Here is a 144,179-nt window from a genome sequence, read left to right on the forward strand (position 1 = left end):
GCTGGTAGTCACGTGGGGTCCGGAGCTTATTTTGCTTCCTGCAACTGGTCTGTCGGATCTTTTTTCCTATATCCGTTGTGTTTTTTCCTATTTCTGTTGTTGTTTTTCTTATTTCCGTTGTGTTTTGTGTGCTTTTGCAGCGTTTTTCTTATTGCTGGTGTTTTCTGAAGTTGCAGTCCATTTGGCCTCTCAGGGCCACCATAGTTTTAGCTGTTTTGTGGTTGTAGAGATTTTGTGAGGTTTAACCTGAGATTCTGGCGTTTCGGGCAAAATAAATGTATATTTAAAAATCGATTCTGGATTTTAATGAATCGATATCACGTTATCCAAGCCAGAATCTATTTTACTCAATACATTGATAATCAAAACCCACCCCTAGTACCGGTAATACCTATCTGAAAGATGGGTGGAAACAAGCTTTGCTGATTATGAAATTATGCATTTTCTAAACTGCAATCTTGTGTGCATCAAATGAACCTTGGTTATACAGTACTGTGCAAGTCTTGAGGCTTTATAGTTTTCTTAGAAAAAGGGAAATAGGTGGAATAGATTATTAAAATCTGCAAACACAAATGCAAATATAATAGATATAGCAAAAGCAGAGTTTGTACTGTTCTAGCAAGCTTGAAAGTCAGTCTTTGATCTGACCACTTTTATTCTTCAATACACCGCCTGAACTCTCTTCGGGAAACTTTCTCTTAATTACCTTTTGTTTTGTTTTCTGTCAAGATGAACCCACACTGCTCGAAGAATTTTCCTGAAGGAAAATGCAGCGTTTTCAAGACGCTCTGGAAAATGCATACATTCGAAGACGGTGCTTATGCGTCACAGTGTGGACAGCGAAAACAGAGACTTTTGAAAACAATGACGCATGTTAGTCATGATGCAGTCATGTGACCAATTTAACAAAGATAGCAGAGGGCATTATACAGCAGTTGTTTTGTTTGCTCTCAATTTTGACAGCCCTATTAAAGATCAATATCAGTTTGTACATGCTTCAGATAGCTTTTCTTCAAATTCTTTAATTCTCACTCACTTTTGCAACTTTGTACTTTTGTGTTACTCGCAGCAACAACTCCACCTCATTGTTAGCCCATTTAAAAAACTTGGTGCATTTACCAGAAAGTAAATAAACGGCAGACAGAAATGAGGCAGGCCGAATCTTCTTGCGTTTCACTCATGCGCAGTACTGGAACGTAAGCGTTTTCGGCCGTTTCAATGTGGATGCACAACTCTGCGAAAATGACTGAAAACGCTAGTGTGGACGCAGAGCGTTTTCAGACAAAAATGCCGTTTTCACATCTATCAGGGCTAGTGTGGACGTAGCCTTAAGGGATGATTTTGACTGAGTCATAGGTCAGTGTTAAGTAGCTTAACAACCAATAAAAACATTCCTCTCAAAATGATCAGGTACAAGGACTAGACTGAAAATGAGTGACAATGCAACCATTCTCCAAAGAAAATCTTGGAAAGACCTTCAGAAAGTCAAGAGAGTGCTCAAGACCACTTTAAAAAATCTCCTTGGAAAAAAATATGAAAATTTGGGGCATGGCTCAAGACTTTTTTCACAGTACTGTATTTCATTTCCTTCTTTGGTAATAGTAATATGAACAATTAACTGGCTCATAGAGTCATAGTTATGTACATCAATGTACTTCTTTCGTTAAAAATGTCCCTTTAATTTGGCATACCCAAGCCTTTTGACCCATGAGCCCTGCAAACGTTTATCTGCGTGAAAAAAGCTCAAAAAGCTTATTTTCAATAACAAAAAATCATATTTTGGAAAACATTTATCCTGCACAAATAGTACAACATACCAATCCAGGGGTAAATATACCAGATGTTATCAATTATCAGTACTTGTAGAAGAATGTTATGGTAAAAGTATGACAACCTACATACAACCCACAAGTATTTGCTGATATTATAGTGCCTGAGCATTATAACAGACTGGGTCGTTTCTGCTGACTAATATTTTAAACAATCAATGGACTTGAACAAAGATCCAGTAATTACCCAGTAAACAAAACCAAACGTTTCACTAATATTCTAATCCTAACTCAGATATTTACAAAAAAACAAAAACATGATTACTTAACAGAAGCAACCATTAACACATCTACAGAAATCTGAACACAAGGTCCCCGAGTGTGAGAACGATTATCCTTTTTTGCATATGTTGGTTCTTTGTTCTAAGAGTCTACGTGACCCTGTGTAGTATGAACAGCTGACAGACAAGGTTCCATACCTGATATATAAACAGGCCTGAACATAAGTGGGAGCTACTCTGGGATTAAACTTCAAGATGAATGCCCTCCAGACTGCATTTTTCTTTGCTCTAGGCCTCTGTATTGGTGAGTACAGCATGTCTGTTGCTGTTAAACTATACATATCATAAATAGAAACACATCCCATTAGGGTATAAATCATAGTTCTATCCTGTGCTTGTGCTTCAGCCCAGTCCTTAGACTACAAGGCACTCAACCAGTTCAGAAATATGATCCTGTGTGTAATGCCTGATAGCTGGCCTGCTCTTGGCTATGCTGATTATGGCTGTTATTGTGGAATGGGGGGGCTCTGGCACACCTGTGGATGATCTGGATAGGTAATGGGTTAGCCATTCTACTTAACACATACCCCAAAAGAGTTTTTTTTTCTCAGTAATCACCATTATTCATGTTTTGACTTGTACAGTGGGGCAAAAAAGTATTTAGTCAGCCACCGATTGTGCAAGTTCCCCACTTAAAATGATGACAGAGGTCAGTAATTTGCACCAGAGGTACACTTCAACTGTGAGAGACAGAATGTGAAAAAAAAATCCATGAATTCACATGGTAGGATTTGTAAAGAATTTATTCGTAAATTAGGGTGGAAAATAAGTATTTGGTCACCTCAAACAAGGAAAATCTCTGGCTCTCACAGACCTGTAACGTCGTCTGTAAAAAGCTTTTCTGTCCCCCACTCGTTACCTGTATGAATGGCACCTGTTTGAACTCATCATCTGTATAAAAGACACCTGTCCACAGCCTCAAACAGTCAGACTCCAAACTCCGCCATGGCCAAGACCAAAGAGCTTTCGAAGGACACCAGGAAAAGTATTGTAGACCTGCACCAGACTGGGAAGAGTGAATCTACAATAGGCAAGCAGCTTGGTGTGAAAAAATCAACTGTGGGAGCAATCATCAGAAAATGGAAGACATACAAGACCACTGATAATCTCCCTCGATCTGGGGCTCCACGCAAGATCTCATCCCGTGGGGTCAAAATGATCATGAGAACGGTGAGCAAAGATCCCAGAACCACACGGGGGGACCTGGTGAATGACCTGCAGAGAGCTGGTACCAAAGTAACAAAGGTCACCATCAGTAACACACTACAACGGCAGGGAATCAAATCCCGCAGTGCCAGACGTGTTCCGCTGCTGAAGCCAGTGCATGTCCAGGCCCGTCTGAAGTTTGCCAGAGAGCACATGGATGATACAGCAGAGGATTGGGAGAATGTCATGTGGTCAGATGGAACCAAAGTAGAACTTTTTGGTATAAACTCAACTCGTCGTGTTTGGAGGAAGAAGAATACTGAGTTGCATCCCAAGAACACCATACCTACTGTGAAGCATGGGGGTGGAAACATCATGCTATGGGGCTGTTTTTCTGCCAGGGGGACAGGACGACTGATCCGTGTTAAGGACAGAATGAATGGGGCCATGTATCATGAGATTTTGAGCCAAAACCTCCTTCCATCAGTGAGAACTTTGAAGATGAAACGAGGCTGGGTCTTCCAACATGACAATGATCCAAAACACACCGCCCGGGCAACAAAGGAGTGGCTCCGTAAGAAGCATTTGAAAGTCCTGGAGTGGCCTAGCCAGTCTCCAGACCTCAACCCCATAGAAAATCTGTGGCGGGAGTTGAAAGTCCGTGTTGCTCGGCGACAGCCCCAAAACATCACTGCTCTCGAGAAGATCTGCATGGAGGAATGGGCCAAAATACCAGCTACTGTGTGTGCAAACCTGGTAAAGACCTATAGTAAACGTTTGACCTCTGTTATTGCCAACAAAGGTTATGTTACAAAGTATTGAGTTGTATTTTTGTTATTGACCAAATACTTATTTTCCACCCTAATTTACGAATAAATTCTTTACAAATCCTACCATGTGGATTCATGGATTTTTTTTTTCACATTCTGTCTCTCACAGTTGAAGTGTACCTCTGGTGCAAATTACTGACCTCTGTCATCATTTTAAGTGGGGGAACTTGCACAATCGGTGGCTGACTAAATACTTTTTTGCCCCACTGTAGGTGCTGCCAGGTGCATGACCAGTGTTACACTGATGCTTTGCAGCACCCTGAATGCTGGCCCATCCTGGACAATCCTTACACTGAGTTCTATGACTATAATTGTGATGACCAAAATAAAAAGATCACCTGTGGCAGTGAGTACTCAAAAAAGCCGATTGGCATTTAACTTTATAGTAGCACTTGTTGGCCTTCTGGTTATTGCAAAGTGAATTTTGAGCTCTTTATTTTCTCTTCTTCAGACAATAACAATGAATGTGAGATGTTCATCTGTGAGTGTGACAGAAAGGCTGCTGAATGTTTTGCAAGGTCTTCTTGGAATCCTGAGCATGAGCACCTTCCCAGTGACCAGTGTCAATAAAACCTCTCCAAACAACTATATTGAACCAAGAATTCAATCTTTCAGATATGTTTATCCTTTTAAAAGTGATGTAACGCTCTTTCAGTGTAGAAATATTGTGATGGTTAACATGGGTAATGTGATTTTGTATGGAGCAGCCTATAACCATCCATAGCTTCCTACATTCACTAAATTGCTTATCTTGGATTGTAGTTGTGATCCTGCATTGTTTCCTCTGTTATATGACATTTGCCAAAGTACAATCTTTAAAGATTATTGCCAGTAGAGGGCACTCTGCTCTACTTGTTTCCTTTTGTGGCCAACAAGAAAACATTGAAAGGATATTATTGACATGGATTAATTTGATGTTTGGTCTGTGTTGGCTGGATTCAGTATAATATCTGTAACAGTCTCATTTTGTAACACCAAACTTAAACTAATAAAAACTGAACAGTGAAGTGAAGTAGATCTCAAAAACCAACACCTCTCAACAAATATAAAGATCATTTGGAGAATGGTTGATGTCAATTGTTTCACATAAAAATTCATTGACATCTATCATTCTTGAAAGGCTTACAAAACCATTTCTAAGGCTTTGAGACTCCAGTGAACCACGATGAGAGGTTCTAATAGAAAAATTGGTTTAATGACCTGTAACATGTAAGTCAGCCAAATTTGCATTAAAACAAATCACACAAATTGGCAAAGGAAGCTTTTTCATAGCACTGCTTTCACAGCGTTTTTATTTATTTAAAAATAACATACTTTGCATCAAGCACTATAATGTAGCATTTGCAACATATACAAATACACATGATATACAAAATATACAAATAATTCTACTAAGACTTGCATCTAGTCGTTTTGTGTACTATTATGTCTGTGAAGGTTCTCTGGATGACTACCCAGGTCATCGTAGTCAAAGGAGCTTGCAAAGAAAAGCGTCTGGACTTCTTTAAGTTGTTTAAAGACGTTTCACCTCTCATCCGAGAAGCTTCTTCAGTTTTAAGGTCAAATGGTGGAGAGACCCAGATTTAAACCTAGTGGGAGTATCCCTCCACAGAGGGACAAAAGGACCCCCTGATGATCCTCTAATCGCCTGAGCCAAGGTGTGAAACTGGGTGTGGGTCCCAATCAGCCAGGGTTTCGGGTTTTATTCCCTCTAAGCCTGAAGGGAAAAAGAAGGAACACATGCATGTAAAAGAAGCACTCAAAACGTGCGGCTATCCTAAATGGGCGTTCTTAAAGTCAGCAAAGAGGCACAGAAAAGAAGATCAGACACCAGCGAGGGAGGATAAGAAGGACAGACGCAACAACATTGTCATCCCCTATGTAGTCGGTGTATCAGAAAAACTCAGGAGAGTTTTCTCCAAGCACGACATCCCAGTGTATTTCAGACCCAGCAACACGCTCAGACAAAAACTCGTTCACCCGAAAGACAAAACTCCAAAACACAGACTTATCAATGTGGTGTATGCTGTACAGTGCAGCGAGGAATGCCCAGACCTCTACATTGGAGAGACCAAACAGCCACTTCACAAGCGCATCGCACAACACAGAAGAGCCACCTCCACAGGACAAGACTCAGCAGTCCATCTGCATCTAAAGGACAAAGGTCACTCTTTCGAGGATGCCAATGTTCACATTTTGGACAGAGAGGACAGATGGTTTGAAAGAGGAGTGAAAGAAGCATCTATGTCCACTGTGAGCGACCATCTTTGAACAGAGGCGGTGGTTTACAACACCAACTCTCTGCCATCTATAATCCAGTTTTGAGTTCCCTCCCCAGACGCCTTAACGCCCACACCCTGGGCCATCTGATCTCAGGAATTCGCATGATAAGGTGGGGCCAGGTTTCACAATGAGCTCACCCAAAACCCTGGCTGATTGGGACCCACACCCAGTTTCACACCTTGGCTCAGGCGATTAGAGGATCATCGGGGGTCTTTTGTCCCTCTGCAGATGGATATTCCCACTGGGTTTAAATCTGGGACTCTCCACCATTTGACCTTAGAACTGAAGAAGCTTCTCGGATGAGAGGTGAAACGTCTTCAAGCAACTTAAAGAAGTCCAGACGCTTTTCTTTGCAAGCTCCTTTGACTGTGTACTATTATCATCAACTATATCAACTATAATCATTTAATCTTGAAAGAAAAAAAAAAGTTTGCCTTTCATTGTTGCAACTCTTTGGGTGACCCATTTTTCTGGATTGACTGAATGTGACTGTTATAGACCAATGACTGTAGAAAACATGGACAACGCGACCGCACCTCCTCCCACAATGGTAGGACCCCAGTCTGACCACAGTTCCATCCGATAACATGTAGGAGGCGGGGTTTATGACCTGTACTGCAGCCAGACACCAGGGGGCAATAGAGACGTTTTGGCTTAATTTTTGGGGAGCTGTCGCGTCGTCCATGTTTTCTACAGTCATTGGAGACGTGCACATAACTTGAACTAATCACAGACACTATTTCCTATGTTTTATGTGCTGAGTATGTGTTTAATGTTTTTATTAACACCATTGATCCAAGTACTCACGTTGTTTTTTTTCCATCCTGGAAGATAAAGAAAGAAGGTAGTTTGATATAAACATTAAATACATTTAAATTATTCCAAATAGATCATTCACTTGTTGTTGTTCCTATCGTAGACAGTTTTAGTTAATTGTAAGTTTATAGAAAAAGCATAAATCATGTCACTACAGTCTACTTGCTTTTAGCAAGCCACTTCTGTTAGCTACCTAAAGCTCACTCTTTGTGATCACAGCTGTGGCTGCAGCCCACTGGATCAGTCTGCAGGCTATTGTTCAGACAACATGAGCTTTAGCACTGTAATCACCAGCAGCTGGTAGCTGGCTTCTGGCCACCACCCAGCTGTGCCTGCTGCTCTCTAAAAGATAAAATGAGAGAGGAAAAAAAGATATCGACCAGTGAAAAGTCTTTCTCAGATGTAATGCCTTGTGTGGATGTCTGCATACTGTCTTTTAATATTTATGTAGTAGTTGCCATTATCATGGTTCCTAAACAAATGACTATAGTGTTGATGGCTATGCCTTACTTTGACTTGTCTGAATTGATGAACGGGAAACCTTAACGTCCACACTGTTTCAATTTGGGGCTTCAGTATCTTGCCCAAGGACTGTACCCCAGGTCTCCAGAGATTAGATTGTGAATACTGTGCACTATAGAATGCAATGGGTCCTCAAAACAAAATGACAAATGAGGGTGTTTATCAGCAGCTTGCAAAATGACCAACATCCCAGTCCCACTGGCAGGAGGTTGTCATTTGTCACTGCGGTTTTCATGTGGCAAAAAATACAAAATATAACATGCATCATCAATGTGGGTAATTAATTGACAGTTCCAAAAAGGTTTGTTGTTTTTTCTGGGAGCTGTCCTGTGTGAAATGAAAGAGTAGGACAAAGAAACCAGCCCAAAGATTAGAATAAATAGAACAAAAGCAACAATAGCATCCTCCGTGTGGTTTTAATATCTAATAATGACTCCACCTTTGTATGTACTGTAAACACAAACTCATGCATTATCCAAAGTACATGCTGTCCCTTATGCTGCCATGGTTACATGGTGTTTGCCACTCCAGTCATGTGCATGACAAGATGTAACAGTTCCCAGGGTGTTACTCAACCATTTAGAGCAGGGTGTGTTTGAACACAACGTCCCATTCAAAGCTTGTCTGTCACCTCGCCCAGAAGATCTGTTTTGTTTTGTTAATTTATTCTTTCTGGTATGTATGACGCACAAGAGGGAAACACACACCAGAGCCAGAACTGAGGCCAGAGAAATAATGTCTGTGTGAATATATAAGTCCATTCATTGTGTTAGCTCATCAAAAAAGATTTTTGGAATAATTACCTTTATTTGCTGATATATGTTTTTTCTCTTAAGCAAATATAAGTCTCATGTTTTTTGCTTTTTCCCCAGTGATGTTATGTCACACTACAACATGCGGCTATGCAATATTGCACAGTTTACCTTGCCAAGGAGATGGACAAAAAGACAAATTATATTTTAAGACAGTTTTAATCAGAATATCAAGTCAAACAAGTTTTCACATTTCAAAAGGGAAGTTAAGCTTAGGAGGTGGAGGTGCATTACGTTTGAATTGTTTCAAGGGTATATTACAGATCAACCAGCACTGTCCACTGAAAACCTCCACAAGGTTTAAGTATCCGTGACTCTCCATCATTTAGTTTCAGAATTGAAAAAGTCTCTTGATGAAAATGTCTTCACGAAACTTAAAGAAGTCCAGTCGCTTTCTTTGCAAGCTTCTTAGACTACCATGTCCTGGATGACTGAGAATCCTCGCAGACATATACAGCACGCTAGATTTCATAAGCATGTACCCCTCCCCAAAGCCACTGTTTCTTAAATATTTTAAGTTAAAATAATATTTCTTAAGTCTGTGAAGAGGGTATTGGGTGATTTCAATTTGGACGCGCTTTCCAATCTTCCCTGAGTCTTTTGAATATACTGTAGATCAGTGCAGTTCTGCACACTGATGGACTTGTGTAAAGGCCACGACAGTGACCTATGCTTTGAAAGTGTGGGGTAAGAACGATTAGTGTTGTCTTGGTTCACATTTGATCTTTCTTTTTCCATCCACACTCTGTAATTTTGTCCCCCGTTGTTGTCCCAGTGTGGTGTAGCACAAGGCCCTGGTCTGAATGACACACAAAACTCAGTTCGCTCCCTTGGATCCCTGTTGTGAGTTAAGCTTAAGTTGAAGCCAAAAACATCCACATCAGACCCCCCACAGCGATGTTGCCACAAGAATGTGCAAGGAATGTCACGATGGCTGCGCCAGGAGTCAAAGGTCACCCTTATGCACACATCCTTTTCAGTAGCGGCATGGGCAACAAACACTTTACCACTTAAGACGTACTCAGAAATGTTGCAGCTTTCCAGCTGTATTTTCATATCTTGCAAACGTGCAAGAAAGGCTTTCTGGTCCTGGGCTGGCTGAGGGAAACCCAGCCGCAACTTGTAGGGATTCAGTTTATCAGAGGTTGACTGCTGGCCTTCCAGTTTGGCTGGAGAGGGTCTCATCGCCAGGGTAGAAGTGGGAGACAAAGGTTCAGGAATAAACATACGCACAGCAGTAAGTGCAAATCCTTTGGCATCTGCAAACACAACTTGCTTCTTGATTTCTCTGCTGATGTGCTTGCGTAAACAGCTCCGAGTATTTTCTGGTGCTGAGTGAGGGGAGCGCAACAATTGTGATGGTAAAGATGAAGTGGAAGGCAAGGATGGATGTGATAATGGATAAGGGGTCTTCACTGGATAGTGTGTATGCTTACAAGGAGGCTTTGTGGATTTCAGGTGCGACATGGAAAACAGTTCATAAAGTTGTTGCTCCTGCCTGAGGCTCAGACACTTAGCCATTTCAACTGGATTCACAGTGTACTGGGGATGACTAAAGGCATGAAGAACTCTAAGAAAAAAAAGATCATCGGTTTAAAATCAGATCTATTTTTATATAGATAAATGAAATTATAGATATAATTTATCCTATATTTCAACATAAAAAATATTTTGTGAATTCTGATGTTAATACAGTTACCACATGGTTAAATATATAACAGTAACTTACCTTGTACAGCTCATTTTCAGTCTGTAAATGTGACAATGGAAGTCTTTTGTCTTTTCTTGAAAGCTGCAGTAAACTCAGGCAATCTATAAATGCAAAAGAGGAAATATAAGAAATAAAACATCTTAGTAAACCCAACAGTCAATGAATTAACTATAAACATGACGTGACAAATAAATGAATAGAATGCAAGGTGATTCAAATTTTTAAGTGCAAAATGTACTTACAGGTTATAACAGTAACCATATGCTTAATCAAATCCGCCACTGAGAAAGAGCAAAAGAGCACCTCAGTTGCAGTCTGTTAGTGCTGTCTCTGGAGCTTCCCTGACAAGTTTGAGAATAAGGCAGCACTGTCTATGACACCATGCCTACATGTGGGTATAGTTTAGCCAATGAAATCAAGCTGCTTTCTTTATATCCTGCCCCTTAAGAACTGATATGTGAAAGGCGGTCTCAAAGTTTTCCTTTTATGGAGTTCTGGCCAAACTAAGTGTGTTTAATGGTGAAGGTGAACCAGAGTATGATTTCAGCTCCATCAATACAAATGTAACCTTTTAAATGATCTCTCCTTTTACAGTTCAGATTTAAAAAATTATAGCAGACACACGAAAGGCACTCATTTCTGAGATTATGGACAAGATGTATTGCTAACAGAAACCGTAATGTAAAGATAAAAAAGAAGTGGCCCAATATTCCAACATGCTTTCTTTCTTGGTGAGAAGATCAACGATACTGGTAGAGAAGCTGCTGTGCTTAGCTTAGCACCCTCAGTAAATGGTAAAGCAGCTACTCTGCTCTTTTGGTACAGACTGTAACATGGTCAAATGCTAATGTCAAAGCTTTGAAAAACAAGTTTAGACTGAAACAAGTTTGGGAGTAACTGCAGTGCTGCCTTAGACAACTATTATGGAACATTTCACTAGTTAATTAACTTCAAGTTCAGCCAAATCAAATACCATGAAGTGAAAGTTTTGGTTCCGATAATTAGAGTACACCGAGTTCTGGGATTGGCATTTGCGAGCAATTGTCTTTTCTTTTGTTTTTTTTTTAACAGACTTGGCTAGCTATGTATAATTTTCCTTTTATGACCTCACTGTAAATTGGCAAGCTACAACCAAAAAAAACCCCCAAAACCTGTCTTGATGTACAAGGTAGGTTACATGACACAATGTTCTCTATGTAGCATGTTTTGACTTGCAGAAAGAGACAGCCAAGAGACAGCCAGTCTCTGCAGAGTGAACAATTGAGTCATGGGGAAAGAATGTTCCCAAAGAGCTGCCATACTCCTCGTGCAGACTTTCACAAGTGACGTGAGGTCATGCAAAAGCAAAAGGCAACAGAATCTGTGTTTAGTGGCAGTTTGTTGGTTGATCTATCTTCTGGCATAAAAGCTATTTCACATCTGCACTGAATCCCTGAATTTTTACCGGATATTGTTGGAGGTAACAGAGCAAATAAGTGTCTACAACAAAATGCTTTATTTAGAATGCATAAATACACTATCTGATATTAATAAATGTGTTATTAATCCTTAATTAATGTTTCAGAGTGCAAGAGTGTATCTTTTTTTTAGGTTTTATAATACTCACTTTTGTATCAGATAAAATCATGCCCTATTTCACCCAAGATATTAACATGACAGCTATAATGACTTAAATATATTTTTATTATGATGTACATGCAAGAATATTGTAGAAGTCCTCATTTCTGTATCATAACCCCCCCCCCCCCCCCCCCCCCCCCTCAAAACTCATGTAAATAGAGCACATTTGACTGCATGTCATACTTTAATGATACTTTCACTTTAACAATACCTTTATACAGCACTTTATTTTATACATTTCAAGCACTTCGTCTATCTCACATCCATAGTCAGTTTGGAACCGCCAAATAAAAATTAAACATGTTCAAAATCCACAGCGGGCGGGTTTCATACAGATACAACCAAACTGTTCATTTCTGGGAGATAGAATACTTGAGGGGTGTGTGCTGCAGGTATTTTCAGACAATATCTCAACAGTCAGTGAGTGACACATGCTACACAAAAAATGACCCCAATTATCTAACTAAATATCTAACCAACTCTCAGTTAGTAATAGATTGTCTGGAATGATAGCATATAAAAGGTCTGTTCTAACTTGCCAGATCAAAAATGGCAGTACTCCAAATAATCTTTTTTTTTGTTTGTGTTTCTTTTTGGGGGCATATTCTAAAAAAATGTGTTCCAGCGCAGTTCCAGGCATAGCTAGAGTTTATAAAAATGTAAAAGCCTTCTTAAAAAGCATAAAAGACGCTAGATGTTGGTGGAAGGGAAAAACCGACTATTATGAGGTTTATGCTAAGTAACCTCATATTATAAAGCCTGCTGTGGATTATCACACAACCAAAAGAGTCCTAACATTTAGAACATTCATATGAGTTCATTGAATGTTTTGTGATTATGATTTAAGACGTAAATAATAATAACAATAATAAAGATTGTATATGTGCTGAGTTGTAAACACTGTGGTGTTTACAACTAAGAATATTCTAGAAGAGTATTATAAAACCTAAAAAAAGATACACTCTTGCACTCTGTGGTGTTTACAACTATTTGCATTTTTTTTAAATAAGGCCCCTATATATCCACATACCTATTCTTACTAGGTTCTAGGTTCTAGGTTCTTTATTATTTGTCACATGCATAGTTATACAAGTATAACACACAGTGAAATGTAGCCTGACACGCTCCTCGACATGTGCAAAAATTGGGGGGGGGGGGTGTAGAGGAAGAACATTATATTTATATATATATATATATATATATATATATATATATATATATATATACACATACACATATAGTATATACACTGGGTGAATGTGCAGTAGTAGCAGCAAGCAGGTGAATTCTGTACATTAATATGAATAGACATCTGACTATTTTACAGGATAGACAATATAAACATATTTAAAATTAAAGGAATTGAAATGTACATTGTTCCTTGGTTTAGTGTCTGGAAGAGTCCTGTCTCAGTCAATTATAGATGATGTGAGAGGGCGGGTGTGTGTGTTTAGGGCACGGATGGCTTGGGGATAGAAGCTCCTCTTGAGTCTCTCTGTCCTTGCCCGGAAGATGCAGAACCTTCTACCAGATTGCAGAAGTTGGAACAGTTTGTTGCCAGGATGGGACGGGTCCTTCAGTATCTGCGCTGCTCTAGTCCGGCATCTCCTGGTGTAGGTGTCCTGAAGCGGGGGGAGAACAATCCTGCAGCAGCGTTCTGCTGTACGGATCACTCTCTGGAGAGCTTTTTGGTCCTTCACACAGCTGTTCCCGAACCACGATGTCATGTTCTGTGTGAGGATGCTCTCCACAGCGCCTGTATAGAGAATCCTGAGGATCTTTGGAGAGACCCTGAACTTCCTCAGTTGTCGTAGGTGATACAGGCGCTGCCTAGCCTTTTTGGTCTGGACCTGAATGTGGGCAGCCCATGTCAGGTCTGAGGAGATGTGGACACCAAGATACTTGAAGGACTGCACCCTCTCCACTGGAGCTCCATTGATGATAATGGGCTTGTAGTCTCTGTGCTGACCCCTTCTGAAGTACTATCTAAATGTGCTGTACTCATTTATTTATTTTATATTAGAACATGGTTTAATCAAATCATACAGTGCCAATGAGCAAAAAGCAGTGTATTCATATGTTGCAATACCTATTTAAACTTTTCTTCTCCAGCAAACAGAAGTTAAACCCATCCAGGTAAGTTTTCAGTTCCTTCCCACCAACTTTTCGCAGCACTTGGCCCCCTGAGTACAAAAAGCAATGGAATCAAAGAACCCCTATGTGCTCTACGTAATGAATAGCCAAGGTGAGAAAAGAAGAGCTTGAGAAAATTCATGAAATGCTTACTTTTAAAAATTCACTGAACCAAATCAATTTCAGAATCAATCAGCATTTAATTTTTTTTCCTGTGAACTGTGCCTCTTTCCTATATGTTTAAATAATATATATTCACACTGTTGGCTCATATTATGCAAATGCATATAATCCTTCAGACATGTTTTTACTTATTATGCAGCATGAACAAATCACAGACCCTTCATTGTTGTTAAATGGCCATACATGTTTTCCCTGTCTTGTACAAAACATTCTGGCCACTTGTCTTGACAACTCATATAAATTAAATTCTTTTTTTTTTTATCTAGTAGAATCCCTGTGCTTTTAAATTCCCACCATTTCAAGCATATGGGTCACTATTCATAATTCAGAAAGTGTTGTCATAATGTGAATAGTAATTTTGTCATTTATATTAATGTTGTTTTCCCTTGTATTTTTAACTGTGGCCATTTATTTTGCATTACAGTAGCTCATCAGCCCAGCTGCACTCTCTCACCACACATGGATATCTGATAACATTATGAAATGCAAATGAAAGTAAAGCACAATCCCCCCTCATTCCCCCTCCACACGCACGCACGCACACATGCATGCACAGCCGCAAAGCACTGCTAAAAGTAATGATAAAGTTATGATACATACCAACTGACTTCTGTCAACTGCATGCAGATGTTCAGTGAGCTCATAAATGAAGTCACAAAGAGTCATACACAGTGCCTCATTAATCCCAGTTTTATTGGCTTGACTACCTGTCTAGACTTCTGTTCGCATTTTGGTCTCATGTGGAGATGAGCAATGTGGTTTTCATTTTAATACTTATTTAAGATTTAGGAGTTCAGCAATTTTCTAATTTCACTCCAGCACTCACTTTCCCTCATAAACATCCATCATCTGTTAATAACAGAGTATGGTAAATGTGAGCTGAACTTTGTTTGTTCCAGTACAAAACCTGGCTGCTTCAGATGAGCTCTTTAACCCTTAATTTCTTTTAAAGTTATTCCTTGCTGGATTTACTGGTGTGTTTGGGAATATTATTGTGTTTATAGTAAATACTCTTTTAAATGGTGCAGAATTTATTGTTGAATGAATTAGTGATGGCAAGTTTCCCTCCCTCTAAGGAAATAATGACAATTTTATACTTAGCTGTTGGTTTGAACTCATTCTTAGTCCGTGCCAAAGAGTCACAAAACATATCCACTGCATATCCTTACAATGTTTTTTTTTCTTAACATTTTCTCTCACATATTGATTGTCAAAGTGTTTTTTATTTTGTTGTTTTTGACCATTAAAAAACTTTCAGTGTCTTTAAACTATTGTCCTTACTGTAAAATACTAACTAATTTGAAGTTCTTTTTAAAATTCCTATCTAGACTCAGGCATATATATAAATACCAGACGCTATATTGCAGAGGTTTCAATAACACGGGTTCTAGATTTCAGTACTAATCGCTGTTACTTAATCTGAAATCTCAGTGCATAAACATATAGCAGTGTTCTCAAAATTTAAAAATGGTTCCAAAATTCCAATTTTACGTGTTTGTGTTTGAGAAATTTATTATCCAGCGACTTGTATTTAAAGAGGTGGACATGTATTGGTTTTGTATTATTGCACTAGCAGTTGTTTGGGATTCTGTTGGATAACAATGCAGCACAACTATTTGCATTTTTTTTAAATAAGGCCCCTATATATCCACATACCTATTCTTACTAGGTTCTAGGTTCTAGGTTCTTTATTATTTGTCACATGCATAGTTATACAAGTATAACACACAGTGAAATGTAGCCTGACACGCTCCTCGACATGTGCAAAAATTGGGGGGGGGTGTAGAGGAAGAACATATATATATATATATATATATATATATATATATATATATATATATATATATATATATATATATATTCTGCATTGAAAATAATGATTAAATCACCTGCATTTTTTAAAACAACTATTCTCGCTCACCATAACTAAAGAAAGCTACCCTAAACGAACATGGCAGCATGCCTTTGGTTTTCAAAGTTGCATGTGAACAAACCACAAGACATCTGGAACAAAGTCCTCTTGACAAACGAGACCAAAATGAAAATGTCTGTCCATAATGCACAGCACCACGTTTGGAGGAAACCAAACACAGCATGTCATCACAAACACTCCCTACCAACTGTCAATCATGTGAGCAATTAACAGTTGGAGGGGTGATCATTTTGAGCTTGTTTTACAGCCAGAGACCTGAGCACCTTGCAGTCATTGAATCAAGCATGAAGTCATCTGGTATTCTAGAGTCAAATGTGAGACCATCTGTCCAACAGCTAAAGCTTGGCAAAATCCAGTCATGCGCACCATGATCCTAAGCAGACCAGCAAATCTGCAACATAATGTCAGAATAAGAAACGAATCAAGGTGGTGCTGTTGCCCAAATGCCTGGAAACTTCAGTGAATTGAAGCACAGGCCATACATAAAGAAGAAGGGGCCAAATTCCAACACAATTACCTGAGAGACTGATGAAGTCATGCAGAAAACAACAGTTATTGTTCCACAAGCTACTGAATCATAGGTTATTACTACAAAAGTATTTCTTGTACTCTTGTTCAAAAACAACATATTACAAACTAAAGATATATAAATCTCCTTATCTATGAACTGTTTCTTAAAATACCTTGTGGGTTTGTTTGATTTGTAAAGCTCTCTTGGGAACACCCATACCAATGTGGATGTTTTGACAACTAAGTTGTAGAATTAAGTTGTTGCATAAGCAACCTTGCACATTCATGTCAAGGCTTGAAAGACATTATTGGGATTTTCTGTTGTCCTTGGGCATTAGTTCATCACGCACAATTTAATACAAACAGGACAAGTAACGAATGAGGCAAGATGATAGCTTCTATTGTGTAGCTGTGAGTTGTTCCATGCAGTGAACTCATGAGTAAAAGTATATTTAGTCAACACTCAGTTCATTTACTGATAAACTGTGCTTGATGACAGGTTTGATATGTGCTTAAAATTCTCATTAACTGCCCATAATATTAATAATGATAATTAATGTGGTATTAATATTTTTATTGTTATGTTTTTTATTCATATGTAGAATGTAATTGAAAGTTAGTGTAATATGTATGTTTACATGCTTTCCTAATTTATACTATATTTTAGTTGTGAAAATAATATTTTATTCTTAATAGAGTTAATAGTGTTTCAAATATATAGTCCCTAAATACAAAAGCAGTTTGTCAGTTATGCTGCTTAAACACTTTTGAAGTTTTAATTTTAAATCTAAAATGCCTCAGACACTTTTAAAGGCTCAAGTCCATCCTGGGTAAATAAATAAATAAATTTATCTGTAATAATAGCATCTTCAAAGTCAAAACTTTATTTCTTTGGAAAAAAATACCATCTTCAAAGCCAAAACTATATTTCTGCTGGCAGAACGATTAGGAATCCGCTTTTAAGACGAACGATGAGACGGGCTGATGTAAGCTTGCAGGGGTAGAGTAGCAAATTGCACACTGTAACCCCATTACCACCCTTGGCTGACTGAAGATAGAACCCCGCAGGACCTCTATCATCATTTGTGCTAACTTCCTGTACAGTCAGTGGGGCGGGGGGCGGGAGTCCTTCCTCCAGTGAAGGAAGGATTCCGTTCACTGTGAAAAGCAAATGAACTTTAGTCTTTATGTAACATGGCTCATTTAAGTGTCATCTTCAGATGTTGCTGGGACAAAAAAATAAAATCCAGGCTATTAGCAGCGAAGATGCCTGAGAGAAATTGTTATACTTTCCTGAACATATAATTATTTCTTTGTGTCTTTCTTTCTCTGTGATGAGGAGCAATGTTAAATTAAAAATTGCAATCTTAAATAAAAGTGAGAGAATAAATAAACTAGTAGTGTTGATGCATCTAGTAAGATGTGATTACAATACAGCTAGACAGTAAAAAAAATAAACACAGTTTAATGACAGAAATAGATTGCATGTGGGATTTTAACTATTTAGCTGGAATACAGATAAAACTGATAAGCATAATGTCATCTGCAAAAAAGCAAACAAAAATCAAAACAACTATATCTGTCAGGATTGGGACTGGGACAAAAAATCTGCTCGGGTATTTTGACTAGAGACCGGCGCACCAGGTATTATAGGAAAAACTATAAAGCCTTTGAATGAAAACAAACGCTGTTGTGACAGTGATGTACACTGTCTTGTTGGTATTTATGTATGATTTCTATACAGTTTACATCAGATGACCACTTAAGGACATCTCTTGGTTTTATCTTCACGTTTCCCTCTCACCACATATCCAAACCGATATCATGACCAGCAGCTTTACAGCTGTGGCTCCAGCAAACATCAGCTGATACTAGAAAGTAATATCAAATAAATTCTAACAACAGCTTGAACGTGCTGCTGTTGTTTAGCTCGATATCTGCTGGTTTCTTCTTTCTGACGCAAAGTGGGCGATAAACAAACAAGAGAGACGGGACTTGCGACAGAAAAGCCGATCCCACTGATCATTGATCAGTTTCATGATTGAAGTAGCAACAGGAGAGGGAGGGGAGAGAATGAGAGAAGAAGAGGCAGCTGTGCAGCCTAAAGACACAGAATAACTCCAGCTTTGTGTCTTTTTTTCATTCTAGCTGAAAAAAAGACACAAAACTGGAGTTTTTTTCATTCTAGCTGAAGTATGGGACAAATCGCTTCCTCTTCACCTCAATACAGATGTATTGTAATTGGTCCAGCCCAGAGTCGATGATGACGAATTGGCCAATCCACCACCTTTCATTGTTTATACCGTTATAAAAACAAACATAAAAACAAAAAATCACCATATTCACCATTAAAGGTGAATATGTTACAGAAAGATGGATTAACCCATACAAAAAAAGAAAAAACAAAACAAACAACAACAACAAAAAAAATCAACAATAAAGTGCTAGTGCTTATCCTTATAGATTAATATTAACATTAATAAACATTAGTTAATATTAATATTAATGACTACTTGCTCCTCGGTCAAAGCAAATTAATAATGCTGGAATATCTTAAATGAAGTAGTCTTATGAGGTGGAACAGCCACTGCCGGCAATAACAGTTTTTAGCAATCATTTCATTTATTAAGGGAAAAAAGCTATCCAATTTTTTTTGGCCATATGTGAAACAGTAATTACCCTCTCTTGTTAAATCATGAATTAACTGTTATTATGGTATTAACCACTTGTTTTGAAAAGCTGATTTCAACATGACTAGCAACACCCAGGCCTAATTACTGCCAGCAACATTAACAGACCTGCAGGCCTTACTTGCCCCAGTTAAGGTAAGAGTTCATGATTCAGCCATAAGAAAGATTTTGGACAAATATGTCATCTATGGGAAAGTTCTATGGTGAAAACCACTGCTGACCGAAAAGAGCACAAAGGTTTGTCTCACATTTGCCAAAAAATAGAATTCCCTGAAGCTCAAACACACTTTGGGTATGCAGCAAGACAATGACACAAACGAGCCCACTTTTGAATGGCTCAAAGAAAACAAAATGAAGGTTTTGGAGTGGCTTAATCAAAGTCTAGGCTTAAATCTAATTGAGATTATCACAAGTGCTTGATTGCAGTTTTAGCTACCAAAGGCTGTATAAGCAGTTATTACTTTTAGGTGGAAATTACTTTTTCACCCAGGATGGGTTATCCAAACCCACTTTTTCCCTGCATTATATGTCTGACCCTTAAATGACCCCTTGACTTGAACTGTTCCTCAAACTCACACTCATGATGTTCACTGTCCTCACTGAGGGAATGACCCTAACTGACCCTTATATTTCATCATGTTAATCCATACTTTCCCTACATATATATTCTGCCCCTCAGTGCTTTCAAAATGTTAACACAGAGGTTCGCCTGTGACCCCAATCCCTGGACCCACACACCTAATTCAAATGATCCTGCAGCTGCCTCATAACAAGATAATGATTTGAATACAGTGTGTTGAAGCAGCCGAAAACAAGCAGTCCCACGGAGCTTAATAGCACTGTTTCAGAATTATTGCCCTAACAAAATGGTCTAATTGCACAATGCACAACAAACTATACTGCAATTGACAGTGTCTTGTGTCATTAAATAAATAAATAAAAATGTTAAGGCACACCGTAATAGCAAAAAAGATGTAGTTTATTGCCTGAAGGGAACACCATGCCATGGAGTGTTAGATACATTGCACTGTCTTACTGCATCAGATGATTGGCTAGTTTTTTATTGTTAGAGAAATCAAGATAAGAAAAAAACAAAACTTGATTATGATTATGTGTACCAAAAGATCTTTGCTTTCTGCCATGTTTGCTTTTGCCAGTTGCACTTCGATGCTAAAAGGAACAAAATTGAATTGAACGCAGCTGTGGGTATACCCTGTAGCCTTTGCCAGTAGTCCTCAGCACGGGTCAAGGCAGCAGCTGGGACACTCAAGACTAACTCTGGTGTTATAGAAGCAGAGTCTAAAAGCAGGACTGGGGAGTTGTACAGCTCAGCTTCCATAATCAGATACAGCAGTTTCCCATCTATGTCTTGTAACAGTGTTATGCTCTGTGCAGGGAGAAGGCTAGTAGTGAAGACAGCACTATTGACCTGTATGTTCCCAGGTTAATGACACTGCACATATACAGATCAGGCATCATTCAGTCTATCAACAGCAGCAAGGTAAAGGTGGCAGGTTTGCAGACAATGTTAACCAAAAGAGCTGATATGTACTTTTAAAAATAATAATACTGCTCACTTTCAGGAACCTTTTTACATCATTGTCTTATATTTCACTGTAGCTCACTATTTGCGCAGAACACGGCCAAGAATCCAGTGATGAAATATTGTGAAAAATTGGCTTGGATGAGACAAAAAATTATGTATCAGTCATGAGGAAGTATTGCTAAATGGAACATAGTTGGCACAGATCAAAATGTTATTAATGGCAGAAGACCCATAACAGCTAGAATATAATGTGCATATAAACATAAAGGCAATGAGGCACCCAGGGAAGATGACGTTTCGATTGTCTGACTGCTACAACCTCCATAAACCTCCACAATGCGTACAACTGAAATGAATTTAAAAAGATTAAAGGCAAACTGAAAAAAGACTGATACTAACCCCATGAGGACATAAAGCAGAGTTAACTATACAGGAATGATTGTAACATATGAAATAAAAGAAGTGCAATATATACCAAAAACTCATTAAATGTAATGGTACCCAAGAAATAAACTTTCATATGTTAATGACTGTCTATAGTGGAACCTTTGATGGAATATAAAAAAGTATGCATTCTTTTGTACATTTGCATCATCTGCTCATATTTCACATGCCATGTGGCTCCACACTGCACAAGTAGAACAGTGAAAATGTAAATGATGTAGATGTGTGCACTTTGAAATCAATCTGCCACAAAATAACCATTTGCAAGTCATCAGTTTATTTATCAAATGTTTCATAGGCTGCATAAGTAATGATAAGGAACATTTTTGGTGCTGAAGTATTCTGTCATGCAGACACGTTGACATACATCTTTTTTTTTTTTTGAAATGTTTGAGCTGAAAAGGTCTTCACGATTTTCCCAGCTGAAAAGTATTCTCAATAAATGGGTACAGTTTGACTCATATGAAAGGACAAGACAGGATAAGAATAATTGTTTTTAAAGACTTGCCTTTAAAACAAGCTTTGCAAGCTCTTCCAGAGATGTCACACCATTAGTCTAGATTTCCATGTCACCTTGTTTCAAAAGTTTCACTTTTCGCAAATTTTGATAATTGATAAGAAGTTGAGACAAGGGTGCATTTTCCTACTGGATCCTTCTTATCATTTCAAACAGTGTCTGGTTTATTGTTGCATCTAATTGAAGTGCCGATTTGTCATTTTCAAGGAGAAAGAAGAAAATAATCTTTGACATAAGGATGAAATGAAGTATGGATTTATTTTATTGATGTCACATCCAAACCCTTAGGCACATCTTCAGAAAAGGTACTGAGATTTCCTACAATACATGGCATTCTCATGCCACAGATAAAAATGTTTCTTTACTGGTATGTGTCATTTATTGTACCTGAATAACCTTGCTGAATTGCAAGATTTGAGTTATACTGACGTAAATTTGCCTTTCTTGGTGAAAGTGTGGGGAAAAAAACCAAAACCAAAAACATATCTTTTTAAGAAAAATAATTTTAGTAGCACTTCTAGTGACAAACTCCATACATCCAGGGTCACTCGGATATTGTCTATTCAACTCTAATGGTGAAAGAATCAGCAGAATTATGTGTTAGGAAACCTCAGTGCATTTGGAGACCCAAGACAGACTGTATTCCAAAACCAGATGTGTCTTAACAGACTGCAGGACCATTTTATTCAACATCTGTGAGAAGCAAAGCATTTTCTACTGGGTGCATTTTACCAGCTGGGGAGGACATGGACCAGTCAGGTGAATCCAGGTGAAAATCACTAACCTTCATGGCTTTCAGCTGTTATATTTAATTTGAATCATGATGAAAAATATGTGACATATAGGTAAGTTCAGATCAGACTATAACCTACTCAGTTAACATTAAACAAAGTAAATTATATGAAATATACCTTCAGAGCAGGGTGTATTGTTTTTGAGTTTTGAAGAAGGCAATTTTTCTAGCTTTCAATCTAATAGCAAATAATAAAGAAACTACATACATGAACAACAGTATAAATTTCCCCATGGACGTTTTATCTTCACATTATCTACTTCACTGTTAATGGCCTTCAGTTGCAGACTCTTGCCTCTCCACTTGATGGCAGTGGAGCATCAATCATAATAATTACAAAGCGTTCCTTTTTATTCTGCATCATTAAGTGCCTACACAAAACTTAAGCACAATAAAAACTGTACTGTAGCCTTTTTATTATGACTACCACAGCCACACTGGCCTGTAGCCCACAGGTATGTTAGTGGCTTTGGCTCAATCAGTCTGATAAAGCCTTGTGAAACATTTTCCACAAACGCAAGCACTTCTGTAACCTTGGAGAGAATATCAGCAAATGATGTATGTTGTTTAGAACTTAAACAACTGGAATAGCTCCTCTGCCAAACATGTACTGCCCTTTGGGCTGCTTTCTGACACACAGGGTGTGCAAGAACACTGTTATATTCAAAGAGTACCTAAAAACATTGTTCTATTTTGTCTTCTTCTTTCTTTCTCTCTTTTTGTTTTTGTTAATGATCTATGAATGTCCTTCGCCTAAATGTGCTGTATTAGAAAATGTTAATTTAAAAGCTGAAAAGTGAAAACATTAATACAATATGGAAATATAGTAAATTATGCACAACAGAGAATGTCTCGTGAGGTAGTATGAGACATGGTGCCAAAGCACAATAGAGTCTAAAGTGCATTTATATTTGTACTCCACTGCTGTAAATGTCACTATATGGTATATTAGAAAAACAATGAGAATGCACATACAGTATTTATTGTAAGTAAGAAAGAAAGTTCCCATGTGGTACAAATGATTGTAAGTAAATAATGAATTCTTGTTTAGTGGAGCATTGGGACGAACGCAATGTCTCAAGTGTGATTGCTCATTTCGACCCATTTTCCAATTGCATGATACACTACATTGACCTTGCAGGAGACGTCTCGGGATAGCTTATTTCCTTTAATGCATGTCATGATCCCATAGGAGGCTGAGTAGTGTGGTGATCAAGTGCATTTCTGCATTATTAAAAGGCCGTACATCACAAGAGTTTCAACTGTGTTAACTGTAAGGAGGTCAGCTGCAATGCTTTTATCCTATTTTTGTATATATCTGCATGCACAAAGATCTGTAGCATCACGTTACATTTACATAAAATAATCTGGATCTGAGCTCAAATAAATATTAATGCCAATCTGTAAATTCCTAATCCAGTATTACCTGCAGTGTTGGTCTATAATCAGCTGCTTTCCACAAAATGACCTTAAAGACAGAAAAACACAAAAATATTTGTGTATCCTATATATTTTTTTGTCATTTCAAGACTGTAAATATAACATAACCCCAGGAAGGATACTGCAGAGAGATGGAAGCAGCTGGGCACAAGTATGTTCTGAGCAGTAATGCAATCTGTTGAGCTAATATATCAGATATTACTGTTCTTCATGTCAGTGTGAGTAACTCACCCTTTGCCTTGATAAGATACAGTCAGATCTGAGCTGCTTTCAGCTGAAAGAGATGGTGAATGAATTAGCCACGCATTCAGACAGGCAGGCAGAACCGTATTATAAAATTCCTCCTTACTTCCTCATTCCCCGTGATGCTGTTTGATCTTGTGCTTTTATTCTTTGTACCACCATTCACCACCCCATCACTCATTTTCTTTTTATATCTGTAAAAAGAAATACATGGGCTTATTGTACAGTCCCAAGGTTCACAAATTGATTCTAATCATCCAAAGATCACACCTTAGGGGTGAATTCCAGACACACTGTATCTAGAATCCATTTCAGTGGTAATGTCCAGGTATAGGTCATTATTCAAATAGATACAGAGAAATGAAATTACAGTCTTACCTGTTCTTGGAATAAAAAGTTTACTGATACTGATTTTACTCAGTAGTACTGATTCAGTTTTATAATAATGTACAGTTACAGCAGTAGTATATTTTATTATATTTTTTAAACATTAACAAAATTGCATCTAGTCAGATAGGTTATCTCATATTTGTAGCTGAAAACCATTATACCATTTTACCATTACCATTATACCATTTTACCATTACCATTATACCATTTTACCATTACCATTATTAACCCCATTACTGCTCATTATTTTATTACAATATGAAACCTTAATACTGGCTTTAACATTTGGAAAGGAAGAGCAGCATTTATGGTCTGTTTTTATTTATGTGAAATTATAAACTTTGGTATAAAAGTGAGAAAGAACATCTTTGCAAAGTGAACTCCTCAGTGAAATGACTTTCTAAAGATGGTATTATATGAGGAACTGCAGAAAGTGTTCGTGACCTGAAGGTGCAGTGTTTTCTGTCAGATAACACTGTTATTTTCAAAGAAACCTTTACTGTTCCCGCCCTTATATCCACTCGATCCAAACAAATTAACTGTGAATATCTGCACTTACTGCCATCAAAGGATGAGTCATTTTGAAGCCACCTCTGTGTTAGGCTTTGGACAACACTCATACGCACTGATAAGAAAGTGAAATTTGAAGTAGGAAACTACAAACATACTTCAGTAAATTAAATATAAAAATAAGCAGTGTTGCTCAGCTACTGTTTTGAAGCTTTAACCCATGAAGCTTAGGAATAACTTGAATACAAAATTTATACTTATGATGTAATCAGAATAATCTACAAATAAAAGTGTGAAATGTCATTCTTGGCATTGTTAACGAAAAAAAAAAGCCTTCATATAAAACGATTAAATCACTTTTACTCAAAATAATTGCTGGTATTTAAATCTTGTTATTTTAAACAACAACAAGAACAACAACAAAAATAAAAACACTCAAAAATCTGTTTCTGCTATTTATCAGGCCTGAGACACTTTTTCGAGTATCTTATATATGCCCAGACATGTATGCATAATTTATCTTGCAATTCTTAATATATTCCTTATACCACTCTATATAGTCAGATGAAAAAAAAACCCCACATTTGTTTATAAAGACAGAATGATATAAACATGTGCACACACACACTGAATAAATTCCCCACTCACCCTACAAGGTGTTCTTTATCCTTCAAGCACAAATCGTCTACGAGAGGCCAGAGAGCTTGAGGATCCTGCACTATTCTGGGTAGAGATCTCAGATGCCGTTCCTGGGATCTGCTGGAGCCACTTGCCCAGTTTGTGGGTCACTGCCCCGAGTGCTCCGATTACCAAAGGAACCATTGTTGCCTTCACCTTCCACACCTTCCTGGTTCCCATTTGCCAGTGGGATTCCCAGGTACTTGTACAGTCAGGAAAGAAATTATTGGAAATCAAGGCTTGATGTACATCAAGTACTTAAGCACATTTTTGCAAAGGGATTAAATACTTATTTCTTTCATGAAATTGCACAGATTGGTCAGTCTGGAGTGCAGTTAGCTTCTTTAGCCAGTAGGTGGGAATTATGTGGTCTGCTCTTAGCTCCAGCTTTGGTGCGGCTATTTTCAAATTGTACCCCTCCCACTGAGAGTATACCTTTGATGGTTCAGAGGAGAAAGGTTGGTTTATTTTCCTGGCTTCTATCTGGTATACAAATGTCCTCATGAAACGTCTTCAAGAAACTTAAAGAAGTCCAGTCACTTTTCTTTCCAAGCTCCTTGGATTAACATGACCAGGATTTAAATCTTGGTACCATTAATTACATATACACATCCAGAATTATTATTATTTTTTTGCATATACTATTATATATTGTACATATATTTATTAGTTTCAGATTTAGCCATTCGTATATTTTGCCTGTTTATGTTATTGTATTTTGCACAACTCTGTTGCTTGTGAAGCTCGCACACAAGAATTTCACTTGCATGTGCTGTACCAGTGTACCTGCACATGTGATGTGACAATAAAAGTGATTTGATTTGATTTGATTTTGATTTAATTGAAGTAGTTTCTGATACAGTAAAGTTGTATTAAATCTTACTTAATTAAAAAAAATATTTTGATGTAAAATGTACCTTATGTGTAAGTGAATGACAGCTGAATAAGGTTGATTAAATGTAATTAACACTTCAATTTTCATGGGTACACAAATAATGATAAACAACACACACTGACTGGAAATATAGCACACATTTTGCTCATGCTTTGACTGACAGAGTGCATCCCTCCTGACAGTGTGTGAAACCTTAAATTAGGACCCATGACATACACTGAACTCAGTAAACAGTTCCAGTTGTATTAATAGTGTATAGGCAGAACTGGAAGCCTTTAATGGAATAACCCCAATACATTAATATTTTTAACCAACACTCATTATAACAGGAAACAAGAAAAAAAAGGCATTAAGAAGTCATTTGGGCTTATTTGCACCTCATTCTGCTCAAATGAAGTGTTCTATACCTTATACAATGGTCACTTTAATGTGTTACGCTGTGAAATATGAAGACATAACTAAAATATGACTTCCTGTTTAAAGATAAAACTTTGAACAGAACGTTGTTACACTTCTCAGGTCCAACTACTTCCCAAAAGAAATAATTAAAAATGCATTCTTTACATGAGCTAGGGTCTCAGCAATATAACATAACCCAAATATTCCCCTTGTTCTTCCCACTGGAAACTAGGAAAATCAGCGAGCCTTACTAAAGGTAAAAAAAAAAAGTACTTGCAATTTCATTGTACACGTATAATGACATTAAAAGGCTATTCTATTCTAAGCACCACATCTTCTTTAATGTATTGCTGCTAGCATACTATAGGACTTATAGAAAGTTATAAAGCATTCTAGCAGGAATATTATAATTTATTTCATGCTTTTAAAGACCCTATCACCAAATTTAACATGTTGAAATTCATGAGACAAAGCATTTTCTGGTTATTCAAATTTTTTTAAACCTTGGTGTTGATATCAGACCAATTACAAAACAGAGTCAACTTAATATGTCATTTAATCTTGCACTTGGGGTTATCCTGAGGCTGGTGCAGATAAGGGACCCAAAAAATATTCAAGTTATGACTTGCTTAATATCTTGTTCTTCACTTATTGCATTATCATAAACACTGTAATACAATTACACCTAACATTGTGAGTAAAGGACTTCTTATGAATAATGTTAAATACAGGTTTGGTACACACATCTAATCTTAAAGTTACTCTATTTTGCAAATTGGCTTGATATAAAAGAAAATGGCAAGCCTCATATATAAGGGCTTTTGCTAGATCGTCTGAAAATCTTATCTCACTTTCAATTTTTCCGTGGCATATTGGAGTAAGTTAATTCCATGCCTCCTTCTTTTCTCCATCTGAATTTCATTGTGTCTGCCTAATCAGCCAGAAGCAGAAATGATCTGCTAACATTTCATTTCTCCATGAATATTTGATTGTCAAAAATTGTCCTAAGGGAACGAACTGGGCTCAAGGTTCGGTTTTGATTTGCGATTAAACTATCAAGAAATCAATTTCATCTGCTTTGAATAATTCAGGGTTTAATGGAATGAGAAATGGCAAAAGGGGCATGGGTTATGAGATGGTCTGAAGGAGGTGTATGTGTATATGTGTGTGCTGGATGGGGTGGAGGGCTGGGGTGGGTGATGCAGGGTGGGGTAGTTTTCCTCAAAATGAAATAAGAGCCCTGCAATGTGGTGCAGAGAGTCTGGGGAGCTACTGTCATTTCACCTGTACTGCTGTGTAGCATGCCAATAAGGTGTCTTTGTGAGTAATTTGATGATCACAGCAAGTCCAGAGCCAATATTTTGGATTACTCACTTGGACAGATGTGTTAATAGACTACTGATTTGTGGCCTTCTCCTTTAGGAATTAAAATGGGAATGTGCAAAGAAGATGGAACATTTTCTGTTAATTTTATGCTTTAATTGGTCTCATAAAAGCTTTCATGTTCTGCAGTCCACTAGCCACTGATCATTTTTTCACTTCTCTTCATGATTCCTAACTGGTGTTAGCCCCAAGTTAAGATTCTAGTAAGAAATATGGCCAAAGAAGAAAATAAATGGGTTAAGCTGCTTCAAGGACTCTAAGAAGTTCTTTATAGAGCATATTTAGTTTGTCTCCCTAATGAACATGGAATGACAAAGATTCCAGAACACACTTTGATGTCTCCCGACTGCTTAGAATGATTCACTGTGACGTGCGCAAACATGTCATCTGTTCTTGTCAGTTTAAACAGAATGGTAGTGCTGATGTTTCTTGACGAGACACAAATAAATGGAGCTGCACTGACTACATGCAGCCTGACCTGACAGGTGAATTAAAAAGGTGGCTGTGTTGTCAAAAGGCTAAGGTATCTCATACCAGAGTGGAGCCAAAAGCCTTACCTCCTGTGGAGCTTGTCAAAATGTTCTGTTTTATTTGAAAAAAGTTAGTAAGCTAACTCTAGGAGGCCAACTTTAGCTACTCTTTGTTACTCTTCATACATTCAACTGATCTTGTGCTTATTTCTATATAAGGTTTTCCTGAATTTAGTTTGATAGGGCTGGCAAATTATGATAATGTGAGGAGAACGAGGATTCTTTGAACGAAAGTTCCCAAGGTGTCCCATTTCAGTACTAATCACTTGCTAGATACATAGCATCTCAGCAGAAGATGACAAAGACAGAGAAATATTTTGGAAACACCATCATTAGTGGGATTAACTCATAAGAATCCAAAGAGTCTAAAAACTATATTTGGTTGTTGACAGAAAGCAGGTCACAGCTACATACCTTATATGAAGTGGGAGGTGGTGATCCTACAATTAGGATAGCCTTATGGAAAGCTTGATGACATCAGATTGCTTTCATTTATACTTTATTTCATGCTTTATTTTAGTTAAAGTTAAAAAAAAAAACATGTCAAGAGGAAAACGTGTCTCAGTAAGTTTTTCTTTTTTCTTGCCTCGGATCTCTAGGGATCGTTTAACTGGAGGCAGCCATTACTGTTAGGACTCAATAGGAGTCAATGCCGATATAGATCAACCATCAGCCTTATGAAAACCCCTTCATTTGCATAATGGAGTTGAAAAGCAAAGTGAAAGTAATACATAAAAAACCCATACATCTGAAAATTAATCAATTCTAAAATGAGATGGGAAATTGAAGAGGAAAAAACAAACAGGGATTAAAACGCAGGTTACCGAAGGTTTTTCCTTTTTTCCTTTTTTCTTTTGTACATATAATGCCACAAGAATAAAATTCAGCTTTACTGAGAAAAGTTTTCTTTAATTTTGTTCAAGGGAATTCTGATCCTTGAATAAGATACTAAATTCATATCTGCTGACCTCCCAGCAAAGGGCAAATACCATATATGAATAATGTATCCAAAAAAGCTTGGAACCCACATGTTATTACTTTCTTAATATGCTTCTGTAAACCTTTAAAATACTTTAAAAAATCTTCAAAGCCTTATCTTGATTAATGTGAATTTGTTGATATGTAAATTAAAGTGACATAACATATCAAAAGGTTAAATACTTAATGACAGTAAGCAATACAGTTAAAGACACAGAGAAAGCAAAAGAGGGACACACACAACAGAAAGCGAGAGAGAAGGAAATAACACTTAGTTGCTCTGCTCTGTGTGCTAAGTACGTACTTTCTCTTCTATTTGACTTTTTCCATTTTGCCAATTGCATACTCAAAATTGTTTTTCTGTTTGACAGGTACATTACTGTACATCACCTGTAGTTTATTTCCTTCTTCCTCATATTTCCATCTCAAAAATTTCTACCATGCTTTTAAATTGCTCTGCCTCCACACCCGTCGTGATAAGGCAGCAATATGCATTTAAGTAGTCCATTTTGGGCATTTACTGTGGGAGGATAACTAGCAGAGTGGCTCATTAAAATTCACACTTTTGTAATATTTCATAACTCGACTTCTGACCTCTTGTCAACAGTTTCTTCGCTCTTGATTGCCGAGACTACAATGATTAAAATTGAGGAGAGAGTGCAAGCTTTTATGGATGCTGAGTATGAATACAAAATTAGTGATGCAGCTCAAGAACAGTTTGGGAAATAGGACTGACACGAAATGTTGACACATCATCAAACTGAGACTGATTGCTTGAATAATTGGTTTGTACCTAATTATATTAGAGTGCCCTCTTGGGTGTGTGTATGGTTATGTATGTGGAGCTTTCTGTGTTCTTTCACCGCTTGTGTATAGTGAAACAGGGGCTTGCTGCAGGAGCTTTGCGCTGAGGAAAGCTTTCTAGTGGAGGCTTCGATCAAATTCACAAAGCAATTCTCCAGAACCTCAATTAAATTTTAAAAGTTTACAATCATGTTAGGGAGCTGTAGAGAAAGAGGGAAGTGCTGGAAGGGCAACCTAGTGTTTTTGTTTTGAGCCTGTGATAAGAAGGCAGCTTCTAAGTGAGTTAAATGAGAAATAGCATCGGCACAGCTGTTGTTCTATTAAAGGCCCCCCTAGGAGGCTTTAGAGGGGGTCTGAGAGGATCCGATAAGGGCAGTGAGCCAGCAGGCCTCACTGATTCTGTTACCAATTCTTATTGTAGCAACAGAATCTTGTATTCGGCGTGTGACTATGACCTATTTACTTACCAATTGTTGAACATTTTATGGTCATTTACATTCATTACATATGACACATTAGACAATATGATTTCCCTGTCATTGCTTTATTCATTTGTTTGAACATTTTTCTTCTTCAGCAACCCCTCAAAAATAAACAAGAAGAAGAAAGACAAATTTCTATCTAACATTTGTTGCATTAGATTAGAGATGGACACTGTTTCTTTGCCTATATGGTGCTGTTGATCCTATATAAGTGCAAGCTCCCGCAGGAAAATGGGAAGCTTTGCACTGCTGAGATGAGAGCTACATTGAAAAATGTGACCTGAATGGGAATGTTTCTCTTATTTTACTTTTTCCATGGAGAGCTGCTTCAGAATTACTGATAATACCTAAGTAATAAATAATGTAAACAAAAAAAAAGAACAGTTTTTATTGTATAATGCACTGCATTTTAAATTATATCATCTAACTTGAAAGTCTGTATCAATTGTTGCAAGACCCGTCTGTGGATGGCCTTGTACTTCTAGTAAGCAGTTATCAAGCAGTAGACGTTACACCCTACTGAACAAAAGGTTTTTTTTGCATGCAATTGCTATTCACTTTCCATTGTTAGCAAGAGTTTAGCCAAAAACAGGTCAGATTTTTCTCCGAGGAGTTAGCAGGAAAACATAAAGACCCCGGAGGAAAGTGAAAAGTTTCATTTATTAAGTAGATAATGTTGCTCTTTAAGAGCTGGAGATACAAAAGGCTAAATGTGAACATGTTCTCCATATTATATCAGTCCTACAGATTTCAAAACACTGTTTTTCTTATATTTCTTACTTTTGTTGTCTTTTTCCAACTACTACTAAATTGTATTATTGATATTGGTGTAATAATAAAATAAAAAAAAATAACAATAAGGAAACAAAAAAGAAGAAGAAACACTTCCTTATGAATACTGGGGGATCTCTGTGATAAAGGAAAGTGAATGTTGTGGGAAGTTAGTAGTTCTACTTTAACATTGTGTTCATGCACAAAATTCTCCTCAGGGGTCAACTGCACAGAGAGAACCTGAAATCCAGCTCTTAGTCAGACTGCTAAAGATATCTATGTCAGAACCATACTTATTTTTCCCGCATACACATTCATATCTTGAACCCCTGTGACCATAAAACTATTCCAGCATGTAACAGAAATCTCTCCTTATGAGTAATTTCTTTGTGGGCTACTTATCTTGATTTCATGTCTGAATAAAATACTCTGCCTAGTGTAGAACATATCCCAATTGTAGAAATTATATCGGACTTGTCTGCCTAAACTTAACTACTCCCGTATCTTTAAGCTTATGTCTTAAAGTGATAAAAAAAAGAATCCCCCCACCCTCACCCCAATTTCTGCATGGTTTCCTTTCATTATTCCAATTCTACCTTATTAAATCTAAAAGCTGTGCTATGTTTTGTGTAGAAATGCGTAAGGAGCACTTATAATTTGTTTTCCAGCTTCGGCATCGTTTTTGACAACGTGGTATCAACATGGTTCTTTTATCTGCAGACTCGGTTTTATTCCCAACAAATGCATCCTGATGGTCACTTTCTTGTCATGCATACTGAATTTGTCTTTTTCCATCAGACCTATTTGCATGAAAGCAAGATTCATTTAGATATATCTGGCAGGAATGAGTCGGACCACCGCCCCAAGGCTCTGCTGTAACCATTTTTATCTTTTTTTTTCAGTTCTCTTGTCATTTAAAAAAAATACTTGCACTTCCTCAGGAATTCTGTATTCTGACAATAATTTTCTTCTGCTTGCTCTTTGTATTTTTAATAGCATACTCTCACATGTAGCATCCCACTGTCCCAACAAGTCCAGCAAACAAGCAATCTAACAGTGTCTGTAATGAGATATATAATTCATGGCAAATTATATATCTCTCTATATATCTTATATATACGTGCAAAATCAAATCTGGAGAATAAGAAAAAAAGCCCAAAAATGATAAAAGGAGTATTTGGTTATTGGTTCAGCAAAAATGAAATTACTCAGTCTAACCATAATGCCTCCCAGAGTGAGGAGTATAGAGCACACACTGCTGGGGATTAACGTCTGTAATGGGGTTTTGAGGATAGTCAGGATTTCAGATCTGGGGCGATATGGTGCCAGGGGTAAACACCATGCAAGGGACTAGAGGATTTAGCTAGCAAAGGCTTCCCTCTCCACGTGGACCAAGTATCACTGTGTTCTAAAGTACATTCATTTCCCACGGTCATTTACACAAGTATCTCCAGTGGGGATTCAGTTATCCTCTCTGAAAGGGCACTGCAGTCTTATGATGCTGCCCCCGTACGAAACGGGGTGAGGGGAGGGGGAAAAGATAATGATTCATTGGGAGCAAAAGTTGAACTGAAATGGCAGAGAACAGGAAAAAGAAAGAAAAACACAGTACTAAAGTACTTTTGCTTAAAAACCTTCAGCTTTGATAGACTTGAACTGTACATTAATATTTTCATTCTAACTGAAAACAAGCGTTAGGAGACAGATATTTTTCAAAATTTTCAGATTAGTTAAAGTTTGTAAAATCATGGTCAGTTATTACCCTCTAGTGTCAAAATATTATTTACATATAAATAACTGGACAAAATCTACTTCATATACTATTTTTATATTGTGTAATGTATATAATTGATACATTATAACAGCATCACGTTACTATGGAGATGTTATACTTAAGGAACTTTTTGTCAACATTTTTTTTAATAATCATAATAATTGAATCATTTTTCGAAGTGACAGCGAAGAAAAAACAAACACAAAAAAACAAAATACAGAGCTCAGGCCTTCTCTGCACGGCCCTGGTTTACTGCTACCACACATTAGCCTTCCCACACTACTTTTAACTTCTAACTTTTAACTTATTGCACTGCTTCTTCTACCAGTGCAATAAATTGCAGTGTCAAAGACTGACCACTTTAGTTTACTCAACACCTCACCCTTGAGGTGTTGATGCTGTGAAATATCCTGTTTGGGTCAAGATAACTAAAACCACAGTTCCCTCTTACAGAACTACAACAAACCACCGGCTCTCTAAGCAGCCATGCTTGGAGACAGATGGAGTCAGAGAGTGTGTCGAGGCTGTTTATGATGAGCTTCACATCTGCCACTCACAAGAAATCGGGCCACAGACGGTGCAGGATTACAAAGTGGAAAAGATGGAGTCAGTAAGAATCTAAGTTCAACTTTGACCTCCCTGACCCAGAGGCAGAAAAGATTCGAGCAGCAGGGTGGAAAAGCCAGCGAGACAAGTCAGGTTGTGAAATAAATGAATGCAACCATGCAAGAAAGGTGAGATGATGTTCGTGCAGGCTGACCTAGATGCAGATAGATGCTGCATTTGTTGCAGATGGTATTTAGTTAATGGAATTAATAAAACACACACTAAACCACTGTAAATTACACATTTTTTTCAAACTCATCCCCTGTAACTAAATTTAATTAACACACTGTACTTAAGCAATTGGGAAGTGTCGGGTACTGCAAAGCAGATGAGCAAATAGAATTGTGCTCAGTGTGTGTTCATAAGGGACGATGAGGGCAAAGGTTGGTTTTTTGTGTGTTTTTTTTAATATCTTGTAATTTAATGAAGTGAGAAAATGTCACCCACACAGGCGAATGACAATGTGAGATGAAATCAGCAGTAAGGAGGAAATACTTTAATCAGGCAAAACATTAAGATACAGGTAAATTCACAGGCAGAAATACTTTGATGTGCATGCATAGGTCTAACGTGTGTCTTTAACAGAGCATAAAAAAGAAGAAAAAGTCATACATCCTCAAAATGATATTTCTATGATCATTATATGGTGACAAACATTCACCTCTAAATGTTGCTTCTTCTTATTGTCTAATGTAGTGCACAATGATTTATGTAAACCAGCAGCACATTCAGATTTTAAGGAATCTCTTTTTTTCTTGCTTTTTACACAAAGACAAGCAATCTATGTAAAAAAAAAATGCAAGAAATAAAATACACTATAAAAACACTATATTGCCAAAGGTATTCACTTACTCATCCAAATCATTGAATTCCGGTATTCCAATCACTCCCATGGCCACAGGTGTATAAAATCAAGCAGGTGAGTGGATACTTTCTGCAGAGTCAATTAATTAATTTCATATGGCCTTCAGATTAGCTCAAGGAGATAGCTTCATGGAAATGGTTTCTATGGCTGAACAGCTGCATCCAAGCCTTACATCACCAAGTCCAATGCAGTGGTGCAAAGCACGGCACCTCTGGACTATAGAGCAGTTGGGACATGTTCTCTGGATTGACAAATCACACTTCTCCATCAGGTAATCCAATGGACGGATCTGGGTTTGGCAGTTGTCAGGGTGCCGATACTTGCCTGACTATAGTTTGATGGTGACAGGACTATAGCGTGGGGTTGTTTTTCAGGAGTTGGGCTTAGTTCCAGTGAAAGAAATTCTTAATGTTTCAGCGTAAAAAGATATACTGGACCATTTCTTGCTCCCAATTTTGTGGGCACAGCTTTTGGATGGCCCCTTCCTGTTCCAACATGACTGCACACCAGTGCACAAAGCAAGGTCCCTAAAGACATGATTGAGCGAGTTTGGTGTAGAAAAAACTTGACTGGCCTGCACAGAGTCCTGACTTGAACAGAATAACTTTGCAAAAATATTAAAGCGGATACCGCGAGCCAGGCCTTCTAATCCTGGAAGTGCCCAGAAGCACTCACAAATGCACTTCTGGATGAATGGTCAAAAATTCCCATAAACACACTCTTAAACTTAGTGGAAAGCCTTCTCAGAAGAACAGAAGTTGTTATATCTGCAAAGGGTGGGCTGACATCACATTAAACCTTATGGAGTAAGAATGGGATGTCACTCAAGTTCATATGCATGTGACGGCAGATAAGAAACTACTTTTGGCAATGTAGTGTACATAAAATTAATCAAGAAAGCACAATAATGATAAATTTGATTGACATTAGCATTTATTACATGCAGTATGTCATTGAAATAAAAACCTAGTTAATATGTTTAATATCAACTAGGAGGTAAAAATATTTTGGAAAAATATTTCCTTGTGCAACATCTGACAGAAGAATGTAATGTCTGAGTTTATATTGGGGGCACCTGTGATCAAAAATGAATGGAAGTGAATCATTTTCCTGTGCCTTTGTGAAAAAGAAAGCTTTCCTGGTGCTCAGCAGAATACAACTCATTTCACTTTGAATTTAAAATTGCCCCACATGCAGAGCTATTTCCTCAAAGCTATTTATGGTAAGCAACGGAAGCAGTCAATGTTGTGCCAGGACTATTTGTTTGAAGAATAAACAGAATGCCACTATGCAGATTTCCTCACCTAAACATATCTGACCGATCAGTACTGAGAGCAGGTGAAAACTCAGGTGAATAACAAAGGAACATGGGACGCACCCCAAGACACCTGAAAGCTGATAAGCTGGTGGACAAATGGTCAGACTTGTGATTTTAACTGCTCACAGTGTCATTTAGCTGTGGGTGGTGACTGTTGCATTGCAGGAGAAAATAATGGGAACAAATGCACGCACACACACACACACACACACACACACACACACACACACACACACACACACACACACACACACACACACACACACACACACCTGGACAGGTTGCAAGTCTATCACAGGGTTAAGGGTTAGACAAACAACTATCCATGCTGACATTAATTCACACCTATGGAGTAGGTTAATTACAATGATCAATTAACCTAACATTTTAATTTTGGACTGTGAGGGGGAGTCAGAGTACTTGGAGAGAACCCACACAAGCAATGGGAGAATGCTGCCTAAAAGAGTTAGCCAGAGAAGTCAAACTCAGAACAGGCAACGTTGCTAACCACTTCACCACTGTGTCACCACCAGGTGGCTTGTAGTACATAAAACCAAACCAAGCCCTCTTAGTGCCTAGAGATTACCAGCAATGAAAGCATTGTCAGACTTATGACCAACCAACCCTCCAAACACCTAATGTCACCTCTATTCCTCTTTACAAAAAGAACCTTATCTCATGGCTTCCAATATCTTGATGGCCAGGGCATCAAGGAACAGCTGCCAAAGGACACAGTATATATATTTCTGTGATGCAAGCAGGATATGATAGAAGTACTGTAATTTATGTGAAGCTTTATATTGTAATAAAAAGCAGTAATATTACAAAAGAATAAAAAAGAGAAGTTAGATTAATTTAGATACCAAAAAGCTAATGAAATAACTAGATATAAAAAACACTATAATGTATCAGCTAAAATTTTTATTATTAGTTTGAAGGTAACAGCATACAGTTTTTCAGTCATGTAGTTTTCCTAAGAGTCTTAACTGTTGTTCTAAAATGACCTAATTACTAGGGGTGCAACGATACACAAAATTCACGGTTCGGTTCGATACTTTGGTGTCATGATTCGATATTTTTTCAATACAAAAAATGTTTATGCTTTTTTAATTTGTCATTTATTAAAATTATAAATATATATTTTATCTGAAAAGTACAGTTTTTAAATTTAATGTTGCTGAAACAACAAAGTAATAAAAAAATAAATCTATCTGATCGAGAAATCACTCATGTTTGGAAAAGAGAGTTTATTACAGAGAAATGGCTCTTTCCAAAATAAAAGCTATACTATACGCTTCTTCTGGGCTATATTCTCAGCAGCATATTAAACATATCAGGTCCCCATAAGGAGAATTATGTGCTGTCTAAATGACTCGGGTAAAGTTTGTAGCATGCGTGCTTGTTGTTTTCGTCTGCTTCCACTTGTCTTTGCACTAGGATGATGTCGGTGTAAATGTGCAGTCATATTCATTGTGTTCCCACTAGTGCTGTCAGCGTTAATCTGAAATGACGTTAACGCCACAACACGGCAAATCTCCGTTAACGAGCTACCGTGGAGTGCCCCGTGCGTGGGGCTGGACGGCAACATGTTAACGAGCAAACTGCGCTAACGCCGTAGTTCCCACCCATGTAATTGAGCATTGCGTGGCACATCCGACATACTGTTTTACTTTTGTCCATGACGCGCTTACCTTCAGGGCAGAGGTGGAGCCAGACATTTGAAACACCCGGGGCTTAGCCCTAAAGGGTAGTAAGCATGTGGGATTTTTTGTGTGTGTGTGTGTGTGTGTGGGGTGGTGGGGGGTAGAATTGACTGAAAGATTAATAGGCTCTGTTTTGAGTTTTGTTCAAAAAAGAATGACTTCATATGGGAAAAAATATATATCACATATGCAGGACACCTTAAACTAGGTTTTTAATTAAGCAGCAAGGCTGTATCAAGACACGAGGACTAAACCCCAATTCAACCAGACCAAGAACTGATCCGGAATTAAAACAGGACTACAACAGTTCAAAATCAGGACTACTGAGGACTTAACCAAGACAGAACCAGAATCAGAACTAGATGATAGTAGCACTAAAAATCATCATAGACCTGCACTACAATTATTTTTTAATTCTACCAAAGTACAATATTTAGATTGAGAAAAGTTTATATAATTATTTAGCCTTGTTGTGCAAAGCATAACTTAATAAATGTAGAATTTGAAAAATAACAAACCTAAAAAGAAACACTAGGTACGAGTAGGGCTGGGCGATATGACCCAAAATTCATATCTCGATATTTTTTAGCTGGATGGCGATATAAGATATATATCTCGATTTTTTTTATAAAGCCATAAGTTAAGAACAAAAAGAGAGTTCTTAGTCACACTGTGTCCCAGATGTCACACGGGCACTTTTATTTACATACAGCGTAGATGTACATGAAGAAATTACTCAAAAATAAACTATCAGCATTTATTAAATAATCATGGTCCATAAATAAAAGAAAATGTTGTTTTTGTGCATAACAAAAAGCTCACAATTGTGCAGTCAAAATGTAAACTAATAGACGCTGAGCGTAATAACAAAGAGACAGATTTCACAGCTGCTCCACGTCTCTGAACAGGTGCCATTTGTGGTCCTTATACACACACAGTACATATCACTCCGCGAGGCTCCTCCTCGGTAGCTGTAATCCTCCGACAATCCATCATGCGGTGCAGCTCCGTAGCTTAGCAAAGTCATATTAAAACATTTTTTGACAGATTGCTGAGCGCTGTGTACCACATAAAATCGGTTCGCGGTCAGTAAGCACAACCAGAATTCATACATAAGGCGCACTGTCGATTTTTGAGAAAATGAAAGGATTTTAGGCTGGGCAGCCCCTCTGGGCTGCATGTCGTTAGCGCGGTTAGCTCGCTAACACGTTGACGCCATCCAGCCCCACACACGGTAACTCGCTAACGGAGATTTTCCGCTTTCATCTTGTCATTGCCTGCAGGTGAAGCTATGGGGGAGGGGGAGTTGTGTTCAGTGAAGGAGAGGCGAGGCCGAGTAACGTTGCGTAGAGACAAAAGTGGACGAAAGAGAGGCAAACCTGCGGCTCCACAAGTATAATTATAACTTAACATAGACTATATCGATATAAACGATATTGTCACATCTTATATCTCGTATGAAAATATATCGATATTTTTAAAAAACTCGATATACCAGCCCTAGGTACGAGACACATGAGTACCTGTGATACGGTGATACTTTTGGTAAACGACCATTTGACTAACATGTGTGTCTCACCTGCTCTTGTTCCATCTCTGTTCTGTCCTCATTCTCCTCTCTCCCTCTTTGTGCTGACAATCATCAAATATACAGTTGAAACCAGATATTTACTCTTCAGAAAACACAAACACTTTTTTAATTGTAACATCAAATCAAACTAAATGTTTATTTTTTTAGATTGCTAAATCTAAAAAACATATTTGTTAACTTTAAGAGTAAAGAGAGAAATTGTCTGTATTTCTTAATTGCAAATGGCACCAAATTGTATTCAAACTGAGCCACACTTATGGAGCTCCACAATTCTTTTCCTGGTGTTTTGGTTGACATCTCTTGATTTTCCCATTTCAAAGAAACAGGCTCTGTGTTTTGCCTTATATGCATCCACAGGTGTGCCACCAATTTACTCACATGGACTCTACTAACCTATCAGAAGCTTCTTCAGCTCAGAATGGAATCGTCTGGAGTTTCTTATTAATTAACAAACTTAGTGTACATGTACTCCTAAATTTGATGAAAGTGATAAAAAATAGACAGCTCTGTCTCTCTTTATTCTGACATTTAACTAATTCAAAAGATATTTCAATATTTATTTAACCAAAACAAGTTTACTCTAAATTGATGTTGTACAGTAAAAAAAATGTTCTTGTGTTTTCCATAAAGTGTATGTAAATATCTGGTTTCAACTGTGAATATACTGCTGTGTATTGAAATTCCTCTTGTTTTGCATAGAAATATACTGAACAACATAGAAAGCATAATATATAAAATAACATCTACCAGAGTTTTTTCTTTGAAAGAAGTACCTTATGTCCATTCTTGTATATCAGTGCATTACTGAAACCGATTTATTTAGCCGTGGAGGGTAACAACTGAAAATATGAAATAAACATACATGTAAGCTAAGACTCTCTGAAGAAACAGCATTGTTGTTGTTCGGCTTTTCATTTCGCCATTTGTTGATTCACTTAAAGACCAAGTAACGTAATATGGGTCAAGTGATCAGTTTGATATCAATCTTTCGTGATACACCGTCATATTTACATTATTTGTACAGTACGAATGATTTGCTTTGGTACCTGGTCGAACTTCAGTTCTCCTCTGTCTGCCTGGCTCCGTTTCTCTAACAGCGCACTGGCAGGCAGCAGCTGCCCCGCCCCGCTTAGTGTCTGAGCTCGGATCATACCAATATTAGGGGGGATTTACGCACAGTCGTAAATTCCCACAGTGTGCACTATGTGCTTCGAATATTGTGTGTAGTCTTTGTTTTATACAGTTGTCAGCCAGGCACCTAACTATGAAAAAATTACAGTCCAAAAGACCCCGGGCTTCCGACAAAACAACCCGGGCTTAAGCCCAGTAAGCCACCCCCCCGCTCCGCCACTGCTTCAGGGTCATACTTCACATGAAGACCAAAATAGTTCCAAAGGCCAGATCTGAATGAGGGTGGGGGAGGTGTCGCTACCCGATCCGTACCGGAAACCCGATCCGTACCCCGCATGCGCAAATTTTACGTCACTTCCTCTCTTTGCCAACATTGCGACATTCAATATATTTGAATGATACGGTTAGCGCCCAGTTAGCTCCTAGCATTTCTCAGCAGCTCTGCCTCCTTTTCGACTACCGGGACATTTAAACAATGGATAATCAGTTTACAAACAAATTCATGCTTTTCTCCTCAACAGAGAGCATCCCCCGATTGAACAACAGCGCCGTAAAATAAGAAGAATGGCGCCTAATTACAGAGTTAATAATACAGACTTTGTAATATCTCACGTGTAGATTCATCAGCCAGATTAAGTGTTTACTGACAATTGACAGTGTAAGCGGACATCATCATCACTATCCCAATCAATCTTCTCCGCACAGACAAGCATAAACACACTCGACTATCACTAAATCAAATTTAACACACGTTTGTAATGACGCTAATTCAGTTTACAATAGGGTTCATTCGCTCAGTCAGCAGGTGGCAGTATCCTCTTATACTGGGGAGTAAACTGCCATTAAACGAACAGAAGAAGAAGAAAACCCCTGCACATGCGCGGTACGGATTGGGTAGACCCGATTTGTACGGTCCGACTTTGCACATGCGCAGTAAGGATCGGGAGTTCTGATCTGTCACTATCTTTTTATTTTTTTTTGTTTTTCTCTACATTATATTAAATGTTTCATTATCGGAAACATTTTAAGAGATACTTGTTATTCTTAACATCTTAACAGATACTCTGACCTGTAACTATCGTAAAATGCTTCGACCGGAAGTAGACACCTTTCGCGCATGCGGGGTAGGGGAGACCGGGGATAGTTGTAACATTTTTGACATTTCTGTCTGTAAATTGGAGCTCTTTTAAGGTAGTGGATTCAAAATGTAATGCAAAGTATTTACATGTCTCTGCTATTAAATAGTGCAGCTATTTTCTCTGCAGCACAATTACTCATTGCATGGTATGGTCTCAAACACAAAGAGTGAAATGTTACAATTAACCCCATAGTCTGGGTTAGTTTTAACATATCCTGGGGTAAAATGTAACACAATGAAATAAGGGTACTAACAAAACATTAACATGTAATCTTTGTTTATTCAACACATGAATGCACTTACATCCATTTATGTAGCTGTGTGTGTGTGTGTGTGTGTGTGTGTGTGTGTGTGTGTGTGTGTGTGTGTGTGTGTGTGTGTGACAGAATGCAGAAATCTAGCTTTTGAACATATTCCAACCCCCAAAAAAGACAACTTATGGAATTTTCTGCAACTGAATATTTCATTAATTTTGGCTGGTCTTCCTTGAGTTTGGCCTCATTGGCTCAGTGGGCATTATAACCTACCACTCTTGCACCAATTTTGAACATAACAATGAAGCTGAAAAAATGTAGTTGTTCACCAGCATCGCAATTCCATTACTTTTTATCATGGCTTACCTTGGTGTGGTTTGCAAAGTGCTTCAGAAAGATGAGGAAATCTGTTTCTTGCACCCATCCTGATTTATTTCCACTACCAGTACTTCCTACTGGTCCATCTCTGACACAGTGGTCTGCATAATGTATGTGTGGGGAACACAAACAGTGGAGGAATTGTGTTGCCAATGGCATTAACCGCATATACAAAAGCGACCAGTGAACCTCTCTCTGCTGATGTCATTGCCCCAACTTGTTTAATATAAGTTAAAGTAATAGTGTGGTAAGTTGTAACATCTGCATTATTGTTAAAACTAACCCAGACTGTTGCTGTTACAACTGACCCAGACTCCTATAGCCACGAACTAGCTAACATTACAGCCAACGGCTAAAACATTAGCACTAAAGACCTACACAGAATATATCCCCATAGACATACAAATAACATAATTTAAGTTTGATGAGTTTAACTGCAAAGCAGATAATGCTATTAGAAATTGAAATAAAGTAGAAAAACTTACTTTTTGGCATACAAATTACTTTTTTTCATGTTAAATTGTCTGTGTTTGACAAAATGTGCTGATTTTTCACATGTGATAGCAGAACTGAGTTGGGCATGCACAGGATGAGTCACATCATTTGAAACTTAGCCCTGATTGGAGAAATTGGAAGTGTTACAACTGACCCACGTTACAACTATCCCCGGTCTCCCCTACCGATCGGGTTTCCGGTACGGATCGGGTAGTGACAGGAGGTTCAATTTGCCATGTTGCAACGAGCTTAGCTTCTGTCTTGCTAGCTTGTGCTGTGCTCAGTGGATCTGCGCTCGACAGTGCAGCCTAGGCGGAGTAGTCGAACTCAGATCCACTGAGCTCTCAACACAGGCAGCATCGTCAGAAGAAAAGTTGATAAAATAAATTAAAAATTTTGTATTGTTCGATACATATGTGTACCGAACCGAAAGCACTGTATCGAGCGGTTCAATATCTATACGAGTATCGTTGCACCCCTACCAATTACATATCTTTTTTTGTCTTTTCCCTTTGCCTTAGCTTGTCATTTTTATCTAACACCTGTGGAAAATATATTCTTGTCTGTTTTAATGTGGATCCCTAACAAAAATTATTTATATTATTTTAAAAGTTAGCTAACATGGTCCCAGAATTTATGCCAAATAGCTAATTTCATAATTAGCTGACAAACATATTTCAGCCGCTATTTATTTTTTTCTAACATTCATCTTAAAGTAAAAAAGGAGACAAATGCAAATAACAAAAATGACAAATGTTAAAGTAGCTACAAGTTCTTCATATTTATATTCTGTATGCACTAACTTAAAAAAAAAAAAACCTCTAGACTGTGCATCCTTTTAGACTCAGCTCCATTAAGCTTCTAAACAGATCCTGGTCTCAAGGGAGTTCTCCCTCAAGACTAATACATAGCAAGCAGAGTGAAGGTCACCTCTGTATATCACACCAGTAGCAGAAATGAGAATAATAAGAAATGAGCCTGGGCACTGAATGGGTAGTTCAGAGCCACAAACACCTTCAAGCTCCCTATCCATATATCTTAACCCTTAGACAAACACCCTCATTAATGGATTTGAAAGATCTTACTGGTTCATTAACAGCGGCATTAATAAGTAGTTTATAGGTCAAGTGTTTGATGCACTTCATCTAAGAATGGACCTTTGATTCACTGAGCCACAGGCACAAAGTCCCAGACTTTAATGCTCTAAGCAGCTAATATGGATTGGCACACTGCCAGAAGAGTAAGCTCAGGATGGTGAGCTTCAGTCTGACCCCTGACCCCACAGCTTCCTGACCAGTCCCCTAATTGGCTGCTTTTCTCCCTCAGACTGCATTACCCTTTCCAATTACACCCACTGTTTGCATGCTGGTGAGCACACTGCAGACAGATCAGGCTGAAAGACAGATAATAGACTTTGTGGCAAATATACAGAAAGAAATGTAAATAGATAATTGAATAACAAAGGTCAAATTGTACTCTACTTAAGTATCAATTTAAAGGTACTGGCAATGTTCCCATTTGTTTTTTTAAATACCATAAATTTTCCCATTAACCTTTTATTTTCTTTTGCCCATAATTTATGATTTATGAACTGTACAGCGCGATCAGCAGCGAGGAAACCGCACACCCAGAGGCGGCGTTTATCACAGCCGGAGACTTTAATAAGGGTAACCTGAAGAAAGTCTCACCCAAACTCCACCAACACATCCACTTTAACACTCGTGGAGATCGGCTACTCGACCACTGCTTCACCTCTTTCCGGGATGCGTACAAAGCCCTCCCCCGCGCCCCATTCGGCCAATCAGATCACCGCTCCATCCTGCTCCTGCCCGCCTACAGGCAGAAGCTGAAACAGGAAGCTCCAACCCGGAGGGCGGTGCACTGTTGGACGGACCAATCGGAGTCTGCGCTGCGGGACTGTTTTGATCACGCGGACTGGGAAATGTTTCACGTGGCTGCTAGGGACATTGACGAGTACACAGACTCAGTCTGCGGATTTATCAGGAAATGCGTGGAAGATGTCGTCCCATCCAGAACAGTTAAATCCTTCCCAAATCAAAAACCCTGGATTAACGGAGATGTTCGCGCGGCACGGAGCACCGCCTTTGCCTCCGCGAACACATCGGACTACAAACACGCACATTACCAACTCCGGAAGACGATCAAAGCAGCCAAACGTGAGTACAGGGACAGGGTGGAGCAACAGTTTGACAACCCTCGGAGTATGTGGCAGGGACTAAACACGATCACAGACTTTAGAGGGAAAACCAGCACACCGCAGACCACGGCCTCTCTGTGTGAGGATCTAAACGTATTCTACGCTAGATTCGACACAGCGAACACCATGAGACCGGACAGTGTGCGCACCGCGGATGACGTCAGTGCGCACACTGTGTCTGAGGAGGATGTGCGGAGGTGCTTCAGGAAGGTGAACGCACGCAAAGCTACTGGTCCGGACGGGATTCCCGGCCGCGTCCTCAGGTCATGCGCGGCTCAGCTGGCTGGAGTGTTCACACACATCTTCAACCTTTCCCTCTCTCTGTCTGTAGTCCCAGCCTGCTTCAAAATGGCCACCATCGTCCCTGTACCCAAATCCTCCACCATCTCCTCACTGAACGACTGGCGACCTGTAGCCCTGACCCCCATCGTAAGCAAATGCTTCGAGAAGCTGGTCAGGGACTTCATCTGCTCTGCACTACCCGACTCACTGGACCCTCTACAGTTCGCATACCGCCACAACAGGTCCACTGATGATGCCATAGCCCTGACACTACATACTGCCCTGTCACACCTGGAGAAGAGAGACACGTATGTGAGAATGCTGTTTGTAGATTACAGCTCAGCATTCAATACCATCGTTCCCTCGAAGCTGGATAGGAAACTGCAGGATCTAGGACTGAGCAGCTCCCTCTGCAGCTGGATCCTTAGCTTCCTGTCTGACAAACGCCAAGTGGTCAGACTGGGCAGCATCACCTCATCCCCTGTCACACTGAACACTGGTGCTCCACAGGGGTGTGTACTGAGCCCTCTCCTGTACTCACTCTACACCTACGACTGCACAGCCACTAACAACTCCAACATCATTGTGAAGTTTGCGGACGACACTACAGTGGTGGGTCTTATCACCAACGGTGATGAGACGGCTTACAGGGAAGAGGTCAGCGCCCTGACCCACTGGTGTCAAGACAACCATCTCACCCTCAACGTCGCAAAGACAAAGGAGTTGATAGTGGACTTCCGGAGGTGCAGAGAAGTACACACCCCCATCACCATCAGCGGCGCTGCTGTGGAGAGAGTGAGCAGCTTCCGGTTCCTTGGTGTACATCTGGCTGAGGATCTTACGTGGTCAGTACACACAAACAAAACAGTGAAGAAGGCGCAGCAGCGCCTCTTCTTTCTCAGGAGACTGAAAAGATTCGGCATGAGCCCCCGCATCCTCAGGACCTTCTATCACTGTGCCATTGAGAGCATCCTCACTGGATGCATCACCACCTGGTATGGCAACAGCACCGCCTACAACTGCAAAGCTCTCCAGCGAGTAGTGCGGTGCTCTGAACGGATAATTGGAGGTGAGCTTCCCTCCCTCCAAGACATCTACAGGAAGCGGTGCCTGAGGAAAGTGGGGAGGATCATCAAGGACTCCAGTCACCCCAGCCATAAACTGTTCAGACTACTTCCATCAGGAAGGAGGTTCTGCAGCATCCGGTCCCGTACCAGCAGACTGAGAGACAGCTTCTTCCATCAGGCCATCAGACTGCTGAACACTTCATAGACACCTCAGCTTCACTACTGGAACTTTAACATTATGCACTCCATACTGTACAGTAATGCCACTGTTTTGCACATGTCTCACTCTGTATATTTTATTTTATTTATTTTAAATATTCTACTTATTGTTTACTCTATTTAATTTGTAAAATATGTGTACACACACACACACACACACACACACACACACACACACACACACACACACACACACACGTAGAAAAATATTTAGTATACACATCCAGAAATGCATATACTATTATATATTGTACATATATTTATTAGTTTCAGATGTAGCCATTCTTGTATTTTGCTTGTTTACATTATTGTATTTTGCACAACTCTGTTGCTTGTGAAGCTCGCACACAAGAATTTCACTCACATGTGCTGTACCAATGTACCTGCACATGTGATGTGACAATAAAAGTGATTTGATTTGATTTCCTTCACTGTCCACTCTATATGTTTGATTTGCGGTTACTGACCTCACCAACTTGGATTTATTGTTTATTGCTTTTTGTTGTTGTTGTTTCGTAGCAAGTTCTATTACATTATTACTTGGTTAAAAATGGTAGTGGCATTATATGATTAAAAAAAAACAAGGATAATGATAAGTTTTTACCACTTAATTAACAAGACATAGCTGAATAGTGTCATGTTGAAACGTGGGTAACTGGGTAATAATCCGTCAGAAAACTGGGTGTAATAATGTGGAATTAAACAAATGCCTTTGACGCAAATGTAGTTAGTAATAATGTAGTAATACACTAATAACATTCTGCTAACCGACAAGCAATAAAATATTAATATTAGTGTATTACAATTTTTATGCACTGACTTGTTTTTGTAACCTTATAATAATTAGATAAGATTGATTGATTGATTGATTTGAGATGCAAATGAGGAGACTTCACTCAGGCAAGTCTGCTGGACCAGACGGAGTGAGTCCCCTTGTCCTCAAGACCTGTGCCCCCCAGCTGTGTGGAGTCTTTCATAAACTGTTTATGCTGAGTCTGAGTCTGCAGAGGGTCCCGGTGATGTGGAAGACATCATGCCTCGTCCCTGTACCAAAGACGCCTCGTCCCAGTGGCCCCCAGGATTACAGGCCCGTGGCACTGACCTCCCACATCATGAAGACCCTGGAAAGGCTCATCCTGGACCAGCTGCGACCCATAGTAAGACCACATCTGGATCCCCTTCAGTTCGCTTATCAGCCTCGTCTCGGAACAGAGGACGCCATCATCTACCTGCTCAATCGTGTCTACACCCATCTGGACCAGCCGGCGAGCACTGTGAGGGTCATGTTTTTTGACTTTTCCAGTGCTTTCAACACCATCAGGCCGACCCTCCTGGGTGATAAGTTAGCAGCGATGCAGGTGGATGCTTCTCTGGTGTCCTGGATTGTTGATTACCTGACAGGAAGACCACAATATGTACGTCTCCCACAGTGTGTGTCTGACAAGGTGATTAGCAACACAGGGGCACCACAGGGGACTGTCCTCTCCCCCTTCCTCTTCACCCTCTACACCACAGACTTCAGCCACTGCACAGAGACCTGCCATCTTCAGAAGTTTTCTGATGACTCTGCGGTGGTTGGATGCATCAGCAGGGATGATGAGACAGAGTACCGGGCTGTGGTCGACTCCTTTGTCACGTGGTGTGAGCAGAATCATCTGCAGCTCAACGTGGCAAAGACCAAGGAACTGATCGTGGACTTCAGGAAGACCAGGAAACACTTGACCCCTGTTTCAATTCAGGGGGTCAGTGTTGACATTGTGGAGGACTATAAATACCTTGGAGTACACATTGACAATAAACTGGACTGGGCTAAAAACACCACAGCACTTTACAGGAAGGGCCAGAGTCGTCTCTATTTTTTGAGGCGACTGAGGTCCTTCAACATCTGCCAGAAAATGCTGAGGATTTTCTATGAGTCTGTGGTGGCCAGTGCGATCCTCTATGCTGTTGCATGCTGGGGGAGCAGGCTGAGGGTCGCAGATGCCAACAGACTTAATAAACTGATCCGTAAGGCCAGCAATGTTGTGGGGATGGAGCTGGACTCCCTCAAGGTGGTGTCGGAGAGGCGGATGCTGTCCAAGATAAAGACAATGTTGGATAACACCTCCCACCCACTCCATGACATGTTGGTCAGTCACAGGAGCTCGTTCAGTGAGAGACTGAGATTACCGAAAAGCACCACTGAACGACACAGGAAATCATTCCTGCCTGTGGCCATCTCCCTGTACAACGCATCCACTTAACACACTGTTTGCTGCTACAACTACACATGTTTCTTTTCCAAATATTTATCTATGAGTGACTTATGTATGTATGTATGTATATATATGTATATATTGTACTATTCTTAGTTAGCGTATTGTCTGTCTTGTCTTAATGTTGGTTTAAAATGGAGCACTGTAACAAAAAATAATTTCCCCCAGGGATCAATAAAGTATTCTGATTCTGATTCTGATTCTGATTCTGATTGATGTGTTAACATCAACGTAAAGTATTCTTCCATTTAGTAACCAGGCATCAGGGCTGCAAACTGCAAACTACGCATTTCTAGTAAGTTGCATTGCAATATTTCTTACAACTAACATCAGCACCAGAAAAGTCTGCCTGTATTTGCTAAATTTCAATGTTATGATCATTATTTTTATTGAACCACTGGGAAGTAAACAACAGATATATATCTGTACAGGTTGAATGAAGGTCTAACTTTAAATCATAGATCACAGAAGATGATCTTTAACAGGAAGACACCTATGACAAAACCAGGCTTAGGGAGGGGTAGCCACCATTTATGCATGCTTAATGTTCCATATGCATTTCCACACTTCAACAATATTGCCTTTTTTCTAGCCCACAAGATTTACTCAACCACACAATGCTAACCGCATGTTAGGCTAGACAGATGTGTTTTGCTATTTTACGCAATCTGTCTAAAAAAACGAGTAAAGTCTACGAAAAATTTGGGCCCATGTGACCTATTTGTTAGTAGGACCAATTAGTAATCATATTGTTTACTAGTAAAAACATGATTACCTAATTTTTAGTTACTGTCTTGTGGTAGTAGCCTCATGGCGATATTGGTTGATCCTTTAACATATCAGGATACTATTCCCTTATATAATCCTGGAATAATCCTACATTATGTATCCAGCATTCTTCTTTGTTTGAAGGTAACAACAGATTACGTGATATTATTAATTGATATAACTTTTTAATATTACTAATATTTCTCTGCTATTAATTATTATCTTGTTAATATTAATTTATAATTTGGATATTACTCTGGCATTACTTTGGTAATTAAGAGCCAATAACTTGCTTTTATTATCTTCTTCTTTCTATTTTATTACACCACTATTACCAACTTATACCTGGGTTGTGAGAAAAAAATGTTTTTTTTGTTTTATTTTGTTGTTTTCAAGTCTCTTCAACTGCACTCTCTCAAACTGGTCCAGACATACACCCGCCCACATAAGTTCAGTTCTATCTGAGGTTTTGTCTTGGTAAAAACTGAATTTTTTTTCTGCATAACTGCTTAGAAATTCAGGCTTAAAGGTTAAGACCAGGCTCATAGCAAAATATGCTATGAGCTATATCACTTTGGTCTACAGTGCAAATATATTATTTTTAAACCAAACTATAGTTGTTTGTGGGTGAGGGTGGAGGTGAAGGTGTATTATAGGGGTGTGACACCAGAATGGTGCCGAAAGCTTGCTAAAAGTTAAACAGTATGAGGGAAGTCTTATGACTCACCCTACCCCTAAAGCCCTCTAAAGCAGACTTGGTAAGCCTTTTAGACTGGTGCAATTTTTTCTCTGTCTCTCTTTGACAAAAACATCTGTGAACTGAACCACAGCTGGCAAAGGGCCTTGTTTTTGCAGAGAAGGCAGTGGCATGCATGTCTTGCCTCATGTGTTACCTGTTATTTTATCTTTATTTTAGAGACGGAGCAAAGATACACACAGTTTGTTTTAAGGGAAGGGCTGATGGCTTGGCTTCTTCATCAGCATGTGCTACATGCACAAAAATATCTATATCAGTCTACATCAAAATGCAAAGACGATGTCAAGGCTAACTTCATGACAATTTTGTGCTATAGTCATGACCTTTAATCTACTGACTCATGTTGCTGGACACAAATTTCTCAACATTTTTTCTTTCCCCGATACACTGCTCTCATATGTGCTGTTTAAAATGCAAAACAGTCCACATTTGGATGTTGGAAGAGTGGTGAAGGAGTAAATTGTCTTAACATTAGTGCAAGACGTTTAAACTTGAAACATATACAGTCACACATCATTTATATGCTTTTTAAATCCAGAACTAATTATGAATATGTTGCTTGGTTTGGTGAATGCATTAAAAACTACTTGGTAGGGTTAGAAAAATGTCATGGCATCGGTTATATTGCAATGGTTGTCACATCTTTAAAGACTTTATTTTCCTGGTTGCCATGGAACTTGGTTGCTCCTGACACAAATATATTGCTTTATTGAACTGCATTACTTACAAATTTGTGTTCACTGATGCAAAAAAACTTGTCCATGAACATGAAAAAAAAAGATTAATTTTCTGTGACTATTTCAAAAACTGCCGAGAAACCAAGCTGTGGTAAGTGGTTTCCAAAGAAACAAATGGCAGTATAATCCTAACTGTATAGAAATATTGGCCAAGTAGGACCCTAGAAATAATTACATGGCATCTGATGTCAAAAACAGGAGATGAAGGCAAATCTTCGTTTTCCTTGACCACATGCAAATGCATAAGCTGAGTTTCTGACAATCTTCACACTGGAAGGAGTCTTTTAAAAGCTTTATTTTCAGTGACCAGAGTCCAAAATGCATAGAAAAAGTTATCCTTTCACGTACTGTTATACACGTGGACAAGACTGCACACCCTAGAGAGATAGTTGGTGACCTATGAAAAGAGTAAAAAAGCAAAAAGGAATCCTGGGGCTTAGAATCTATTTACAGCTTGGAAGCATCTGCCCTCCTTAAAAAATCTGAGGTAAGAGAGAAGTGAAGGACATGGTAGTTGGGAGAGGAAATGGAGAGCGCCACAGAAAGACAGAGAAAGGAAGGAGGGGTGCAAATAAGAAATCTTAACATAGAAATGGGAAGATGGAAGTAGAAATGAATAAGTGAGGGCAGTCAGTGAGTGTCCTGATCAGGAGGATGGGCTTCTATCACACACATGCTGTCAGTGAAGGAAAGAGATGGGTCTGATGGATTTGTATGATAGATGTGTGGACGCATGAAGCCATGGCCCCAGCTGCTGGGCTTAATGAAATGTGTCTCACTACAAGATAGAGCGCCCTGATTTAAACACATCCTGCCATGCTATTCCTCTTCTCCCTAATGCAGGCAGAAAGAGCCGACGCCACCATCAGTCCCCGCTGTCTGTTTGTCTTCCTATTTGAAAGTCAGCTTTTTCATTTGGAACCAATCCGCTGTCTCTCGTCTCACCCTGCAATGAATCATGGCTCTGTTCTGTGCACCTGTAGATCATTGATAAGTCAAACTTGATCAAAATTGTGCTTTGTTGTTTTTGTTTGAAGCGTGAGTTTCATCTTCTGCTCCTTTGCACCTTGAGCATCTTTGAGGGCTAAAGTGGTTTAATCTAAATCAATATTTTAATGAACTGAGAGCACAAAATGAAATACCAGTCTGTGGGCTTTTTTTTTTTTAGATATAAAAACAGAAAGTAGTTCCCTCTGGTTTTTCTTGTCTCCCATTTTATCTCCCTCGTGGCATCTATCTTTTCCCTGTTGCCTCCTCGTGTCCCTCTCTGCCACTTTGTCCTCTTCTCCTGCCTCTCTTTCTCCATGTGTAGCGTGTCCCTCAGGGTTCACTAGTCCTGTTTTTCTGCAGGAGTTCAGGGCATGAGGCCAAGGAGACTCCTCGTCAGCCAAGTGTTTACAAAGCTGTCTGCCATGTCAACAAGGACAAGCACTTTTTCTCTCTTACTTCCCAGATCCCAAATTCCAGCTTCATTGTCCACCTTTTTACTTCAAGGCCACTCTGCAATCTCTATAATCAGTGTCCTCCGCCACCTCATGTGTGCGTCTGTGTGTGAGATATGTATGCTTGTGTGGATGGGCTCGCCGAAAGCCTTGCTTCTTCCCCGGAATAATTGATTTAACAAATTGCCGGCCATGTTTCATTCTGAGGAAGTGACAGGAGCAAAGCGAGGAGACGGAGCCAGGAGATTAATTAGGAAACAAAGTCATCTTTATGGAAATTAAATGCATCCTCTGATGATAGCCTTCCTTTCCCATCAGTCTGCCGGGTTTTGTCCCTTGTGCATTATAAAGTACTGGGAGGCCTCCAAAACATCACAGAGATGACTGTCGGCGCCAGAGCCCAGCGCCTACACAGCACCCTTTAGCAATGCCAGCTCTAGCTCCCAGTTTCATGGGTGATGTGTTTTGGGCTACATCATTGAAAAGCACTGAACCTAAAAAAACAGCTGCTCCTGAAAACAATGCCGGATCCTCTTCTGGGGAAAAAAATACAGGGAAAAGAGACCTGCTTAAAAATCAACCTCATATCTCAAACAGCCAGTCCCTGCATATGTGCACAACTCTCTTTTAAGCTTTTGGTATAACAACCTCCCAAGAGACAGTGTGTGAGTGCGCATGGTAACTCTAGTATCCATTAGGTTTAGTACATACTTTCATATGACATTGTGCCCTTATGATTGCAGGTGTGGGATTAACTCTGCTTAGCCGGCAGCTCTCCGACAACCAGTCCTCCTGCTGGCTTGCAGCTGCACTGACTTAGTCCTTGAGAGAATTCTGAATATGCATAACCTACCTGAGTGCACCACAATTTAATTAGACAGGAAGGGGGGCTCAAAAAACATCACCAACAGAAAGCCCATGGATGAATAGATGTCTGTTTGGCGTTACTTGCAATGTTTGAGGGTTTTTTTTTTTTAATTGTTTAACAAATATAGTTGTTCATCTCTTTCCAGATTTCAGAATAGGTGACTTGAGCAAGACAGTTGATTTTGCCGGAGACAAAATCAATGGGCAATTGAGTAGCTTTAGGCTCAGAAGAATATCAACATGCTATGTTTGATGGGAAGGCTAAATGGAGTCCAACAGATAGGATAACAAAAGCAATATATTCAGCACAAGATTAAAAAAACAGTAATACTTTTGAATGCATATCAATTTACGTCACAAAGAAAATCTGGATTTTAAATTCACAGTGTTCACCAGAAAAAGACTGAAATCATCAACAAAAATGCCTTGGGCCTCATGTGCTTTAGATCAGTCAGATGGCAATTGTAGATAGTGTTTTTTACCCAGGTAAATGGAAAGAAAATCACCAAAATGATTGCTCTGATCGCGTGAAAGTGTTCATAGGGAAAAGTAACTACACAACACTTTGCCAGAGCTTCTCTAAAACTATTTCTTGCTTTTAGAAAGCTGAAAAAGGTTACACCGTGTCTTCATTTGAATGGCTTACACAGTGAATCACTAGCTTTAGCTAGTTATAAATTTTATAAAAATAATCTTGAAGATAAAAATCAGATATTGCTCTTTAGCGCAACCAAATTCCTCTAAGAATAAATGTTTCTTAACACAAAACTATGGGTGACATTTTGACCTCAAGGGTGTTAGAGCCAGAGTAATGTTTGTATGACAATTATGTATGCACAGCTGCATTTTATGTGATCGTGTGAAAGTGGAGAAATGAAAGGCCAATTAAAATAACCATCATTAGACCCCCAATCATTTGGGGTTGCACACCGAGAAATGAAAATTAGGATTGTGCTGAATTTGCCCATCCCCAGGGGTCCTAAAGCATCTCTGGTGCAATGCCTTCCAAGCTGTTTTTTGTCTTACTGTGCCATTTCAGCTCGGTTTCTCCTACCCACTGCCTCTCTGTCTGTATCTGTTTCATTTTTTCTTCCTTTTTTATTATCCCTGGCCACCCGCAAGCTGTTCTATGGTTTCGGTTTGGAAGATCTTTCAGGTGCAATTTCTCCCCTGGTAAATAAGTGTTGTGACAGGAGACAGGTTGAAGAAAAGCTTGAACCCGATGAGAGGAGAGAAGTCCCTTCCTCCTGGAGCCATGTCCCAAGGCTTATTTTCTGTGTGACTGTGGCTGCCTTTTTGTGTGCATACTTTGTGTGTATGCCTCACTGGCTGTGCAACATTACAGATAGTGGAAATTCATTTTATTGGAATAATCACTTAAGAATGAGTAAATGTTTCTATCTGACAAACTGCTTCTATGACTCTGCCATTATAAGACAGTGCAAACAGAGAACACAGGTCAGATGAAAATTTTACCCCCGTGAAACAGTGAAAATATAAGTAAATCTATGCACTGTAGGTGTTCTGCAACATAATAACAAAACAGAATAAACAAACCAAAAAGCTCCTCACCTGAGTCAAAGTTTATTATTACTTATATCACATTTTTGTCAAACAGAGAAATATAGGATGTTCAAATCTTAAATTCATGTTGGCCATTAACAGGTGTAAACCATTGCTTTCTGTTTCTCCGGTAAAATTACCTGCAATTAAGGATTCTCATCACACTTCTATGGTTGGATGCTGAAACTTTAATGGCATCACATACTTGGCATTCAACCAGAAAGAAGTAGAATGGGACTATCTGGCTACCTTCACCTTAAACATCAGCAACACCAAGTGAATTGCTTTGATATTGCTCTGGCTGCACCAGAGTTGTGGAACAACCTTCCGATTGGCATCCGGGCGTCTGACTCTATTCAATCTTTTAAATCACTGCTTAAAGCGTATTTGTTTAATCTTGCTTTTTCTACCGGTTAAATGCTGGCCTTGTTTGCAGTGATTTATTCTATTAATTTTCCTATCATGCTTTTATTTGCGCTGTGCATGTCATATCGCCATTGTGTTTTGATGGCATAGTTATATTGTGCTATAGTTATGTGCTATAGTTATACTTTTTTCTATTGGTGGCTTTTTCCTGTGAACATAATTTTACACTTTTATTTTTTGTTTTTATGACTTTGATTATACTTGTCTTAATTTGTTTTATGTTAAGCACTTTGGCATGCCGTTGGTTTTTAAATGTGCTCTATAAATAAAAATTGTTGTTGTTGTTGTTATTGATAATTAGTTTCAGTGATTGAAGAGCCTAAATATGCTAACTGGTGCTTAATGTAAGAATACCCTACTTTATATAGCACTGGGTACACTCATGATTAATGTACTTAGGTTCTGCTGATACTCTTGACATTCTAACCAGTCTAACAATTCTAACAATGTACTTAATACATGGATAATATGTAGTTATTGCAAATTAAAATGTGAAAATACTAATTGTCTTGACCTTTTTAAGAAATACATAGTGTTTAATCTATTTATCTAGATAGATTATTAAATAACTATTTATGCAGCTATAGAGATAGATATAGAAGCCTACAGTTTAAAATATAATTCCCCACCATATTTTCTGTTTATGCCAGGGTCATAAAGCCACCAGTCTAATTAGAGATGCCAAAATCTCCTTGGCCATCCCCTCATCTCTTCTACCGTAGATTCAAAGGTTCTCCCAAGCTAATGGAGAGATACCGTCTCTCCAGCATATCCTCGTTCTGACCCAGGGTCTCTTCCCATTAGGACATGCCCAAAATACCTCACCTAGGAGGCATCCAGATGGTCCATCTGAACCTCAACTGGCAACTCGCCCCTGCATGACTGGGCTTCTCACCCTATTTCTAATGACACCCTTAGGATAAAGCTCATTATGCCACAGTTCCACAATCTTATGCAACCCAAAGTTTGAGGCCATAAGTGAGGGTAGGACTGTAGATGATTCCTTTAGCTTTGTTTACAGTACATTCGGCTTTAATTTTGTCTTCATGCTCACCTCTCACTATAGAACAACAAAACATTACAGCACCCATATCACTACAGAAACTGCACTAGTTTGTGTGTCAGTTTCCCCCTCCACTCTACCCTCACTTGTGAACAGGAGCCTGACATACTTAAGTCGCTCCAGCAGTGGCAACTCCACCCTTTTCCAGATGTGAACCATCACCTCAGAGTTGAAGGTGCTAATTGTCATATGCTCTTCTTTAAATCTGTTGGCAAACTGCTTCACTAGTCACTACTTCATGAAAGCAGAAGTATAATTTTTAAAACCTAAAAAAAGTTTTATTTGTTTCTATTTATTTTGTGAATTCTAGTGAAAAATTTCTATATCTGGGATTTTTATAAAACCCTGTATAACCATCGTGACCGTTGAACACGTCTCACTGCTATATCACGAAAAAAATCACCTAATCATCTATAATTGTAAATATTAAACAGTAATTAACACTAAGAACACAAAACCTGCTTATTATAAACTAGTCTTTATATTTAACAGGAAACCTTATGTGTGTGGGACTTACATGTGTTTCTAACACTCACTACAATGGTAGCTCAGGTAAATTTGATCTTATGATGGCCCCCAAACCAGTAATATTATTTAGGTCTCAGTTAGTTAATTTCAGGTTCCTTTGCTTACTGGTGCAAGTTTCATGTTTGTGTTAAGGCACCCTCTGCCAGGGCACCCTCTGACCTGTATGTTTCATTTCTCATCTTAAATTATGTTTATTTAACTTTTTAAACTAATTTCAAATAAATAATTGACTATTTAGATGAATAAAATGTAGATGAAAGGCTATGGAAACAAATCTGTACCATTTTAACACATGAACATTTTACATGGTTGTCTGTTCTCATGTGTGTCATACAGCAGGAAAATAGTCCATTTCTGACATGTTTGCACTACAGGGGGGAGTCCTTGGGGTTTAGGCACGATAGCTGCAGACATAAAATGCAGGAGGCAGCACACATTAAGCTCATTCGCTAGCAGTGAATTCAACAGACTATTACCTATGCTATTTGCAGATCAGCATATCTGATGTAACAGACGTTGTACTCCTTTCTATTGCAGATTCAAGACAGGGTAATTCGCATTCTCATTGTCCATTAAGCCTCTGATATTTAGTAAAGTTCAGGGTACACTGTATAAAAAGCCTGTATTTGTCAGATTAGCTGTTTTTGCTCTTTTTTAGAAAGAATGATAATAATTGAAACTAGTTAGCTTGCTTTTTAGAATAAAATTAAACACATTCAGTTAATACATACTTTTATGCAAAAGGTGAAAACTTATCAGTAGTTTTTATAGGGTTATAGGTTTTATAGACTTTATAGGTGGAAAACATTCAACATCCCACTAGTGCTTTAATATTTATTTTAATTTTGTATACTGTAATACTTATCTATTAGAGTACCATCAGTGAGGTACTATGATAACATGTCTTGATTCCTTTCAATTCACACTAAGTAGACTAACGTTATAAAGCTTCCAAAACTAGCAACAACTCTCCTTCTTACATAGTTCATGAGTCCATGTCACTGACCTAGATTCACTTTTTTTCCCCTCGCTGTTGTAGGCTCTAAACATTTGACTGTGACAAGTTAAGGATTCAATGAAATTATAGCTTTGCTTGTGTTAATTAGAGGTCTTATAAAAAACATGTCTGTAATAAATGTCCTACTTTGTTTTCTGCAAGTTGTCACTGTTCCTAGTTTAAAAGCTACCAAAGCGTAATAATGGGACTTGATCATGGTCTAGGTGAAAGCTCAAAAATGTATTTGTTGTGACAGAAGTTCAATCCGATTTCCAAGTTAGGATGTAAAATTTCCTTTTAAGTTTGCAGTCAAAAAGGAGATGTCTCACCAGGGAGACACAAGTATCTGAACAACAAAGAAAGCCATAAAATAAATAAAAAGAACACTAAATGAAAGACAACTTTTAGTGAATAACAGCCACTCCAACGCACACACTCAAACTTGCAAGCACACCCGGGGAGAGAAATAAAGAGGCAGGGGGAGATGGACAGATGCTGAACCAGAAACAAGCTAAATAAGTGATGACATGGTCTGCTCTCAGAGAGGAGATGAAATGGAAAATGTGTACAGCAGCAGAATCCAGACTGCACGCTTTGTGCAAAAAGAATGTCCTGGTCAATACTGTCCCTTTTCGTCTGAAACCAAATGTCAGTGACAGCTAATTCAGTCTTCTGTACACTGTAAAACCCAACAGTGCATCTTACTAAAAGAAGTAAGTTGTTCTTACTCAGTTCTGAAAAATAGTTAAAGTAACTTTCATGAAGTGTGTTAGGTAGACCCAAAAGTATACATATGTTATAATAACTTTATTGTAATAAGTACACATGATGTTTTTGTAATGTTTTAAGTACTGTTGCTTTAAACTGTTTAAGTAGTGTTAATTCATTTGTATTAGTCATCATCCACGGCCCCGCCCCCAGCGTTTTGCCTGGACTTGTCGGCCATGAGACACGAGTCTCGTCAAGAGAAATTTTGCAAGAGTGGAAAGTACAAGATAAACGTTATTTTTATGTTTTTTTGTTAATGCTTACTTCTAGCGTACATTTATCAGACTGCTTTGTTTTAGTTGTACTTTGTTGTAATTTATCAGACTACTTTGTTGTAGTAGCTCGTAACTTAGCTTGCCAGCACACAATTCCCGCCTAGCGCTGTATGGAGTCTGCCTTCACAATTTAAAAAATTAACGGTTGGTGGCTTGTTTCAATCAAATAGTTGGTAAGTAGTCTAATTTTTGCAAACTGCATGCCACAAAACCTTTGGTAAAATCAGTGTTTAGGCTTTTCTGACTCTGAACTTTATCAAGTTCAAATGTAGCCTACTTTTGACACAGTGAAAATGGTAGAAGATTTATTTAGTGTTCATTTTAAGAGTTTACTGGACAAGTTCACCTTCACAAATTTAAAATATGATGCTTAGTGGCATTTTAGTCGTGAAATAATTTACCTTTTCAAAGCTGCACTGCACCAAACCTAAACGTTTCTGACTCTGTACTTTCCAAGGGTTAGCCTATTGTGTACTTCACTTATGTAAAATTGCTTTATTATTTCATAACATTTAGAGTAGTTGACCAACCTGAATTGAAAATGAACTGTAGTTACTGTTTTCAAAGCTTGTGTTATCCAGGTTGACTGTTTTTAAGTGAAGTAAAAGTCTAAAAGTAAAAACTGTTCTGCTAGCTTTCTGTCCTCATGGCTTTGTGTTATTACAGTCTGACGATTGAAGGAGCAGTAGCATGCCGAGAGATCATCCAGCACTGCACTAAAGACAGCCAGTAAAGGTGATTTTAAAACGATTTGGCATCAAAATGTGGAATTGCAAGTTGTGTAGTTTTTCTACTGCCATAAAAGTCATGTTGTTGAAGCATTATCGGCTCAACCATGGTCAGTACTCCACAATTTCACCCTTACCCTGTCTCTACAACACATGCATGTGTACATTTAGTACATTTAATTCATTAAAGATACACATGTCAAGAATGCACACTCCCACACAAAGAAAAGACGGTTCTTATCTAGATTTGAATAAATATGGATTTTGTTGCCCTGTGTGTAATTTTAAGCAGCCATTTATTGAAAGCCAAATGTTTATCCATCTGAGGGGGCATTTAAAACGAAAAGAAACTGTTCCATGTCCTTTCAAGAACTGCAATTTTAAAACCAATGTATACTCAACCTTCAATGCCCACAAATGCAGAGACCACCAAAATTCAACAAGTTACAATGAAGGCATTGTGCAAAGTGTTATAAATGTAGAACAAAAAGATGACATGCAACTTGATTCAATAGAGTCATCAGATGACAATCAAGTGGCATCCACCAGTGAAATCAGTGGAATTGAGGGTTTAGAAGAGCAGTTGCAATACAATCTGGCTGGATTTTTCTTGAAAATGCAGACCATTCTCCATGTGTCCCAGAGAGCAACACAGGAGATTATTGAGCATATTGATCAGTTGTTTTTGTTATCAGTACCTCTGGTTAGAAAATCAGTTGTAGATATACTGAAAAAGCACAACTGTACATATACGGACAAACTGGTGGATGAGATTTGTCAGGCAGTTTCTGATAGTAATGTTTTACATAAATGTGTCACATCTGAAGGACCACTATCTACAGCAAAGAGGAGGAAATCATATTACGAAGCAAATTTTCCATATGTCAAACCTGTTGTTACGGCCGGGACCGTTTCAGACGAGTGACAGGACTCAAACGCAAGACGCCGAACAGCTCGTAAATATATTTTAAGAATAATGTTTAATGTGCACACAAAATATTCATAAACAAAAGGTGAGCGTAGACGTTAACTAAATAATGATCTGGTCCGGGTCCGGGGATTGGACTGGAAAGCAAGTCACAAAAGGTCCAGGGAAAGGTCGGGGTCACTGTAACAGAATGCAAATGTTCAAAACATAGATAAGGAGGCATATGAATATGTTGTTTGGCTCAAAATCCTCCTTCGTACTGTGTACTTGCCAACGGAGGTCGGAGATAACATAGAGGGGGAGTAATCCGGGTGTGTAAATCCAAAAACTCCTGGCGTGGAGGCAGAGAGGCAGGTAGGTAGTTTTGGTGGTAGCCTGAGGGACTGCCAGAAGGTCCAGCATCCAAGTAGAAGCTCTTCGCCAGAGGTTTAACAGTTAGGTGTAGCTGAAAAAGGGAGGCGCACAAAAAACAAACATACAGTGAAGCAAAAGTGATTCACAAAAAAAACACGTAAGGAAATTATGGTGGTGGCCTGCACTGACTGATGTTTAGCAGAGAATCTGGCGAAGAGAGATTGAGAACGCTGGCCTTATGAGTCCCCCGGCTAATTACCCACAGATGTCAACGATCAGCAAAAACACTGAGGCCCCTCCCAGGGGTGGAGACGCCGGCTCGGAGGGAGACACACTGGCACACACCCGGACCATGACACCTGTGGAGTATTTAATTGAATTGTCAAAGCACACTTATATGTATGTGCCTATTCTCACATCTTTGCAATTGTTGTTGAAAAAAAATGATGTGCTTGAAGAAATTAAACAAGCACCCACACAGATTCCTGGACATTTCATGTCATTTTGTGATGGATCCTACTACCAGGAAAATGTTCTACTGTCACAAGAGGGACAGAAATTGTCAATAATACTTTACGTGGATGATTTTGAAATCGCAAACCCACTTGGTACCTCAAAGAAAATACATAAAGTCTTTGCAGTTTATTGGACACTGGCAAACTTTCCAGTTAAATCTCGTTCTGCTCTACACATTATTGCTAAGGATTGTCTTATTGCATTGGAGTCACACTGGGTTAAATATGTACACTTGGGTTTTAAGGGGTATTTATTATTTTCTTTTTTTTTTTTTTTTTGGGTTGTATGGAAGCCCCAAACGCAATTTCATTGTTCTTGACAATGACAATAAATAAATAAATACTAAAAAATACTGCACTCAGCTTGCTCTGCTGTGCAATTCCAATGATGTACGCCAGTTTGGGTATAAGGAAATGTTGTCACCACTCTTAAATGATCTGAAAACTCTTGAAGAAGTAGGTGTCTACATTGAGACTCTTGGTGAATGTCTTAAAGGCACTGTCTACTCTGTTGTGGCAGACAACCTTGCTGCCCATGGACTTGCTGGTTTCAATGAGAGTTTCAGGTCTACATATTTCTGTAGGTTTTGTCATGCCACCCAAACAGAAATGCAAACTGAAAATGCTGTTACAGGGAATTATGTAATGAGAACAAAAGATGCTCATGATAATCTTGTGCAAGAGCTTCAGAATGATGACATTGAGGAAAACTATGGTGTTAAAAACCCCTGTGTTCTTTCTGACCATCTCTCTTTCTTCCATCCTGTCACAGGCTTCCCACCTGACCTCCTACACGACCTGTTTGAAGGTGTCGTTCCAGTGGAGTTGGCACATTGTTTAAAAGGTTTGATTTCTAAGAGATATTTTACCTTAGAAGACTTAAACAGAGCAATTCTGCGCTTTCCCTACCAACATTCTGACAAAGTTGATCGCCCTCATCCAATACCCTCAAATTTTGCCAGGCGAGGGACCATTGGTGGGAACGGGCATGAAAATCATGCCCTTCTTAGACTGTTGCCTCTTCTCATTGGCTCCAAAGTTCCAGAAAGAGACACTTTTTGGGAAGTGCTAATGGATTTAAAGGACGTAGTTCAGCTTGCCATGTCTCATACTTTTAGTGACGAGACCATTCAGTACATGGCCTGTAAAATATTAGATCACAGACAACTCTTTCAGGAAGTGTTTCCTAATGTTCGATTCAGGCCAAAGCATCATTACATCGAGCATTACCCACACTTAATAAAGTGCTTTGGTCCCTTAGTTCATCTTTGGACAATGAGATTTGAGGGAAAGCATAAGGTTTTCAAAAAAATAGTTCATGACACTCACAACTACAAAAATGTACTAAAAACTTTGGCAGAGAGACATCAAAGCATGATGGCATTTTATTTGTCCTGATCAACGTTTTTCAAACCACCTGTGCAAACATCCAAAATGGAGTCTTTGTACATTTCATCATTACCTGCAGATACACAATTATTTATTTCAGGTATTGCTGACAGTGACACAATATATGCAACAAAAAAGGTTACAATTAATGGCACAAACTTTGCAATTGGCATGTTTGTATGCACAGGTGCTTATGCTGCATTGCCAGAGTTCAAAGAGATTCTTAATGTACTGCTCATCAGAAACAACATTTATTTTCTCTTGAAAGACTATGACACTTATTACGTTGAGCACTTGCGTTCATATGAAGTAGCAGAGAATCAACAGAGGGGTCTCCGTCACAGTGTAAAATCTCTGTGCCAACTGTCTGACCACATGCCGCATGTTGCTTACAAGATAGCAAATGAACTCATTCTAACAACAAACCATTTCATTCCAGTGTCTGACTAAAGAAACAGAACTGAGACATCAGCTGATTCCACCAATTTCTGAACCAATGCAAAGGTAATTCATCTATTCAGTTTTTTTGTATTCACATAAATGTTTTTATATTTTTGCACAATTAATATTTTGCAAATAACTGTAAACACAAACATGTATTAAAATGCCACTATAATATGTGAAACCTGTCTGTTACAGAAATAACAAATTCAGATGGAGGCAACAGGAATATTGAAGCTAAGGGTCATCCTTGATAAGGATAACGCTGAAAAACTTATTTTGCCATCTCGTCCAAACAGTGTGCAAGCCCTCATAGATGCGATCAAATCTAGGCTAAATTTTACTTTTGACTTTCGGCTTCAGTTTCATGACCCAGATTTTGATAATGCCTTGTGTAATTTGGTTAAAATAGAAGACCTGCCAGCTATAGCATCTGTTAAAGTTGTCAGGTTAGTTGAGCTTGACCGGATTTCAACGAGCACTGATGACACAATCCTTCAGACTGATAGCACTGATACCATAGATTCACCAGAGCGTATTAGTAGATGGCCAGAAGTTTTTATTGTTCCGCCATTTTCTTATGAAGTGGAACATGTATTAAGAGAGGGTAATGCAGCATTTGATAAAAATGGGAAAGTAATTACGCTGACACGAGATCAAAAACACAACATACTTGAGACAATGGGGGAAGAAATCTACAAACTAAAAGCATACCCTAGTACAACACAAATTGGCAAGGCTGCAGAAGCTTTAGTTAGAAAACATCCCTGTCTGAAAGAGAGGAATTCTGACACTGGGTGGGAAGGGTGGAAGAATAGCCTGAGATATAAAATGGGAAACCAAAGAAAGAAGTTGGCTAAAGCTGGCATCATGGATGTTGCTGTGAATGCTGGAAAGCGCAGCAGAACAAACCCAGATGGAGCTTCACCAAGGGCCAATATTAAAAGACCTAGGAGAGGTGAGGTCAACTTCCTTCCTTCTTATCCTTCTGGAGAAACAAGGGAGTCTCTGGAAACCAGAAGACTTGAGATGGTAGAGGAGTTCAAGAAGACCTCAGCAGAAAGAGACATCCCTCTCATTCATCAGCATATGATGCCCACTTTTGCCCTCCGGCGTGAAGAGATTGTCACCACTTCTCCTCCTGTATCAGAGCTCAAGGACAGATGGCCAGCACTCTTTCATGAGACACAGGTAAGTACAACTACATATATAACATTTGCTGTTCATATAGTATGCTGTGTTTTGCTTATAATATTTTTGGAATTCTCCTCAGCTCTACTTTGAATTTCATCGGATCACCAATCAGAATCTGCCACATGTGTTTTATGCTGCACTGGATGATTATGCTCCTCAGCTGATTGGACTTTACAAAAAGAGGAAAACTGGACGGGTCGGTGAAAGGATGGAGCAGCTTTTGTTGGCATATGGAAAACAGGTATTTAAAAATACTAATTATTATTCTGCTTGCTTGGCAGTTGCCATTGCTATGTTTATATATATATATATATATATATATATATATATATATATATATATATATATATATATATATATATATATATATATATATTTTTTTTTTTTTTTTTTTTTTTTTTTAGGACAAAAACGACATCTATGCAACTAGAACAGCAGCTCTGGCCGGCCTACCAATGTACCTCAAGGAGGATTCTTCAGAGATTTTCAAAACATGCAAGGTACTTGGGTATTACAATAATTTGCACATTTGAATTTAAAAAAGGTTGAAAGGAGTTTATAAGTCATCTGGACTTGGGTTGAAAGTTGAAGACGTGAAGTTGAATGACTTATAAACTTCTTTCATCCTTGATTTGACTGGATGAATGAAAAATGAACCTTCACTGTCAATTTAAAACATGTTATGATATATAGAATTTGAAAAACTGAAGAAAGGTGCCTGACCATTTGTATTTATACTTTTAACAGAGGTATTACAGATGAATAATTGTGCACTGTGTATTATAGGAGGAAATTGAGTTCTATGAAGCCACAATTGCTCTGGTTGCTGATGTCGATGAAGAGGAGGTGCCTGGAGGAGTTCCTTTCTCACCACGCCAAGTGTTCATAGTACTTGAAGATCAGGTTGTTATGACTCATCACTCATGGACTGATGCCCTGGTGTGTTTGTTTGGGCTAATCTATGCTCTGCATCTGAGCTATCCTGAGAAGTGTACTGGCTTTTTTGAGTTCATTCAAGTAGTGTTGCTGAAGCTAGACGATGAGAGAAAGCAACTAAAACCAAAATTGCAGACACTAAAAAATGAGCTTGTGTAGATGATGTTTGTTTTTCACTGTCAGTATAGTCGTGCTTTTTCAGTTATCTGTGAATGGCTTCAATAGTTTTATTTGTTCAGGGTAATTAGCTTTCTAAAAAGCAATGTGGAGAAAGCTAAGAATAAGGAGACAATCCATATTTGACGTTTTGTTTGTGATTGAAAAAAATCTTTACATAGTGTGTAATCTTAAGCTTATTTCTAAAAACACCTTTTAGTTACATGGAAATCTTTTGGAAGATAACTGATAATTACTTGAACCATTTGGTGCAATCGGTTTCCCCAAATGGATCAAGTTGTTTAAATACAACTATTTAAGTTAATTTAACTTAATTTGAATATGAGCATGTAACACTTTAAATAAGTTTGAATAAATACAGCATCTTAGTACAACAAATTTAATGGTTTAAGTTAAAACATACTAAAAACAATGAGTAAATAAACATAATGCATTTGAGTTACATTATCATATTTGCTTTGGGTTCTTGGGACTCTAATAAAGTACTTAAATAATCCAAAACTGTTTAAGTTATAAAACTTGAATCAATTGGTGCAATCGGTTTCCCCAAATCATTTGAGTTAACTTAACTGGTCAGGTTTTACAGTGTAGGTAAACATTAGAAAACAGGGTAAACCTCTGTGAAGATTCATTAAGCGGTTTTTGATGCTAACTCTGACATATAGAAACATAAACACACAGGAACATACAAATTAGCTTTCACTTCTACCGCTTCCATAGTAAGTAAAACATTTGATTAAAATTTCTTTACCTGGTGTAAATTGCATCAGCCACTCATAATATTGGAAGGCAGATTAATGCAGGACACAACAGACACTCGAAATGCTTGTAATTCATTGAATGGGTAATTTTGTTTTATGTAGTTGCAAAGAGGAAATCACTACTTAGTCCGGATATATTTGACTTAGATTAAAAGAGACATTAATTATTGTCAGTCAAGGATATCGCCTCCCTCCCCCTTTTGTAAGTTGAACCTTATTTTTATTCCTGTGAACAGTAATTACTTTGTAGTGTCCTAAACATATTAAGCACACTGAAAACAAAGCTTTGTTGGCAAACACATAGCAAATTATACATCACTAGTTGTATAACTTAGAGTAAACACAGTAAGAAATGTCAATTAACTTGGGTAAAGGGCATTATAATTACTGTACAGTGTGTTTAACCTATAGAGAGTCCTCTTACTTCAACGTGATTCATAGAAAGTATGATTTTGTATAAATAATTTCTATTACACATAATTGCTACCTAACAATGATTATAATGTAAGAACAAGATGCCCTTTTTGCATACTATATCGAAAAAATTACTGGAATTGCAATTATACACAGCACAGACCTTCAGGCAGTGAAGCTTTGATTAAGTTTGTCACAGTTGACGATGGCCAACCATGGGGAGGTGAGGAAGGAGGACCCAGGCTCGGAGCTCTGTGTATAAGTAGTGCGTTTATTTACAGTGAAATGGAAAAACATAACAATAAATCCTCAGTGCACTCCCAACTCCCGTAACGTGTCCTCTTCCCAGCGCTAGTGTTCCTGTCTCTGCTCCTCAGTGTCTGAGCACCCCGTGCTCGCTGCCCTCTCATCTCCACGCTTCTCCTGGGAAAATAACAGAGAGGCAGCTGTCAGACACACCACAATGCAGCAGACTAAACTTGGTAACTGGTCAAGAGACTAACGTGAAGCCACGCAATGATCCAGCGTCGGAGAAAGCTCCACCACACTCTCAAGTAGCTCCTCCGATGAGGCTAGATCAGCTGCAGGTGTGTCATGGTCTTTAGGTGTGGCCAATCACCTGCCAGGGCCACACCCACGAGGCCTGAAGGTGTTCTCCAAATACACCTGCATACTCACACACACACACATCTGCAAGCAGGGAGAAGAGGGACAGCAATAACAAAAATACATATAATATGATACAAGGCAAGGCAAGGCAAGTTTATTTGTATAGCACAATTCAACAACAAGGAGATTCAAAGTGCTTTACAGAGACATTAGAAACAAAAACAAATAAAAAGCATGATTTAAAATTGATTAAAACAAGCAAACAAACAAACAAACAAACTAATTAACAAACAAACAAAACAGTATATAAAATCAAAACAGATAAAATCAGAACAGTAGATAAAATCAGTAGTTAAAATGTTAGTTTTGAAATTTAAGCTTAAAGTGTGGATTTGGTGCTTTATTCAAATGCAGCTGAGAACAGGTGAGTCTTCAACCTGGATTTAAATAAACTGAGTGTTTCAGCTGATCTGAGGCTTTCTGGGAGTTTGTTCCAGATATAAGGAGCATAAAAGCTGAATGCAGCTTCTCCGTGTCTGGTTCTGACTCTGGGAACTGATAAAAGACCGGATCCAGATGACCTGAGGGATCTGGAAGGTTCATACTGGGTCAGGAGGTCATTGATGTATTTTGGTCCTAAACCATTCAGAGCTTTATAGACCAGCATCACAACTTTTAAGTGTATCCTCTGACGGACAGGCAGCCAGTGTAAAGACCTCAGACCTCCCTCAAGTCCATAACTGCTCAGGGACCCTGGGTTGCTCAGACCCAGGACCCTGACAAAGTTAAATTATGGTAAGGGTTAAATTTTATTGAGCACTTTTACCTTTTTTCAGTAGTGAAACCAATAACCTACCATGTTATAATTCATGTATAGTATTTACACTCAAGAAGATCCAATCATCACAAAAGCATAAGCATAAATCTAAGAGAGCCAACAAACATCGTATTGATCTGTCATATTGATCTTTCAAGAGTGACCAAGTGATGAACTGCATTGAGTTGCATTGATGCATTGAGTAATATGCACACAAAACCTTCTGCTTTTGAGCAACGCTGGAAAGTTAACAGTTGAAAGGTTCAAAGGTAAAAATATGACCATATAGTGAAGCAAAGCAGTCACAGCATAATGTTGGAAGCCACATTAATGCTCATTTAAAGTAGCTAGGGTAAATCATAAAAATAAAATAACACATTTTTTCACATTCCCGTTGGCACTAGTTTTAGAAGCTGGACGGATGTTCAGAACTCTAGACCTCAAACTCACATACTCAAGTATCACAAATGTGTCAAATGCATAAACTTGATTTCCTATATAGCATACATTTTTGGAGGCTCAGGCAATAGCCCATGGTCATATCGTGAACATGTCAGGATAACACGATATTCTAACACCAATTATTTTTTGATGATTGAATCAACTTCTGATAATAGAGTGTGACATGTTGAAGGCAGGTGGTCAAGCAGGACCCAGACCTTGTATAGACGCATACAATACACTGCTTGTAGCATTCCTTGATGAGCTATCTCTGTTCAGCACAGCTGTTATGTTGTTTAGTGGAACAATGTTAGGTTCCTCTAGGCTCAGCTGGTGCAGGCATACTTTCAGGCACATACAAAGTTCATCACAGGGTATTTGCCCCAATAATTTCCTTTCCTCAACATGACTGAACAATTTTTACGCACATGCAAGTGGAAGGTACCCAGATCAACAAGTTACTGTTCTCCAGATGTCCCATCTACATCCCATCAGACCAGTGTCAGACCTTAACTTGCCATGATGGGAGTCTTTTTGATCAGTCACGATATGTTTGACTGTTTTTTTTTTTCTTTTATTGCTGTAATATAATGTTTTCCCATTGCTAATTGTTACTTACCTTTAAAGGCAATCTATGCTATGATTTAGAGTGTATTGCATCTCTAAATTCTAGATTTGTTCAATGAATCATTTGTTTTAGAAGTACAGATTGTCTTTACAAGTTTAAAAAAAAAACATATACACATGTATTGGGGAAATTAATTGACTTTAAGTTTTCAAACTGCACTTTATAATGCTTCCACAGCACTGCCACATTGTTGGCATGTTATTCAAATGCTAATTACTGAATAAGTTATAAAGAGTGGAGATTCCTTGCACACGTTGTTAAGCCTGCCACAGCTCCTGCCTGCCAGTTAAAGTAGTCATGCTTTTAACCTAAAGCCTCAATAAATTTTAAACAGCTCGTATAAAGGGGTGATTTAGCTGTAGAGACCAAAGTCATTGTTCTACCAGGCTGTAAACAAGATAAGTATTTTAACATGGGAAGCTATGAGGACTTATTTTTGGAGAAAGCATCAATCGATGACTCTAGGATGTGTGGTTTTTGGCACTTTTACTAAAAATTTTAGTTAAAATGACAGTGCAATAGATTTTTGTTAAAAGGTATGCACATAATATAATATGCAACAGGACTTATTTTACACATGTTTTTTGCCCTGGGCATAATCTGACAGACACCGCTGCCCCAGGGCAACATCATGATCCAGGTTTTACCAAACAACATTTTTGTTTGTGGAAATGCAACACATATAACATTATCAACAGCTTTAACATTTACCCTTCAGCAAATTGTTACTAATTCATGCATTTATGAGTTATAACTGAATAATGTTTGTAAACTTCCCATCATAGATACAGTGATTAAATAACCTTTTACAAAGGAATGCTTTTGTTGCTCTTGCATACTACACTTTACCCCTGCTCAGAAAGTAATTTAAAACACATTTAATCTGAATCTGATTGCAATTATTAACTCACAACTGAAAAACGAACTAATTTATAACTTTTTAAGCTGGGTTGTAAAACACATTCGTCAGATTCTATTTCATGCTAGTTCCACAAAAAATTGAGTTGTTTGCTATAATATTTATCCCTGCTTTTTGAAACCCGTCAGTACTGTGCTTGAAAGTCTTGAGACACCCCTCATTATTATACTTATATTTTACTTCCAAGCAGGCAGAGTTCTTGTAATTTTTTTTTTAATGATCTGAGCAGTCCTCAGTAATCTGAGTAGTCCTCCAGGATTTCTGAAGCTATATCAAAGTTTTGTTTGGGGTTTGGTTCATTGTCAGTTGAGTCCTTCAACCTGACTATTTTAAGGGGAATATTTTGGTTAATTGTTTGTTAATTTGTTAAACCATTTAACACTGACCTAAGAGTCATTAGAGTCACATAAAAAGGCACCTAACTCAAGGGATGAACCGGTGTTCTGTCAATAGATAACTCAGCAAATAACCAATTTTGAAATGTATCTTTATGCACTTTGTTACTAGCACGCTGTCACAAAAACACGTCATCAGTTCTCATTTTTTTGTCGAATCTATAAAAATTTTAAGATAACACCGTTTGACAAAACATAGTAATTTTGCTACCAACAAGGTAATTACCAAAGAACTATTAGCCAAAGATGAAAAGTGTCCTAATTTTTTTTTAAAGAAACTGGCCTAAAGATCACAGGATCTAACAGTACCATCTGAGAAAAATCTCATTAGGAGTAGTTTCATTTTGCTGTAAATTGTAAATTGCCACACCTATTTTCCATTTTCCTCACATACAGAAAGAAAGGTTGGCTTGAGACTTTTTCACAGTGTTGTAAGAAATAAAAAGGTTATTTGCAAAAGCTTTTTAAAAATCACAGTTGAAAAAAAATGTTTCAGTGAAAATGTTGTTTCAGTTAGTTAAATAAAAACACCAAATGAAGGTTGGAATTATGATTATAGTTGTCATATTTTGGACATTTTTGAGTTTTTCACAACACCAAATGGAACATTTGGTTCACTTTTGCTAGAGTCATGCATGTATAATGAATCACTTAGAAATAGTTTAAATTTAAAAGAACTTTGTGAAAAAGAACAAATTGTGACATAGAAAAAAAGGCAGTGACGTTATTGTAAAACACCTTCTGAGTTTTTCTCATCTCCTCTTTTGCTAATGAAAATTCATCTGGACATATCCAGGGGAAAGAAGCTCCTCTATTAATTTCATCCTGCTCCCTCTTTATTGGTCCACCCACAGAACCCAAATGAAATAACCCTGTCAGGTCCAATTCAGGTTAGACATTGCTCTCTCAGAACAAAGGACACACACTGGTAGGTTACTGTGGTACATCTTATGAATAACCAGTCAGGATTTGTATGTGGAATATCTACAAAGAATGAAAATATGTTTAATTTAAACAGAGATAAATATTGATTGGGACGTTAATCGAAAGAGCTTGCAGTACAACTAGTGCACATAATATGGTTTATATGTTAGAGACACCTTGAATATGAGCACTCGAAACGACATTGTATGTTTCCAAGTGTGCCAGGTTTACTTGTCTCAGGTGCATTTGTTATTGCTGACCTTGTTTTACTGGCTGCTTTAAATTATTCTTGTTTTTCCTAGTCTATAAATGCTACATGGTAGCAATATTATTTTTCATGATCAGGTTTATTGATGTTTGTTTGCAGCGCTTGTGTGTGCTTAGAGATCCTCTGGGGACCGCACGGAAGCTACACCTTCTCATCCTTGGAAAAATAGTTCATAGATTTTTTTTAGAACTAATGACTGTTATGATTCGACTTTTCCTTCTATTTTTCATTTCTCACTTTCTTAGTGGTGCAGTGGTGGCACTTATGCTCTGCCTGTGCGTGGCTCTCCTCCATACCTGGGTGGTGTGGGGTGTGCAGATAAGGGTCAGCTTTGCTGAAATATTGCATGAACAAGATTTGTGTAGTCACTAATGTCTTCATCATTTCTCTTCCAAAGTAAAATGATGAAGGCTGGAATTAGGGCAATGTTTATTATTACTGTGAAAATTTCTTTGTAAATCCCAGGGGTGGCTGTATATTATATCGCTTTTGGCAGCTCTACTGTGTGATTCTAACAGGACTAATAGCAAGGTAAGTAACATGAAAATATGGGTCAGAATGGTGAGAGAGGAATAATGTTACTCAAGCTTATTTTCAATTTTTCTAGGATAATATCAGTTACAGTCTAGTTATGCCTACATGAGGTTTATTTTGCATAATTCGGCTATAACTTTAATTCATGAATGTGTATGTGTTAAGCCTAACTCATCATGCTAAACCCACTTAGAGTTAGCACTCAACTATGCAGCTCTTTTAAGAGTTTAAGCTGCTTTTGCTCATTCTTTTTCATCACGGGTTTGTATTCAATACATGGCTGCTTCCCAAAGGATCACACCAGCCCCCTCACATAAAACTGTAGACAGCTGTTTCCAAGATACAAATAAACTCAGACAAACTGACAGTGCCTCACATTACCTGCCCAGCATGAAATGGCAGACAGCATGTGCACACAAGTGACTCGTGAAATCAAGCATCTATGGCAAAAGCAAGTCGCAAACATAATAAGAATTGAGTAATTGTTACGTGCATGTTATAGCTACTCAACCATCGCAGACTTCCAACATGGAAGCATGCTGGAAATGAAATAAACATCTATACCCTAACACATAAAAGTAGTAACAAAACAAACATAACAAGGATAAAAACACAACAGATTTATTTTGGAAATCAAATATTTAGTGTTATAGCATTCAAATTAATCTGTTTGCATGAGCTAACTTTTTAGGAATGAGCTAACAATACCTGATTTATATTGCAGCTGCTTTGTAAATTATTCTAACTCAGATAAATTACCTTGTTAAGAGATCTAGTATAACCTATTGCAATTCAGACAATAGCATATGGTTGAACTGTCACAATTCATTGTACTGATTTGTAATTTTAATGGAATACAATTTATTAAGCCACACAAGTTGAACATGTGTATTACTTGACATTGCTCACAATTTTTCCAGTATTTCATATAGTTAGGTGGTCCTCACAGTTTAAAAGATTTCATTAGATGTAATACTGTGACATCCATGTTGTTTATATATACACAACATGGATACCTTTACTTATTAATTCATAAATGTCTCCTCTTTGGCATTATTTGCACCATGACTTTGACTCCCCATTTTTTATGGAACAGTTGGAGAATAATTTTGGTGTGAAATATTCTGTTTCTGCACACCGAGTTTTTGAGGTGGCTACAGCTTTTTCATTCACAGCAGGTCATCTGTGTATGTTCAGAACAGTCTGAACTTGAAACTCCCTAGAGCTGGTACTGCAACCCGTTCTCACTCCCAAAGCGTAACATTTTACGCTAGGTGACAAATCGTCACCATATTACGTTTTCGGCTACCCACCACGTTCCTAAATGACGACCTCGGAAAAAGAGGAAATATGAGAACCGTCTGGACTGAACCTACACATGTTCGCTCTTTTTCTTCAAATCGCTTAGAAACACGCTATTTAACATCATTAAAGTCCTGGTTAAGGTCAGGAATAAGGTTATGGTCAGGGCTAGGGATAAGGTTAGGTTTAGGGCTGGAATACAGGTCTGGAACGTCTACTACCGCGGGAGCGTCATTGCACTGGATTCCAGCCATAACCCGCCGCGTACCATAAGAACGCCGAAGGTCTCCTTTCGCGTTCCTCAGGAACGCCGCGGGACGTGACAAAACGTCCACATGTTACGCCTCGGGAGTGAGAACGCTCTGGGTACTGCAGAGGGAAGCAGGCTGCCCTGGAGTGCTTTCCCTAGAGTCTTGAATTTCTGGAGGGTTCAACTTCTGTTTTACGTTGCAGTTCTTATTAACTCTGGAGCTTGCAGAGTTATGGCACCCATAGTTATAAGCTCAGAGCACTCAAGTTGTTACTTTAAAGTAGCAAGTATCTTGTCACTTGTTCCATTTTTGATGTTCATGAATAGGTATGATAGGAAGATGGCATAAAATCTGACTTCTGAACCTATGGAAAAAGTAGAATATGGATGCTATGTATTGGGAGCAGCCATGTTATTGTTAAAAAGCGTTCCATTTCAAGGGCTTGATCCTGTAATGAATGCTGTCCTGGGCATTAAGCTGCACAGAAGCTAAAGTAATGTGGATTGCAGAATCCAGATACTGACCTGCGTCCTAATTCCTTTCTGTGGTACTGAAACATTAAAATTATCTGTCTGTATTTTTCTCCCCATGGTGCTAAAACAGTCAGTGTACCCCAATTCCATTAAAACAATCTATTCAGTAAGACCTATATACATTTTAATATATGTTATTATTTTCAGTGTAGCTAAAAAAAATTATTAAAAATAAAATTAAAACTCTCACTCAAACTGAGGATTCAGTGTGTGCACAATATGCAATGTATTCAAGGTTCAGGGTTCTTTATTTGTCACATACATAGTTATACAAGTATAACACACAATGAAATGTAGCCTGACACGCTCCTCGACATGTGCAATTTTAGTACTATTAGTACTACCTCTGTGACCAGATGGAAATACTGTATTTTTCTTTTAGCTGCTAAAAAACCTGATAATTCCAGAGTTCACCTGGACTTACTGTTCTGTCTTTTTTTGTCTTGTTTCCTGCTTTTTTCTCCCTGATGTTTTATTAGCTGAACCCAGTGGAAGCAAAATTTAAATGATCTAGTAAGACCACCCTTTTAAACACTTTTGAATACATTCACAGGCCACACTGCATTTGAGAGGGATAATTAAATCGGTCCTGTGTTTCAAGATGAAAGGTTTTTGAATTCTTTGAAACCTCCTTCTTATTTTTAATGCACTCACCGACACATTTTAAGTGAATGAAAATGTGCATAATTGTCTGATGACTGGGAGTTGTTTGAGTTGCTTCATGTTGCCTTGCCAAGTTAACAGCTATTGCATAAGCAAGATGAAGTGTATTTTTTAATGAGGAGAGCCACATGATAAGCCCTCTGGGTTTTTCCTTCTCCGTGAACACCCACACTTGATATTAACACACTTTGAACATATAACGTATCAACATGGGGAGTTAAAACATTAGCAAAAGAAATGATGGAGTTCATAATGGCAGATGTCTTACCTCATTGTGAATAAAGTATCAACATTAACAATGTTTGAATTTGAGTTTGATGGCATTTGTCGAATAGTTTTATAAGTACTGTGACAAGTAACTTTTAATTAACATCTATTCCTGATATCCTTGATATTAAACGGGTGTCTGACATTTAACATGCTCTGATTTATATGCTGAACGCAAGATATGTGGGAGTATTAGTTGGTGTTTTGTATAAAATGCTTAGTTGTTTGAATATATAAAATCTTATAGACAAACATTTGACTAAAGTGCAGCTTCTTATGAAATTTCTTCAAAAGTATAGCCTCCAGGTCTGACTCTGTGATTCAGGAAATTTTGTTTACCCAAACTGTAGGAGAGGTTAAATTGACAGAGGCAAAAATAACAAAACTATGAGATGTATATCCTTGTAGCTCACAACCCTGTAACCCTGTTCTTTCATGTTGTGAGGAACCTTCACCAGCAGTGCCACATTGTTTCCTTTCAAACAGTCAGGTGACACTCCAGATATTCAAGAGAGAGCTGCATCCGCAGTGTTTTAGAAACCTGGATTAGCCCCTTTATATATTCCACTCAGGAACGAACCCCCTGCTGAACTGCCACATGCTACTTGATAAATCATTCAGAAATCATTCAGCACAGACACTCATAGAAATGCCTTGCCTGCTGCTTAGATCACTGGGTTGAAATTACTTGCACCGAGTCAGATCTGCAGAAAAGCATCCTTGTATGGATTTGCACTTTGACTAGCTGTGAGAAAGCCTGTTTTTTTTTTTCTGTCAGAACTTTTTGGTTTTTTCACTTGTTTTTAACCATTCAGCTTTTCCAAGAGTTAATTAGTCAGTTTCATCTAGTGAATTATCTTTCAGCTGCTCTAGAATGGAGACAAGTGTGGAATTATACCCTGTGGCATAATCTCTGCAAGTAACAGGTAGGTCCTGAGGGGACAAAAACAGATCATGACTAAAGTGGTATAAATTAAATCAATTTATCAGAGCTCTGGTGTCCATTTACTCAGCCTAACTGTGACAAATTGTCTTCAAGGTATGCTTCTTCTTTTTTTGCATCTGAATTAAAAGTCCTCTGCTATCATTAATTTGCAGTTTCCCTTGTAGTTAAACATGTAGATAAAGCAAACCACATTTACTTTTCGAGCTGAATATGTTTTCAAACCAAAACTTAAGTGAACTTCAAGAAATGATGTATTACTTATATCAGATAAGTATCTGTTTTCCAATTTCCCCCTTTCTGCATAAACAAATGTAAGTTTTCTCTTTCGCTTGATTGTTACGTCAATTAAACAGCATTTTAAATGTCACTTCCACATGGAAACTGATGGTTGCTATTGCTGCATCCTGGTATAACAAGACTTTAATTATTTTGTATTAACTATATAATAATTACAGTTGGGTCAGACTGTACATACTTAACTAATCTTTGGGAGGGGGGTGGGGAGGTGGGTGGGGGGGGGGACAAAAATGGGCATAATCAAGTTGTAAATTAAACAATACGAGAGGGAACTGAGCTGGTTATGCTTTTTTTTCTTATAAGAAATAGAAGCATAATTAGTCACTTTTGAATAATGCATTAAACATTTAGTTTTTTTTAGGACTAAATGGAATTTCTAATGAGTCATGTGATTTATTATAGGACATTTCAGTGCTAGCAAATTAATATCAAAACTTCAGAAGGCTAATGGAACCAATGCAAAGTACAACCCTTAGAAACTGCATTCAGTGTTGTGATTTAGTCATTAAGCTCTTAATCGGATACACAAAACAGACATTAAATGAATTACGCTTATAAGAGAATATCCTAATTAGGAGGCACTATACATTGCAATAATTACAAGGTATTTGAAATAGATTAGTCCTTCCTCTCAATTTTTTTTTTTGTCTTGTGTTTTTTGTTTTGGTCTCTCCCAAAGAGAGGGAGTATGTGATCGGTTTCATTTTTGTCTGATTGTATAGCATCCACCGTTTTCACTACATCATTTTCACATTTTATATGATGATAAATACCAATAACCGGTTTATTTATTTCTTTTTTTCAATTTTGAAACTTGGTACAAGGTCACACCAAGTGAGAAAATCATTAAAAATTTTATTAATTTTTATTTATTGCCTTTGTATTGTTAAAGTGTCTTGTGTTGTTATATAATACAAAATTCAAAGTGCAAATCATCCACTGTCTTGTCTTGAGTTATCAGTAATTGCAGTTACTCTTTACATAATACCTTCTCTGTGCCATTCACACTAAGTCCACTAAGTATATTTAAAAAAAATGTTTTGTCTTCTTTAATTGAAAGGGTGAGTGTGTGGTTGGCTAAGTGTCACTCATCATAGGCCACTTTACCAGCCACCTCATATCCACTTCAAAAGGCCCTTGAAATCCCTCAACATCCAAGAGTTAAAACATGTTTTGCATTAGCATTAATTAATGTCACTTGATTATCAGTCAGTCTCTCACTAGCTCCTCCTAAAATCTATTACAAAGCAAATGGTGAAACGCAGATCCTGTATTTCCTTGTCACGGTCTTTCCTATAGGTGTGCAAAGTTGTGAGCTTGAAAGATTATATTTCTTTTTTCCATGAATTGAAAAAAATTACAGGAGATGAAATTCTATTCATGTTATTATACAGCAAGCTGCTATGTATGACAAGCTGTTCACAATCTCTTGATCTTTGCATTTTGCTCTGCTCGACCAAATGTCAGGAGTGTTGTTTGTTCCCACCTTTTTTGTGCAGTAAGTCAGTTACTAACCTAAGATTTATGAGTGAATTGCTTCTTTTGGGTTTGTATTTTTAGATACTCCTGATTGCAATTTAAATTTCTGTCCTTGCACAACAAAGGCACAGAACAAATTACACTGGAGTTTCATGCAGGCTTTTAATCATTTTTGAAAAAGGCAGCTATAACTGGGGCCTGAAGGGTTACTTTTTCTGCTTCATGTTCTGAAGCATTTTTCTAAAACTTTATCCTACTAGTCTAAGAACATTTTCAGAGCTTGTTAAGATTGAATATTCTGATATTTTTGATATTCTTTAGTGAAACCTCTATAAAAGTATAACTAGACGTCTGAACATTGTTTCTTCTTTATTCATCTTCATTCTATGATGGGAAAATGTGGCTATTCACAAATCTTTTAAGAAACAGGGCATTGCTACACTGAAAAAAATGTTTTTTTGGCCCTGTAATTATTATTTCAATTAGCTATATAAATTTTACAAAAAATTACAAATTCAGTGCTATTACTTTAAAATAGCAGTTTTTCTTGTAGTGCATTACTTGAGGATTGTTTGTAATTATGTGTCCTCAGTTTTGTATGTAAATTGAATCATTCGATCCAAGTAATATTCACTAAACCAATTCATTGGCTTAATTAGTTGATATTTCCAAGTAAAATGTAATGGAGTGACATCAGTGAATATGGCCACCTTCTCTGCATTCGGAGCATGACGTCAAAGCCCCTCCCCACATTTGAGCGGTCTTTCTTCAGACATACCATGGTCCACATTTCGACGGTTGGCAGACTTGACGGAAACGGGAAGAAGTAGAACCATGAATGTAAGTTTTAAGCGGAACAAACTTTGTACGTTCCTGTTGGCTCACCTACTTAAGTCAGTTTCTCCGCACTGAAAGAAGCTGCGCTAGCAAATAGTGTATTTTCCTGCTAGACTTGCTGACTAACTTTCCTGGCAAGAGGTATGTCCAGAATTTCCCACAGCACTTTACAGCTTAGATGGCCACCTAAACAACACACGCCTGCTGCCTTAACTAACGTCTTTGTGAATAAAACGACCACGGTCCAGTTTAAAATAATTGCTGCACAGCTGCCATGAGGTGTATTTTGAAAAATAACAAAACAAAAAACGATATACGCACTCGATTTCACTCAAGTCTTCATATTGACCTGTTTTAAATTTGCCACCGAACTAACATATGTAAAAAAAATAAAAATAATATCAGTGTGCATCCTTGAGTTAGTAGAAATTAGTTGAAAAGCATATAGATAACCTTTTTTCTTTTTTTTTCTTTTTTCTTTTTTTTTTTACAGAACATAGGACCTTCTGACTGCTAATTTGAACTCCACAAGGTAAGATCAAATTAGTAACGATTAGGTTTAACTTGTCACATAATTTGTCTGTTTAAGGTGCCACAACATGAGATGGATGTGTAAGATATGTAGCTTTGAGTCAGAGAAGAGGTTGGGATTGTTAAAACACTACAGACTAAAGCATGGAAATGGTGGTCGCAGCCAGTCAGTCCCTTGTCTTCACACTGATTGCCCTTGCTCGTTTAAAACATTTAATGCCCTTAAGACCCATTTGTCTCGACGCCATGTGAAGATGGTCACACAAAGTGGACCTCTTTCATTTACTTGTCTACTTTGCTGCTCTGTTTTTTTTAATTCAGAGAAGCAGTATTTTGAGCATCTTAACAACCACTTAAGGAAGTTTGAAGTAGTTGCATGTGTCTTCAAAGACTGCAACTTCAGTACAAATATTTATTCCACCTTTGCTACACATAGACACAGAAAACACCAGTCACACACCCTTGAGGATTTTAAAACTGAAGTATTAAAAAGCAAACCTAATGAACCCATGTTTGCTCAGGATGAGACCTATGTGGAAGAGAGCTTAGAGCTTTGGGATGGGGAACCACAGGAGTTGTCTCAAGATATAAAAGAGAAATTTGGCCATCTATTTTTAAAGTTAGAAAGCATGTTCAATGTCCCAAACAAATGCATTGATGAAATAGTAGATGAGCTTCAGTTTATATCCACCTCTGCATCTGGTCCACTTTTAAGAGATGTGGTGGTGTCCACCTTGAAAAGCCATAACTGTGATCTGGATCCAGCCATTATCTCAGATTTAGTGAAAAATCTTTGTGAGACACACCCTATAAGTACTGCCTTGGGGACAGGTGGCCCTTTCACAACTTATTACAAGAGAAGAGAATTTATGAAGAAGCATTTTTCAGTTGTTGAACCAGAAGAACACATACTTGATAAAAAAAAGGGCAAAACCTTCCAGTATGTCCCAATATTGCCCTCCTTGGTGCAGGTCCTAAGTAAGTCTTTTCAAGAAAACACATTTGAAGGTGAAAAAAAAACTGAAAATGACTTTAAGTACCAGACATTTCGTGATGGATCTCACTATCAAAACAACAAGTTTTTCTCTGTAGAGGAGAACAGAGTGAGTCTCATCCTGTACATTGATGACTTTGAGGTATGTAATCCTCTTGGGACATCTCGAAAAAAGCACAAAGTCACAGCTGTCTATTGGGTGTTGGGAAACATTCCGGTGCAATTACGTTCCACATTGACATCAATCTACCTTGCAATTCTGTGTAAGGCTGAAGACACCAAGCAGTTTGGATTCCAGCGAGTTTTAGAGCCACTGTTAACAGATATCCAAAGCTTGGAGAAAGATGGTCTTTTTGTTCCAGCGTTAGGGAAAGCCATTAAAGGGACTGTGGTCAGTGTGGTGGCAGATAATTTGGGGGCGCACTCTGTGGCAGGATTTGTCGAAAGCTTTGCAGGGTCATACATCTGCCGGTTTTGTGTTGGGGAGCGATCCAAGTTTCAGTCCAATGAAGTGAGATCTGGGTCTTTTCATCAAAGAACCAAAGATCAACATACACTGCATGTACAGACAGCTGTGTCTAGTCCAGATCACCCTCATTGTTATGGTGTAAAAAAACAGTGTGCATTGTCAGAAAAACTTGAGCATTTTCATGTTACATCTGGTTACCCTCCAGATGTTTTACATGATCTGCTGGAGGGTATTGTTCCAGTGGAACTGGCTTTGGCATTTGATAACTTGATCAAGAAAAAATATTTTTCTCTCATGGAACTGAATGATGCCATTTCCAATTTCCCATACAAGTGGAGTGATAAAACAAATCGCCCTCATCTCATTCCTGCTAACTTTTCGACTCGAAAATCAGTAGGGGGCAACGCACATGAAAATTGGTGCTTATTACGTCTTTTGCCTCTGATTATAGGTTTAAAAGTACCCCAACAAGAGCCTGTATGGCAGATGCTGATGACACTGAAAGACATTGTGGACCTTGTCATGTCTCGAGTCCATACTGAAGAAAGCATTTGCTATCTTGACAGCATCATTTCAGAACACCGAAGCAGATTCCTTGATGTTTTCCCCCAACATAAGCTCATTCCCAAGCACCATTTCCTTGAGCACTATCCTCAGCTCATTCGGGAATTTGGCCCCCTAGCTGCCCTCTGGACAATGAGATTCGAGGCCAAACACAGCTTTTTCAAGAAGGTGGTAAGACACACTGGTTGTTTCAGGAATATTTTGCTGTCTCTTGCAAATAAGCACCAGCTCATGGTTGCATATCATCAATCACATTCTGTCAAACCATCACTTGCGGTCACAAAAACAACAGAGGTCTCTTTAGATGTGCTTAAGGATGATCTAAAAGACCTGGTGAAATGCAGATTCCCTGCTGTTACAGCTGTGCATGTTGCCAATAATGTGTGCAGTTTAGGCACCAACTATGCAGTGGGAATGTTGTTGTGTTGTGGTTCCACTGCAGGACTGCCTGACTTTTCTGAAGTGTTACAGATAATGGTGATTTGTAACAAACTGACTTTTTTCGTGAGACAACAAAATACATGGTACAATGAACACCTGAGGAGTTATGAGCTGGAGAACACAGGGAGTGTGCAGTTACTTGAGCAAAGAGAGCTTAAAGATTTTTATCCTTTGGCTTCATACACCCTTGCAGGAAGACGCCTGACAACTTTAAAGCACCACATTTGCCTATCTTTTTGAAATGTGAGGAGAGAAGCTTGTGAATAAATGTCTGTATTTCTCTTCTGTTGTTGCAGCTTCTTCCTGTTGATATGGCACCCTCAGCGAAACTGCGGATAATTTTTGGGGAGGATGATGTCCACAAACTACTTTTACCTGCAGGCATCCCAAGCACACTTCAGGACCTCAATGATGTTCTTCGAGAGACATTTGATATTACAGGACCATTCACTGTTATGTACCAGGACATGGATTTCGATGGTCAGTTCTTCACTTTGACCTCGATTGAGGAAGTACAAGATAAAGCTAACCTCAAAGTAGTAAAAACTGAACCAGTAATCTTAAGTCTCACTACTGTGGACATGTCAGAAGTCGAATCTCCAGTTCCACTATCTACAGAAGCAAGCTCCTCCTCATCTGTATGCGACACAATCCTGTTGTCCTCCCCAGATGAGAGTGGACCATCCTACAGGTCTAAGCCATGGCCATTTAAGTTTGAAATACCAGACTTCTCTTATGATATAGACCTTGCACTGGAAGCAGGAAAGCAAGCTTATGAAAATGATGGCACACTTTTGAACAACCCAAGCGTAACTAGTAGCATTCTTGAGAAGCTTGCAGAGACTATATTTGGCTTCACAGCATATCCAACTGGTGTCCAGATTTTAGCTGTTGCTGAAGCCTTGGTAGCAAAATACCCATGCCTCAAAGAGCCAGGTTCTTTTAATGGCCTATATGGTTGGCAACAGAGGATAAAGTATAAAATGGGCAACTACAGGGCAAAGTTAAGAGGTCGCCAATTAGCCATTCCAGAGCTCGAGGTGAACACACTGAAGAGACGATGCTCCAGTGAAGAGGGTTCACTTAAAGGCTTTAAAAGGGCCAAAAAAGCTGAGGTCAACTATCTGCCACCACTGCCATTCGGTGAGACTGAGGAAACCTTAGAGATGGATAGACTAGATTTGCTGAAGGAAATGAAGAAGAAGAACAATGAGAGGGCAATTAATGAGAAAATGGAGAAGTCTTTCGCTATGAGAAGAAAAGAGGTTGTCAAGGATTGCCCCGCAATCCAAGACCTCTTAGAGAGGTGGCCTTCTCTGTTCTGTGAAAATCAGGTAAATCCAGTTCTTGTTCATGCAGCAACTAAGTGTATGTGAGATCTCATGAGTCATCTTTGACATGATTTTGTGTTTTATCTCTCATTTCAGATCAAAGAGGAGTTTAAGCGAATAACCACAATTCATCTGGAGCGAACGTTTTTGTCCAGATTGGACAGGTACACCACCAAACTCCTGGAGATATTTCGAAGGAAGGGCGGGACTGCAGGGACCAAAATAAAACCAATGTTGGACTCACTCAATAAGGTAAAATTTTAAATTATTTTAATTACATAATCTAATGGAAAAGATGAGGTCATACACACTGAGAATGTATCACTCTTATTTAAAGGACAAGTTGACAAGTTTGTTATTTTAAACTTAAAGCTTTGTTTTCAGATTGTTTATGATGAAATCGAACGATTTTGATTGAAATTTGGACACATGCTGCTGGCCGGAGCTTTTTTGGTTTCTGTGGTAGCACACCCCCACCTCCACAATGGCTTCATACAAAGACGTGAAACTCACCGAGTGGTCAGGGGTGTTCACTGATATGTTCACACACAAATCGTTGCAAAAATGCTTTCCAACAGGTGTTTTACCATTTGTTGTAAAACTGGACCTATTTTTTCAAACGCCTTACACCTGTACATTCTTCCGCCGAGAGCTTGAATAATAGAATGGAATAGCGGCGGACTAATACCGTACATCACAGCACATCTAATACAAGTCAATGGAGTTGGACAAAAACTACAATAAAAACCAGTTGGAAAGTATCTTTTGCAGCGATTTTTGTGTGAACATATCAGTGAACACTTCTGACCACTCGGTGAGTTTCACGTCTTTGTAAACGACAGTTTTATGCATTTTAGGAAGGATTGTTCCAGTGCACCTATGAAGCCATTGTGGAGGTGGGGATGTGCTACCACAGAAACCAAAAAAGCTCGGGCCAGCAGCATGTGTCCAAATTTCAATCAAAATCGTTCGATTTCATCATAAACTGAAAACAGGGCTTTAAGTGTAAAATACTGAACTTGTCCTTTATTCTGATCAGTGTCTGTGTTGGCTGAAACTGTTCTCCTGATCCTGACACTGTGGCCACAATTAACAATTTATGCACATGATTGTCTCTACAAGTGTATACAAACCTGTCATCTCTCCCTTAATATGCGCTCAAAAGCAGAGAAATTTACAGAATTTTCAAAGTGACCCTCTGAGTGCAGCAAGATCCCTTCCTGCTGCCCATAGACTCCAATACAATTATTTCCCAAAATATTACTCTTGTGTGTGGGAATTCCTGTCCTTGACTGGTTAATATTGTGATAGGAGGTACTGATATGTTGCAAAAAATTCATTTGCATGTCCAGTGATGAGGCAGAAAACTTTCCTCACTGGGCAGAGACAGTTTCTGGACCCACAGATTATGACATGCACTGGACTCTTGTCTTAACACACATCGTTGAGAAATTCATGTTAAGTTGTACACTTCACAACGTTAGAATGTAGCTGCAGGCTTACATTCTCCATGGGTAACTTTCTGTTTACATCTGTATGTGCTGTTATGTATGTATGTTACATATGTTATGTTGTGTATTTTCTGCAATAAATTTTCTTTTTGGGTTTAATAGCATCATGTCGATGGCAGAAGGGACATTATCATTCGTTGCTTAGTTGAGTATCTTGGAGAGAGTGGAGAGGAGCTGATCAAAGACCATCAGGTATCTGATGATCATAATGACTGTATTAAAATTGTCTAACCTTATAATCTGGTCTTCACTTGTGATGATATATTGAAGGTCAAAGATTCTCTACCTCTTTTTTATTTTTACATTTTTTTTTCTCTTAACCTTTTCTTTTACTTGGAATCTATTCTAGTTATTTCTAATTGTGGTTTGTTTGTTTTCACAGGAGGACGTCAGCCAAGAAGCATTGAAAGAGGACTGCAGTAATCACATGATGAAGATCATCGTAATCCATCCCAATGTGGCACAGGAAAACCAAGATCCTGTGAACGTGTCGGTCATCATTGAGGGGACAGAAATTCTGGAGGACTGCGGAAGTGTGACAAACGCTTGCCTCCTGCTCATGGGTGTCATCTATGCTGTCAACTTAAGTTACCCACTGAAACTGAAATATACGTTTGAGGTATTTCAGAAGCTGTTTCTTGAGCTTGACATCCTTAAAATGTCACCAAAGGTCCAGTCTCTCCACAAGAAACTTTTAGTGTGAGTGTTCCAGTGTTATTTGTGCTTTTGTCCAGCACAATTAATTTGTTTGCATTTTGTCTGTTTTCTGACAGTAATTTCAAATGTTGCTCAGTTTTATACAAGTTCTTTCTGTCCTGAACGTTCTGAGAATGTCTGCAAAGGTAGTGATTGCAACTGTTAATGGACAGAGTTGATGTATGTGTTCTGAAAGTTGATTAGAAGAAAGGGGACAGTGCACACTGAGTTTTTGAATAGCATGTTGTTGTTTTTTTGTATATGTGTATATGCTCTGTTTTGAAATTTGCGATCAAGAAGTTCTATGGCCATGTTTTTTGTGGTTATAATGTTATGTAGATATTTTAAATATATCTATGCCATTTCAACTGTGAAATAAAAGTGTCTCTTAAGCTGCAAATATTTGTTTTTAGAAAATATTGATTTATTATTTAATAGAATAATAAGAATATTTATTCAATTCGATTAATATTAACTAGTACATTCATAATAAATATTACTTAATAATTACATAGAATATAACAAAGAAAAGATGAGTAAGAAACACAAAGAAATATCAGCAATGTTCACTTGGGTTTTGTAATTGGATGCAATGGTATTCTGAGTAAAAGTTACAACCTGTAGATGAGTATTGCCAGTGCAATTTACTTGTGTATTTCACATAAAAAATAGATGGTTCTAGTAAGTAAATATTACTTAGAAATAGCCCGAGTAAAGATTACAAGCACTTTCTGTGTGGAAAAAGTTGCCTAGCTTTTTTTAAGTAAATGTCACTCCAAATTTTTTTCAGTGTATGCACTGTAAACCCAAACGCTCAAAGTACTTAAAAATCTTAAGTAATGTGAACTTAATGTTTTCAAAAAGTCCTATTAACTCTAATAGCTTAAATTCATCTAACATTTTCTTGTCTTTTAGTTAGTTCAACTAATTATTTCTGATCACCTTCTATTATTTTGGATATTAAGGACTTGCTACGTTAAAAATATCATTTAATTTTGCTAATTTATTTACATTATATGGTGGACAGGAGGTTTTCATTCTCAGGGTCAATTTAACCCCAAACATAAAAGATTAGTCTTTAGCCTGATATAACAGCTGGGCTGATTTAGATTGTGAGAAAAGACAATGGGGTAAAAGTTAAATGACTTTGTCTTCTATCAGTTGTAAAAAGCCAGGAGTAATTTTTGGGTAAGTGACATGAACTGGTAAATGCAAAGAGAAGTTCCAATTTTAACCAGGCACATTTCTGAATGATTTATCAATGATTTATTATTTTTTGTCTTTTTGCTTTGTTTTTTGGTTTCATTTTATTCCTTCTTTAAACATATTGAACATTTAAAAAAATGACTTTAAATAATGAATACATTTACTGGGGTAGTTTAAACATTTGCATCAACTGTAAGGTTGTGTAAGGTTATTAACAGTCAATTGGCAACTCTATTTAGATTTTTAATTTTACCACCCATAATGTGGCTGTGCATTCATCACTGTTGACACTGTTTATATCACAGTAAGTATTCTAATTTTCTCTTTATTTTTCAAATCAATTTTAGTGAAATTAAGCAATACTCAATAAGGGACACCATTTGTTAATAGGCCAACAACTAATAAACTAATACAGCTACTTCACAAGGCTAACTGACTGGGTTCACCATGGTAGCTGAGACATACTTTGTTTCTTAGTTTTTAAACTAATGTATTATTCTGAGGTATTTGATTTCTTTTCCTTCTTTTGATACAATGCTCTCTATTGTACATGGACTGTGTCAAATTTAAGGAGATGAAGTTAATGAAGATTTCAGAACTGACCTAAAAGGCCAGAGTAATTGACATGAACTGGTAAACCAAAAGAGAAGTTTACCTTTAGTCATGTGACCATGTAACTTCACATTAGACTTTTGAAAGTCAGAATTCTAGTTTCGGTCTCTTGCAACAATATCTAATATTACCAGATGTGCCAACCACTTCAGTCATTCTATTCTCACCATAACTACGCTGCTGGTTGGTCAAAACTTGGAGTATCCCTTACACGTGTATAGAGGAACAAATTGTTTTTCAGAGGAGCCATAACTATCACTTCATCATAGTTCAATTAAATTTGAACTGACTAAGTACTTTTGCTTTTCCAATGTAGGTGTACTCAGGGATCCAACCTTCATCTTTTTTTCCTCCTGCCTTACAACTCAGTCTTCAACATCTTTCGTCCACTCTATCCACTACACATATTCAGACCATCTCAGCCTTGCCTCTCTATTTCTCACTTGGGTTCGTTGACCTCAGAACTGATTACTGTCTAGAACACGGATCATCTGTTTTTACCAATATGCAGTTTGTTCATAAAACAACTAGATCAGCAGTTTACATTCTAATTAATCTAATCTGCTATTAGCATTTGATATTCTTTTTAAGATGATTCATTTTAATATTTCTTATATATTAACAGCACAGTGTGATATTAGTGGAGGCAAAGAAAATACTGTTTAACTGAAGAAATGCACTTAAGCTTTTCAATTTAACACTACTCAATACATTTGAGGGAATAGGTTGCCTTAATTTTTTCATGTTTTGTGTGACATTTTTTTGAGTTTTCAACATTGAAATTTGATTATTTTTTAATTAAAAAAGATTGAAAAATTAAACACTAAATATTGAGTTTTGCTAGACTGAAAAAGACTCTGTTATACTCATTCGTTTTAATTTATCTCAGTTTATTCACATGGGAGCCAAAAGTAAAATAAAAAAAACTTTAACTACTAGTTACTAAATAGCTTTTAATTTAATTATTAAAGCTTTTACTTTTATTTTAGTTAAAAGTTTCATGTCAAATGTAATACAAAATATTGGATTTCTGATAAGCTCCAACTTTTAGGTTCATCAACTTAAAAGGTCTTTACCTAGCTTAGCAGCACTGTGAGCAAAGACAAGGAAAAAGGAGAAGGGTTGTAAAAGTGTTACATTTGCAAGACTCCAACCCAATCAAAGCAATACAACATGCGAACAAAGGTCTGACTGTTCAACAGCAATGTCAAGCCTATTCTCTTTTTTTGCTTGAGCATAGTAAAAGATCAAATGCCAGTGGGTAAATTGACTTGGGCATGTGATCAGAATATACCAGAACTGCATACCAAAGGCAGCTCTAAAATGGACATCACCTGGGAAAAGCAACATATCAGTGAGTTGTGTTGGATGAGGCAGAAAACAGGGATCAAGGAGGCCCAAAATGTAGCACAGCAGAGGGCCAGATGGAGGCAGGTTGCCAATGCCTTATGCCTCTAAGGTTACGTTCACACTGCAGGCGAAAGCGCATCAAATCCGATTTTTTTGACCCTATGCGACCCATATCCGATCATACTATGACAGTGTGAACGGTGCAAATCCGATATTTTCAAATCCGATCTGGGTCACTTTCGTATGTGGTACTGAATCCGATACATATCCGATGTTTTAGAAAGCGACTGCTGTTTGAACGGTCAAGTCGCATTAAATCCGCCTTTTACGTCACCGACACAAGACTGAAGCCAATTATCAGCGCCAGAGAAGCGCCCGAGAAGACATCGCGAACGCTTCCTGGCCATCCAGTGTAGATGTCAGTGAAACTGTTGGGAAGACAACGTAAACATTTTATTTGTTCTGTATAATCTGCAGATTCTGACAGAAATCTGCAGCTATCCTTTGAAGCACAGCAAGCACAGCAATAAGGATCATTATTAGGTTATTTACATTATTATGTAAATAACAAAAAATAACTTAGAGCAAAAATTGGGAAACGTGAAGTCCGAAGTCTTTATATTAAGGGCCATCAGTCAAACAATACTGTTGCTCTGGGTCTAAACAGAGCGCTTTGTGTGTGACATCTTCTTTTCCGCTTTGAGCGTTCACACTAGAGCGCGTTTGCTGTCGCATTTTATTTGTAGTGTGAACGAGCAGACAAAAAAATCAGATTTCATCAAAAAATCGGAATTGAGCTTTAAGACCTGCAGTGTGAACGTAGCCTAAGTGCACAAAGAGGGCTAATTAACTGACCCTTTCTATTGAAGTATAACCAAGATAACCTAATCAGAAGAAACTCATAAAAATGTAATCACTTATAACACAAACAGGAACAGGAAAACCAATCAAAAATAAACAACAGTCTGTCTCTACAAACTAATTTAGACTAACAAGGAAAGCATATGGCAAAGATGGAAACAGGTGTGGCTGAATCCTCTAATCAGATGCCTCACATACAGTAACAAGCAGGGTTTAGGGCTTCTTCAGGTTTAACCCTGGCTAAAATTACTTCACCATACCCTGAAAATCCCTCAGGCTTTACTATGCTGATGTCAGTAAAGTCTAAAGTTTTTAAAATATATTTCTATGATGATCAATAAATTCAAATTCAAATTCAAATTTTATTTGTCACACACACACAACCATACACAGTATGACATGGGGGTGAAATGCTTGTAGCTGTACAATGCCCGACCATTAAATGACAGAAGAAAAGTTTTACAATATTTACAATTTACTACAAAAATTTACAAATTAACTTAGGAATTTACAGTAAAGAATGTGCAAATAGCAGAAGAGATTATAAAGATAAGGATTATAAATTATAGGAAGTATAGGATTATAGGAAATGTGTGGTGGTGCGTGTGGTGACGTGTGTGAGAGTCCAGTCTTATAGTGACGTGTTTGGGAGAGTCCAGTCCTACACCTGGTTCAGGCCCCGAATAGCCTGGGGGAAGAAGCTCCTCTTCATTCTCTCTGTTTTGGCCATAAGGGAGCGGAAGCGCTTCCCAGACCTCAACAGTGAGAAGAGTCCATTGTTGGGATGGGAGAGGTCCATCATAATCTTCCTAGCTTTGGACTTGCACCGCTTGGTGTAGATGGACAGCAGGTCAGGGAGCTCTGATTGAATGATGCGTTCTGCCGAGCGCACCACCCTTTGCAGATCTCGTCTGTCCTGCTTGGTGCTGTTCCCAAACCAGGTGCAGATGTTTGACGTCAGGACGCTCTCGATGGTGCAGGAGTAGAAGTTCTTGAGCACCTTCAGTGGCAGATGGAAGTCTCTAAGTCTTCTGAGGAAGAAGAGACGCTGACGGGCTTTCTTAACCAGGGTGTTGATGTGACAGGACCATGACAGGTCCTGAGTGATGTGGACACCCAGGTATCGGAAACTGTCCACTCTCTCCACTGGCGTGCCACTGATGATGAGGGGTTTGTAATTCCTCGCCTGCTTTGTAGTGAAGTCCACGATCAGCTCCTTAGTCTTGCTGATGTTTAGGAGGAGGTTATTCTCCTGGCACCAGGTCTCCAGGTTCCTAATCTCCTCCAGGTAGGCCGTCTCGATGTTGTCGGAGATCAGGCCCACAACAGCAGTGTCGTCAGCAAACTTGACAATGGAGGTGGTGTCGGATGTGGCTACACAGTCATAAGTGTACAGTGAGTACAGCAGGGGGCTTAAAACACAGCCCTGAGGCACTCCAGTGCTGAGTGAGATGGAGGGGGAGACTTGTTTTCCCACCCTCACTGATTGGGGTCTGTCTGTGAGGAAGTTGAGGATCCACTGACACAGTGATGAGCTGAGTCCTAGATCTGTCAACTTGGTGAAAAGCTTAGAGGGAATTATTGTGTTGAATGCTGAACTGTAGTCCACGAACAGCATCCTAACATAATTCCCTCTGCCAGTGTCCAGGTGACTCAGGGATGTGTGGAGCAGGTGAGATATGGCATCGTCTGTGGAACGATTAGTCCGGTAAGCAAACTGAAGTGAGTCGATGGTGGGAGGAAGTGAAGAAGTGATGTGATCTCTCATCAGTCTTTCAAAACACTTCATCACAATTGAAGTCAGTGCTACTGGACGGTAGTCATTGTGGCAAGCGGGCTGTTGTTTCTTTGGAACAGGGACAATAATGGACCGTTTGAAGCACGTGGGAACCACAGCTTGGGCCAGGGAGAGGTTGAAGATCTCCGTGAACACCAGTGCTAGTTGATCAGCGCAGGCTCTAAGGACCCGGCCAGGGATTGCATCTGGTCCTGCTGCCTTCCTGGTGTTCACCCTCCTGAAGGTGTTCCTCACGGCATGCTCTGTGATGACGAATGCATTTTCTTCACTGGTGCACTCCGAGTGCGCGCAGCCGTTTGTTGTTTTAATTGCTGCGGCGTCGAAGCGAGCATAAATAAGAAATAAGAAATATAGATACTTATTAACATTATTGCTTTTTTTTTCTTCCTTTCTTTTCCGTCTGGCTGCAAGCACTTTTAAGGCAGTTTTATTTTTATAAGCCTTACCACTGATTTAGAGTTTTGAAACAGGACTCTCAAACCTTGTGTTTGATGATCTTCTATAAAATTTGCAAGTAAGCCTACTTACACATTTGAATTTTTATTGTATATTTTTATAGCCCAGCAATCATGGCTGGGTACCTACAAATCCCATTCATACAAACATTCGTAGTGTACATAATCCAGACCTTTTTACATTGTGTGGAAAAAAAATACGACAGCAGCGATACTAATTGATTATGCGACAAATGCAAAAAGATAGGACAAATTGCTAAAGAATATGCTAAATTGTGTGTACAGCTGCTTGGAAGTATTATTGTTATTTTTATTATTATTATTATTATCATTATTATTGTTATTATTATTATTATTATATTATTATTATTAGTAGTAGTAATAATAGTCTGTTGCCTGATTCCCAAGCTTGGGAGAAGAAATAATATTCTATCTTTAGAAAATCCTGTTTTTACCATTTCTTCCTGCATTATATGATGACAGTATTCATAAAAGGGCATGTCTCTGGCATGTCTCTGCTTTTACTTGGCCTATCAACGGAATTCAAAAACTGGTATGTCCACACTTTTGACACAAGATGAAACAGAAATTCAATGGTGCACCTTGCTGCTACATAATCTTAAATAGGTTGTGTTATTTGGATGTGTGTGTCCATTGACTTTAGAGGGTTATTTACTATAGTGTTACTCTGACTAAAACATTGGCATCTACCAAATACTAACACTAGGACCAAACTTGTCAAACTTGTCTAAGAGTTTGACTGCTGCTCCATATGCTAATCAATCAGTAGGAATACAGCATGAACTAATGTGACTGACAATGATTAACTTGACATTGCCATTTTTGAAAAACCATAAAATGATTAATAGTGTTATATGAAAAAAAAAAACCCCAAAATGGTTTGGACTCTGACAAAAGCAAATCAAATTCAGTTGCCAGCTGAAGATTGATTATAAAATGTTGTCCAGTTGTTATCACTTTTAAAGGGGACATTGCGTAGAAACAAGTCCTTTCATTTTGTTCTTACATCAAGTATGATGCCCCTTAAACTTTATTACATCCATAAGTGTTGTGAGCATAATTTCTTCTTGTGGCCCTTATTTTATTTCTGCCTCTTGCTGCAACAGTCAGAAAGGACTTCCAGATGAGAGCTGGGTAAATATGATATTGTTGAACCATCTAGTGTGTTTTGTTTATACACTGATAAAACAGTAATTTTGTATCTGTGGTACAGCATTTCAAGACAAAATGTATTTTTTGGCTTAGTTGAAGTTATCCTATGTGACATATACACCAATAAAAAAACAAAAATTACAAAGGAAACACATTGTTTTCTGCAATGCTGTGTGTGTGTGTGTGTGTGTGTGTGTGTGTGTGTGTGTGTGTGTGTGTGTGTGTGTGTGTGTGTGTGTTTCTGTCTCTCAGAATAATTATACTGGTGCTTGAATTCTAATTTTATGCTGTAAAATAGATCGCCATTAATTTATTCAGCTCAGCTGTAATCACGTTTTTCTCCCTCTGTGTGGAAGGTCACCGTCCTTGAGGTGAAATACCAAACTGCAGTAGCTTTGTCACTTAGTGTTATCACCAAAATAAGGAAAAAAGGTTTTGAAAGCTTTGTAGAGAGCATGAATGTGACAACATAACATAACAGGTCACAGAGTTTATCTACACAAGTTAATTTTTTTATTCATGTAAGTAGCAGAGAGTAAAAAAGCACCGTCCTTCATATTTCAACTGTTTTGAATATCCTTTATGAAAGGCATAATTATTATTTTTTTGATTCCATGGTTTTGTTTGTGCTAATGCATTTTTGTAAAATAAAAATTAAATTAAGAAATCATCCTTAGCTGCAATCGTGCATAGAAAAAACAGCTCATAATCTAGAAGACTAGAATGAATTAAAAAAATAATAATCAATTCGTCCAGGAATGCGCCACAGAAACACAAAATTGATTAAAGTAGAGGGATTTTCTACTCTAATTGCTTTAAATGACAGGAGACATTGTTTGTCTTTCATTACCACAATGACACAAACACTTTTAATCTTTGAACATAGCATTCAAATCTGTGTGCACATGTGGTAGTGACTTCAAAGCTTGCATGTGTGTGTACTCGTGGGTAAGTGTGTTGTGTGTAAAACAGCATCAGTGAAAGTAGTTAAACAGACATCTGCTGTATTTACATGAAATGCCGGAGATTATGAAAATCCTAATGCTTTAGGATCTTAAATCACTGACACACTAACATTAGTGACATGTTGTTAAAAACTGTTAAAAACTTCCAGGGCCATCTCCTTTCAAAATATTAGGATTTTGGTTTATTTTGCATGACATTTTATGTCAAAGACGAGCAAACCCACAAAGCTTGTCACAATTTTTTTTGATGTTACTTAAAAAATGTTCAATTAACAAGCTTAAATACAAATGGTAATTGAGAACAGGTTATTTTTAACACAATACATACAGTATATACAACTTTCCTCTCTATGTTACATAAATCTTTGACCAAAAATAAATCTGACATCATAAATGACAGACTTGCTTCCTAAACTTAAAGGTAAGCAGCAGCACATCTGGAACTAAGTTTTCCTTCCCGGATCAAAATCTGAAGTGCAAGGATGAAAAAGAGACAACGAGCAAGGGCTCGGGGAGTGTTGATACAAGTGGAGGAAGTGGGAGCCTCCCCCATACTGAGCTGTAGTGTCAGACACTAATGCCTCTGGATAGAAGCTCTACTCTAGGGTATTAACTCAAACATGGACGACTAATGCCACGGGATAAAGTGTTCAGCCTCACTTACAGGGGCACAGGCACTCCCGCAGGATCATAGGGCCGGGGCAGCAAGCATTAAATTGCCACAGACTTCTGTGTGCCTGTGCCAAGGGATTGATTGGAGGCAGAGGGGCACAGCTCGAACCGGTCTCTACAGCCTGGAGACTTTGATCTTAAGATGTGTAGTACAGGCAAGTTGCCAATGCAAATATATAACTGAGGAGAAAATATATGGGCACTTTCTACATACACTGTTTGTTATTAATAGCTGCATACCTACCTTGTCTTGCAGTTATCCAATTAGCTAGCCATGTTGCTACACCATAAAGCATTTAAATAAGTAAAAGTAAATTATATATACAAAAGAAATGACAAAAATTATTGTCACTACATAAAGAGGTTAATAAAGGCTGTCTTAAACTGTTCAAATCCTAAAATATATTAATGCACTACACTATCTATAATTTAATCCCTCATGTTTACCAAAGTATGAATTGAAAACATCATCTCATGCACTTAAAGCCAGGTAAAGACCTTGGAACATTATATAACTGCAATTCATAATGGTGAGGAAACACAATGAGTGATGAATGTGCCTTGTCAATGAGAGCCATCACAGAAAAGTGGCCTGACTGGTTCAGGCCAACTGAAAGCCTGTTTTAACCCAAACATTCACTTTTACAACTGTGGTGAACGGAAAAGCAACTCAAAATGCACAGCCTGTCATACTTTCAGATAGATGGGATACAACGGCAGAACACGTCGGGTTCCACTCCTGTCTGCCAAAATCAGAAATCTGAAGCTGCAGACGGCATGGGCTGTGATGCAGGCATGTCAACATAGACCAGAAAATTCTGTGTCAATGCTGACAGCTTCTATGTCTAAAAGGAATATTTAAAATGTATCTTCTGGAATCAATGCCACAAATAATCGAACAACTGAATATGACTTGTCTTATTACAGGTGCCTTAGCATTTAAATGTTTTGGTTATTGAAGCATTGTAGTCTTCATGCTGCACTTTTGGTGCCTTTTTACTTACATCTTCATTATGCCTGTTAAAAGTCAGCAAAAGGTTTTACTTTACATTGTGTCATGCTAGATAAACACCTGTCACTATGATATAGAATAGTTCGTAATTTTTCTAAACTAACAGCTTTGATTAAGCAAAAAATACTTTGAACTTAAATCCCTGATTTAGTATTGCGTTTCTCAATCTTTCTGTCTGCTAATGCATTTTCTGCACAGCAATCTTCAAATGCTCTTTTCAATACCCCTGAGTTTATTATTCATTTAAAGATTAATGTTAATGCTCCAATTTGAAACCAGTAATAATAAATCAAGAAATGCACACCCTTCCAGCTGTCAGATGATAACATTCGTGGTGTTAAGACAGAATGTTACAAAGATAAGAGTAAGGCTGATAAACTCCAAGTTCATCCAGTGTTATGACTTAGTTATTGCCAAAATGTCAGAAAGAGGCCTATTTAAGCACTAAATGCATTTTGGATTTTAAAGGAAGATTGTTTCTCTCAAAATATCTTCATATCTTTAAAACAAGTGCAACAATGAGGCCATGATTCTTGGGAAAAAATAGTTGATAGTTGGAGAAGTGCATTCAAAGTCCCCCTAACAACAAGAAGTTAATGTTGTTTTTTATGTGTTGTTACTTACTTTATTACTTACGTTTTGTTTTAAAATTATTTTAATTTTAGTTTAATTTCTTACTGTGCAAATAGGATATGCATTGCTGACATATTTATGATATACTGAACCAGCCATAATGTCGATTGTTTTTAAGAGGTAAATGGCTATATTTTTATAACTAGCTTTCAATGTAACTACACAATTTTGTGAAAATAAAAAGAAAGAAGAAAAAAAAGCACATAAAGATAATTGTAAATGTCACTTTTTAATGTGCAAGGTCAATGATGCTTTTGTACAAGTTCACAAGGAAGATTGATACTTGTTTGTTTGCCTTCATTTTTGGGTGTTTGGGCTGCTGTTCTATTATTTTCATCACCTCTGCTGTCCCATACTGTCAAACTCAATTCTATCATCATCACTCTGATCCAATAATCTTCTTGCCTGTTTTCTAAAAGTCAATCAGTCTTTGTCGCCTGCGCTTAAAATTTTAGAGCTATTCTGTCAATCTTCCTTTCAGACTCTCATTCATGCAGGCTCCTCCATATCTTATTACTTATGCTGGTTGCTCAGAGAGCCTCATTCAAGCCTCACCTGCCATCTGGTCCACCACCAACATCTAAGCTTGGACTTTGTGGAGAAAAAGCACAGTGAATGCGGCCCACCATCCCATTACTGTGTAGCTGCTCAGACACTTGTGTTATCTTAATACAAAGAGATGAGAAAGTCAGGGGTGGCTAGGACAAGATCACTAAACAAAAGAGGTTTAGCAACTTCATAACCATACACAAAAGTGACATTTAGGTTACAGAGGGTGGTAAACTGGGTAATTATTATCAAGATGGCCATAGTTATGGCAAACATTTACCGTATTTTCAAACCATAAGGCACACCGGATTATAAGGTGCATTAAGCAAAACAAAACAGTCAGATAATTCAGACTTTACTGAACTCATTCTTCTTGCTTCCTCCACTTCCGTACAATTGATTCATTAATGTTGAATTTTCTCACAGCTGCTCTATTCCCATGTTGCTGCAGTATATTAATGACTAACCTCGTATTGTGGATGGATTATCTCAGTTGTTCTCCTGACTGAAGTTTGGTCCGTTTGCAGCATCCTGCCATGCGATTAGGATAGAATAGAATAGAATTCAACTTTATTGTCATTGCACATGTCACAGGTACAGGGAAACGAAATGCAGTTTGCATCCATCCAGAAGTGCTTTAGCCATGATATAGATATATTATAATATATATTAGCAATAATATAGATATGTAAGTATATTACAGAAATGGGTCTATTATGGTACAGTACGTTATAATGTACACGATATGAAGTATGTTATGAATATTCTATAACTATAAGTATGTACAGGCTGTAGTCAGTACAAGCTATGTACAGGCTATGAACAGGATATAAATATGAAATAAAAAACTATAAAAAAAATATGAGATATACAGTTATACAGAAATGTGAACTATGCAAGTTATAAACAGTTGTAGGATTAAAAATTATCGTATGTACAGAATGATTATTTACACAGAACTATACAGTAGTGCAGTTAAGATAAGTGAGATATGTGGATAATTTAGATTGCATTAGTCCCTAACCATTGGGAACCTCACATTAACTTTTATCGAGTGGAAAAAAGTTAGCGTTCATCCTCCAGCTTCAATGTGTTTATGTTATGCTAACATGGCTGTGTCGCTAGCGATCAGTAGCACATCATTATATACCAGCTAGTCCAACTTCAGTAACCCTACAAACGTCACTGCTATTTTGTTTTCTGTCTTCATTTATGTTGGAAGTGATAGCAGAGCTGTACGTTTACATCTTTTCTGAAATCTCTCAGTCAGAACATGGCATATCATGTTTAGGTGGAAACTAGTGAGCTAACTCCCTGCTAACTTCTAACTGTTAAATTTAATAAATTCTGTTTTCATGGATGCCTGGATGTTAAACTTAATTGTTACACCTGGTAAAGCAGCAATGCTGATCATTTTATTAAAGATGAAAGAATTTAGACAGTTTTTAACTCTCAGTGATACTGCAGTGTTCGTTTGACTTTGGGACATTAAGGGAACAGAGTTTTGGACCCAGATTACTCCACGAGGCTCCTGACAATGGTAGCTGTAATGCTACGGCTAATGCTAATGCTGCGGCTTTGTAGCTTACCAAAGTTGTACTAAAACATTTTTTGACAGATTTTTGAGTCCCGTGTACCACATAAAATCGATTCGAGGTCAGTATGCGCAACCAGGATTCATACATAAGGTGCACTGGATTATAAGGCGCACTGTTGAGTTTTGAGAAAATGAAAGGATTTTAAGTGTGCCTTATAGTGTGGAAAATACGGCATATTGAGTAGTAAGGACTTGAAAGGACAACATAACTTAAACTTTGGCGAAATTCACATTTAGAAAGGCTGAGAGCCATTTGGCCAACAGAAGACTCCCTTCAAGTTGGCAGCCTGGTCTATCCACTTACTAGAGTGCATCTTTAAATCAGTAAGGTACCCAACAGTTTGTGACACACTTTCTGCATTAAGTAGTTACACCATTCTTTTAGCTAAAGTACATCGGTGTGTATTGTATAAAACGTTCTGGCATAAAAATCAAAGAAAAAAAACAAAGGTGTCTGAAACTCTGAGGTCAACAGGACTTGCCAATATCCTTTTAACGTGTCAAGTTTGGTTACAAAAATTGCTGAACAAATGCTGTCAATGCAGTGTGAGGTAAAGGAAAAGAGTCAGAACACAGAGCAGACTGGTTCAGCTTCCCCACTATCTGATAAATGAGGATAAATGATCTCTACAGAAGTGGGTCATATTTTAAACTTGAACATAAGAAGTGTTTCAGAGTACAGCCATAGGCTTTAATCATGCCATAATCAACAGCTCTGCTGAGTGCCAATACAAGCGTGTGCCACTATTTGACATAATGTGCTCCAGTGATCACCATGTTGCTTATCTTGGAAAACTAGTTACACAACAGCGAATCACCATTCACAAAGTAAAACTCTACATGTCTTGATGTATGTTCATTCATCAAATTAAGTAAATCCCCAAAGGTTGTTTCTGTTCATCTGGAACTACGTCCAGATGAAGCTACGTCCAGACGGACAGAATCAAACTTTGGGGAACTCTCTACATGATGGTGGTTGTAGTTCTCACCACACCTACCAACTGAAAAAGAAAGAAAACAAGATTTAGGTGAGAGCTTATTTTTCTGGGCTAGGTTAATTGTATTCAATTGGAAAGAATAAAGGTTCGACTAGATCAACCATTTGCTTTTGTTTTTATGGGCTGGAGCTCTATTTAGCACACTGACAATAAATATATCACGGTAGCACAGGAGAAGACACAGGAATTTCAGATGCAAGAATCTGGTGCAAGATAAGAGGATGCAAGAGGGCTACCTGCTCATACACGTCTGGCAGGTACTGTCTGTGTGTTGTCTTTATCATCTAGGCTTTCTCAGCCACCTAAATCTATATCTCACTTTACCCTGTGAAACTGTGTTATAATATTACTCATTGCTATGATAATCTTGCTGTCAGTAAGTCAGTTTTGTATAACTAAATGTCTACTTGGCCTGGGAAAGCCAGCAACTCTATCACGTGTCCTTCAAGAACACCCAATGATCATCACCCTTTCTAGTAAAATATTAAATATCTGGTCAAATATTTCTAATGAAATATTTTACTTTATTTTATATTGCATATATCATAAACCTTCATGATTTTTTTTGACTACTAAAAACAAACTTTTAACCACTGTGATTTAAATGACAAAGTAATCATTATGGGTGACTTTAATATTAACTGGAATGTAAAGAATGAATTAATTCAAACAGATCACTGACTGTTTTAATTGATACAATAGCCTACTAGAACAATGTATAGAATAACATTGAATAATGTACCATGTCCCAAAGAGCCAGCAGCAAAATTTGAAATAGCTCTAGGAAGGACTGATTGGAGTGAAGAGATTACAAATGGGCACACAGACAGTGGGTGTGATTTATTTCTTGCAAAAATTAATGAACTGGTGGCGTCATTCATTAGGAGGAGGAATCAGTATAAAAGAAATGGAAATACTCTGCCCTTGCTGAATGATGAATGCAGGAATTTGATGAAAGATAGGGATGGTCAGCTTTAAAAAAATGCTTGAAGTCTAGTCTTGTCACAGACTGGGAAAAAATTCCCATTTATGGGATATAAGTAAGACCGTACAAAAGGCTAAAGAAATATTATTATTATTATTATTATTATTAAGTATTTATTCAGAAAATTCAAGGGAGGAGAATTAAAAACAAAAATGACATTCTGTCAAAATATTATAATAAACTACTCTCCAGACCACAAAATAATAACAAAGAATTAACAGTTCATTAATGAAAATCCAAACCTCCATAGCTACTAAACTGACTTTTTATTGACTCCTGATCATGAAATCCCTTGGCTTTTTACTCCTCCTCTTTAAAATAAAATACATTTCACAATAAGGAGTTTTCAGTATTATTAATTCACAAAAAACACAAAAAAGTTAGCAGAAAAATGGTTGGCCATGGGGGCATGTCCCAATTTGAACTTCCAGGCCATATTCGGCACAGATGTTCCTGTATACTATGCTTGCCACTTGGTTATGACGTTTCATGTATGCCCCGCATGCTAGCATCTTGGACCCTGCTGTTATGTGCTGGATTGCCTGCACCTGAGGTCTTGCCTGAATTTTGTTTTCCCTAGTTCTTTGAGTTTTCATATAATAATTTAAATTGTAGAGTGTTGTAGTTGTCTGTTGTAGTGTGGTAGCTTATTTTTCTTTTTAGTGCATCATTTGCCAGCCATCATCAGTTTTTTATTTGTTCTGACAAAAGAGAATACATCATAAACTAAACGAACTGTATCTAGATCTATTTTTCTTTCTTTTTAAGCTAGTTAATGATGTTTGGTTTGTTTTTACAGGAATGCAGGCAAACTACAAAACCTTGGAGAAAATTCTAATTAATACAATTCAGACAGGTCTGTGCTAAATACAACTTATTATCAAAGGACTGCAAAAAAAAAGAAAGAGAGAGAGAGAGACAAACCACAGGAAGCCAGGTGAAATATTGCTATTTTTTTTCTTTTGCCATACAGAAGAAATACTTTAACAAAACTTTCTTTTCTCCCTTTCTTTACCTAATCATACATGTAAATGTATTTACATAGTCCTTTTTCTGATTTGGATTGTTTCAAGATTGCAGTTCACTCCTTAACTTGCAGTTTCTTTCCAGGTCTGCCAGGAATACTCGATGGTTCAGTTTTAGACCTCAGTTTCAGTGGTTGAACTTGGGCTTTCACCACCATATTATAAATTTTCATTATTATGCTAACAACACAGCTACGCATCCCTATAAAACCTCAAAGCTCGTGCAAGCCCTGCAACTGCTCTTTAGATAAAAAAGTAATGGATGTCATGAGTTTTTGGCAACTATATGAAACCAAATTAAAAAAAAAGTTCCTTTTGAAGATCCACCAACACCATATAATTGATTTGGCACAAATATCTATCTGCCAAAGCAAAGCGAGTAGCAATTAATGTAGGTGTAGTTTTTGACAGATATTTGGGCTTTGATGTTTCAGGGTGCTCCATGCAGTTTCTTCTAACTGGGAAATGTTCACATGGTGTTTCTCATCCAAAATAATCTGAAAAGGGTCAATTAGGCTTTTATTTCCTCTCTTATTTGACTACAACTCCTACTTCTGGCTCAGACAAAAGTCGCACATGCTGTAGTGGCAGAACAACATCGAATTCTATTACAGTTCCTTTTATTTACATATAGTTTACAGTTTTGTGTGTGTGTTTGTGTGTGGTAGCAGTTTTAAAGTTGACATTAGTTACAAACCCTGAAAGCAAAGGAAATGTACAGAATGAAATGTGTATATTGTCTTTTGTGGTTTGGACGGTGCTTTGTCAAGTCTGGGAAAATAAACCTGGAGTTATCTGAGCTTTGGCTCACAATCTTTAAAAGATCAATCATCAAGTACATGAATAAAGCAAGAAACTAATGAGTCACTATTAACAAACCCGCCAGTTTAAAATCATATACTATCTTTAAGTAATTTTAAATTACATAAATGTGCACTTAAAAACAAACAAATAAACAAACAAACAGTTTAATGATTGAACACATTTCATTGCAAAACAAAACAAATAGCCACAAAAACTAGATTAGGCAGGCAACTGAATTGTTTTCTGTTGCTCTCCCTTGTCATACTAGCACACACAGTCTGTGATGACATGCAATTGTTCTTTTTACTATATGCAGATGTGAAATATATCATCAATTTGGGTTCTGCCAGTTTGGACTGTTAATGCAATTTAAAACTGATTCTTTCCCATAGAGTCATGGGGCCAGACTGCACAACCCTTCAGCTTTGCTGCTTTTTGTTTTAATAACATCAAATGATTTATAAAACACTAAATTATCCTGTCAGTGTAAAATGAACTGTTTGATGACAGAAGCCACTTGAGGAAAAAGGGCTATAGCAGTAGAGAAAATTTGCTTTCACTTGTGAAAAGCAGGTATATCATCCATCTTCATTGGGCATGTGGTTTGTCCAAGTTGGTTGTTGCCAGGTAACAATGACAATAGAGCAGAAATTGAGTTGAGCTCCATGTTTTCTTCTACCCCCTTTGTCAAAATAATTATAAAACATTTCCATGATTTTAGAATCATGGAAATGATTCTATATTGTAATTTAGCTATGAATGCAAAATTGTAATATTTACAAAAGTCATAATCTTCAAAAAACAAATGATAACAATAATTAGATATTTGTTATTGATTATTTTTAATGCAGTGTTTGAGAATGGCGTACAAAGCCATACAGTCGAGGTAAACATTTTGTTCAATGGTGGCTAATTGAGGGACATGAGGAAGGAGATGAAGAGGGAAAAAAAAGACATAATGAGTGTAGAACTCATCATAAAAATTGTAGTGTTAAACCATCCGTGATGTAACCATCCTGAAACGGCCACTTGAAGCCCTGGTGTGATGATGATTGACATTCTAAGAGTGACACTTAAGAAATACATTTTATCAAGCTAGCATTATTATCTTTCCACTTCACTTCTCTCTGGCTGGCATAAACATGTGTTTTCAGTCAAGCATTTGGACATTGAACACAGGTTGTTTTGACATTTTAGAATTTTGCTCTCCTGAACAAAGCAAAAAAACAAAACAAAAAAACAAAACAACCCAAACAAACAAAAAAAACAACCCCTAAATAAATAAAAAGCAGGATGTTAGAAAAAGTAAAGTTTAATCTGTATGAAATTGTCATTTCCCTGGTCTTCTGTTTTTAAATTGCAGTAGTTGTAGGTGTACATGGTACTTGTGGTGTTTCACCTATAAAAGAGATATATGTTGTGTCTCTCCTGAAACAGGTTCTAGACCTCTCAATGATGTGGTGATTCACATTGTGAAAGTGACACTTTAATGCTACTCGACAAGCCTTTCCATTTATTGTTCTTGTTATTCTTCATCCCTTCTGCCTCAGCCATTGGCTGACGCTAAATGGCTGACGCTAAAATGACCATCATCATGAGCCTGTGGTTGCTTGCTTACCATTCTCACTGGAGTGACAGAGTGTTGCAAAGCACCTGCGAAAACTAATATGACAGGAGGGGCAGGGATAGCTCAGTAGGTAAAGCGGTTGCCCATGATCGGAAGGTCAGGGGTTTGAATCCCCTGAAGGGCTACCCTGAGGTACCCTTGAGCACGGTACCCTCCCCGGGCGCTGCACTGGTGGCTGCCCACTGCTTCACTGAGTGAATGGGTTAAATGCAGAGAAGGATTTCCCCACGGGGATCAATAAAAGTGTACATTATTATTATTATTTAGGATCTACCTCCCATCTTAGCATCTCACTACTGATATTCAAGAAAAGACCCTATAACCAGAATTTACTCTTAGAAATTTGCATATCTAAGATAGATAAATATGTATGGGAGCCACAAATGTTGAAAAACACTATATATATTTTATAATAAAAGTCAGCAGAAAGTGATCTTTCAGCTGACTTCAAACACATTTATTTCAAAGTGAGATATGCATAGATCATAAAACCACAATATAATTCCCATGTCATTGTTCCTTCTGTCTTCTGAATTAAATTAAAATCACAAAGAAAGTACCAATAATACATTTCCACCCTTTTGTTCCATGTTTTGCCAAGGAAATGAGAAAAAAGTAATATTTTTTAATGTGTAATGTAACAAGCTGCTTCTATGAACCTCATTTTTTTCAGTTTTTTAGTGTTTATACATTTATGCATTCTGATTTACAAGAGCAAAAAGTTTATATGTGTGGAAACATTTCACATTTGAAACAGTTTTTGATTAGATTCATGAATAAATATAGATATATTAAAAAATAACCTTTAAATACACAGGATTAAATGTGATTCTGATTGGTAATAACAACAATTCTGCACCCACCCATTTTTTCGTCTTCTTGTGAATATGAAGAAGAAGAAATGAGAAAATGTGTCTTTTTGGGAACAGAAATATTGTGTGCATGTGAACAGAAATAGACAACCAGATATATTGCATCCACACAGACTCTAAAAAATGCACCTAAACCTAAGCTCTAATTCTGAGTGAGTCAATTTAATATTATAAATATTCTTGTTGGCTGAAATGTATACAGCACATGCAGCATACCCACCCTGTTTGCCACTGTATGTGCTGGACAACAAAAATATAATGTAAAATGACTCTTCCTGACAGACATGAGCTTTATGAAAACAAATCCTGGTCACGGCTTCTATCCCATATGTCTATGTGCACCATTTTTACATATTTTAACCTTAAATTTTATTAATGATCAAACTCATTTGACTGAAAACAATCCAGGAAAGGGAACCTGTTGCAGCTATCAACCTTTATGAAAAGTGGTATTATGCTACTCACTTCATTTATTTTCAAGGCTTTTAACACTTCCAATAGTTCAGCAACTTATACTTATTTCCGTTCTTTCTTTAAAAAAACAGACAAAAGAAAAACACATGTAGCCTACTTCACTGGGAGATTGGGTGGATATGTGTCTTACATGTTATGTTTATTTTAAGACTGGGTTGCTTTTGCAAAATAAATAAATAAATAAATAAATAAATAAATGAATAAATTCTAGCAGCCAAGAGCTTTTATACATTCATTTATTTTACAACTGCAGATTTTTTATATTGTTATTCTGGTCTGTGCTCTCAGTGAATATCTAACTGTTACAGTACAGTGTGTGGTTAAATATAGATTGTCTTAAAAAAAATCATGTTGAGCACACACACATTAGACTATATTAGTGAGGACATTCTTTTTTCTCATAAAACAGTCTTCCCTGAACCTACAGTAACCATAAACCAAGTTTTAACCTTGCCTTTACAGCCAAGCCTTCAAACAGCACTTTTAAACTGTATTAAAACATTGGTGACCTGCCAAAGTTTCCTCATTCAAAAAGTGCACATCCTCACGAACCCTCCCATGCAAACAGTGACCTAAAATGCAATTGACAGTCTTATCCAATTTCATCACTCTTGTTTTGATACAATATTTTGATGTTCAGAAAATAATAATAATTAAGTAATTAACAAAATTAATGACCAAAAGATGTTATTGCCCAGTGAGTTAGTTCACAGAATTAGATTCTATTATAGAACAGAACAAAAGCATAATTGCACTAAACAGCCACGTCAGATATATCTGAAATGACTCTGACATTTAGGATTCGTAGTTTTGTTCTTTTACAGCCAGCAGTGAGAGAGAACTGTGTGACATGAAGGGGTGTGAACACTGCAAATACACAGGGGAACAAAATCCCAAGCAATCTGATACAAGTCGGCACCCTACCTTGTCATGCAGAGTCTAGCTACAGTAAGTCATGACACAGAGACAGGTTCTCTCTGTAAAGGCCTGAGCGTTTATTCCCTTCCTAGCATAGCCATTTGGGTTACTGAATAAATCACCTCTAAGTCGCCTTAAGTCCAAATCCTCATGAGCTTTGAATGGCGTCTAGCACTAGGACTGTGGGATTGCTGAAAATTGAATTTTAGTTCTGCAGATTTACTTATTGTTGGGGGTAATCATTCATGGATTTGGTTTGGTCTCAGTTGCTTTTTTTATTTGCAGTGGAGATAGAGGAATTTAATATATGCATGCCATTAGAGGGTTATAATGGGCCACTGAAGGCAGGTTTCGCAAATTGGATGTGACTTGTATTATACTTCTGAAGCAATTCAATTCATGTAATAAGCACTAAGGATGACCGCCAGTGGTAGCCATTTGATGTGAATAATTCCAAGGGTTATTTGTTTATTCAGTACATTTTTAAAAATATAACCTTGAAGAATTGGATTTGATAACAATGTTTGTTTTAAAACAAATCTGCAAAAATAACATAACAAAACTGAAGATCCACTAATAACACAAAATTAGGATGTATCACAAGCATAAGCACCTCTATAGCAAATCATGCACTGATGGCGTGCCTTTCTACGCCTGAGATTACAGCGTAAATATATAAATAAAAAAGAAAATTACTATTAGCATAATAATTCAGTTTGCTGTCATACAGGACACACTAGGTATGTGTTGGCAGTCTATTGGCTGCTGTGTGCCTATTGGAGAGGCCTTTAAACTGACTGGGGCAGGGCAGCCATCAATAATTCAATGGGCGTGTCAGCGCAAAGGTAAACAATGGCTGTAATTAGGGGAGGTCTTGACTGTGGACAGGGAGATTAATGAAAGGGCAGTCATTTCTACTGGTGCCCAGAGACAACAGGTCTTTCACAGTGACGAAGGCCCTGCCAAACTAAGCAGAGCCATATCAAGTGTGTGTGTGTGTGTGTGTGTGTGTGTGTGTGTGTGTGTGTGTGTGTGTGTGTGTGTGTGTGTGTGTGTGTGTGTGTGTGTGTGTGAGCGAAAGAGACAGCATTTGTTTATCGTATCTATGTGTGCATGTGTGTAATATTTGTATCATAATATAAAAAGACAAGATTTACTATACAGTCTATGTGTTAAGCACTCTAGATAAATATTCAGTCCATTATATTTAGGAGAGAGTGCTTAAAAAGGCCAGTTTGTTTACCTGCATGACTAACAACAGAATAAGATAAGAACCTTCATACTTTTCTTTTCTTTGTATTGATCTTTCGCACCCTGCAATCTTGGTGCCTTCCATAACATAAATCTCTATATCAACATTCATATTTTAGCATAAAAAAGTTATTCTCTATTCTCCCATTTCAGTATACTTGTACATTATATTGTTTGCATCCTCTGTCAGTCAGCAGCACTGGAACAAGACACAACACAATTTGTTTTTGTTTAGCTGTGCATTGAGTTGCTTGCAAATTCAGCACCAAGGACAGCAACATCTGATTGCCATTCACCTTAGCCTGTATCTTGAACAATGGCACTAAAAAGAACAAAAAAGATAAAAATAATAATAAATGAATACAAGTGTGTCTTAACAGATAGGACACTGTCATATACCATAATAAATGCTATAAATGGAGGTTATGAGCTATGCAAACACTAAGCACTATTACCATATACAGTCATCTTAAAAGAAAGTACATCAATTGCAAACCAGCTTTTTTGTTCATGTGAGCAATTGTTTGATCCAGTGTCAAGCAAAATCATTTAAACATGATAGTTTGGAGCCCACGCCAACTATCACAGGGTGAAAGGAGGGGTAAACCTAGCAGGCTGGGAATATCACAGGGGGAATACAGAGAAACACCTATGGCCAGTTTAGAAACACCAGAATTGACTGAAGTCTCTTCCTTGAAAATTCCCAATTGCATGCAATTTCTTCTGCAAGATATTTAAGGGTTCTCTTGATTATACCACTGAAATAACATTTAACTGGGATTTAAATATGGGCTTATTTTGATATGGCCTTTTCAAAACAATCAATTTACTCCTTGGAGCCATGCCTTGGTTGATTTGTTACTCATCTTATTATTGTGTTGAAAGGTCAATTTCTGGTTCAATTTCAACTTTTGGAAATATGTCCTATTATTATTTTGAGGCAGCCTTTGACATAATGCAAATTTCATTGCTCAATCAATGACTGCAAGCTGCCCAGTCCCTTAGACAGCAAAGCAACAGGGATATGGACATAAACTGTAGGTGCCGGACCTCACAGGCTCAATGTTTCTTCAAAGGCGCAGGGATGTTAAATTTGTAAAGTTTTTTTAAAATTATTATTTCAGTCAGGTGTGTTGTTTTTGTTGTTGTTGTTTATTGTCATTTTCTATATGTATAATTTAATGAGTATCAAGCATTTGTCCAAACATGTGAAAATGTCAACCATTTCATGTGTTTATTCTTCACAGAACTATTTACTACAAAATGATATTAATACTCACACTGTAATACAGACGCTGCTAATGCTTTTTACACATACAAACGGACGCGTTTTGGGTTGTTCTTCTGGGATATTATAGCATTTGGAGGTATTTGCTGAAAGATGATATGATTTACTGAAGTTATTTAAATACAATATAATTTTCCACAAGTCAACCCCAAAGCATTTACAATTCTTCATAACTTTAACCAAAGTCTGTAAACTGATTTTTCAAATTTCAACATTTGCAGACTTGGATTAAATAACTATTGTTAACAACTAATCAACTAATGCTGTTTGCGTTTATTGTCCTCAATTCAATTTCAAATTTTGCCACAGTTTTTTCTTACCACATTTTGCTAGGATATGGCTATCCAAATCTTTGTTTAGTACTCAAGGTTTGTTGCTCTGATGAATGAACACAGAGCTTTATTCAATAAACACACTGAAAAAAAGATCACCTTAACAGATCTTTAAAACTTTTGCAAATCCCTTTTTATCTCTGTAAAATTGGCCCCATAACAAAAGAGCTGTTTAATTCAAACAGCCTCTTGCTCTTGTTTGCCGTGCTAATTCAGTCAGAAAGAACATCTTCCATATGACCTTGTGTCTTCACTAAGACTGTTATCAAACTGAACATGGCTGACCAAGCAATCACATATAGTCCCTCAGCTCAGTTCACTCCAGTAGGAATGTGGATTAAAAAATACAATAAATAAAATGAAGTTTTGTTAGTATTGATAGGATAGCATATTAATTATTCATCCAACTGAAGCATCAAAGATATTAGCATAAAGAAGATTTTAACATATGGGCCTTAAATTTTAAAGAACCAGTGAAGTGCAGGAAATGTCACATTTGGATATCATTTATATCATAGTTTCATCCAGTGGTATATTTAGTTTCCTAGTGCAGGATACCTTGATAGTTTAGCTAGGCAAGGAAGAAGGTTATGTGCCAAGAAAGACAACACAAATCTCAGTGCTAAAGCGTCTGTGTGTTGAAGCTTCTGTGTGTACGTTTGTAAGTTAAATTTGTAAGTAAAGAAAGAAAAAAAATCAACTTTCACTAATTCAATCTAGAAACAGTCAGTGGGTTCTGTTTAGTTTCTGTCAAATTTAATCTATAGGAGACAGTTGATCTGTACCATATGTAGCCCTAAAAAAGCCATGAAAATCAGATCACATCCACCAAGTGAAACCTAGTGAAAAGACGATGAAAAGACAACTATTCCAGAATTCTTACCAACTGTGAGATTTAAGCTTTATAAGTTGAAATCAATTAATTCTGCATCATTTTATGAAGTGCTTATAAATGCTTTAAATCAAGCAATTCAAGTGCAATGAACATGTCCCCTTTAGCACCAGTGACAATAGCAATATTAGAGCTATGAGCAGACCAACATGAGCATGTGTCCCTAAGTGCTGTTTTGGGAACAGTATGATGAATTTATGCAAGGTTTGCATGCACACACTTATAAATGAATTTTCATTTAACAAGCTAGATGAGTTAAAGTTGAAGTTGTTTGGTCTGAACAGGGAAATGCCCGAGTTAAATCTTCATCTTAAACACTCCAAACATTGTTGAGAAAACACAAATAAATGCAGCATTCAACAGGGATTCAATCCCTGCCTGAAAACACAAAACCATCTATCCCAAGCCCACTTGACCCAGTTACCTTGACATAGTTTAACCTCTATTTGCTCATTATTATTCTGCATTTATACATAAAATAATAAGTTGTATACATTGGAAAATAAGTTTGTGCATTATTTTTTAAAGGTTTGTATTTTCCTGTATAATGTATGAGAATAACTTATTTACTGAAATATACTGACCTTCACATTACAGATTAGTGTCTATAGCCATGTGGCCTCCACTAAAGTTTCACCAGGGCCATGCTAATCCCATCACACTCAGCTAAGTCACTGAGAGCCATGTGTCTCAGTAGAAGAGAGTGGGTTTATGCTGCTGTTTGTGTCTGTGCATGTGCCTAGAAAAGTCCAGTGGCACTGATTTAAGGAAGATTAAAAACGTCAAATCTTAGCCTCTGAAAAACAATGCGTGTGAGTCACCACCTGTCAAATGTCACACAGGAAGCAGGCCCTTAAATCTGCCACCACCAACTCTCAATAGACCCACCACTTGCACTCCCAGCTAAGGGGACAGAAGAACAAAACCGGAACGCACTCAGTGAACAAATCCACTGAATTTATATCCCATGATTCCTTTATGTCAGACCTGCCCCGGCTGCATTTATTATGCTTTCCCTCTGGCAGTCATTCATCATGTCGTCAGATAGGGACAGAGGGGAGCAAAGCACAGGGTACAGCAGCTTCCTGGAACAGACACAGGGATCACTGCATAATCAGCTGATTCTCTTATGCCTAAAATACCTCATCTGCATTAACTTCATTGCTGCTGATTCATCTTATCTCTTCTGAATTGATTTACTGTGAATCACTAGGTTTGTACCACAGATATAATCAGGTTCATGTTTACAAAATAAGCTAGAGGACACAGCGCCTGAAGTGAAACATTCTGTGGAGTAATTGCAAGAGTAATTCAGCAGATTGTTTTAATGGTTGTCTGCCCACTGGAAGCATTTGTTTCTAAAATCTTGCTTTGCATATTTCACAATCTGGTATTTAGGTCACATCCGCTGAACGCATTTAAATATGGATTTTTGATGAAGCCAGTTATGGCAGTGAATTGTTATATAAACAAAGCAATCTAAATAGCACATAATTTCTGATATTAACTGAGTAGGAGGATATAGTTTACATTGAAATTTTAGTTGCTGCAGTTGAAGCAGGATGTTTCATAGAATCTACAGGTCTTGTTTAAAAATAATAACACCTACTTCCAAGTACAATTGTCTGTGCAGCTCAGTATCATGCGAGAGTACAGCCTGGTATATCTGTGACACCAAGATGATTTAGGCTTGGACAGGGCCTTGTTTGTTTTGTTAAAAGATGTAGCTATTTTAAGCGACATTGATCTGTGCCTCTACAGCCCCGCAAAAGAAGATATACCACTGTCAATGCTTCGGATTACTCTCTTTTATAGATGCACTTGGTGCATATTGCTGGCACTTTCACTCTGATGTGCTGCTTTAAGAACAACTTTGATATTTATCTATTTTATCATTGTACTCTTGTGGCACTTTTGTGCGTTTGTTGCTATGTTTTTAAGTTGTTCCCCTGTCTTAAGCTGTTCCCTGTAAAGCAATGTGTCAAGTCTTATTCCCACACCCAGCAGGTTATTGTTCTTCTTGATAGCTCACCAACAGGCACATTACCAACCCCAGTTGTTATTGTCATTGGTGCACAGCCCCAAGACATTGCCTTCTTCTGTTCACAGTTCCTCAGAGTGTTATGTGTCATGTAATAAGAGTGTACACCTTTAGTCTAAGTTGGGTCTGCAGGGACTCCAACGGCTAAGAAATGGGTGGGTGGGGGGTGATGTGAGATTGAGGCGGCACGTCTGGTTGCTGTCCCTGGGAGACAAATGGGCCATGGTCACCCAGCGATGTCCCCAGATATCCCCAGATGTTACTGGACCTCATGCGGCCAGAGTAGTTGACAGGCCCAAGAGACGCACAGTCACCGCATGATTAATCACCACACACGCTGTAGCGAGCAGCTCTGCTCCCGCTGGCCTCATGCTGAATAACTGGGCATTTCACTGCAAAGTGTTCCCCTCTGTAAGGAAAACATAAAGGGAAAAAAGAAAGTAATGTTCAGATTACTATTTTGGTAATAACAACAACAACAACAACAACAACAGCAACAATAATAATAATAATAATAATAATAATAATAATAATAATAATAATAATAATAATAATAAGAAGAAGAAGAAGAAGAAGAAGAAGAAGAAGAAGAAGAATTATATTTTTAACTATAGTTAGAACTGGTATAAAATAAAGGTCACTGACATAAAAAAGACAGTTGAAAACCTAAAAAAATCAAGAATAAATAATAATAATAAAAAGACAAACAATCCAATACAGTCATGAGTAATAAGGTTTTGCACATTCAAGCTAGAAGTAAGGACGGGCTCATTGCTCACTGCTGGATCAGAGACTTCTATCTAGCTTCATGCACCTACGTACACTAAGACTAACATTTAGGATTCAAATGATTAATAACGTGCTTTTGTTTTGACAGGGAAAATCATAAAGCATGAAAGAGACAAAGTCACCCAACACATGTCCCATCACTCATTTGTTATACAGTTTTACGAAATGATGAACTATCTTATAATGTGAAATTAATATGAAAATATGGGTATCAAATATCAGTTTAACAGACTGGAGGACGTGCAGTGCAGTTTTGATCAGACACACATTATGATGGCACTGGTCTTAATACACCTCTTATGTGCTTATAGGACATGGAAACAAACAAACAAACAAACAAACAAACAAACAAACAAAAAATGTGTCAGTCTGTCAGTTCTGTTCAGTCTACATAATCACTGTATGAGGTAATCAAAGTTTCTGGCAACTTTCCAAATCAGTTGGATAAATAAATGAATGAATAAACAAATAAATAAATAAATAAATAAATAAGCAAAACCATATTCTTGTGATGGCATAAAATCTTCCTCTAAATATGTGAGGGGGGTTTAGGCTGTCATTCCATTTCAGTGGGCACTTTGAGGTCATAAAAAGTAACCAGAGCAGTACGGAAGCTTAAAAAGGTTTTTCTTCTGGCTAATTTATCTTTGCTTGGCAGTTTTCCTGACATTTCTGAGCAGACATTTACACTGAAAAGGTAAAGATAAAATCTGAACAATGTAATGGTTTTTGTTTTGTTTTGTTTCAATTGAACTTGTACAATACAATGAATTTTCCCCTAATTTTAAGGTAAATATTAATGACTGCCATGACTGACTGTCATGGTAGTCATGGATATTAACTAACACTGAAGATATCCCCTTATTGTGTGTGTGTGTGTGTGTGTGTGTGTGTGTGTGTGTGTGTGTGTGTGTGTGTGTGTGTGTGTGTGTGTGTGTGTGTGTGTGTGTGTGTGTGTGTTACATTATAGACTATTGAAAATGTAACTTTTGAAAGATAAAAAAAGACTGCGAAGACATCTTGTTTCAATGATGAATTCATAAGAAAGCTTATGCTTCTTTAATCAGTTTTATTATGCTTTTGTTCCTCCACCCTTGGTCTGATTGAAACTATAGTGAATGTTCAACATTTTCAGAAATATGTAGTTACTTGATCTGAATTGAATTTATGTTTCTTTTTTTGTGTATTCTACCATGTCACTAATGTATATCAGATATCCTGTGTATGTCTGTGTTTGTGTATGAGTTGCACGTAGTTCATGTGTTTTTTTTCCTCATTAACTATAAAGTTTATTGAAGAGAAGAAAGAATGTTAGAAGCAGTCACAACTTTAAAATCTCTAACAGGTGAAGTGATAAACATTGATCATGTTGCTACAACTGAAGGTTTTGCTGGGAAGCCTTGGGTTCTGGCATTCCCATGGCTGTTACTTTGACACATACCACTCATTTAGACATTACTGCAGATTCATCTGATCTGGATGCAACTTCACTCCGATGGCACCAGTCTCACCAGCAAGCTAATGTACAACAACACAAAAAACCTACTTTAGAAACTTGACAACAAAATCATATCATTGAACTGCCCTCCAGTACCCACACCCCACAACCCAGAGAACCCAAATAAATCCACTGCCAATATCTTGGTGCTAGGTTCCATGCCTGTACCACAATAAGTCAACAGGATATAGCTGTTTTGAGCGACCTACACAAGATTTGGAAAATTAGGTTTTAATGTCATGGCTGATTAGTGTATATTAAAGTCATCACAAAAAGAAAATAAAATCTTCTAGCTTCAGTGCTAAATTATCTGATTCAAGAATGGCACAAAAATAAATTCTTGATCATCAGTGCCCTCGGGCACAGGCCATTACATTTCTGTGACAATAAGCCAAAAAGACACCACTCTTTGTCATTGTTTCTGTAAGACAACATACAGTAGCACCATGAAACAACTGGAAACATTTTCCTTATCAGTTTGATATAACGCACTGTGATTAAATTGAGAAAGAAAACAATCTTTATAACATAAACACTATTTCTTGCAAATAGTTATTTCAAAAGCTTGCCCCCGCAAAAAAACAGAACAAAAAAAAAATACAACCAACCAAGCAAATAAAAGACAAAAAAAAGAACAAAACCAGAAAAAACATAGTTCCAAATATTAGTTCATACAGTTGTACTTGTAGTTGAAACTGAATGTACGATAAGCTGCTCACTGGTCTTTGTTATACCTGCAACTGGTTTTACTCGCATCGGCAGCAATATTTACAGTAACTGCCAAAATTACACAAGTTTCCAGAAGTTCATTATATATTATGATTCTGGGTTTGTGCCTCTACCTCCTTCACTTTGATTTAATTTAGCTACAGGTCAGTTTACCCAGGTTCAAATAAGTTCACAATCATTTGAAAGGACTCACCCTCATACTTGAATATTTTTCGGCACAACAATAGAACACAAAAATTATTATGTGGCAAATCCCTTTTGCTAACCAGAAGATGTGGTTGATATTGTGTTTCAGACTTTGTTTCCTTTGCTTTCACTTACTGATGAGTTTTGTTTACATTTGTTTTTGCCTGTTTAGAAACCATTAACCAGGAAAAAAAATTATGTTTTTGTTTCAAATGTGCCCCTTCCTGACATGTTTAAAAATTGAGATTAGGCTACCCAGTGAATTTGAATGTGGCATTGAGATGTCCTTTTCAGTTGTTTATAATGTGATGACCTAGTATTGCCATAACCAAGAAAATATCAACAACAAGCAGTATTTGAGTGTTAGGTTTAAACAGGTTAGAACAATTTCATGAACGTTTTCTAACTATGAATCCCATACTTTCTTTGTGTCTGTGATTTCAAACAAAATAACCTAATTGTGTCAAGTACCAGTAGTGTCAATATACAGATGCATTTGCTTTAGAAACAAATGCACAATAGGTGGTACAGCTAACACACTAATTTCAGTCCTTACCTACACAACTCCTTTTCTTATAATCCTTTGTAAAGATACAGTATTCTCTAGAGGTTGTTGAATGCCTAATGTATTGTGAGATGATAACACATCATCTGACAATATAAAAAAGCACAGGAAACAGAAAAGTACCTGGATTAAATTTTTTGTTTTACATATGTTTAATATATATGGGTATTTTCTTTTCTTTTTTTTTGCCAAGTTCAAAAAATAATAATAAGGGTGCTTGTTGTTGCCTTTTAGCTGTTTTATGTCTGCTAAGGTTAAGGTCAAAATGTATTTATCTATCTATTTATTTATTTTTGCAGGCCTCAGATCATGTCTTTCTTTGCAAATGGGCCTGAAATGAATTAATGATGCATCTTTCAGCTGCAATGGCAGTATTTCAGTATGATACCTTTTGCAGTTAAAAATGATAAATGGCTAAAAAAAGGTGTAAATCATAAATTTACAGCAAGCAATTGTATCTTACATTTCAAAGTCAAAGTGCCAGTCAACACAAAGCGTGCTCTTGCTTGTCAGGCCACTTTAGATATGTGTTCATTAAAAAGTCAGCCTTATAAAGATAGTGGATGCGTGACTGGAAGAAGTGGAGGTCACAGTCAGTAAAGTCAAGTAAAATAAAATAGTTGGAGCAGAACTACAGCAAAAGACCAGGAACTCCTGTTTCTCCATTAAAACAATCAAGGAGCAATCCCAGACCAAGACATGAGCACAAATCCAAATAACTTTGTTTTGGAATAGTGATGACCTACTTTTCTTTTAACTGGAGCATTTCTGTATGAGAATATCTTGAGGAATGCTATCTGTTCCACATAATGTTTACAAAAAGTCAGAGGAAATGATTACTTATTATGTTACTCCTCTCAAAAAGACTGATTTTGTCTGCAGCCTGGGTAATACCACTCCAGGAACAGACTGGTGGTGATGGCAAGTTGTTGTTGTTATCAAGTTGTTAACTCTTTTACCTTTATAAAGTTTTTTTTCTCCATCACTGTGAATAATGAAAGGGAAATTGATCATTTTTTTTTGTTTTGCAAACTTTGTAAATTCAATTTTTACAAGTCTATTAGTGTTTTTTGGGGTTTTTTTGCATTACAGTCTTGGCAATGGCGAATCTTCCCCAGTTGATCACCCTGACAGTTTTACTGCTTAGAGCAAAGCCTGTAATCCAGAAGGCGCTAGGGTGGTGATGACAGTTTCAGTGCTGGAACTGTTCCAGGGGTCATCATAGGGAATGCAATGTGTTTGGACAATAATATGAAAGCTACTTAAACCTAGAGGGATCACAGGAAGTGTAGCTCATATAGCAGCAATGTTGACACGCTCATACTTACCTGACCACAGTGTGACCGTAGCTGGCTTTAGGATTTTTTTCGTGCGCAAGAATATTACTCTGAGAGCTAGGAAGAAATGTGGAGCGACTGCATTAGTTGTGATTGAAAAGTGCTGTAATTCAAGACATGCCATTTCAATGCAACATTTCTGTGGTCTGAATATCTAATTGGTAGCTACTGTAGTGTGTATATATTAGGTGCCAAGTGAATCCATCATTGGTGTTATTTGAATTCCTCCATCAGCTGATGAGTCCATCCAAATGGTGAATGGCCATGGATTATTAATGTAATCCCGACCACACGCTGCATCACTTACTGTACATGCATATGAACACGTTGTCTAACATCTCTTTCAGTTTCGCTGCGAGAAGTATATTTACAGTAAACTTTACCCCCTCATGCAACAATACAGGCATTTATTTTAAATGTAAGGTTGATATTGTGTCAGATTTAGATTTCAGTTCACTGAATGACCTTCCACTTTTTTAATTTACTGTTTAATTGAGGTCTTTAATTTGTGTTTTTATTTTTTTCTTTATATTTTATTGGTATTCTAATTATATCATGAAAATTAATCGATCTTATCACAGCAACACTTGTAGCCCAAAGCCAGAAAGTAATAATTGCCCAAAGCCAGTAATAAAGCTTGAGAAGGCACAGAAAGTTATGAAAGTATTAGCACTATAAACATCTAAACAATTGGATGTGATCCTACTGCACAATTTTTTGGATCATTGTTTTATTCAGTTGAAAGGATTGTTTAGAGATTGTTTTGTGGTGAATTGCATTTGTAGGTTTCTATACTAGACTTATGTATTATGCACACATCCAGTGTTTATGCCTTAATGCTCGCCTAGCCAGAGATTTGATATATTTCAATAGAAAAGACATAGTCACAGTGACCTTGCTTGCCAAAGCTGCAGCTGAATGGTAACAAGTTATATTTCATCACCATGGCAGGTTTGGCTGTCCAGTAATGGAAGCGAATACTACCCATTATTGATCCTGTTGCTTTTGTTAATTTCCTTTGGAATCAGGCAGGTTGTTTTTATAGTTTCATTTCACTAAATTTACTTTGATTAAAGTTGATTTTTGTTTTACTGCTTCCATTTTTACTTTTGTTTATGCTGCTTATAAAGCTGTTGCAATTTTAATGGGTCTAGTAGATCCCGTTAGTATCACACCATGCAGTGTTTAATGTGGTGTGGTAATCAACTGGTGACTTCTGATAAGATGACTTTTTTGTGGCTTAACCTGAAAGTATATATGTAATCCATCATCAGTTGCGTCAATTCATAAAAATGAAGTTCTATTTTTAAATAATTATGTATTTTGAAAAATGTGAATGTACAAAAGTGAATCTATTTGTAAGTTTTTAGCAGTAAAACTAAGTTGTAGAGCCAAAAAATACATATGGAATAATGGGGGTTAAAAGGACCAACTTAACTGATTTTACCCTGTTAACAAAATGCAGTGATGACAGGCATTCAAAGGTTTGTCATGACCTGCAGGCAGCTACATACAGTAGTTATCCTTTGACATATCACTCACACATACTGCAACATCTTTTAGGGGAGTTTGATCAATTTCATGGTAGTCTGCAGAGTTCCCAGCGAGGAAGTTAAGTTTGAGAGGCTGCGATACCATCGAGCGCCCCCTTCCTCACCCATGCTTGGGTTGTCTAATCTGCCCTCCAGCTGCATCCAGCCAGATGAAGGGAACCCTGTTGACTCCTAATCTGTGTCGCCTGTGATCCGTTCCCCACCTCGGCAGCACATGCACCACTGGGTGCAATGGAGGGAGGGGGGAAGTATCCGTTTGTTTTCTTCTTGTCATCGTGGAGGTTAATGGAAGGAGAGGCATGAGCCGCTTGAGAAAACAGAAGACGAAATATTTGGTTTCACTTTGTGCAAGCTCTCCTTTCCTCTGTCATCTCCTCTGCCTCCCTTTTTCACTGCCCATTTTCTTTGTTTTCTCTTTTTAGTTTTCCCTGTCTGACTCCTGGATTTACATTTTTTTCATGCCTCTACCTTTCTCTTGTCTTTCTCCTGCTAACAGAACAACAACAGAGCAAACAATAAATTTTTGATTGGACAATGAAATGTATTTTGTTCTAAACACAAGATAAATGATGGAAGAGCTACTTTGATGTTCTGTGCAAAAGTGTAGAATATGAAATTGTAATGTTTCTGAAGTGAAATGTGTGAGAGTTATTTAAACAAATTATGCCATAGAGAAATATGTCACAATCAGTTCAATTTACATGCACAAACCGAGAAAGCATGTTTTTAGTGCTTTTTATCGCTCAGCAGTGAGAAGTTTGCAAAGATTAATTAAAAATTAACCTTCTTTAGTTTCTGCAAATCAACAAGTTAATCTTAAATTAAGGAAAAACATATAGAATGTAACACTTCAAGTGTGACAGCTTCAAATATAATTTAGTTTGCTCATATTTCTGGATTATCTCTTTACCCTACAATCTCTCTCTCTCTCTCTCTCTCTCTCTCTCTATTATATGTTAGTATATATATATATAAAAAAAACACCCAGCACGCCCCTGCGGGCGGTTTATCCTTCAAGCTCGGATCCTCTACCAGAGGCCTGGGAGCTTGAGGGTCCTGCGCAGTATCTTAGCTGTTCCCAGGACTGCGCTCTTCTGGACAGAGATCTCCGATGTTATTCCCGGGATCTGCTAGAGCCACTCGCCTAGCTTGGGAGTCACCGCACCTAGTGCTCCGATTACCACGGGGACCACCGTTACCTTCACCCTCCACATCCTCTCGAGCTCTTCTCTGAGCCCTTGGTATTTCTCCAGCTTCTCGTGTTCCTTCTTCCTGATATTGCTGTCATTCGGAACCGCTACATCGATCACTACGGCCGTCTTCTTCTGTTTGTCTACCACCACTATGTCCGGTTGGTTAGCCACCACCATTTTGTCCGTCTGTATCTGGAAGTCCCACAGGATCTTAGCTCGGTCATTCTCCACCACCCTTGGGGGCATCTCCCATTTTGACCTCGGGACTTCCAGGTTATACTCGGCACAGATGTTCCTGTACACTATGCCGGCCACTTGGTTATGGCGTTCCATGTATGCCTTGCCTGCTAGCATCTTGCACCCTGCTGTTATGTGCTGGATTGTCTCTGGGGCATCTTTACACAGCCTGCACCTGGGGTCTTGCCTGGTGTGATAGACCCCAGCCTCTATGGATCTTGTACTCAGAGCTTGTTCTTGTGCTGCCATGATTAGTGCCTCTGTGCTGTCTTTCAGTCCAGCTTTGTCCAGCCACTGGTAGGATTTCTGGATATCAGCCACCTCCTCTATCTGCCGGTGGTACATACCGTGCAGGGCCCTGTCCTTCCATGATGGTTCCTCGTCTCCCTCCTCTTTCTTGGGTTTCTGCTGCCTGAGGTATTCACTGAGCACTCGGTCAGTTGGGGCCATCTTCCCAATGTATTCTTGGATGTTCGTTGTCTCATCCTGGACTGTGGTGCTGACACTCACCAGTCCCCAGCCCCCTTCCTTCCGCTTAGCGTACAGCCTCAGGGTGCTGGACTTAGGGTGAAACCCTCCATGCATGGTAAGGAGCTTTCTTGTCTTTATGTCAGTGGCTTCTATCTCCTCCTTTGGCCAGCCTATTACCCCAGCAGGGTACCTGATCACGGGTAGGGCGTACGTGTTGATGGCCCGGATCTTGTTCTTACCATTCAGCTGACTCCTCAGGACTTGCCTGACCCTCTGCAGGTACTTGGTGGTTGCAGCTTTTCTAGCGGCCTCTTCATGGTTCCCATTCGCCTGTGGGATCCCCAGGTACTTGTAACTGTCCTCTATGTCTGCAATGTTGCCTTCTGGTAGTTCAATCCCCTCAGTTCTGACTACCTTCCCTCTCTTTGTTACCATCCGACTACACTTCTCCAGTCCGAACGACATTCCAATGTCATTGCTGTATAGCCTGGTAGTGTGGATCAGTGAATCGATGTCTCGTTCACTCTTGGCATACAGCTTGATGTCATCCATGTACAGGAGGTGGCTGACAACTGCTCCGTTCCGTAGTCGGTATCGGTAGCCAGTCTTGTTAATGATCTCACTGAGGGGGTTCAGGCCTATGCAGAACAGCAGTGGGGACAGAGCATCTCCTTGGTAGCTGTGAGAGCAGTCCCTTCTTTCGAATGTTGGAACACTGAGCTACTAGTTGTTTCGCCGTCATTGTGGATGTTGGGTATCGAAGAATCCATAGGTCCCTCATCCTATTCATGTAGCCCCTTCCGCCGGGGTTACTTGCGTAGTAGCATTCCAACAACGCCCTGTTTTCGTCTCTTGCCCACCGATGCCTTCTTGTTCCAGTAGCCCACTTTTCGTCAGGGTGCCCTGGTTCCTCAACACCTGACGCGGACCTTGTTGATCCGGGCGACGTCCGAGCTGGCATGCCTTCATATTTATCTGTCTCGCTCATGTCTGCGGTAGGCTTGCTTAGCATAGGGGGTCTAGCCTTAGGACCCTTACTGGATAATGCCAAGTTTACACATTTCAGACATGCCAAATCACAGGTTTTGAACAGAAGCCCCATGAGATGACAAAAAAAAAAGATTATTGTTGTCTATTTGGCATTCTAATGTTAGCTTAAAATACGAGAAAAGGATTCTAATAAAGCATACATACCTGGTCTGACCTGAAGTTTTTAGGCATATTCCATGTTAGTTATCACAAATCACAAGTATCAGAAAGGTCCCTCAAAAAGACTACCAATCTGGACTTACATTAGCAGAAACCTGAAATTTCCAGCTGACAAAATTATTCACGTCTAAGCTCAAGTTCTGTGTGTAGCTTTTTAATGTCACTTTTTCAATTTTTGTCTGTCTTTGTCTTCTCTATCTGTCTGTTGGGCTGATGGGGAAAATGGCCCATTACTGTCTTTAACAGGGCCAGGAGGCAGAGCATGTGAGTGCATCCACAAGCAACATTAAAACAGAAAATGCATGAGAGATAAAAATGGTACAGTCTAAACCCATGCAGCATAACATGTCATCAAAAGAGGTAGGACGCAGCAGGTTTGCTGGGTCTTTGGATGACAGCACAGCATATAATCACTCAAAAGACTTCATATCATGCATTTGCAGCTACATTTATTTTTTCTCAAAAATATATAGAATGAAAGAACTGAAAATATGTGCTGTCTTTAATCAATTTCAGGGGAAAACCCAAAGATTTCACTGAAAGTGAAGTGACCATTCTTTTTCAACAGTACACAATGTTATTGATTGACAGTGGCAAGGAAATGGTCTGCCAGTTTTCTGGATTGGGAAATGTACTAAATGAAGATTCACAGCTCAACAGCAAAGACAAAAACAGAACACTGAGTGCTACTCCTGACTGTCACTCAGTTTGTTTTTGGTTTTTATTTTCTTACCGTTTGTGAGAGACTATCAAAAGAGCAATTTCCAAAGCTGTTGAATATTTTTCTTGAGTTAACCTCAGATTACATTTATTAGTTAGTTATTTAATTTGGTTTTACTGTAAGCTCTACTTAATTGTTTGTCTTATCCTATCAATGCTATTTGCAGGATAAACAGTAAAATGATTCATTCATTTTGCACTTGCTTGAATAACAAACAAATAATAAACACATAATAGATGCTACTCGATGAACCAAAAAAATGGATTAGACAATAGAAGAGATAATTGTATCATCCAAAAAGCTTATTGTACCTATATGACATATGCAGATTCAGTGCTTCAAAAAAGTTTTCTTTTTTATGTTGTACCTGTATCCTGAAAATCCTTGAAAATTGTTTTTTGAAAAATGTTTAAGAACACTACAATGATGCAAGTCTATTCATCTGATCAATAATAATAATAATAATAATAACTTAGCCACCACATACATATAGTGCTTATATACCTTTAGATAAAGGTTGAAGGTACTTTCAGTCACTATGGTCAGCTACCTGCAGACCTGAGGTCAATTACGACAGAACAAACATGAAACCTTTTTATCTTCACAGACTTAAAGGTAATAACTGTGTGTGTGTGTGTGTGTGTGTGTGTGTGTGTGTGTGTGTGTGTGTGTGTGTGTGTGTGTGTGTGTGTGTGTGTGCGTGTGTGCATGTTATTTTTGATTTTTTTATTGCCTTAAAGCATGGATGGATGGATGGATGGATGGGTGGATGGCTTTCTTTCTGTGTCTCCCAGCACAGTCTCATGGAGGAGATTCCAGGAGAGAGGCAGCTATTCTACGAGAACTGGACATGGCCATAGAAGGTCAGTGGGACTGGTATCTGATGAGCACTGCCAGAGCCCTAAAAAGGGACCTCCTGCAGTCCACTGGTGTGAATGTCTGTGATAAAACAATCAGACACAGACTTCATGAGGGTGGCCTGAGGGCATGATGTCCTCCAGAGGGCCCCACATCAAGACAGCCTGCTTAATTCCAATCGGGCTTCACAATGCTCACTGCCACAAAGCTCTGTTTGCATTTGCTATTGTTCTAGAAAAAACATAAAGAATTTTATGCTGCCTGTAACCAGTTTGGTGGGATGGTCTGGTCAGCCACATGTATGGAGAGACGCACAGACCTTTGTAGACTAGGCAACCGCATCTCGGCTGCTAGTGGGTCCTGGTTTCTTTCTGGTGCTCATCTCTGAAGGATGAAAACTATTAAACATTTAAATAAATAAAGATTATGAAAAAATTCTAAAGATGCATCTAAAAGGTATAAACTACCCTTCACTCCCCCATGAGACAAACACAGAAGCAAAAAATGTTCGACATGAGCAATGCCAATATGTTATTATTTTATTTTAATCCTCAATTACACCCATCTCGATTAAAGCCAAATTTGTATGATTGGCATTACTTTCTAATGAATAATATAATTAAATAAGTGTCTGTCTCACATCTTTAATGCAGTTGTGTGTATACTGTAGTGCTCTTGCTATGTGTGAGACTTTATAATTTCAGTTGATTAGTGCTAAAAGGCGACTCAGCTTTGCTTCAGTGAGCTGGTGAAGCTTACCAAAAACTGAAAATCCTTACTTTTTAACATGATTAAAAATGTGTTATTTAATATAACTGGATGTACCTATTAATTTATTATAAACTAATTCATATATAAATCTATGTTTATTTAATCTCAATGCTTCAAATATTCTAAATATTTCTGTATATAAAGGAGCATATGTAATCACATTTGTCAAAATAATGTATAAATACAACATAAATATCAATAACCTATATAGGTATATCTACACTTTATGGCCATGTATGAACTGTCATGTGAAATGCAAGTGCCTGAAGTGGTCATTTGGATAGGTGGTTTATATATATTCTTGTTCAGCATTAAGGGTCCAAAGGATAATTAATCACGGAAGTAATTGGAATGACTAAACGATAGTCTATCAGGCTTCAGACGTGTTTTGTCTGGATAGATGGAATCAACATTTGCACAGAGACCAATGGACAGATAATTAAACTACTCTTTGTTTAGTCTTATGTCAGATGCAAACTGGATTGATGAAGACATTTAAAAAACAAGACAGTACTCGAGTAGTTGTCTCTTTCATTAGTAAACAAGTACCTTTTATTTTTCCCAGCGACTCTTGCTTAAATATACTACAGAGATGCACAATATTTATGTATTTATTTGTATAAATATATGGATACAGAAAATGAACATTGTCAAGTAAATAGAAGACACTATGAGACACTATTAAAAAGCTGCAAGTTTTTATGACAACCAAATGAAAGTAGGCAGCACGTGCAGCAGTCTCTTTAGGCCCACACTTTTTAATTAAGATTTGAGTGAATATGAAGTGATTGCCTTTGTGATATGGGTGTGCAGAAACATAATTTCCTTTGAGAAGCACCTCAAAGACTTCGGTAACTCTTGACTGGATTTTGTCAGGGTTTCTTTTTCAATAACTTCTCTTTTCTGTCTTCTCTATACTATAACTGCAGTGACTACTCTGGCAGGCAAACTACAGGGCAACTTTGAAGTGTCATGCTCTCTAAAACCTGTACTATTTGGTCATAATTTGTCATAGAAATTAGGATAGGGGTTGCACTATACAGGTTATAAAGAGGAAACTTTTTTGGATTTATGTTTTAGATATTCTCTGAAACAGAAACATGAGAAAAGAAGAGTGAGAAGAAGGACAGCTGAGGATAAAATCCATTTGTTGAAAGAGAGCAGAGCAGGATATCTGGGTAGAGAATCAATAGGATAAGAGGTTATTAGCTGAGAAATGTCACTTGAAACATTGATCATCATCTCCATCGACTACAGGGACACGTAGATATACTGGGTCAAAGCAGCTTATCCGTCAGCACTGATTGGAAAGTATTCAGTGAAAAATAAAGAAATTGCTGTGTTTACATAAATTAAAAATAAAACAATCCAATCATACACAAATATCAATGTGACTTTAAAAGTTTTATTTATTTATTTTTTATTTATTTATCTCTTGACAAGGAAAAAAAGACACATTGTGGTGACTCTGAGTTGTTGGCAGCAGATCCTTTAAGTCCCATGAGGTCTCACTGGACTCGTGCACTCATTCTATCCCACATTTTTGCATGTTTGATAAGTTTTTGTGATTTTTGTGAGTTTTTGTGGCAAGTCACGTTGTCTTGGCAAATATTCCTACTTAAAAGCTGTAATAATCCTGCTGTAATTTAGTCAGTCAATAAAAAATAAATATATATAAGATTTTAAGATATCCTTGCATATGATTCCAACTCAAATTAAGTATTCATATATCGTTTCAAAACTATCAACTTTTATCACAAAACTGACTATCATGCGTATTGTGACCATGACTGAAAGTTACTTCTGCTGCAGATGATAAGTTCAGAATTCACCAAAGAATGTCAGCTCAAATTAGAACCCGCATAAGTGCTTTCCATGGTTCAAGTACCAGACACGTCTAAACATTAAATGTTTGAAGGGGACTGTGCAAATCAGGCCTTCGTGGTTGAATTGCTGTAGAGAAATCACTACTGAGAGAGAGCAGGAAAAGAAGAGATGAGAATTGCTGGGTGAAACTTAAAAATTTTGACTTCAAACTGTTGTTTCTTTGTGAGACTCTGCGGGTGAACAAATGGAATCAACGTGTGGTTTTCACTCATCTTAGCATGGAGGAGTAGGTGTGAGAATTGTGTTGGAGTGCTCTGGGGAATTTTTGCAGAATTCACTTAACTAGTGTGACTTGAACACTTTCCAGTGTCATGCTATCGATATGGTTTGTTTTTTAGTGGGGATTTCTTCTTTTTTTTTTTATCCTAGCAGGGCAATTAGCAGTGTGACAGCCAGTGAGTTAAGATGAGATAAAAGAAAACTAGAGCTAAAACTACTTACAATATGCAGGAACTTCTTCAAGGATGCTGAAACTATTCCAGCTAACTACATCAAGAAGATGGTCACTTCTAAGAAAGCTGTTATGAATAAAAGCAGGTTATTTTAAAGAATTTAAAATATTTATTTACTGCTAAAGATTTGGGCAAGCAAACGTTTTATGTTATAAAGAAGCGAGTGAATGCCTACTGTCAGTCCCAAGAATTAGTAAATGAGGAGGGTTATGTAAGGAAGGGCATCTGATGTCAAATCAAGCATACAGCATGCCAAGAAGGAGACTTCCATACCAGATCAGTCAGGGCCTTGGTTAACAAGAACTGCCTTTAGTGCTGTTGGTAAACAAGGCGCCAGTGGAAGATGTGCTACTGTTGACCAAAGATGAAGGAAGAGGAAACGGGGAAGGTGTGTTCAGAGGCAGCAAGAGAGAAGGAGAAGCTGGAGTGTGTGATACATTTTGATACAATGGACACACAATTGAAAGGACCAGAAATGGTGAGGAGATGTTGTGTAAGTATAGTGTTAAGGAGAGATATGCAGAAGGGCAAAGGGTAGTGGATTTTGCAAAAAGGATGGAAATGGCTGTGGTGAATACATACTTCAAGCAAAGGGAGGAACCCAGGGTGACATATAATACTGGAGGGAAATTCGCACAGGTGTACTATATCTCATAGCAATCTGAAAGAGATGGGTGACTGCAAGGTGGTGCAATGTAAGGACACAAGTGAAACAAGGATTAAATGGTGGAAGTTGAAGAAAGAAGAATGTTGTACAGAGTTCAACAGGGGCTAAGACAGGCTCTGGTTTGTAGGGAAGAATTACTAGATGACTGGGAAAGTTCAACTGAAGTGGTGAGGGAAACTGCCAAGAAAGTGTTTATTGTAGCCTCTGGACAGAAAGGATAAAGGACACATAGACCTGGTGGTGGAATATGGAAATGCAGAAAAGTATTCTAACAGAAGCTGACAAAGAAAAAACAGGACAGTCGGGGAGATAAGAAAGTGGACAAAGAGTACTTGAGTCTAGGCAAGTAGTCCTAGAATAGAATGGAGAAGAAGTATACTGATACCAATTTTTAACATTAAGGGTGATGTGCAGAGCTGTAGTAACTACAAAGAGATAAAGTTGATGAGCCATACTGAAAAGCTATGGGAAAGAGTTGTTGAAGCCTGATTAAAAAAAGAGGTGAGGATCAGTAAGCATCAGTATGGCTTAACACTGAGAAACAGCATGAGAAAGAGCATGGCAGATGTGATGTTTGCTTTCAGAGTGTTGATGGAGAAGCATAGAAAAGGTCAGAAAGAGTTGCAGTGTATTTTTTTTTTAAGAGAATGGATATGATAGGGTGCCAAGTGAGCAAATATGGTGCTGCATGAGGATGTTGGGAGTGGTGTATGTCAGGGTCGTGCAGGACATATATGAAGACAGCAAGGCAGTGGTGAGATGTGTGGTAGCAGTGATAGATGGGTTCAAAATGAGGGTAGAATTATGTCAGGGATTGGCTCTGAGACCCTTCTTGTCTGTGGTGTTGATGATCAGGTTGACTGATTAGGTCAGGCAAGAGTCTCCAGTATAATGAAGAGTAATGTTCTCAGATGACATTGTGATCTGCAGTGAGAGTATGTAGAATGTGGATGTCTGCGCTGGGGAGAAGGGAAATCAAACTATTAGAAGTACAGTGATAGAAGCAAGACAGAATACATGTGCGTGAAGACACATGTGATATTGAAGCTGCAAAGAATATACATTTTGGCAGGACATCATTACATGCCTCAGGTCAACTATCCAAACCAGCAAACGGTGCACAAAAGAGATGGTAAATAAACTGTTTCTTATATAGTGCTTTTCTACTCTGTGCAAAAGTGCAAGACTGCAAGCAGGGTAAGGTGGGTGGAAATTAGGTCAGGCGGAATTATGACAGAAGGATAGCAGCAAGGTTTACAAAATGGTAGTGAGATCTGCTATGATGTATGGTTTGGAGAATGTGGCACTGAAAAAAAAGACGGGAGCTTAAGCTGGTGAGAACCAAAATTGACAACACAAACCTAAGTTGAAAGTCAAGACCTGAAAGGGCCACCAGCATTAGGTGAAGCTGGACACCTGAGACATGTTACCTACAACAAGCCATGTCATTCTGGTTGCCTGTTGAATAATTTCTATGGTTTACCAAAATCTGGGAAAACACAAACACCAGTCGTGCTGATGTCCATGGCACACAGATTACAGAAAGCTACAAAAATACCACTGGACAGAAACTAGACAGAAACAGCAGTGACCCCCTCCAGAGAAAGATACTTTGATACAAGATACTCTGACACCAGATACAAAATTTGTTTTCCCAAATGAAGCCTCAACCTCAGTGCTACATCATCATGGACAGTACAGTGACACACTGTCCCCTTTTGATGTACAATGTGAGGTTATGCGACAGAACATGCTGCCATAGAATACAGTATGTATAAGGTCATGGACAGAAAACAAAGTGAAGTCAACATTCTTTGATAATTTTTGACTACATAAACTTAGGCATAGATTAAAAACTGTTATAAACTTATAAACTGTTTTTGTATTATGTTGGGTTAAGTTATTTCTTTTAAATATGCCCATGAACTTTCCCTAACCATGGCTGAATCAGTCTGTTGAAAAATAAACATGTTTATTTCAGACTTTACTGGGGCTTTTAAGTGAATACATTTAAATGTTTCATTAACACTTAACATTGGTAAGTTGTCTCTTCAATGTTAATTACATTTTTCTTGAATTAGTCTGCCTAAGCAGTGATGATGAGCACAAGCAATATATAAACTAAAGGTATATCATTAAATGAATACATATTCTCTCCTCAGCCAGATGTTGCTGGAATTTCTCGGCCACAGTTCCTGACAATCAAGGCTGTTATTATACATCTCCTGGCAGTGTGGCAAGCCTCAGCATATAATCAAATTTCTAACTTAGGAAAGCTGTTACTGATTTGTCTACATTGCTGCCTCCATATATGGTGAGTGGAAATCTATTTCTTTTCCCATAAATGGAACTGGCATGTACAATGTAGTGTTGTGTGGGAGTTTAGCACCATCCTTTGGGTGTCCAGCTCATCCATTCAATCATAAGAAGGGAACTGTACAGTAGAAAGAAAAGAGAGATAAGGAGATGATGGGAAGAAAGTGTTGCAGGCACATTTCGGTTATATGTTTAAATGAAAGAAACATGGGATATACTGATAACAGAGAAACATGAGGGGAGCATTTCCTAAGGATCATTACAAGCTAGAAACTGTATAAGGATTCATTAGCATGAGACGCGGAGGGAGAATCCCTATCTTGATAAATGTTTCATAGGAGTTCTAAAGAGAACAATAGCTCTACAAGTGATGGAGAGATAGCCAAATGCAAAACTTCTGCAGACTATTATAAGTTTGGTGTTTATCAACACTCACATACACAGTAAAAAAAAAAAAGACACAGTAAACTAGAGGTCCTTCTCCAAGGCCCAGTCAATCCATCAGAGGCAGAAGTGTGCCATGGGACGGGGCAGAACCAGTCACCTTGGACATGGGGTGTAGGCCGCTTTCACGGCACACTGGACATTAATGCTCCTCCCCTGCTAGAGGTCAATAACTCGGCACACTCAATCACATGCACGAGAATGTGTGCATGCACGCACACATATGCTCTCTGCACAGCTATCATCACTCTCACCTTTACATTCAGAGACTGAAGCAAAGGATTGATATGGATGGCTGGAGAGGGAAAATCACCTTTTAATGAGCAGTGGTGAGTTTCTGTATACATCCCACAATTTAATCACACAATGCAGAGCTGCATCTCATTGTAATCTTCTATATGAGTGTTGTTCCCCATACACTGCAGTGGTTTAGCCTCTGCTGTTGCTAAATATTGTGACCCACATTACTGCAGTGTAATCCATTCTTAGATTATGATGTGTAAAGCCAGCCAAGCAGCGTGCTTTAATCAAAGCAAGTCATCCATTTCCTGCTCCATCCATCTGACACGCCAGCAAATCATGCTTCATCAATTTCCCTCCAAAACCCACCAAGAAATGTTAAATGTGATGATGAAAAGAAGTCAACGGGGCATTCAAAGAGGAATTGAAAAAATGCTAGTGTGTGTAACATATGTGGGTGCAATTAAAATTACCCACCTTGCAAACTACCCAGATTGCTCAGTACTATTATGAAAAAAGCAATACTTGATGGTCATTTATTTATTTATTAAAATGTGCTTGTATACATGCTCACTTTTTGTCAGGTGTGGTTTGAGCACATTATATATACACAAATCAGTTCTAACAGTATAACAAAAGATGAAGCACTACCTGAAGGTAGCAGCTTCCCAAAGAATTCCTTGTCCATACCCAGATGGGTCAGCTGTTGTGCCTTTATCTCCCTGCTGTCATTATAGAGACAAGCAAAAAGAACTGTATATATTCAGAAATAGAAGACATTAAGTGTTTATGATTTCTATATATGAGTCTTAAGAGTGGGGCCTTCCACATTTTTCTCATTCAACATAATGTTTATGTAATTCATTTACATTTTTTATTGTTGTAAGGGACAATGCAAAAAGCACTTTCATGAATAAATAATCATATGGGACACAGAAGTCTTAAGGGACATACAGTATAAATAAAGCATAAACATTTAGTGTAAGTTTGTTTTTATCTCTTTTCCATATGCACACAGTACTGAAAATTTAACTATACCAAGGGACACCTTGCAATAACATTAGTGAAAGTGACAGGTACAAAAACTTGTGAAACTGGATGACAACATATCTCAACAATTAAAGTTTGATGGAAGTAAATTTTAACCCTCTCAAGGCAGACCTTGCCGATTTGCAACAGTTAAAAACTAACAACCTGATTACCCCACATACATATTTTATGAGGTTTTTTTTACTCAGAAGTACCGCTGCAGGACTTGGTTGTGCATTAGCAACAAAAAACTTAATTTGAGCCTGAGAGGGTTAATGATTTCATAATTTTGCATTTTTGAACTATAAATATATTTCTACATATAAGATTCTATATATACAATATCTACTATATAGTTATATAGTTCTTCATTTAGAGTTATTCAGGGAATAGCTATAAAAATATATGTAAAGGTTCTCAGTTATCCACATCATGGTAGTCTTGAGCGCTTAAAAATAGAAGCCAACTGGTCCTTTCATTGGTGAAACTTGTTATACAGTCTCAGATACGGGAAGTAGTCCTGAGGGTTGTTGGTACACTAACAAGGTGTGAAAAAAGTCATTGTCATTACCAAACTGCCAGGATTCCTGTAACTCTGTAGAACCAGCAAGAAGGGTCAATTTGAGCCATGGCAGTGGTTTTACATTAATTCCTAATGTGATCGGAATTACATCCTTGGCAATTTTATGTAAAAGTGAAAGCAGTCAAATGTAAGATGATGCTTTTTTTTTTTTAACAGAGTTATATGATTTATGATTTAAATGCCAAGAGTTCAAAATTACCTAACTGGTGCATCTTGTGTTAAGGGTGAAACCACCTTGAGACCTTTCTCCACCTCATCAAGTGACCAACTGATGTCAAGTTGTGTGATGGTGTAGCTGGTGTTCTAAGTCACAACCTGTTCACAGCCTCCTTTACTTCTCTCTCACACTGTCTTCCTGTCCAAAATGTGCAGACTGGGACAAAGCTAAAGAAGTCCATTTACTTTCTCTTTTCAAGTTCTCGAGAACAGGTACAGAACCTCATCAAATAACTGATAGTTCCTTTCTCATAGTTCCTTGGTGACTACTCCCAGATGGGTGCACAGTACACCCTGAAAAACCCTGAAAAAATGTTTTCATTTTCTTTATAATGGGTTTCTTTTTGCAGTTGAGTTGATGGCTTATGTCTTTTAGACTTGATGGCAAAATTCTGCTGTCTCAATATGCACCCTGTGATCTATTCTCAAGCCTGTATTCATGAGCTAAAAAGCACTGCCATGCTTAACATGAGATGTATAGTTTCTGTGTGCTACCTAGAGCCTGCTGGGTGTTTCATCTCCAGCAGTAAAACATGTCCCCTTATAGTTTTTCAATAGTGACTAAAGCCTATCCTTGTTCTATTATTCTCTCTAATAAAAGGCACTAATCCATAAGCCTGGTAGACTGGATCTAGGAAAGGTGTCATTCTCAGACAGATTATATGATGCTAACAGGATCGGCAAAGGTGGATGAGATCAGGGAAGAAAATAACAAAAAGAGACCTGGTATTGATCATTCTCTCCTATTAAATACCGAATTGATTTTAAAATTTTATTGTTTACTTATAAAATTCTAAACAATATGGCACCTGACTACCTAGCTGATCTCCTCTGTCTGTATAGCCCTCAGAGAGCACTAAGATCATCGGGCCAACTGCTCTTAGTGCAACCTAGGTCTCGGCTGAAGACCAGAGGAGACCGTGCCTTTGCCGTTGCTGCACCCAGGTTATGGAATACTCTTCCTCTTCATATTCGCGCATCAGATTCCATTCAGTCTTTTAAATCACGTTTAAAAACGTATTTGTTTAACCTGGCATTCAAGGCGAATTAGGGTAATTTACATCTGGCTTTGCATTTAGATTATGTAATTATTTTATACTTTATTTATATTAGTAATTTATATTTTAAATTGTGATTTTTATCTGTATCATGATTTTACTGGAAAGCACTTTGGTGTACTTCGGTCTTTAAAAATGTGCTATATAAATAAATTTTGATTGATTGATTGATTGATTCTCCTTTCAGACCATTTATGTTTGTCATTAGGATGCTTGAGTGCTTTTTAGTGGGGCATTTCTATTTGGTTATGTGTCTGTCTAGTTTTATCCAACATGCCTTATGGTGTTAACTAACCTTTTCTTTATCAGGTTAACTGTACATAATAATTGTGACAAGATACTTGAGTGAGTTTTAGAATAGAATAGAATACTTTTATTTGTCAATTTCTTCAAATGTACTTGCCATACAAAGGAATTGAAATTACGTTTCACACTGTCCCATGCGTAGGCATTGACAACAATAAGGTGCAGATGCACAACAAAAACAAAAACAGCCCTAACAATAAGATAATAAATAGTAATATAATAATATAAATAGTGCTAAAAGAATACTAAAAAAATATATATAGCAGCAGGTGTGTGCAATTGCAATGCAAGTCAGGAATGTTTTCAGTTCTTGGTTCAGAGAGTGTTTCCTTGTTGGAGAGTGTGGGGGGGTAGAGTCCAATCTGTCTACTATACTTCTGCCAATCTGGTGATTCTGCTGGCTGGGAGCCGGGAGGGAAGAGAGTTCAGCAGTCTCACAGCCTGGTGGATGAAGCTGTTGGTGAGCCTGGTAGTGCGGGAGCGGAGACTTCTGTATCTCTTTCCAGAGGGCAGGAGGCTGAACAGACAGTGCGCGGGGTGGGTTGCATCGTTGACAATTGTGATGGCTTTGCGGGTGAGGCGAGTGGTGTAAATGTCTTGCAGGGAGGGGAGTGGTACACCAACTATCCTCTCAGCTGTTCTCACAATGTTGTAGAGCTTTTCTGTTATAGTCAGTGCAGCTACCGCCCCACACAGTGATGCAGCTGGAGAGGATACTTTCAATAGTTCCTCTGTAGAATGTAGTCAGGATGGGTGGTGGTTAGTTTTGGTTTTGTCTCGTTTTATTTTGAAGAGTACATCTTCAATTATTTTTTAATCCTGTTCATAATAAACTTTATTTACAAAGCACACTTAAAAACCAAGGGTATGCCAAGGTGCTTAACAAGTAAGATAGAGAATAGGAGGAGGATAATAGAAATAGGACCAAAGCAAGTACTAAGTATGCAAGCAGGAATTGAATTGAATTGAAGTGAAGTGAATACAGTACTTTATGGGCAGCCAATGCAAGCTAGCTAGAACAGGAGTAATAGGGCAAAATTTCCTGGTACCAGTCAAGAGGCGGGCTGCTGCATTTTGGACTGTTTGCAGTCTAAGAAGAAGAGAAGAGGGAAGACCGTAGTACAAGGAGTTACAATAATCCAACCTGGAGGTCACAAAAGCGTGAATAAGCTTCTCCAGGTCCTCATGCGGAACATAATGTCTAGCCTTAGAGATAAGGCGCAGTTGGTGGAAGTTAGATCTCACTACAGCAGACACTTGCTTATCGAGTTTGAGCGAGCTATCCAGCAGTACACCCAAGTCACTGACATAGTCACAAGAAAAGCTAGCAAAGGAACCCAAGGCAGCACAGAGTTGGGCACGAGGGATTTTACTGTTGAACACCACTGTTATGCCTTTTGGTCAAAAGTCAGTAGTTAGTGCATAGTCTGATTAAGTTACATAAGCAAAGTGATAAATAAGTTCAAAGTTAAGAAATTTTATAAGTGATTCATGCTAAAAACAGTTAAAATGTATGAGTTCGTAATTTGCTCAGAGTGAGAAATCGTTATCACAAGCGATCTTTGTATTGTATGTGCGGAAATGGGAGCGAGGGAGCGCTCTGATCATTAACCTATCTTTGACGTATTTTCTCCGTTAATGCCGTGAAAAGTGCTTCGGCAGTATTAAAAGAGTGAACGAGTTCATGTACACGCTAAGAGTGCCCTACAAGCTTGTACCTTGGGAAACGTTCGTCTTTGTGAGTATTAATATGTTCAGAGATAACTGTTATATGTCTTTACCTGGAGTGAACTGCGATGCTAATGTAACGCACGTGTTAAGCTAGGCTAATCAGTAAGTTTGTCATTAAGATGTGTATTAGCTAGCAATTTATTTTCATTTTCTGTATGTTTCAGTTACAAATAAGAAATAGCAAGGAGAAGCCTTGAGAGAGGATAAGGCTTTAAAGGATCTTCATTAAAAGCAAGAAAAGCAAGCCTTGTGTGGAAGATCTCCTCTATTTTGTTCGCTAGCTGTCTAGCTTCACATGGTCACGTGTCGTGAGGGCAGCATAACCACAATCTCAGTCTTCTTATCGTTTAAAACGAGGGAATTACTCAGGAACCATTCTTTGACCTCCCGCATGCATTCTTGAAAGTAGTGCAGGGACACAGCAAGGTCGTCAGTAAGTTCAAAATAGATCTGTATGTCATCGGCGTAACAGTGGAAGGCGATATTGTATTTTTCAAAGATTGCGCCTAGAGGGAGCAAATACAATGAGAAGAGAATAGGGCCTAAAACTGATCCTTGAGGCACACCACAACAGACCGGAGCGGAGGAAGAGGAGAAGGCACCTAAGTTAACTAATAAGGATCTATCAGCGAGATATGATTTAAACCAGTCGAGGGCAGTGCCTCTAATACCCACAGTGTGCTCAAGTTTTAGTAATAAAATGTTATGGTCCACCATATCAAAGGCCGAAGAGAGGTCCAGTAAAACTAGGACAATAGAGCGTCCAGTATCAGTGATTACAAGAATACCATTAAGAACTCTAACCAACGCTGTTTCAGTGCTATGCAATGGCTTAAAGGCAGATTGAAATTTCTCAGCAATATTGTTCGTGTCCATGTACGCCTGGAGCTGGGAGAGAACTAGTCTCTCCAGGATCTTGGACAAAAATGAAAGCTTAGAGATCCGTCTGTAGTTTGAAAGGTCATAACAGTCAGAGTTTCTTTTTTTAAGAATCAGGTGGACTACAGCATGCTTAAAGGGGTGGCTGTAGCTCAGGTGGCAGAGCAGGTCAGCCACAAATCAGAAGGTCGGTGGTTCGATCCCAGGCTACCTCCTGGCTGCATGCCAAGTATCCTTGGGCAAGATACCAACCCCATGTTTGCCTACTGGTGGTGGTCAGAGGGCCCGGTGGCGCCAGTGTCCGGCAGCCTCGCCTCTGTCAGTGCGCCCCAGGGCAGCTGTGGCTACAATGTAGCTTGCCATCGCCAGTGTGTGAATGTGTGTGTGTGAATGGGTGAATGACTGAATGTAGTGTGAAGCGCTTTGGGGTCCTTAGGGACTAGAAAAGCGCTATACAAATGCAGGCCATTTACCATTTAAAGGCCAAAGGAACACAGCCTGAGAGCAAGGAAAAGTTAATAAGAAATAGGATACTAGGTCCGATTACATCAAAACAGTCCTTAGCTAAGCGAGATGAAAGAATGTCAAGCACAGTCTTGGTGTTATTCATTGAACAATCCTCTGAGGTGTTTAGCATGTGCTGCTGAACTTGGGGAGCCGCTACAACGAGTCTTCAATCTCAGTCTGCGACTGGGGAGAGTGCCCGCCCTATGGAAGACATCCTGCATCGTCCCGGTCCCCAAAAGGAACCGGCCCAATGAGCTGAATGACTTCCGACCGGTAGCACTGACGTCACATCTTATGAAGACTCTAGAGCGGCTCTTCCTCAACCTCCTCCGACCTCAGGTACAACATGCCCAGGACCCACTACAGTTTGCATACAAGGCGGGTGTCGGAGTGCAGGATGCCATCCTGTACCTCCTGCATAGAGCCCACTCACACCTGGATGGGGGAAAAGGCACGGTCAGGATCCTGTTTCTTGACTTTTCCAGTGCCTTTAATACCATCCAGCCCTGTATGCTTCAGGAAAAACTGAACAGGATGGAGGTGGACCCCTGCCTGGTGGCTTGGATCTCCGACTACCTCACCGACAGACCACAGTACGTCAGGCTGAAGGACATCACGTCTGACACAGTGGTCAGCAGCACAGGAGCACCACAGGGAACTGTGCTGTCCCCTCTTCTCTTCACCCTGTACACCTCTGACTTCTGCTACAACTCTGAATTATGCCATATTCAGAAGTTTGCAGATGACACGGCCATCATGGGGTGTATCTGGGATGATCAGGAAGAGGAGTACAGAAGTCTGGTGAGGAACTTTGTCGCATGGAGTCACACAAACCACCTGCAACTCAACACCTCAAAGACTAAGGAACTGGTTGTGGACTTCGGGAGGTCCAGAGAAGGTCCACTGCCGGTTCAGATAGAGGGGGGGGGTGGAGGTGGTCAACAAGTACAAGTACCTCGGGCTGTGGGTGGGCAATAAACTGGACTGGTCATGCAACACAGAGCACCTGTATAAAAAAGCCCAAAGCCGACTGTACTTCCTCAGGAGGCTGAGGTCTTTTAACATCTGCAGGAAGCTCCTGAGGATGTTTTACCAGTCAGTGGTTGCTGGAGTACTTTTCTATGCTGTGGTGTGCTGGGGGAGCAGCACAGCAAAGAGGGACTCATGCAGGCTAGAGAAACTGATCAGGAAGGCTAGCTCTGTGGTCGGCATGAAGCTGGACACTCTGGTGACAGTGGCAGAGAAAAGGACACTAAAAAAAACTGCTGGACATTATGAACAATGCTGGGCATCCTCTGCACACGGTCGTAAACAACCAGAAGAGTCTGTTCAGTGACAGGTTGCTTCTCCCCAAGACAAGAACTAACAGACTTAAAAACTCCTTTGTCCCACACGCCATCAGACTGTTTAACTCCTCCCTGGAGGGGAGCGGGAGGGGAAACAGGAGGACAAAGGAGGGGGGAACAACTAAGCTGTAGTGCCTCTTCACCTCACTGTGCAATACCTTTTGTGCAATACTTTTGTTAATAGTCAACGGTGCAATAGACTCCATACTTGAAATGTGCAATTCACTTGTATTTTTATCTTTATTCCTATTTATTCTATTTATCCCCTTCGTATATTTTATTTATATATGTCTCTGCATTTATGTGTGTGTGTGTGTGTGTGTGTGTGTGTGTGTGTGTGTGTGTGTGTGTGTGTGTGTGTGTGTGTATATATAATATTCTGTAACTGTAACTTCTGTTGGTGCTGTGCTTTTGGAAACCGAATTTCCCAGAGGAACCCACCCGAGGGATTAATAGTTTTATCTTATCTTATCTTATCTTATCTTATCTTAATAATAATAATAATAATAATAATAATAATAATAATAATAATAATAATAATACAAGAGTGCACTTCTCACACACACACACACACAACAAAGCTGTTTTGGTCATTTTAGCAAACCAAATAAAGTACATTTTTTGCAAGCAAGCATGATTACATTGAATTACTTTGAAACAGTAGGCACTGAGCTCCACAGGCCTTTCTCAAAAGTGTTTCTTCTTCTTATAATTGTAATGGAGATGGAGTTGTTGAGGATCACTTGCACTTGACCACAAGTGAACCTTCTAAATCCAGCCAGCAGCCAAGTGGGGTTCTGCCTGAGATCAAGAAACCACCATTCATATAATTGGAAAAGTTTTTCATTGCATTCCCATTTCAATATTTGTGTGATTGTACTTTCTTATCAAATATAGTTGCATTTCAATTCCACTATAATCTGAACCTACATGCCCCCAAACCCCACTGATACTTAAAGAAAAAGCAGATTTATTGCAACTCAGGTTTAGCAACTGTAAAATTTAAACTATAAGGAAGTGGAAAATGGAAACCACATTTATGACTTAGAGAAGGTTGTCAGTCAGTGCTAATGAAGTATTCTGGTAGCCCTTTATTTGGTTAAGTTCATATGCAATGGAGTTTGCTTTAACCACTAAGCCACTGGCTCAGAACAGGGACTTTGTTTCATCCCTTTGGTTTTGGCAAACATCACTCTCTTATTGATGCATTACATAAACAAGTTGTCACTCAAGTCAGCACTCACTGCTAATTAGATTCTCACTGGCTTAATTTAATGTGTGGGAGATGCTTTATGGACAGTTACATTTTAAGTCTCATCATAATCCTCTGAGGTGTTGAAAGTAAAAAAACAAAAACAAAACCCCACATACACACATTTGAAGCTGGGCATGATTAAAGAAGAACACACTTTTACAGGTTGATTTAGCAAGATTTTGGATCTTAGAGGATTATCACACAGTCTAGGGTTGAAAATCTACTAGAATAAAATGAACTTGACTGTGATCAGTTTCAGCTTTCTCAAGTGGTTCATCTGTGTGTGCATCTACGTGTGTGTTTTTTCAGCAATGTGAAAGGTCAACCTCTGAGTTTTGTAGGGATTACCAGCCCAACGATGAAGTGGATAATTGCTTTGGAAATAAGGAGTGAATTTAAAAAGAGAGAGAGAGAGAGAGAGAGAGAGAGTAGTACAGAAAGGCTCCACCTTTCTTGTATGAATGTATGAATCTTTCCACCTGCACCTGCAGGTCATATAAGGAGGAATAAGACTTTTATCTTTTTTACTACATACACGAAAACACATTTTTATTAGTAATGTCAGTCTATATAGCAAGAGTCTACCCTGTACCTGTATTTACCCCACTGAAGATTTCCTGGAGAAAACTGTCTGTCAAGCAATTCAGAAAAAAGCAATGTTTGATAAGTTCAATTTGCTACAGGCATCATCTAAGTTAGAAGGCCTCATTTTTACCAGCAACTTCTTTATTTATTTTTGGCACTAAGGGAAGTCAGGTCAAGGTGTTCCATTAAATGGTAGCAATTTAGAAAAGTGGATTGAGCCTGGCTTTCTGATGGCCTGCGTGGCAGGAAAGAGCTACAGGGAAAGTGGTTAAGACTGAGATTCTTCCTCTGCAGGGGTCACCTTCTCCTCCACCTCATTGTAAAGAATGAATCCTGCCAAAAATTCTTCTCTCAAGAGAACTGAGTTGCTTCACCCCGTACACATTTAGAAATGCTTTTGTCAAATAAATCACAACTAAACTTTTTTTTCCAAAGGTTCCTGTATGTAGTTCACAGATTTCTTTGCAGATATAGCAAACAGAAAAGTCCTATTTCTTATATAAGTTGCTGGTGTGAACAATGGTAAGAGCCTCGATCAGAAGTGAAGTAGCTAGCGGCGGTGTTTCAGAGGACTGAAAAGCGAGTCCGGTCATTTCTTTCAGCATATCAGAGGAGTTGTAGGAACAGAAACAATTATCTAACTTTTATGGGCTGCTAAACTTCTATGACCTGATTCAGAAAAATAAATCTGATTGAATTTTTGGCTTGTTTTGTGTGTTTTGTTCTCTTTTTTCTTTCTTTCTCCTCCTTGGTGTCCACTTTGAAACACAGTTTTTGATTTCTGTCTTTTGTTTTCTTGTGCATGTTGTTTTTAAAAGTATTTATTTATTTATTTATTATACATGATTTTCCAAAATTCAGTTAACGGAAACAAAATACACTTTGGTAGTTTCCAGCATCAATACTGTGACACATCAAAGATGATGGGAAAACACTTCCCATTTGTAGTACTTAATAAACATTAATAAATATGAATTTAAAAAAAGTACAAGGAATCAGTAACTGATAACCTATCCTGAGTTAAAACATTTAGATCCTCATGAGACTGAAACAATCTTTGTCTCAACCTTAATACTAATGTTGACAAACACTTTAATTGTGGTAGTGCTTCATTGTAGTTACAAACCTGGTGTCCCCAGACAGTTTTCCCAGTGAAATATAATTAGAGCTCCTGGTGCTGTCCAGGCTGACCTAGAGCTGGGCGATATGAGATTTTTTCATATCACGATATGTTTTTTTCATTTCAGGCGATAACGATATCTATCACGATATAAGCCAAATAACTATATTTGTAAGATTTAAATGTGCCGTTGCTCACAAGTAAAATGTGAAATAATCAGCAGCTTGTTTTTATTTAAATATTTATTTCCCATAATAAGTTCAACAGGGTAGATGTACTTAAGGAACATGAGACTTTTTCAGATAGATAAAGGCAAATATTGCAAACTACACAAAAGGCAGCCGCTAAAGCGTTTAAGTTTCAAAATAGAACAAACGAAACAGACTAAATTGTCAATTCCACTTAGAAACAAAATATTAATTGTAAAAATAAATCTTAGTTTGTGTTACAGAAGAACAGACAAAACTGACTAACTTTTGTCAATATCAAATAAACTGAGAACTAAAAGGAAATTCTCAATCTCTCCTTGTTGTATAGCTGAGCTTTTCAAACAGTTTTAACAGTTACTTTAGTCTGACAAAAGCCGAATGACGAATTAGCGCTTCCAGTCAGAGACTGAGGCTACGTCCACACGTACACGGGTATTTTTGAAAACGGAGATTTTCCGTTTTCGTTTTAAAAAATAATCCGTCCACACATAAAGGCAGAAATGAAGGAAAACGCTGCTATGAACATGCCAAAGCAGCAGGTGGCGCTAGATTCCTAACCGTGCAGAAATGTTGGCCAATCAGAAGTCTAGAAGCCTCGGTGGGAAAAAGTAAACAAAGCTGGGGCATAGAAGCAGAACCGAGTCGTATGTGTGGAGGGACAGTAACTGTGTGTCTATGTAAGCATTTAAACACTGCAGAGAGTAGAATTAACAGTATTGTAGAAATTCATTTCACCGAAACAATAACGTGGCGCACAGTGTGACGCATGCACCAGTTTATTGTATTTCCAGACTTGCTTTCGGCACATTTACAGTGCACGCTACTCTGTTTTTTGTCAGACTTGAAATAGCAGAAATACCTTCACACTACGGAACTTCTCTGGCTCTTCCGCTCGACAATCTCTCCGGCACTGGAACCATCATCTGTTTTCTCTTCGGTCACGCTCGGTTGATTTTTCTAGTCGGCACACTCATTTCCTCCATTACCCGCTGGCTGCTTCCCAAACAAACACGTGCGGCTTGGCACTTGTGCTGTACGTAACAAGTCACGCGACGTGACGCTGCGGCTGTGATTGGTTCGGCTCTGCGCTACTTAGTTTGGATTGGCTGACCTTTTTTTTTTTTTTTTTTTTTTAAGAGGACAAGAGCGGCGAGGTCTATCGCGATAGCTTAATTTCTCTATCGAGTAAAAGTTATATCGCGATACATATCGTTATCGTTCTATCGCCCAGCTCTAGGCTGACCTTTGAGAGCTTGTGAGGACAGAGCTAATACAGAGATTGTTATATACAGAATTGCGGACACACAGACACCTATAAAAAATAGACCTGGTTTGAAAATGTCATGATAGTCTCGACCAGACTGTTTACTGTTGTGATCTTAAAAGGCCAGACCCCACTCATCTATCAGTATAGCATCCTTGATATAGAGAAGGCCATAATGAATTTTGTAGAGGCAGATTCCAGTGACTCGTCCAGTTAATTTAGACCTGTCAATAGAGACTCAATTAATCAGTGCAGTTCTGCACTACTGGAAAAGTGAAGATAACTCTAATTGTATAAGTGGGATTATGGAGTTCTAGGTAATATTAGAATCAATAAAAGAGAGGGGGGAAAAAAACACCAACAAAGCAAAATAGTTTGATGTCCAGCTTCCAGAAGCTCACATTGCTCTTAAGAAAATCCATTTAGGGACCTTGGGACACATAATAATTCAAAACTGTGGGGATTATTTCCTGCGTGCTGTTCTGGCTGAGATATACAGTCCTGAGGTCGTGCATAGGTCAACATCGTTTTTTTAACTACCATCTTGGGAAAGGACTGAGGCTGGTACAAAGCTTACAAGGCAATCATTTTCACCCTGCTGAGGAAAGGTTGGTGCCATTTACTGATAGCAGCTGCCAGTCTGACTATACAGGGAAGAAAATATGCCTGAAAACACAGCAGGTGAGATATAAAATCATATTCAGCACGGATACATCTAGTCTCAAACTAAACTGCCTGGGGTAAATGAATGCAGAATAATCACAGATTGGCCACCTGAGTAATATCTCCATCACTGTATGGGCAGTGGATAAAGTTGGGCAGTTTATTGCTCGACTTTATATGCTCACAGACGTTGGCATTTGTAGTTAATCACAACTCAGAATTAATGCAGAAGTAGAGGTTTATGATGAATAGGATAACCACGAGGCCCGCATAAATGAGGCTGAAGTATGTATTGGGTCCCAGGATAAATTACAGTACAGTAATTTGGGAGAGGTGCTGTGTCATGCTGAGAGGTTGCAGGCATATAGTAGCAGTGAATCCTCCTCCACAGTGAAACACACCTGCAATCTATCTGATTTAACAGAGCCTGACAAAGTAAGGGTATGGGGGAGGGGACTGAAAAGGGGAGTTAGGAGAAATTTCATATGAAAAGAGAGAGAGAGTATGTGTGTGTATAGGTGTGGGCAGTCAGAGAGAGAGTGGAGGTAGGGTGGATAGGCAGAAAGATAAAGGAAGACTGAGTGAAAGAGGGTCCTCTTGGAAGATGGCCGACAGCTTTCTTGTACAGGAGAGAGGAAGTCACTGAAGCGGAGGACACATTGTCCCCTTTCCTTCTCCTCCTGGAGCTGACACATCTCCTCACTGAAAGGTCATCCTCCTTTTCCCACTTTTCCAACAAGCTCCTGTCACTCAAACACGTCTTTCTGCCTGCTTCTATTGGGCTGTATCAGTTTCTTACTTTCATTGGCACTGGCCCCTCAGTTTGATTGTCTCTACATGATGG

At 38.2% G+C, this 144,179-nt stretch overlaps 4 protein-coding genes across 5 annotated transcripts; 3 read left to right on the forward strand and 1 right to left on the reverse strand.

The window, feature by feature from the left end:
* Positions 1–2,497: 2,497 nt before the first annotated feature.
* Positions 2,498–4,656, forward strand: LOC308392014 (phospholipase A2-like; the record flags this gene model as incomplete). Its single annotated transcript, XM_080874857.1, is given in 4 exon segments — positions 2,498–2,569; positions 2,571–2,605; positions 4,299–4,432; positions 4,538–4,656. Coding segments are annotated over 4 exon segments (360 nt in total).
* A 4,022-nt stretch (positions 4,657–8,678) lies between these two features.
* On the reverse strand, positions 8,679–10,572 carry LOC308392249 (protein phosphatase 1 regulatory subunit 3C-B-like). Its single transcript, XM_080875216.1, has 3 exons — positions 10,473–10,572; positions 10,249–10,331; positions 8,679–10,089 (listed from the first exon to the last, which is right to left on the reverse strand). The coding sequence occupies exons 2-3, from the start codon at positions 10,260–10,262 to the stop codon at positions 9,033–9,035; spliced, it is 1,071 nt and encodes a 356-aa protein (XP_080731342.1). The 5' UTR covers positions 10,263–10,331; positions 10,473–10,572; the 3' UTR covers positions 8,679–9,032.
* On the forward strand, positions 9,628–66,427 carry LOC308392248 (uncharacterized protein). Of its 2 annotated transcripts, XM_080875214.1 has the most exons (8): positions 59,491–59,760; positions 60,254–60,322; positions 62,885–62,956; positions 63,941–64,005; positions 64,141–65,133; positions 65,216–65,377; positions 65,541–65,636; positions 65,923–66,427. In XM_080875214.1, the coding sequence occupies exons 5-8, from the start codon at positions 64,156–64,158 to the stop codon at positions 66,229–66,231; spliced, it is 1,545 nt and encodes a 514-aa protein (XP_080731340.1). In that variant the 5' UTR covers positions 59,491–59,760; positions 60,254–60,322; positions 62,885–62,956; positions 63,941–64,005; positions 64,141–64,155; the 3' UTR covers positions 66,232–66,427. The 2 variants fall into 2 exon arrangements, with proteins under 2 accessions (XP_080731341.1, XP_080731340.1); XM_080875215.1 differs by lacking the exons at positions 59,491–59,760; positions 60,254–60,322 and adding an exon at positions 9,628–9,756.
* Positions 66,428–83,682: 17,255 nt separating this feature from the next.
* Positions 83,683–86,459, forward strand: LOC308392536 (uncharacterized protein). The gene is made up of 4 exons (XM_080875608.1): positions 83,683–83,867; positions 83,961–84,116; positions 85,478–85,567; positions 85,758–86,459. Exons 1-4 carry the CDS (start codon positions 83,700–83,702, stop codon positions 86,076–86,078), a joined length of 735 nt encoding a protein of 244 aa, XP_080731734.1. The 5' UTR covers positions 83,683–83,699; the 3' UTR covers positions 86,079–86,459.
* Positions 86,460–144,179: the final 57,720 nt, after the last annotated feature.

This window comes from Rhamphochromis sp. 'chilingali' (genome assembly GCF_963969265.1).
Source record: "Rhamphochromis sp. 'chilingali' genome assembly, chromosome: 2".
In the NCBI taxonomy this organism is placed as follows: Eukaryota; Metazoa; Chordata; class Actinopteri; order Cichliformes; family Cichlidae; genus Rhamphochromis; species Rhamphochromis sp. 'chilingali'.

Bases quoted from the DNA above. Each gene is read 5' to 3' on its own strand.
- LOC308392248 (XM_080875215.1), top strand. From the start codon at position 64,156: ATGGAGGCAACAGGAATATTGAAGCTAAGGGTCATCCTTGATAAGGAT. The intron at 65,134-65,215 runs GTAAGTACAACT...AATTCTCCTCAG, and splicing joins CACTCTTTCATGAGACACAG to CTCTACTTTGAATTTCATCG. The intron at 65,637-65,922 runs GTACTTGGGTAT...TGTGTATTATAG, and splicing joins AGATTTTCAAAACATGCAAG to GAGGAAATTGAGTTCTATGA.
- LOC308392536 (XM_080875608.1), top strand. From the start codon at position 83,700: ATGGATAGACTAGATTTGCTGAAGGAAATGAAGAAGAAGAACAATGAG. The intron at 83,868-83,960 runs GTAAATCCAGTT...CTCTCATTTCAG, and splicing joins CTCTGTTCTGTGAAAATCAG to ATCAAAGAGGAGTTTAAGCG. The intron at 85,568-85,757 runs GTATCTGATGAT...TTGTTTTCACAG, and splicing joins AGCTGATCAAAGACCATCAG to GAGGACGTCAGCCAAGAAGC.